Genomic DNA, 117,923 nt, shown 5'->3' on the forward strand with positions numbered 1-117,923 from the left:
TGCTGCACATTGTGGTATATATATTGTTTATGTGTGTGTAGCTGTGATGTGTATGTGTATATGGTGTATGGTGTGTATAAATACAGTACGTTGTGTGTATGTAAGCTGTATATTGCACTGTATGTGTGTATATGTGATGTGTATATGCTCTATATGTGTGTAACAGTGTATGAATGTGTATGTATGAGTGATGAACTGTATGTTTATGTATATAGGAATGTAATATGTATATTTTTAAACCGGCAGGGGGTCCCCTTCAGAAGTCTGCTATAGGACCCTGCCTCTCCTAGTTACGCCACTGCATTAGCATAATATTTAAAGCTGATTTTAGGAGAAAGGAGGCCATGGATAACAAGTATAATAATATTAGAATAGGTGATATTATCATGGTGCCTTGATCTATAAGTGTCCCTAGTTTATAATGCTTGATTTATGATAGATAAAATCACATTTTATTTTTTATGATGTGCCTTACTTTTGCATGGTCACCCTGTAGCATTGAGTAATTATTGCTATCTCCATTTCTCTAGGTTAGCTGCTGATTGCAATAGTTATAGTTAAATTTTACCAAACTTTATGACGGTACTTTCATGAGACTATAATATAAACGTTACTATATGGAGAATAAATTACATCTTTACTGAGAGTAATTACAGTTCAAACAGACGTTTCAAGGTAATCTTTGTTGTGCCGCAATAATAAGGAATATGTATATGTTTAATGCAAATGTCAATAAAACTGTAAATTTAGAGTTAAACTCACACTGGGTTTTCAGTTTACGGGTGTTAGTGAAAGGGAACCTGGCAGCTCTGGGAGAAGGACATTCCAGGACTTATGGGAGGTGAAGTCATCTGTAAACACAAAATAAATAAAACACATGTAAATCATCAAGTATTCAAGAAAGTGGACTATACATGAGCCCCAAAACGCATATAGTAAGTAGCAGTCAAGTCCACAGCATTGTATGGAGCTGTGGGTGGTTTTGTGCGACTTTTGGTGGTGTTTTCAATGTTACCATTTTTACTGGACGACCTTTTGATCACTTTTTATTGATTTTTTTTTTTTATTATTTTCAAAATGGCAAAAAAGTACCATTTTTGACTTTGGGTGCTATTTTCCATTACGGGGTTAAACAGGGTTATTATATTTTGATAGATCGGGCATTTTTGGTCGCGGGGATACCTAATGGGGTCATTTACTAAGGGCCCGAATCTTGTTTTTCCGTTGTGTTACCCGAATATTTCCGATTTGCGTCGATTTTCCCTGAATTACCCCGGGATTTTGGCGCACGCGATCGGATTGTGGCGCATCGGCGCCGGCATGCACGCGACGGAAATGGGGGGTGTGGCCGTAAGAAAACCCGACGGATTCAGAAAAACCGCCGTATATTTTTTAAAAAAGTGTCGCTTGACATGCGCTTACCTGCACCCAGGGTAGGACAGTGAACTGACGGAATTCAGTGCAGCAGCGACACCTAGAGGACATCGGGTGCACTATCTTAGTGAATCGCCGGAAGACCCGGATCCTCCACTGAGAACGTGCTGCTGGATCGCGACAGCAGCGGGTAAGTAAATCTGCCCCAATGTGTTTATGATTTTTACTGTTTATTTATATTTATATCAGTTCTAGGGAAAGTGGGGTGATTTGAATTTTTAGGTTTTTTTATTACAATTTTTTTTAATTTTTACTTTCACAATTTTTCAGACCCTCTAGGGTACTTTAACCCTAGGTTGTCTGATCGATCCTACCATATACTGCCATACTACTACTTTTTGAAGACGCAGGCAACTTTTCCGGCGGCGATTGCTGGACTGATCTCGGATGTTACCGGCTATGGAGAAGGTTCATCCCGTGAGCCCTCTCCATGCACCGGGACCAGACGTGTGCCGTACTAATACGGCGTGCGTCATGAAGGGGTTAAAAAAATCTTCCTCTCCTGACCATGGGTGTTTTATAGTACTGCATTTTAGCTTCATACATCCCTATACATCCCTTGCATAACTGCATAACCCCTGGTCAGGTGTGGTGCTCTTAATGAAAGAAAGCAGCGATGTTTTTCACCTTCCTGATAATCTTTTTATTGTAGCGCTAATTAGTATATTAAACTTATTGGGGCACATTTACTAAGGGTCCGTCTGAGTTTCCCGAATTTTTCTGGCTTGTGTTGACTTGCCCCGGGTTTTGGGCGCACGCGTTCGGATTTTGGCACATCGGCCCGGCTTTCATGCGGCACAAATCGGGGGCGTGGCCGTCAGACAACCCAACTGATTCGGACAAACCACGGAATTTAAAAATCAAATTGTGTCGCAAGATCAGCACTCACATTCACCGGGAAGAAGAAGGTGAACTCCGCCGGACCTCAGCGGGGAAGCGACACATGCAGGAAATTGGATGCACGATCTTAGTGAATCGCGGCAGCTCCGAATCCTCACCGGACAATCCGGATCGGCGGCGGCAATGGGACGGGTAAGTAAATGTGCTCCATTGTATTTCAGAGCCAAATCAGCAAAGATATGCAATCTACATAATCATTGCCCTCATTGTAATTATTGTTTCGTATGACTGTTTATACTCTGTAATGTAATATTATATTTGTATATTTGTATGTGTATGATTAGTAAAGCGCTACGGAATATGATGTCGCTATATAAATAAAGATTATTATTAATAATTATTGATTGAATCAAAAAGATTCAGTCTTACACTTACTGTATCTTTTAATGAAGCTAAGCTTTTAGACACCAAAGTATTTTCCAAGCCAGAAAACAAACTCAGCAGAAGAATCTACTTATAACAGCATCAATAGAAGGATCGCTTTCGTTTCATTACTTTTAAAAGTATCTTATTACTACTTTTTTGAGGTTTGAGCCCTAGGAGGTCTGATCACTCATACAATATACTGCAATACAATCGTAAGGCTGCATTTACATGATGGGATTGTTAACACATTGTAAACATATTTCCATTGTGTTTACAAAGCGGTTAACATTGTGCTGTAAATGTAATGCTTCCACAACATCCTGTAATCTTAAATGTCAAATGACGGGTCTAGCAGCCTCTGAATGTCAACTATGGCTTGATTTCTTTGGCAGTGGGGATGGGATCAGTGGTTTCCTACATCTGGTGAGAATTTCATGTCAATAGCAGTACTAGAAAAATAGGTGATGTGTTCAATACTTATTTTAGCCTCTGTATGTGTTCTATTACATAGTCGTTTTATTGGTGCCTTAGCCAACCTTCAATTCTTTAGATGATGCCATGACAGGCCTTGCAGCTTTCATAGATTTCGGCTATCATGACAGGCATCCTCCTATCATGTTGCAGGGACACTGATTGGTGAGAAAACGGGGCGGAGGACTAATTTGAAATCCATTTGTTGTAGTGGTGAAAAATCAATCACTGGTGGGTTAACTTATTTTAAAACATATGAATATACAGGCGGTCCCCTACTTAAGAACACCCGACTTACATACGACCCCTAGTTACAAACGGATCTCTGGATGTTGGTAATTTACAGTACTTTTGCCTTAGGCTACAATAATCAGCTATAACAGTTATGAAAGGTGTCTGCAATGAAGATTTATTGGTAATCCTGGTTCTTATGACAATCCAACATCTTTAAAATCCAATTGTCACAGAGACCAAAAAGAATTTGGCTTGGGCTACAATTGTAAAATATACAGTTCCGACTTACATACAAATTCAACTAAAGAATAAACCTACAGAACCTATCATGTACATAACCCAGGGACTGCCTGTATAGCATTATATGACACTGACCTACAGTTTTTTTTTTGGGGGGGGGTTAATAACTGTTATATAGACCCTTAGGGGCATATTTATCAGGACCTCTGCGCACTGCCAGTGGCGCAGAGGCCCTGAAATAATCGCAAATGCTAGCTTATTGCTAGCTTTTGCGATTATTTTCCCCAATCCGCCACCTTCACGCCAGTGGGGCGTGAAGGGGCGTGAAGGGGGGGGCGCGGCCGGACGGGAGTGGGCCGGCGCAGCCGGCACTGGCGTAGGATAAACGCTGCGCTGCTGGCAGCCTGATACATCAAGAGGCAGATGCCTCTTGATGTATTGGGTTGTGAATTTACAGCGGTGGGACGCTCGTGCGCCAGCGTATGATAAATATCACCCTTTATATATAAAAGGAACTCCTGGAGAAGGAGGGTGCTTCAACACAACTTGTCTCCAAACCAACCCATCGGGAAAAAAAAAAGAAAGAGACAAAACAGGGTGTGGACCCTTGTATAATATTGTCGGCAGATAAATTGAACAAAGAAAAAGTTGAGTAAAATGGAAAATATGGAAATAGATGTTCTTCAATGTAAACGCCGTCTTCATGCCGGGAACCGGAAGCAGCGAGGAACAATGCAAAAAACCAGTGGAGAAAGGTGCACAGACACTTACATGGAGAATATTGATGGGTCAAAAATGCCTACAGTAATATTGTATTTCATCAAGAACATTTAAATATTATAATACCTCCTAACCTCATCACCTGAGCATATGATCCAAAGTTTTATATTGATCCCGTAGGGGCACATTTACTTACCCGTCCCGTCGCAATCCCTACTGTGCGTTGTCCGACGAGGATTCGGGTCTGCCGCGATTCACTAAGGTCGTGCGTCCAATTTCCTGCATGTGTCGCTTCCCCGCTGAGGTCCGCTTCAGTTCACCTTCTTCTTCCTGGTGCATGTAAGTGCATGGCTTGCGATACAATTTGCTTTTTAAATTCCGCAGTTTGTCCGACAGCAACCAGTGAGGACTGCAAGTATTATGGATTGTTAAAATCAAGTTTTTAGCCAACATGTTTTTGAATACCAATGGAGTTAAAATGTATTTTTATGAGATACTTTATACTAAACAGGTTATTTATAAGGGTCTTAGATTATGAACTTGGGACACCGGATGCACGGATTATACTTCCCCTCCGTAACCTCCAGTGCCAGGGTATGTATAACAAGATGTACTACATGGTAATTTGATTATGCCTCATGAAGGCTCCAGTACGGAGCCAAAACACATTGGGGCTTATTTACTAAGGGTCCTTGGATCGCATTTCCGTCAAACTGTTCATGGTATACAGGATTTGCGCTGCTGGGACAGGTATTTAGAGGGCTTTCATGCAACAGAAATCAGGAGGCGGGCCGTCAGACGATCCAACTGATTAAGACTGAGCGTGGAATTTAAGATTAAAATTGTGTCGCAAGCAATGCACTTACATGTACCAGGAAGAAGATGGTGAACTCCGCCGGACCTGAATATTTTTCATGCAAGTGAAATACTTTTTTCACTCCTCTGGGGTTTTGCATTATATGAACTTTTAGAGATGCAACCAAAGCTGACCAGCTGCAGAATCAGAACAAGCTTCCTTAAAAGGGGTTGGCCACTCTTTGACATAAATTGCCTATGTGCCTTTACTTCCTTAATGTTCACCAATTCATTCATCATCCCTGATGCTTCCTTTAGTGCTGTGTGCGGACTCTCTCTTCCCTCTACATAGACATGTAGACAAAGATCCTACACTGATAAATAGGAGGGACCTGCAGCAGGACATTATGACTCCTCCTGCTGCTCCCCTCCCACCTCCCTGTGTCTGTCAGTGAAACGGACTGAGAGAGAAAAAACACACTGGAGGCTGCCATTAGGGTACACTGAAGGAGTAAGGCTATATTCACACTGCCGTTGCCCGCCCGTACCGTACCGTAGCGGGCAACGGCAGTGTACGGGGAGAGGAGGAGGAGGTGAGCGCAGCTCACCCCCGCCCCTCTCCATAGCAACCTATGGCGCACGGCGCCGTATTACAGGAAAAGATAGGACAGGTGTGCGGCACCGTACCGCTCCCGTAGGGTGCCGTGCGCCCATAGAAGTGTATGGGGGACGTATATCGGCCGTATATACGTCGGCCGTATATACGTCCCCCATACGTTAGTGTGAATGTAGCCTAAGAAACAGGAGGTTGTGTAGAGATTCAGAGGGCAGAGAGATTCCCTGTGCGAACAGGGAAAGGCTGAAGCGCTCACAGGAGGCAGAACATTATGCAGAGACAAGTCTAATGGATGGGATTTATTAAAAAGTGGCCAACCCCTTTAAGCATCAATTGCCAGGACATGAGAGCCATATTGGTAACTAGTAATTATTACTAGAACACCATTGCTTCTGCAAGTAGGCTAGCAGTAATGGTTTGAACTTGGTTGTCATGATGCCAGACACCCTGGGCCACAAATCCCAACTTTCCCAAATTTGGCAGGGCAGTCCCCCAGAGTTTAGGGTCTTTCCTAAGCAGAGGAGTTATGTCCTGATTTCAACTCTATTTGCATCCTTACAAAAAGTTATTAATTATGAACTACCCCAAGATTCCTTTGCTTAAAGAATGTTGTAAGTGGTCATTAGGGATCTCAAAGAAAGTCTTAGAGAAGTTCAAATGTAGGTTGTTGCTTAACTAACTTCACACTAGTTTACTAGGGACATCTAGTGCCTGCTGATTGAAATTACATCAGCACTATAAATAGGGCCCAGAGAGAGATCTAAGCTTCATTTGTGTCAGTGTAGAGGACGGGATGAGCAGCAGCAGCACACATCTCAATGAAACCAAGATGCTGTAAAAACAACTGGCACATTGGGCAAAATATGTATTTTTTATGTAGAATTTGGGAAGAATAACATTTTCCACTTTGATGGTATACCATAGTCACGTCTTTGTCAAAAACCTTGTAGTATATATTGAATGCTGCATAAATAAATATGAAATAGATGTTCAGTACAAAAATTTTCAGCAAAATGTCAACTACGTCATAAAACGCCCCAAAAGGTATACAACATGTGTTTTGGCTTTTATGTGTTTATTGCTTTCGATGCAATAGAATATTTTCTTAAAGGGGGTGAAACTCACAAACATTTGCCTTCTAGGTGAGGTTTTCTTTTTTTCCCCCTTTAATTAAGGTGTAACTCCAATGTCAGAAATCCTCTGAAGTGGGCAGCGACTAACTTTTTCTTTGTCTTTGCCCTAATAAGCTGCCCTCGATTTCCATGATGCTTTGTGTTCAAGCAACTAAAGTAAATCTAACTGAGATCCTACAAATAAATGAGTAGATATATAATGAGTACCCTGGCAGTTTCAATCACATGAAGGAGCATGAAGCATGGAAAAAGTAGTAGAAACCATCAGTGAAATTGTTAAATAAAGTGTATACTCTACGGTGTGTGAGCACTAAGGGTTAAAAGCTTTGCTGCTTTGAAGACAGTATATGGAGAGGAGAAGGTGGGTGAGGGTGCTGCAGAGGAGTGTATGACACAGCTTGAGGTACAGAGGGAGACAGAGAAAGTTCTGCAGAATCACAGATCGGGCTAGAGGTATTGATGGGAAACAGCGGAGATCTTCTACCTCACTATTCTTTGCAAGAGACTTCTGAATCCATAGATATGAACAGACATGGATGTCCTGATAGCTACACACTAAGAGCACTACATAACCTCACCCTGCCCCCCCCCCCCATTCCTCCCGTACCTCCCGTTCAGCAGTGCTATAGAAAAATAGTGTAAACAATGGACAGTTTACAAAGATACGCAGCACAGCCCAAGACAGCTAGTGCAGAAACATGTTAAAGGGAATCTGTCATCAGGGAGGTCATTAATACCTGAAGACAGGTTCCAATGGTTTTTGGCATGTTCATTTCGAAAATACCTTCATCAGCAAAATGAAAAAAAATCCTGTGCTTTCTAATTGATTATATGACATTAAAGGGGTATTCTCGTCTTGGCAGTCACATTCAGTTTCACTAATCTTCCATATATAATCATTTCTTCAATTGGATGTTATTAAAAAAAAATGTTCCTGTGTGAAGATAATTTCCTATAAACATAGCCATGTTGTCCCTTAGAAACGAGATAGCTTCCTCGGATACGACCACGTCACACTCTGGCAGCGGTGGCCAGACTTGCGCTATAGAGTCCTTCCCGGACCCCATGGATTCAGCGATCATTACCACAGAGTGGATGTGGGACCTGCAGTAACTCCCGGACACTTCAGATACAAAAACCTTTTTGTTTATTTGTGCAATCTCTCAGGCAGAGGTGGCCGTAACCGAGGAAGCCATCTCGTTTCTAAGGGACAAAATGACTACATTTACGAGAAATTATCTTCACACAGGAACATTTTTTTTAATAACCTCTTATTGAAGAAATGTTTATATATGGCAGATTTATCAAACTGAATGTGAATGCCCAGACGAGAATACCCCTTTAACTGGTCCCTTCCCAGCAGTGTGTTGCAAGAGGACTCGTTTGAACTGCCACCTCCTCCCAGGACTAACCACACACTGCTTGCAGGGAGCCAGTTAATGTAAAATAATCAATTAGAAAGCACAGGATTTATCCATATTGCTGAAAAAGGAATTTTTGAAATGAACATGCCATAGGTTATAGGAAAAAATAGGTTAAAATGACCTCCCTGATAACAGGTTCCCTTTAAACCGAGGAGGATAGCAAAAAAATCTGAGCTTCTTTTTAACACTTTATATGCCAGAGATACAGGCATGAACTGACAAGGAAACAACACAATAAATAGGACATCGGGACATTTTTTTGCTATTATCTGCAAAATTACTTTATTTAGAATTTTGATGCTCTAGGTATTCCTCAAGTATGTGGCTGTTGGTAACATCCAGTTGTATTTTGGTGTAGCGATGCTTTTTGGGCAGAACCATATCTGTATGGAATGGGCCTTTTAGGCCCCTGGTATTTTTATCATGTACTTGGCAGAGTTTGTGTAGAATCGGTAGAGTCGGGGAAGTAGCAACAGGTCAGGGGAGGCAGCAGAGGAGCATAGTCAGCAACGGAAACGGAGTCACGACGGGAAATCTCAATAACAGCGCAAGGCATCAGACACAGATTTCTCTAAGGCACGAGGCACGAAGATCCGGCAGGGTGTGATGGAAGAGGCAGGTTTAAATAGCCTTTAAATTTCATGAAGCCGGTGCGCGCGCCCTAGGAGATGGGGACGTGATGTCACGCATGCTAAGGTTAAAGGCCAGGAATGCTCTCCCATAAAATACTAGATAGAGATTTGTAAATACGTTTTCCAGGAAGGGAAAAGAAAAACTAAGCCTTTAGTGCTACCTTACAGATTAACAGATTAATGGCCAAAGTTCAAGAATCCTTGCTACAGGATCCTATACTATAATAATACTAAACCAGCAAGTCTCTGGTGATGCCCCCTTTTTAATTTGCATACAAATAAAAGTTTTAAAGGAAATGTACAGGAACAGTGCTCCTAATAAATATATATTTCTATTAATGCTGCTGGCAGTGTTAATGGTTAACCAACCATGGGAAGTGGTAGATTTCTTTGAAGAATCAGGATGATTTCTATATTAACGAGGATCTAATTAATATGCTTAAAGGGGTATTCTCATCTGGGCACTTACATTCAGTTTCATTAATCTGCCATATATAAACATTTCTTCAATTGGATGTTATTAAAAAAAAATGTTCCTGGATGAAGATAATTTCTCATAAATGTAACCATGTTGTCCCTTAGAAACGAGATAGCTTCCTCGGATACGGCCTCGTCTGATAGATTGAGTGCACAAAGAAACAAAAGGTTATTGTATATAAAATGTCCGGGAGTTACTGCATGTCCTACAGCTGCCCTGTGGTAATGATCGCTTAATCCTGGTGGTTTGGCAGGACTCTATAGCGCAAGTCTGGCCACCGCTGCCAGAGTGTGACATGGTCGTATCCGAGGAAGTGGTTTCTAAGGGACAACATGGATACATTTATGAGAAATTATCTTCACACAGGAACTTTTTTTTAATAACATCCAATTGAAGAAATGTTTACATATGGAAAATGAATTAAATTAAATGTAAATGCCCAGATGGGAATACCCCTTTAAAGCAGCATAGATAAAACAGTCTGTGCTAGACCCGTGTAGGAGGTACTACCTCCTTCCTCTGTAGCCTATTAGCATCTGGGTCGTACTTTTCTATTTTTTGTGGAGCATTGGAAGATGCGAAGAAAGGTTGGGTTGGAATAATAATATGATGTTGACTTGGATTCTAATTTTGCCTGGCATGGTGCTCCTGCATTGTTTATTTTTATAGCACTTTAATCCCTTCAGGACGCAGCTATTTTACAGCTTAAGACTTGCGTCACTTTATATGGTTAGAACTTGTTTCTAGACAGATAGGGACTTATTTACTAAGGGTCCGTGACGCATTTGCATCGGATTTTCCGACGTTTTTGGGGATTGCACGGCTGTGACATGTATTTAACAGGGGTTTGCGCTGGGATTGTGTCGCACGCGCCGGCTTTCATGTGACAGAAATCTTGGGGCGGGCCGTTGGACGACTGATTCGGACTGAGCGCAGGTTTTAACATTCAAATTGTGTTGCAAGATCAAGCACTTACATGCACCAGGAAGAAGAAGGTGAACTCCGGTGGACCTGAGCGGGGAAGCGACACATGCAGGATATCGGGCGCACAATCTTGGTGAATTGCGGCACAGTGCATTATCGTCGGACAATGCACTTTCTGTGAACTCCAACGGACGAGGTCAGTAAATGTGCCCCATAGTTTAATTTTACAAAAGAGAGATAGAGTCCTGCAGGGACAACTATACCCATTTGTCACTAAAAATTAACTTTTATTTATACAAAAGAACTAAAAAGTAGATAGGCAAAACTCCATCCACTATTGTGACTTTAAAATTATCAGCAGAGATGAATTGCAGCCACTAAGACTGGGTCGGATTAAGTCAGAGCCACCAATATACTGTAGTGGGTACAGGAGGTTCCCCTATTACAGCGTATCCCTATCCATCTACCCCTCATTCGATTGGGAGACGATACTCCCTGTAACCCTAATGGCTGACCTCAGCGTCCTAAGGGGAGGAGGGGGAGGTAGGGAAAGGGAGGATTCCTATCAAGCTAAGCTGATCCGCTATCCCTGCTATAGATACTGAATAGCGTAATGTGAAGGTGGTGGATGGACTCCTGCCTTATTCCCTATTACATAAGGCTGCTACACAGTGCTGTATTAAAATAGGATCAATAGGGGGGGCTAATATTGATCCTATTTTAATACAGCACTGTGTAGCAGCCTTATGTAATAGGGAATAAGGCAGGAGTCCATCCACCACCTTCACATTACGCTATTCAGTATCTATAGCAGGGATAGCGGATCAGCTTAGCTTGATAGGAATCCTCCCTTTCCCTACCTCCCCCTCCTCCCCTTAGGACGCTGAGGTCAGCCATTAGGGTTACAGGGAGTATCGTCTCCCAATCGAATGAGGGGTAGATGGATAGGGATACGCTGTAATACCCTGTACCCACTACAGTATATTGGTGGCTCTGACTTAATCCGACCCAGTCTTAGTGGCTGCAATTCATCTCTGCTGATAATTTTAAAGTCACAATAGTGGATGGAGTTTTGCCTATCTACTTTTTAGTTCTTTTGTATAAATAAAAGTTAATTTTTAGTGACAAATGGGTATAGTTGTCCCTGCAGGACTCTATCTCTCTTTTGTAAAATCGCACTTATTGTATACCCAGTCACAAATTGGTCGCAATATATAAACTTTCTTTTTGGATGCTAACCCCATAGTTTAACACTCAAATTAGTTACTAAATAACATTTTGATGCCACAAATCTAACATTGGTTTTCCGTTTTTTTCAAGGAGATTTCAGAATTGACTTTTCGTTGATGTCAATATTATTTTTTAAACATATCTACCACCAGGATGAAGGATTGTAAACCAAGCACACTGACATACATGTGTATGGTCCCCTTGGCAGGATCTCCTCTCCTTTTAGCTTTGCATGTCCTGGATTTAAAAAAAAAAGGTTTGGAGCCCCTCAGCCTGGAACCTGAGGGGCTCCAGGCATCATTAACACCTGGGGAGCCTGGAGCCCCTCATGGTCATTTGCTTGATTTTAAAAGCCTTTAAAAAAAACAAAAAACTAAAAAAAAACAGGACATAAGAAGCTAAAAGAAGAGCAGTTCCTGCTAGATGGGACACATCAGTATGTCAGTGTGCTTGGTTCATAGTCCTTCATCCTGGTGGTAGATGTCCTTTAATTAAATTTTAAATATATATAATATTAGAAACCCCCAATATATCACTCCATTATCAAATCTGCACCCAAAACTAACAGAAACATCTTTTAGGAAGATTGTTAACCCGCTGTCATGCGTTTTTTTAGTGGACTGCTTAAAAACGGCCCAAAAACAGGTTCAAAACGCCATGCGTGCCGCCGGTCTTAGGCGGCAGGGGAGCCTCATTGGATCCAAGTGCTCTCCTGCCTCCTTTACTGGATCTAAGAAGATAAAGATGGACAATAAAGTGTTTTTGTGTCCCGAATCACCAACACAGAGGACACTCATGCATCATTCAATCACAAATAGAGTCACTTATAAGGTAATGGTCATGGTTTACTGTAGTGTTTTTGTGATTCCTTTTGAAGGCCTTTTAGCTGTGACCTGGTGCAGGCTATATGTAGTAAATGTGTCAGGCAAAGGTGTCCTTGCCAGCATCCCATCCATTGGCAAAAAAATGGGGCAAAAAAGTTGCAAATTCCATAGCATGCCCCAAAAATTGTGACTTTTTAATTCTTTGCATGCCAGAAAACTTATTGTGCTGTAAGTCTTGCTCCCCACATAGGGTGCAGCCTGAGAAATATGGGTGGTATGTATTTCATAGACCAAATACACCCATGTATACAAGTCCTCAGGCTATGTTCACTTATAACTGCAATTGCTTGAATCTCGATGCTCTAGATAATTACTACTGCTTACTGGAAATCTTTTTAAGCAGAAATAACCTGCAAACTATGCAAACCATTGTAACTTGTGTATAGAATTTATGAAACATCTCCTATACCAGTGATGGCGAACCTATGGCACAGGTGCCAGAGGTGGCACTCAGAGCCCTTTCTGTGGGCACTCAGGCCATCACCACAGGACAGACCAAATCCTCCTGTGGTCCCAGGCAACTTATGAGATGATGCTCTCAGCGCTATTTTGAAGAGACACTTTATTGGCTGTTTGGAACGGCAGGAAAAGGGAGGTGGTGTTGACAGAACTGCGTCATCTTTGGAGGTCATCCTGCTGGACCCACCAATCTTCCTCTACAGAGAGACCCTCTTTCTTTCAACTGTATTGGTGGCCTCAGGGGCTGATACAATTGAAAGATGTGGAAGAACACGTAGTAATAAGTTACTGCTTAAAATACTGGCACTTCACAGTAAATAAGTGGATTTTGGTCGTAGTTTGGGCACTCGGTCTCTAAAAGGTTCGCCATCACTGTCCTATACCAATGGTGGCCATTGTGACAAATGCTAAAGAACTGGAATGTGTTTTTTCTTATAAAATTTCTAGCTTGGGACCAAGGGCCTTAAATTTCTATTGAGACTATTCACACGCTGCATGCGGCCCAAACCAGGAATGGAGTAAAAGTAGGAGGAGGAGCAGCACCTTTCAATTATTTGTCTCAACCCATTATCATCCACACCTGCTTTTGGCTTCAAAAACCGTGCCTGAAAAACTGAACGTGCGTACGCACCCGACCTGTTTTGTTCATGTGTTGAGTGAGCAGGATCCAGTTTACAAAGTTTAGCGTGCAGGTATTAGCTATAGATATCCTGCAAACATATTTACTTCCTTTTCTTATACAGGCGGTCCCCTACTTAAGGACACCCGACTTACAGACAACCCATAGTTACAGACGGACCCCTCTGCCCAGTGTGACCTCTGGTGAAGCTCTCTGGGTGCTTTATTATAGTTCCAGACTGCAATGATCAGCTGTAAGATGCCTGTAATGAGGTTTTATTGATAATCCTTGGTCCAATTACTGAAAAATTTTGAAACTCCAATTGTCACTGGGGCAAAAGAAAAAAATTTGTCTAAAACTTCAATTATAAAATATACAGTTTCGACTTACATACAAATTCAACTTAAGAACAAACCTCCAGACCCTATCTTGTATGTAACCCGGGGACTGCCTGTATAAGAAAGAAGAAAACTAATACAAAGAGAATATTATTTATCTCTGAGGGATTTTCCAGTCTCATCCTTGTCCAAACATTCCTTTGCATTGTCCATTGAAAAATATACAAGAAGTGTTACAAAGAATAAGCTTATAACTGCGCTGTTTTACTTTTTATCTTTATTACTAAATAAATTTACTAGCAAACTGGTTATGTTACTATAGACCCCCTACGTTTACTTTATTGACTTAGTTGGCTTGCTCAGGAAAGCTAAATTGCATAACTTTTTAAATGATGTAAAATTGTGCTCATCTATCATTCACGTGTCTGATATGGATCCTTAAATCCGCTTTTTTACATTACTACCTTCATAAAACTACCTTGTATCTATATAAAACAGAGAGTTTTAGTGAAAAATATATATAAGTAAAGTAAAAAATATATATAAAATAAAACTTTTTGGATGTAAAAAAAATGTGTATGTGCATTTACCCCTTTTGCTATGAAACCCTAAAAAAGGTTTGGTGCAACTAATTACCATCAGATGCCACATGCTTAGTCCATCTGTGTGCGGATTCCCCCGTGGCGTAACACATACGCATGCGTTTCATTGGAAACAGATATGCATTTTGGCCAAATCCCCTTTTACTTGCGTTTTAGATGCTGTGGGAATCTGCCCTAAGTGTGATATGGTCTGTCAGTATATACATATCTTTTTTGAAAAGCCCCGGAGGCTTCAACACCATGGAGCAGGAGGCACCACTAAGAACACAACACCATGGAGCAGGAGGCACCACTAACAACTCAACACCATGGAGCAGGAGGCACCACTAACAAACAATACAACCCCATGGAGCAGGAGGCACCACTAACAAACAATACAACCCCATGGAGCAGGAGGCACCACTAACCACACAACACCATGGAGCAGGAGGCACCACTAACAATACAACCCCATGGAGCAGGAGGCACCACTAACCACACAACACCATGGAGCAGGAGGCACCACTAAGAACACAACACCATGGAGCAGGAGGCACCACTAACCACACAACACCATGGAGCAGGAGGCACCACTAAGAACACAACACCATGGAGCAGGAGGCACCACTAACAACTCAACACCATGGAGCAGGAGGCACCACTAACAATACAACACCATGGAGCAGGAGGCACCACTAACAACACAACACCATGGAGCAGGAGGCACCACTAACAACACAACACCATGGAGCAGGAGGCAACACTAACAACACAACACCATGGAGCAGGAGGCACCACTAAGAACACAACACCATGGAGCAGGAGGCACCACTAACCACACAACACCATGGAGCAGGAGGCACCACAACAACACAACACCATGGAACAGGAGGCACCACTAACAACACAACAGAATGGAGCAGGAGGCACCACTAGCCACACAACAACATGAAGTCCAAGGAGATCCCCAAACAAGTCAGGGACAATGTTGTTGAACCCCTGTAGCACCATCAAATCCATTATCATCAAGTGAGAAAAAACATGGTACCACAACAAACTGCCCAAAAGAAGGCTGCCCACCAAAATTCTCAGACCCGGAAAGGAGAGTGGTAATTGTAGAGTAAGGGGAGGTAATCCTGAAGGAGCTAAAGAGTTCCCAAGCAGAGACTGGAGTATCTGACCCTATGACCACAAAAATCCTTTACTCACAGACAAAAATAGGAGTGTGGGAGAATTCCCAAACACATGGAAGAAGTGGCTCTGGTCAGATGAGACCAAAATTTAACTTTTCAGCCATGAAGTAAAATGGCAAGTATGTACCAATACATATCATCACCCCAAGTTTTTGGCAACATGGACTGGAAAACAGGTCTGAATCAAGGGAAAGATGTATAGTGCCAAATATAGGGATATTCTTATAGAAAACCTGCTCAGTCAGTGATATGAGACTGGGATGGAGGTTTACTTTCCAACTTGACAATGACCCAAAGCATACTGCCAAAGCAACACTCGAGTGGTTTAAGGCAGTGCTCCCCATCCTTTTTTTAACCTGCTCCTTATATTTATCCCTTTCCCATAGCATGCACCCTACTTCTATTGCTCTCTTTAAAGCAGAATGCCCCTCTTAGATTGTAAGGGGGGTATTCATACCTGCATCATACCTCAACCTGCTTCTATTATCACCTTTAATGTTGCATTCCCCTCTGATTCTATTGTCTCCTTTCCTGTTGTATGTCCCAAATGTTCAGCAGACAAAATATGATGGCATTATCATGCCTGCCATGCATTAACGCAGAAGAGAAGTGAAGCAAGAGAAAACTGCTTAGGGGGACCTGGGAACAGAATTCGACCCCGGCCCGGGATCAGGTGCCCCATGGCCCGGTCTTGTGCCGTGGCTGGCAGTTGGACTTCTGGTTTAAGGGGAAACATGTTAATCTATTTGAATGGCCAAGTCAAAGCTCAGACCATAATCCAAATGAGATTCTGTGGTCAGAAATAAAGATTGCTTTTCACCACCAGATACCATCTAACCTAAGAGAGCTGGAGCAATTTGCCTTTAAAGGGGCTTTCCCACGAAAGAAAATTCTCACATTTCAATCCCCTAGTGATGTTAATACAATAAAATCACTTTAACCCCTTACTTTACAATGTTACTCAGTTTTATTGCTGTTTTATCTCCTATCACTCCCTAGGCTGCTCAGTGTAAAATCCCAGGGTGTAGGCTGGGACTCTCTAAGCAGACACATTACTGTATTATCCATCTAGTTCTGCGGGGTGACAATGTGGTTACATTATCAGGGTACAAGGTGTATATATACTTTCATCTGGCTTCTGACAATGTACTAACACACTGACACATAGAGAGAGATGAGTCGGCAAAGTTTCTGATCTCCAAGTCCCGGACCAAAACGTGTATCAATGAAATAAACCAGTATCTTATTTTAATACTGCAGCGTGATACTGATTCTGTTTGAGTGCCACTTCAATTTGAGTGAGAACGTCATAACATCGGTGTAAATGATGGAGGATGGTGTGAAATAAAAACTTTATTCCGGAACATGTGGGTGTTTTTGGTGTTACATATAACTTTATGGACATGTTCTGCATCGTGGTGTTAATATGTGTCACGGGTGGTCCCGCGACCCACATCGCGGGTCGCGGGCTCACCCGTGCCGCCCTGCCCCCGCCAGCGCGCCGCCAGCGCAACTCACCCGTCCCGGCTCCTGGCTCGCTCCCCTCCGCTGTGCGCGCACGTCCCCGACTGCTAGGGCGCGCGCGCGGCACCTTCTCCAAATTTAAAGGGCCAGCGCGCCATTAATTGGCGCTGGCCATATTGCCCAATTCTTCATAAGCTTGCCTCTTCCTGTTACCCTTGCCGGATCTTTGTGCCTCATAGCCTTAGAGAAAGCTTACTAGCGATTATTCCTGCGTTCCTGTGTATTCCTGCGTTCCTGTGTATTCCTGCGTTCCTGTGTATTCCTGCGTTCCTGTGTATTCCTGCGTTCCTGTGTATTCCTGTGTGTTCCCGCTCCTGAGTCCTGTGTTGCCGTGTTACCTGAGTTCCTCCGTGTTGCTGTGTTCCGTGTGCCTGTGTTCCCGTTCCCACCTGCCTGGACCTCCTGTTGCTGACCCCGGACTTGGACCTGACGTTGCATCTCTGCCGCCTGATCTGACCCTGTGCCTGGACCTGTCTACGAGATTGTCATCCGCTAAGGTACCTCGACCTCGGCTGCCACCGTGGGCTAGTCACACCTGGGAACGACCTAGTGGTATCCTGCCGCAGCAAGTCCAACCCGCTTTGCGGCGGGCTCTGGTGAATACCAGGTGCCGCTAGGCTCCGGTTCCGGGTGTTGGCTAGTTACATCTCCCGCGGTGGTCCAGAGGATCCACTGATCCTAACAATATGTAGCCACATTAGGTGAAGAGGATCGAATGTTCATCGTATCAAAAAGACCCTTATCACAAAATAAAAGGCAATAAGAGAGAAAGTGTGTTCTTAGATAGTTCTGGATAGGAGAGGGTTAAAAACATGAACATTAATTGATATTATCCCTTATCAAAATGTAGTAACATATAAAGTGAATATTTCCATTACATGTGAGGTGCAGGAGCTCCTGTGTGCAGCAAATTCTCCCAGTATCTGCCGACTAAGAATCTTCAGAGGGCTATATCTCTGGCTCTGTTACACGTAGAACCGGTGTCCAGCTTCTTAAAATGTGTGGATGTGGAGATGGAACCATTGTTAGAACATAATCTTAAATCTAAGAATGTAATAGATGTTTCTTGGTATTCTGTTGTAAATGAGATCCCCCAATCATAATTGTTAAGATATTTCACAAAAGATTCCTCCTCTGCTTGTGTGCCTGTCCATATTAGGAACAGGTTATCAATGTACCTTCTATAGAAGTGGATTAAGTCTTCTATACGAGGGGTTGGACTGTGTATACTGTACTTCAAATTTGCCCATAAACAAATTGGCATAAGCTGGTGCTAGTCGTGTGCCCATGGCAGTGCCACATTGTTGATGGTATATTGCTGTGCCATATGTAGAATAATTGTTCTCGAGTACTATTGTGAGGAACTCGACTAGTTATTTCCTAAAATCATCTGTTAAGGTAGGGTCTTGAAGTAAAAAATCATTAACGCGTTCTATACCCCTTTCGTGCTGTATATTGGAGTAAAGCGCGTTCACATCTAATGTCAAGAAGGAATATGAGGTGGGGAGATTTAGACTATTCAGATCTTTTATTAACTGATCTGAGGCTTTAAGGAAGCTCGGGAGTTTTATGACATAAAACTGTAAATATAAACTTATATGCCCGATAAGTGTTTTTTTCTCATTCTTGTGTATTTTTGGAAAAAAAATAGAAGACATAGTAGGAAACTGGAAGCCTGGAACATATTAGGAAGCCTCTTCTTTTGTGATGGTTTTTTGTTTCATGGCTTTATCTAGAAGTTCTTTTATATGTTTCTTTAGATTTGGTATGGGATCTGTTTTGATTTTAGTATAATAATAGGGATCTCATAATATGTGTAACGACTCGTATTCATAGTAGGAGTAAGAAAAAATGACTAGCCCCCCCCCCCCCCTCCCTTTATCTGCTGGCTGTAATTGCTTCTTTTTTATTTTTGCCTCATGATGTATCCTGCTACGTGGTTTTATATGTTGGATTTATATTAAAGTTTGTAAATTTTTACGGATATTGTGTAGAAGCGTTTCCAGAGCTGGATTGGAACTCTCTTTTGGATCCATGTGAATTGTGCCTTTAAAGCAGGGATCGGGAACCTTTTTGGCCTAGAGAGCCATAAATGCCACATATTTCAAAGTGTAATTCCGTGGAAGCCATACAATTTACCCCCCAGTAAAAAAGTAGCCACAGCACATGCCCCCTAGTAGATAGGTAGTCACAGCAAAAAAAAATGTAATACTAACCTACCTATGCTCCCTGCAGCTGGCTCTTTGTCGATCCCTTGCTTTTCTCTATGATCCAGGCGCAGCAATCATTGCTTAGGCAAAGGCATCTGGGTCATAGAGAGGAATGAACGCTGGCATCGAGTCTCCACTCCTCTCTATGACCCAGGCACCGCCGCTTCAGAAATGATGCTGGCAGCAACGGCACCTGGATCCCCCGTCTAGTGATCATAGCTGTGTGTGTCCTAGATGCACACGGCCACAATCACTATTTATTAGATTTGTCTGAGAGCCAGATGTAGTCATCAAAAGAGCCACATCTGGCTCCCGAGCCATAGGTTCCCTACCCCTGCTCTAAAGTGTCATATAATGTTCCTCATTTCTTCAGTTACCATATTCCCCCCCTGAAGCAATACTTATAAGTACCTCTGTTTCATTGTATTGGGAAATACCCTTTCCAATCCTCTTATGCATGTACTTTCCTTGTTGGGGACTGTATAGTGATACAGGTTAGTTATTTGTCCTTGTGAACTGATGAAACTATGCCAACTAAAGTAGCCGAAACTCCAGCTCTCTTGGTGAGGGGGCTGTGCTTAGAAATAGTTTGTCACGACAGTAAGCCTCACTACAGGAAGTATTGGAGGAGTGAAAATCAGGAAGTATAGTATGTACAGTATTACAGTAACTTTCTGCACAGCAGGTGACTGCACTTGTCCATTTCAGAACCCGACTCCACTGACTATTCTACTACAAGGGTTTTCGATCTGCACATTTATTAGCTTTCTACTGGGCTAGAATGATACAAGGAAGCAGACACATGAAATTCATGGGCTGTTGAGAAGATACAGAATGACTATGTTCAGACCTGGGGCTATGATGAGGATAATTATTATGTCTCCTTGAAAACTACTCAACTTAAACTGAAGCAAACATATTCTTTTAGCATTTCTAACATGGCATCTAAAGGTATGTACTGTGTCTCATTTAATCTAGATCTTTCACTGAAAAACATATATTTCCTCCTTCCCTCTTATATATAAGTTCCTCTTTCTCCATTTAGCTCAGTGCAACTCTGAAAATGTACAAAAATGTTTGCTTAAAGTCTGAATGGGTGATATTGTATGCAATGCTTTAAATTTACAGTCGTAATATGTATAAATATTTTAGTGTATCAGAAATGATTTGGTTACTTATAATGTATAGGAAGAGGCTGATGTCATATTTACTGTAATTAGTGGGGGTTATACGATGCTTGGTACTGCTTCTTGGATCTGTACTGGTAATGGGAGTAAGCTGTCATACCAGGCTAAGCCTTTTATTACGTGCATCAACGTGAGCTAAATGTCCACTTCTAGCACAGGGGGGCTGGTCCTAAGGATTGTCACTGATGCTTAAAGGGGTTTTCCCACAGGCAGTCTGATGGGGTCCGATGTACATCGGTCTGACCCCTCATTGTTCCCGAGATAATCAGAGCAGGTGGTGCTCAGCAATCTCCATTAGCTCCATGGAGATGAACAGGGCAGAGATCTTTGGGGGTCATATCACTGAGACCCCCAACGATCAGCAAAGTAGGTCCTGTGTATAGGGCCTAACTTGCTTTGTGGGAAACCCCTTTTAAGTGGTTGGCCACTTTACTTCATGTTTTCTTTAATGTGTGGTTACATCTATTAAGAGTTCTGCACCCCGTTCTTGAAAAGTTAAGCCCCTGGTTACAAAAAAATCTTTTACTTCATCAGAAGCCATTTCTATCCATAGAACGGACAGAAATGGAGGGTCATGTAACCCAAACTGTCCATGACCAATCTACCTTCCAGAGCCTCAAGTTTGTATTCACGATCATGAATCCTGGAAGGTCCTGGAAGGTAGATTGTCATGGACAGTTAGAGATCACATGATATCTGGCCATTTTATGGCCAGGAATGTCTGGCTGAGGAAGTAAAAAGACAGTTCTGAATCTAGAGACTTTACTTTACATATCAAGAAACATATGAAGTACAACTTTTAATAGATGTATATTTATAAACTACCTAATATCGTAGCCCCTCCCCCACACTTACATTACAAAAAACATGAAATAAAGTGGCCATCCCCTTTAAGTTCTAGAGGTAACATTCTAAATTCCATAATTTTTCCATGAAAGAGTTACTCTGTCTAAACTGTTACTAAAATAATTATCATTCAGAGGTACATTTATAACATTCTAGGAAATCATGTTGGCCAGGAATGGTCAGAATTTGTGTGTTAATGTTGACAAATTTACCACTATAAAAGTGGGTGTGGGTAATCACATGCGCTGCCTTCAGACGTTGATTTGCATCCACATGTAGAAGATGGCCTTTTGGTTTCTAACAGACTCCTGCCACAGACTTCCAATATTGATAAATTGTTGTAAACTTTTGAGACTATTGCTGATGTATTTTATGCACAGGGTAGAAGTGCATTGTGTAGGAGAATTTGTTGTTGTAGCTTTTTAGGCTATAAAAGAGAAATATTACAATGCACAACTTTTTATATAATAATTCTGGATAATGGGGGAGATTTATTGATCTGTGTACAAAAGAATTCTGTTGTGATTTCCTCTATAAAACTATCGGTGTCACATTTACAAAGGGCTTTAGACAGTTTTCATGCACTGCTACGACTAGTACAACCAGTGGCGTAACAACCACCGTAGCCGGCCACCTACCCCCTGGCAGAGATGGCCGACCGCCCCCTGGCACAAGTGACCTCCCCCCCCCCCCTGGATGCTGGAGCCGACCGCTGACAGAGCGGACGGATGCCCCTCCTCCCCACTCGCCCAGCCTACAGCGCCCCCCTCCTTCCCCCCGGCAAAACAATTAACCGTCCAACTCACCAAACAAGAACCCGCCCGCACAATCCCCCGCGCGGCCGAACAAGCTGCCGCCCGTCTCCAATCCCTACCTCACGCAACCCCCCCCCCCCTCGCGCGCACGGGCGAACAAGCAAATGCCGCCCGCGCGGCAGAATTGGCACCCGCCTGACTCCCATCACGTCCCCCACGCCCGCGAGCGAACGAGCGAACAAGCACCCGTCAAACGCCCCCTCCCCGCCGGCCCGCAGACGAACCTATCCGATCACCGACGACCTACCCGCCAGAACACCCACCTGAACACCCGTCTCAAGCCACGGCTGGGTGGCCACCCATACAGCCCCAAAACATCCGAAAAGGTAAGTATATACATGTATTTATCTGTGTGTATATATGCATATACTATGTATATGTATATATACTGTGTATATATGTATATATTGTGTATTATTGTATATATGCATATACTGTGTATATATGTATATCTGTGTATATATGCATATATTGTGTATATGTGTATATCTGTGTATATATGCATATACTGTGTATATGTGTATATCTGTGTATATATGCATATACTGTGTATATATGTATATCTGTGTATATATGCATATATTGTGTATATGTGTATATCTGTGTATATATGCATATATTGTGTATATGTGTATATCTGTGTATATATGCATATACTGTGTATATGTGTATATCTGTGTATATATGCATATACTGTGTATATATGTATATCTGTGTATATATGCATATATTGTGTATATATGTATATCTGTGTATATATGCATATATTGTGTATTATTGTATATATTGTATATTATTGTATATATGTGTATACTGTGTATAATCACGAAAACAGGCAGCATTCAAAAACGTCCAGCATTAGGTGAAAAAAATGTTCTTTTTTATTCCATATTCAAAAAGTACAACAAAGTACAGCGACGTTTCGGCTCGCTAGGAGCCTTTTTCAAACATGGAATAAAGAAGAACATTTTTTTCACCTAATACTGGACGTCTTGGAGTAGTGCTGCCTGTATTCGTGATTATATATTGTGTGTGCTGTTTGTATTTTCCTTGAGTATATACTGTGTATATATATATGTACATACTGTGTATATGTGTATATATGCATCTACTGTATTTCTACACACACATATTTATATAAACATATATATGTGCACATTTAAATATATGCACATATATGATGTGTGTGTTTTTGTATATGCTGTGTATATGGTATGTATGTATATGCTCTATATACTGAATGTGTGTGTGCATTTCCCGTATGTGTGTATATTCTGTATGTATATGCCACATGTGTGTATATGGCGTATTTATACCGCATGTATGTGTATATATGGTCAGTGTATACGGTGTGTTTCATATATATATATATATATATATATATATATATATATATATATATATATGTGTATGCAGTATGTGTGATGTATATATACAGTATGTGTCTATATACTTTATGAGTTTGTATATACAGTGTAGCAGTGCATAAATGTGTGTGTATAAGTGTATACTTGTATGTATATAGGGGTGAGTATATGAGTGTCGAAATGTATGTGTGTGTGTATATAAGTATATAAATGTATGTGTATATGAGTGTAGAAATGTATGTGTGTGTGTGTATATAAGTATATAAATGTATGTATATATGAGTGTAGAAATGTGTTTAATTGTATAAACATGTCTGCAAAGGGGTACATTCACAAGAACGTGTGAGGGTCGTATATCTGGCTGCAAATTTGCTGCCGGATATACTTCCCCCATATGCGTCTATAGCACCTGGGCTCGGTACAGTGAGCACAACGAGTACTCACTGTTTCGAGCCGTGGCCACAAAGGAAAGAGAGCGTATCTATGGCCGTAAGAATGGCTATGTGGCTCTATTCTCTATGGAGAGGGGAGAGGTGAGACGTAATCACCTCTCCTCCTCTCCAGCGCGCCAGATATGTGCCTGCCACGCTATAGCCGCCCGCGCACACGTTTATGTGAATGCAGCCTAAATATGTATATATTTTGGGGGTGGAAGGGGGGCCCAATGTAGAAATCTGCTATGGGGCCCAGCCTCTTCTAGTTACGCCCCTGAGTACAACAAAGGGAGCGTGAGCCGTGAAAAGGATTGTGATTTTGCACCAAAAAGTCTGTCCGCCAAAAATAATGGTAACCCAATAACATTTGTTCCCAGTTTTCTGACATAAAATAAGCCAACTATTAGGAGGTGCAAAGTATGACTAGACAGTCGTAAAGCGAACCTGTCTCCAGGAATGTCATATTTAGCTGGTGACACGTTCCAATAACCTATGCTATGTTGATTTTAAAAATGCCTTTGTCAGCATTCTGAATTATTTTTGTAGTTTATATTCACATTACATTAATCCCTTCCAGCAGTGTGTGATGAGTCCCCAGGGAGGTGGCAGCTGCAGCCTGTGTGTGCCTGTGTCAGTCTCATCTCCTCCACCCTCAGCTACAGCTCCTTCCCCCCTCCCCTCCTTCAGTCATGTGCATTGAGCAGGCAGGGGAGGGAGGGGGATGGTGAGGTGAAGAGGAACAATGCATGAAAAACACAGGCACACACAGGCTGCACCTGTACTGTCTTCCACTTTTGATAAATCTGCCCCAATCTGTGTAAAATCTGAATCCCTTGAAGCTAATAGTGCCTAAAGTCCGGCCTTGAAAACTTGCTATTTTCAACTATTCAATTTATGCCAGCTTGTAGTGAAACGTAAATGTTGTCTTTCTACTTCAGGCAAAAGGAATGTGAATATTCTAGTAAACGTTTTGTGAAGACTGTACAGTATGAGAATAGAAGACACTTAGGAATTGGGCTTACAGGGCACTTTTAGGGTTCATTTTAACAAGAATATAATATTAGACAGACCAAATAAACACTTATAACCTAAGCACACGACCATACTGCTGTGTGCCCCCTCTGTTAGGATCTGCTCTTCCTGAAGCTTCTAAAGCCCTTGTTTTTATAAAAAAAAGGCTTTTACAATTATGTAAATGAGCCTGAGGGGCTCCATGCTCCATAGATTTGCATAATTTTTAAAGCCTTTTTTTCTTAAAAACAAAGGCATAAGAAGCTTAACCCCTTAACGCCAAAGCCATTTTTCACCTTCCTGACACGGCCCATTTTTTCAAATCTTCCCTGTGTCTCTATAAGTGGTTATTACTTTGGAACGCTTTAACATATCCAAGTGATTTTGAAATTGTTATCTCATGACACTTAGTACTTCATGTTAGGTGAAAAACTTGATATGTGCTGCATTTATTTATGAAAAAAACAGATTTTTGGTGAAAAGTCTCGATTTTTGAAATTGAAAATGTTCTACTTTTTCCATACATAGTCATAACAGCAAAAAAACTTGATAACTAACATTAACTGAATGTCTTCTTTATGTCTCCATGGCTTTTTTGGCATCCTTTCATTTTTGTAAAATGTTATGGGGCTTTGAACTTTATGGGGCAGATTTACTTACCCAGCCCATTCGCGATCCAGCGGCGTATTCTCTGCGGTGGATTCGGGTCCTCCAGCGCTTCACTAAGGCAGTTCCTCCGACGTCCACCAGGTGTCACTGCTGCGCTGAAGTTCCCCGAGGTCCGCCGGAATGCACCATCTTATACCTGGTGAAGGTAAGCGCGTGTCCCGCGACACTTTTTTTTTTTTTTTAAATGCAGCGGTTTCTCTGAATCCGTCGGGTTATCGTTCGGCCACACCCCCCCGCGTGCACCAAAAACCAGGTGCAATACAGGGATAATCGGTGCAAATATATTCGGGTAACACGTCGGGAAAATCGGGCCCTTAGTAAATGACCCCCTATGTGCGATTTCTCACATTTTCATAAAAAACACAAAATCCTGCTTTTGCGGGAGCTTCTCAGATTTCAAGTCACTTTAAGAGACCTAAATAAAAGTAAAACCCCATAAATTACCCCATTATAGAAACTACACCCCTCAACGTAAGAAAAAACAACTTTCATTAAGTTTGTAACCCTTTAATTGTTTTAGAGGGGATAAAACAAAATCAGATGCAATTTTAATTTTTTTGACTAAATGAATGTGTTTTTCATAAAATGTACAAATTCTCAGTGGATAAAATACCATAACGCTCCACAAAATTTGATACCCAATCTCTCCCAAGTATAACAATACCCCATATGTGGTGGTTACCTGCTGTATGTGCTCACGCCAGGGCATCGAAGGGAGCTGCGCCATTCAGAGCAGATTATGCATTTTTATTGGCTGTACAATCTTTATTTTTTTGGAAATTTTGACCAATAAGGGCTTATTTTCTGCAACATTAGATACACTTTACAAATACTTCATTTTAGTGGGTCATTAGCTAATTGATGAGATTTTATTAACTCTTAAAAAAAACCCATAAATTTAGTTTTCCTTTCTTTTTGTATTCTTTTGGGGGCGAACACCGTACCATAAAAATAACATATTGGGATTTATTTACTAAGGGATCGCATTCCGTCGGTCTTCCCGACATTTTCAGGATTTGTGCCACTGGGACAGGTATTTAGAAGGGGATTGTGGCGCACGCGATCGGATTTTGGCGGGTCCAATTTTGCGCAGGGACCCTTGCTCGCCGCGGTCATGCATGACCATGGCGTATAAGAGGTAAATAAACGCGATCGGAGGTAACATACAATTGGCACCCCATGCTTCTGGTACCGGCTCCATTCAGAAGCCCGTGCCAGAAGCATGACCTAATAGTACTGCAAAATGCGGGATCGCACCTCCCACCGTGCAGTGCTATTATGTCAATTTTTGTCTCAAAAATTGGTCAATGATAACTAGTATACTCCTTTTTAAACTAGGACTTTTAGGACAGTTGGGTTGTGTTCATTGCCAACATATATACCTCATACATAAGATGAGATGTCCTCCCATAATTCGTCCTGACAGCCTCGAATCATTGCCTCTCATTCTCACACATACATAACAATACCACACAATCGCCTTACACACTCAGTCGCACCCATTTCTGAAGTAACTTTGGGGAAGCCAGCCCTGGACTGTAGATCCATTACCCCCACTGTTTCTAAAACTTCTTCAAAGAGCCCCATTTGTTATACACTTTCGATTCCATTCTTATAGTTACATTTATCATTTTCTTTACCTCTTTCATACCTGACGCTTCGTCATCAAGCCAGTGTCTTGCAATAGACTTCCTTACTTGGTAAAGAACCTTATCCACCACCATGTGTTCTGACTGAGATATATTGAATCCCCCACACAACCCAAAATACAGAGCTTGAAATCAGCCGAAACCCTTGTTCCAAACACGTAATGTACTAAGCATATTACTTTTGCCCTTAAGGGACCCAGAGCCAGAAATTATCCAAATAAATGTCATCATCTGCCATATCTTACGAACAACATGGACAACAGGCATTGGTCCTAATTCACATTTTCCACAGTAACACAGGCGTCCAATACACTTTATGTATAATAAAGACCTCCACTGTGCTACATTCAGCGATAATGAAGCCGTGAACGCCAACACCTCCCCCCACTCATTGCCCGTTACCTATAGCCTATATCCCATTTGCTGCGCACCCCAGTATCTTATCAGTACACTGTACAATAAAAAAATAAGGCCCCTCATATTCTCAGCCTGCAACACCCCCAGCATCTCTCTCAAAGTAGAAAATGTAGAGGGCTCCATACCAAACTCTGCTTGGATCACAAGCCTAATTTGTAAACATTGGGGAAGATTTACTTACCCGTCCCGTCGCGATCCCCACTGTGTGTTGTCCGACGAGGATTGGGATCTTCCACGATTCACTAAGATCGTGCGCCTGATTTCCTGCATGTGTGGCTTCCCCCACTGAGGTCCGCCGGAGTTCACCTTCTTCCCGGTGCATGTGAGTGCTGATCTTGCGACACAATTTTGTTTTTAAATTCCACGGTTTGTCTGAATCAGTCGGGTTGTCCGATGTCTACGCCCCCCCCCCGAATTGTGTCGCATGCAAGCCGGTGCCGATGCGACACAATCCAATCACGTGTGCCAAAAAACCTGGAGCAATTCAGGGCAAAACAATAAAAAGTCAGGAAACCCGACGAAAATGCGCAGTTCGGACCCTTCGTAAATGAGCCCCATTGTAACCTTAGATTGTGGAAACATTACAAACTCCTTCTGTAATTGCTTGAAAGCTTTTCCCAAATGGGGGTTATCCCATGGGGGAGTAAGCATGGTCCATTCACCAATTTCCAAAAGTTTCTAGTGGATATTTCTAGTGAAAATCAAAATTTTCCCTTCGCTGTATCACGTACCACAGAAATAATGTATTTTAATTCATGCCTGAAACAAACGTCTGGTTAAACCAGTGAGGGCACCTATAAATGGAGATGAAAGGTAAAGGAAGTTAACTCTGATTCAAAGAGAAACTATGGTATGAGGTATGTAAAACCTATTTTACAGGTAAAACGAGATGCACAGTGTGAATGTTACCAGTATTAAGGCCTCCCTAATTCTTATGAACACCTTTGCAAAGCACTATGCACCTATACAATAAGGGCTAATTCCAAAAGTATCACAAACCATAAAAAAGCTGGTTTCTAATGCGCATAAATCTGTAATTTTGTCATGGCTGAGGGGTAAAACTCAACCTCTGCATAGGTATTAACGGAAACCTGTCATCAGAAATTGGCCTAATAAAACAATACCAGTATGTTGTGAAGAATCTAAACTCTGTTAACATGATGTTTCTTTCATGACCCCGTGGGGTGGCATCATCCAGAAAATCAACTTTGAAGTGAGATGTTAATTGGTTGTATAAAGTCAGGGAGGCGGAGAGTATAACACTGAAGTCAAACTCTCCCAACCTCTAAAGCCCCCTCCCATGTGACATCATGCATCAGACTTCAGGAGATTTGATCAGTCCCTGCACGCAAGACCAAAATGATAGTGAATGGGGTGTAATAAGGAAGGGAAAGTTTGACTTCAGTGTTAAACTCTCCGCCTCCTTGAGTTCATAAAACCAATTTACATCTCACTTCAAATTTGATTTTCTGGATTAAGACACCACATCAGGCCATGAAAGAAACATCATTTTGAAGCAGCTCAGCTGTTTGACTACATAGTGGTAGTGGTTAATTAGGCCAATTTCTGATGACAGATTTCCTTTAAAGAGAACCTGTCAGGCTGATTTGGGACACTAAACCAACTACATGTACTTGTTCTGTACACAGAAAAATAAAGTTATGATTTTTTTAAAGGATGGGAGCAAAACAGGTAAACGCAAAAACAAAAAAGGGGATTGGCGGGAAAAGGTTTAAGGTGCCTGTAGACTGTTTATATCAGTCCAAACAAAATACCACATAGGGAGAGCCATTATTGCAGTTTCTTTACAATTAGGTTTACGTTATTACTAGAGATGAGCAAGTATACTCGTCCGAGCTTGATGCTTGTTCGAGTATAAAAGTACTCGAAACGGCTCGTTGCTCGGACGAGTATCTCGCCGGCTCGAGATCGAGCATTTAGTTAACGAAACACAGTGAAGAACAGTGAAGAATACAATTTAAACAGTGAACACAGTGAACACAGGATCATTTAAGTGAAGAACACATTGAAAGAACACAGTGAAGAACACATTGCAGATGTTCCGAACATCTGCTAACTTATCGGAAGACACGAGCGCCGAACGGTGTTCTTCACAATAGTATATGAAGAACAATATATGTGAAGAACACATTGCAGATGTATGGAAACATCTGCAACGTGTTCTTCACTGTGTTCTTTCGGTGAAAACATCTGCAAACATCTGCAATGTGTTCTTCTTTAGTGTTCTTTCAATGTGTTCTTTCGGTGAAAAATGCTCCCAAAGAGTCTCCCATTGACTTCAATGGGGTTCGTTATTCGAGACGAGCACTCGAGCATCGGGAAAAGTTTGACCCGAGTAACGAGCACTTGAGCATTTCAGTGCTCGCTCATCTCTAGTTATTACCCTTCTTATTTCAGAAATATAAGTGGTAAATATCATATTCTTTCTTTCAAGACACGCAGTAAAAGAGCAGACTTTAGACAATGACCTTTTGTTATTAATCTGAAGGCAGGGATAGTCACAATTATTTTTGAAAGCAATGAGGAAACAGAAGAAAAAATCCCTACACTCGTATTGGAGCCGGCTAATCTTTTCAATGCTTACTTTATCACTTAGTTAACATTCGCGTTTATTTATTACACAAATGTACAGAGAAATAATTATGGTGGTCATAAAATAGCTGGTTAATACTTAAAAGCAAAAAAAAAATACTAAAGTAAAAAAAAAAAAATGAAATAAAAAAAATGCAGCAATTTCCTGGATACTAAGTATAGTTTGTATCATTGATGATTATAAAATGCAAATAAAATCCCAGAAGAAGAATGTGTAAATTTACTAAAGCAAATTATATGCAAATTGCACATGTCAAAGACTATTCCGTAGTTATACTAAGTATCTAGTGCAAACAAACTAGCAATGATTTTACTATCATAGTTAAAAGAAGATTTGTTATTTATATTATTGTTGTTCATTTACATATAAGTTTGTTAAGGGTAGCATACAGTCACATTAATTTCAATGGGCAACACTTCTATGCATATGAATAAACGTTTTGCCCACCGTATTATACCATCAATGGGAAAAAGATAAGAGCTTGCAAAATCTTTTCCCGTGCATACGGCCTTACTACACTCCACCTCTCTTCTGCGCCGTGGCTATATGCTTGCTTGCTATGGGCCCACTGATCGAATATTACAACCAGAATGAGAGCACAGACTAAGATACAGCTCTGAAAAAAATGAAGATACCATATTTTTCGGACTATAAGGCGCACCGGATTATAAGGCGCACCATCAATAAATGCCTGCAAAAACGTCTAGGTTCATATATAAGGCGCACCGGATTTTAAGGCGCATCGGATTATAAGGATGAATGTCCAGCAGGTGGCAGACCTGTGCACAGTTCAAGGCAGCTGTTGTCTGTAAGTATGGTTCATATATAAGGCGCACTGGACTACAAGGCGTACCTTTGCTTTCTGAGAAAATCAAAGGATTTTTTGTGCACCTTATAGTCTGAAAAATACGGTATATTAAGAGTAATACAGTGCAACACACAGTACATTCTAACCTACAGTGTATGTCACAGTTTTGTATGTCACACTTTTGCATATGTCAATCGAAACATGTTTAGCAACAAAGTATTTCAGACAAGTAATGTAGGGAGTGGACAGAAGGGGATAGGGAGGGGAAATCATAGGCCCTAAGCTTCAGACACAACAAGGGGGGAGGGGAGTGTGGGAGGGGGGGGGGGGGTTAGTCCTCTTCTTCATTGTCAAATTGTCAATGCCTTGCTGTCGGATGTTATATTTTGTAAGCAGGCTGTGGAATGGTTCCCTCCTTCTTTAACATCAATGTTTTGACTCTTTCTACCTTACCAAATGTGACCAACTGGGCAGTCACATTTAAATGAATTCATCTGATATATACATACATTTCTTCAGTTGGTTGTTATTTAAAGAAATGTTCCTGTGTGAAGATAATTTACCGTATATAAACGGTAAAAACGTAGGGCAACTGTCCTTGGATACGACCCCCACTGCTAGCGTGATCGCAAAAAGAAACAAATTGTTTTTACATATGAAACGTCCAGGATATACTGCATGTCCCAGAGCCGTCCTGTGCTACTGAATGTTAATAGCAGGGGGTCAGGCGCCTCAATGCTGGAAGAGCGTAGTGGTGGTCAGATCCAAGGACAACTATCTTGTTTCTAGGGGAAAACATGGTGACAGTTATTACAGGTGGAAATTATCTTCACTCAGACAGCAATTTAAAAATTTTTTAATTCAATTGAAAACATAAATATATGGCAGATGAATAAATGTAAATGTTAATGCTTCAACTACATTCAACTTTCTTTATTACGGTGCAGCTTCTCAATGACACTTCTATTTAGCAAGAATGACAGTGAGCTTGGGAGAGAGTGTCATGTTAATAAAATTCCCCTTAATTTCCCCTTCTGAAATTTCAGCTTCTATAGTTTCTGCAGTCTCATTTTCCTATAATGGATTACACAAATAAGTTCCCTTTTTTCAGGCATTCTTTTGCGTCACACATTTGAAGGGTGAGATTTATAGGCTGTGTGCATGTCATGTGTTTAGCAAAGAGGCATTTTTTTCAGTTAAAAAGTTTTTTTCCATTGAATACATTCACATATCACATTACTTTTGTCTGTAGACTCCCATGTTGACTATTTGTTTGATGTTTTCATATTTCTTTTAAAAGGTTTGTAACCTATTAATGTAAAGCAATGACTGTAAAGGCGTTTACCTTGTTGGTAGCTAGCAGTCATATGGTTTTCACTTTGCCCTGGATATAAGGGACAAGGGTATGGATTCGGGGTACTAGCAAGTGACATGTAGGATTCTCAGAGGAGTTTTTTTATGAGAAAGATGGATTCTGATGGAACCCAATAGTTCTGTTGGGTTTCTTTTATGGGTTTGTCATTTTGCTAAATGGATCAATATTTCCAGCTCGGAAAATGTATTTACTGCTGTTAATAACAAGTTTAATAACACATTTTAGTTGCATCCTGTTCTACATACGTATCACCTCTGAGTGGGATCTGTTACGTGTTAAACCACAATGCCACCTTCTGCACCTGCAAACCTGCAAGTATAAATGTCATGTTTTCCTAGTTTATTTCAACTTTTTTTGTCCAACAACCTAAAACAGAAGAAACATGAATATGTCCATATAAATTCTTTTGTATCACAGTTGCAGCTATGTTACTCCTAAAAGTCCCATCAGGGGTTTTCCTGATGTTACTGTTAAAATAACAGGTACTAAGGCTACATTCAGACGATGTATGCCCGCTATACCGTAGTACGGCGGGCATACAACGGCGCTGCGGAGAGGAGCAGGGGATGAGCGCATAGGCATATACAGCGCACGGTGCCGTATCACGTAGAAGGATAGGGCATGTCCTATCTTTCTACGGGCTACGGAGCGGTACGGTGCCGCACGGTACCTCTCCCTAACAGGGTCGTGAGCCCATAGAAGTGTATGGGGGATGTACATCGGCCGTATATACGTCCCCCATACATGTGTGTGGATGCAGCCTAAGATGGCTTAGTGCCCCTTTAAGTGATAGCCTCTGTGTACCCATATACATCAATCACACCACCACTAGTGAAAGTGAAAGCGCTCTTTAACAAATTTTGACAAATTGCTTCCTGGTGCTTGTGTGTTCTGGAGACAAAAATATTGCATGACCCTTCTTGGTCTTTTTGATTGTGTAAAACTGTTGACTTCTCACTCCAAGTGAAGTGAACACACACACACATATATATATATATATACATATATATATATATATATATATATATATATATATATATATATATATATATATAATATATATATAGGGAAAACAATGTAATATGGAAATCCTGCCAGGAATTCCACATGAAATAGAAATACACAATACATTGTACAATTTTATTATTACTAGGTGTCTCAATTTAGCTTGTTATTGTAAAGAGATTTATAGTGAAATATCTTGTTTGTTTTCACATATATATGGTATTATATGATATTAGCCACATATATATGATATTGATATGATATTAGCCACATCATTTTGTTTTGTTTTAAAACAGTTTTTATTAAACACATTGCACAAAAGGTTTACATAGCTTATATTAGCATAGCAATGTACAATTTAACATAAAGAACCAGACTTTACACAAACTTTACGTAAGGTACCACCTCTTCTCTTTATAATTCTACACATTATTTGCCCCTGTGCTGCCAGGCTGCTGGCATATAATTTTGATTGAAAGATTAAAATGATTGAAATAACACAACGAGATGATAAACTAAAAAGACATATTCTATGTTTGCCTCACTAATGTGCAGGGTTATTGAATATTTGCACAAGGTCTACAGTACAGGTAGTCCCCAGGTTACATACAAGATAGGGTCCTTAGCTTTGTTCTTAAGTCGAATTTGTATGTAAGTTGAAACTGTATATTTTATAATTGTAGATACAGACACATTTTTTTTTGCCCCAGTGACAATTGGAGTATCAAAATTTTTTTCTGTAATGGGACCAAAGATTATCAATAAAGCTTCATTACAGACACCTTACAGCTGATCATTGCAGTCTGGGACTAAAAGAAAGCATCCAGAGAGGTCACCAGAGGTCACAGTGGGCAGAGAGGTCCATCTTTAACTATGGGTCGTCTGTAAGTCGGGTGTCCTTAAGTAGGGGACCGCCTGTAATCTGTTGCCCCAGAGCTCTCGAAGTGTGCACCAGCTTTTTTGTTGCACCTTTAAAACAGCGTGTATGACAAAATTCTGTCAAGTCGCAATAATAAATGTAGCGCACGGTGCAAATTCGTGCCAGAACGCCCCTTTAGGTGCAGAAATTTGGCGCAGACACTTTATAAATACATGTGCAAGCAGTTTGCACATTCTTTTCAGTGCAAAGTCAGACAGAAAACTGCTGCAAACGCTTAATGTAGCCCATGACAGTGAATGTCCTTAGCTGTACAGGAGCGTACAGTACAAACTTTCTCAACTCTTCTTGTTTCATATGACACCCGTTGTGTAAAGGTGGAACTCGAATGTGATGTTTTGTAACAGGCTATGATGCTGATGATATCACCATTCTGTTTTATGTGCTTCCCTGCACGTTTTGGCAACACAATTGCATGCAGAAGATTTCTGGTTTAGATCAATGTCACATCATATTTTGCAATTAGTGTATATAATATTGTGAAATGCATGAATGCCTATAGGTATGCTTCCTATTGATAGGAATGATATATTCCTATTACTAAGCTGTTATGGATGGTTTGTCGATCTGCGCCGCAATTAACAGGTTTTTGGCACAAGTGATCGAATTTTGGCGCAGACTTTCATGCGACACAAATCGGGGGCGTGGCCGTCGGACAACCCGACTGATTTGGGCAAAGCGCGGGATTTAAAATTCAAATTGTGTCACAAGACAATGCACTTACACAAACCAGGAAGAAGAAGATGAACTTCGGCGGACCTCAGCGGGGAGCGACACATGCAGGATATCGCTCACATGATCTTAGTGAATCGCGCCGGACTTCATCCTTGTCGGACAACGCACCTCGGGGATCGCGACAGGAGTGGCTAAGTAAATGTGCCCCCATGTCTTTTATATTCCTATAATATAAGGCATTGACAAGTAGGTAAGTAGGTGGAGACATGTTAATTGTCCCTTTCTTATTGACACTTGTTGTAGCCTTTAAAGAGAATCTGTACTTTCGCCCCCACAAACTTCTGTAAAGGCTATTAAGAGGAAAGGAAGTCAAGTCTGAATTGGCATTGTCCTCAATCAGTCAAGAAACTGTCTGTGCATTTAGAAGTTGACCTTCTGATACCAGCAGTCAGAAGAGAGAGAATATCTAGGCTTCACCCCTCATATTAGGGATATTTGTCAATCATCTTTGTGATGCTTACCTTTTCCCCTGATGACATGAAGGATTCTGAAGATAACTGAACCGTACCGCTCCATATCCCGGTAAAAAGATAGGACGTATCCTATCTTTCTCCATAGTACGGCGCCGTGCGCCATATGTTCCTGTGCGCTGCAATTGCCCACCGTGCTACGGTACGGCAGGCAATGGCAGTGTGAATGCAGCCTTAGTGTAAAGAAAACCAATGTACAGTAGTCCATATACAGGCTTCACTGGCTTCAATAATGCAGTAATTGGCCATAGCTGCCAATTTTGGTCTTGTTTTAGACAACTCCTACTTTGAACAAAATCTAAATTGGGGGATAAATGTTAATTGGATTCTCTTTTATTGTATAACAATTTCTCTCGATGTTTTGCAGGGAAGTGTGACCTATTAATACTCCATGGACCTGATGCAGTCCCGTGGTGCCAATACCTGATCAATCTCTTTGAAACAAATCATTATGTCCAACATCTTGCTATCGACTCTTATGAACTTTGTGAGGATACCCCTATACCCAAGAAATGCATGAGGATGTTTCAGACAACTAAATGTATTCTCATTCTGCTATCTGGAGATATAGAGCGTAGTTTTGACAATGAAGGCGTTTTGGAAAGCCTAAGGAAAGTTTTAAAGCCGCCAAGAAAAGTCATTGTCCTATATTGTGGAGTAATGGACAGAGAGGATTTTTCTATTTTTTTTGATGACTGGTCAAAATGGAAGCCAATGTCATCTGAAGATGACCCAGAACATTATATCACCACTGTTGTAGACACCATCTCAGAAGGTATGTGCCTTTATAGTTTTTATGAAATGTTTTGTGAAACTATATTTTTTGGCACTCTAATTATAACTGTCTGACCTATGACATAACCACATTGTCAATGTGTCTCAAGGATGACATATTAGTGTCCCTAAAAGAATCATCTATGGCAACAATTATTATATATGTACATTTTCTAAACATTAATCTACAAACTAAAATATGGTCAGCAAAAGTTATGTTTTCTCCAGTGTTTCAAATCTTAAAAAAAGTCTCTAGGCCAATTTCTGCTTTAACCTTATTCTAATATGTAAACCCACAATTTAGAAGTTGCAGTTTTCTAAGAATAGCTGTGAAAAAAGATAGTGGGCAAAAAAAGTTCTTATTACATTGTAAGTATCGCATTTAGGTCTCTGACCTTTTTAGAGTTGATCCTGAAATCATAAAGTTAACGTGTAACCATGAAATTGCGGTGTTATCTGCATACAGTAGAGCAGTAGGAGCTGAGAAGATACATAGGGGGAGATTCATTGGGGCACATTTACTTACCCAGTCCTGCCCGTTCCCTGATTCGGAGTGTCCGACTAGAATGAACTGTGCCGCGATTCACGTAGATCGTGCGCCCCATTTCCTGCATGTGTCGCTTCCCCAATCAGGTCCGCCGGAGTTCACCTTCTACTTCCTGGTGTATGTAAGTGCTTGATCTTGCGACACAAATTTAAAGTTAAATCCCGCGGTTTGTCCGAATCCGTCAGAATGTCTGACGGCCCACCCCCCGATTTGTGTAGCATGAAAGCCGGCACGATTGCAACACAATCCGATCGCGTGCAACACAATGGGGCACATTTACTTACCCGGCCCATTCGCGATCCAGCGGCGCGTTCTCTGCACAGGATTCGGGTCCGGCTGGGATTTAAGATGGTAGTTCCTCCGCCGTCCACCAGGTGGCGCTGCAGCGCCGAAAATAATCTTAACGCCCCGGAATGCACCATCCCATAGAAGGTGAAGGTGAGCGCTCCCCAAGCGACACATTTTCGGATTTTAAATGTGGCGGTTTTTCCGAATACGTCGGGTTTTCGTTCGGCCACGCCCCCCCGATTTCTGTCGCGCGCATGCCGGCCCCGATGTGCCACAATCCGATCGCGTGCGCCAAAAACCCGGGGCAATTCATGTACAAGCGGCGCAAATCGGAAATATTCGGGTAACACGTCGGGAAAACGCGAATCGGGCCCTTAGTAAATGACCCCCAATGTGCTTTTAAATACCTGTCCCTGTGGCGTGATCTCCGAAAAGTCGGATAACCCAACAGAAATGCGGCCGGGGACCCTTAGTAAATAAGCCCCATTATATCTTCACTGCCCGTATTCTGGTGGGGAAGGCACAATAAATATTCCTTTCTCCTCTAGTTTGGAGAGTTTTCTGCCCCACATGCCACTTTGGACATGTCGGGGTGTGTCCTGAACACCCCATCCACCACATTTACTATAGTCACAGGCTTAATGCACTGGTATATAGATACATCTTCTCAGAGACCTCTCTTTATATCATCACATTATTATTAGTTTTTATAAGCGTATAATAAAGTAAAATAACATTAATAAAAAGCCATAAATTATACTATTTAGCAAACTATTTTATACTAACATCACCAGGATAACCTGTACAATTCATATACTACACTGTTATAAAGCACTAAAGCTTTTCCTCACAAATCACTAGTTGACCGTTATTGATCGCATGTGTTTCAATAGTAATGCATGTGTGATTAGGCTGAGCCCCGCCCGCAGATATTTGCATTGCATTTCTAAACGTCTCATGTGATCGCACCCTAAACATTCAGATAATACTTTATTTCTTTTCTTGAAAGTATTGTATTAGTATCGAGTATCTGGGCATCGTATCACACTCAAAATTCTGGTATCAGGGCAACCCTAAGTTTACCCCGAAAAACCAGCCGAGACTATAGCAGAACCTGGCTTTTCGAAAGGTCAGACCTGGTCTTAGGTATGACCTTTTGAAAAGCTCTTAGGGTGATGCCACACATGGAGTTTTGAACCCGTTTTTGGTCCGTTTTTAAGCAGTCTGTTAAAAAAAGCATGCGTTAAAAAACGCATGCGGTTTTTTAAAATGCATCCATTTTTGACAGGTTTTACCAATTATCTTAAATAAAACTGGTCAAAAACGGTTGCGTTTTCCGTTTTGGACGGACTGCTTAAAAACAGACCAAAAACGGTTTCAAAACGCCATGTGTGGCATCACCCTCAGTAGATATGTGTGCGCCATCGGGGGAGGAATTTGAGACTTTTAAGGCCTTAATATCTTAATCTCTCCAAAGTTGGATGTAGCTTTATGACCAATGTTGTGTGAGCTTGTCTTCTATATATCCTATAACACCCTGATGAGTGGACACAATATATGGGAACGTTAAAAGTAGGAAGTGATAAACTTCTCAAAACTGAGCAATAGTTCTGTAAACCTCTGCATTTACATATCTGGTATTATTATGACTCTTAGCTGCACAGTGCTAAATATCCACAATAAATATATTCAGCTGAGTCAATTATGAATAACGTAACATCCATATCTTTATGTATAATTCAAACCAGCTGTTTACTATGTCTACAGCTACTAGACATTTAACCAGACATTTCCAAAATGTCAACCAGTAGTTACTACCATAAATGTTGCGTGACTTGCATATCAATTTTATATAGTTTTTTAATAGATTTAAAAATTCTTTTTTATTAAAAAAAAAAATTCCATGTTTTGCCATTTTTTGAAGCCAACGGGGCACATTCATAAAAGTGGTTGCACCAGTTTTCTGTCTAACATTGCACATAAATACATGAGCAAACTGCTTGTACAGGCAGTCCACGGGTTACGTACAAGATAGGGTTCATAAGTTTGTTCTTAAGTTGAATTTGTATGTAAGTCTAAACTGTATATATTATAATTGTAGATCCAGACAAAAAAATTTGCCCCAGTGACAATTGGAGTTTCAAAATTTTTTGCTGTAATGGGACCAAGGATTATCAATAAAGCTTCATTACAGACACCTTACAGCTGATCATTGCAATCTGGAACTATAGTAAAGCATTCAGAGAGCTTCACCTGAGGTTACAGGGGGCAGAGGGATCCTTCTTTAAGTATGGTTCGTCTGTAAGTCAGGTGTCCTTAAGTAGCGGACCGCTTGTACATGTATTTTTAAACTGTCTGTGCCAGTTTTATGTCCTCCGCATCACATTACCCTTCACCTAAATGGGTGCTCAGGCACCAGTTCACACTGGACACCACACCAACATTTGGTGCCCATCAAACTGAGTGCACCAAAAAGGAAACTGGTTCGCCAGATTATTGAAGCGCTTCGATAATCTAATCATAAATCTGGGCAAATTACTTTTACAGACTTCAGTGTATCGACCTGAGTCATTTTATGAAGGATGAGCTGATGTGTTCGTTGCTATCATTTTGGGGACCTTTTTATCACTTTTTTATAAACATTTTTTATGTGTTGTGGAATGGTGAGTGGCAATTCAGATTCAGTAATGGCATTCAGATTCACAATTAACAGATTTTATATTTTGATAGTTTAGGAATTTTGGGACAAGGTGATACCAAACATGTTTATGATTATTTTTGTGTATTTCTTTTCTCAGTTATCAGTTTAAGAAAAAGGGGGTGATTTAACCCCTTAACGCTCTGCGCCGTAGCTCTACGGCGCAGAGGTATAAGGGATGTATGAAGAGGGCTCACGGGCTGAGTCCTCTTCATACAAAGGTGGGGGGTTTTTGCATTTTGCACAAAACCCCCACCGCTAATAACCGCGGTCGGTGCTCGCACTGATCGTGGCTATTAACCATGTCATTGCCGCCGGCAAAGTCGCCGGCGGCGTTTAAAAGTTTAAGGGGTTAAACTTTTAGGTTTTCATTCCTAACGCTATCCTAACATAAACAGTACATGCAAAACATTGGCACACTGTTATAGTTCATGATCATGCCACATGACAGGGAACCTAAATGTGTTGACGGATCCTAACCCAACCTAAACCTTGACCCACTAACTGACCCGCTAACATATGCAGTGCCCTCCATAATTAAAGGGGTCGCCCAGGCCTAGATATAGTGGAATTGCTCCCTATATGCATTAACAACTCAATGCCTGCATTTGGCAATGAGGACTGGTGTTGCTCAATACTGATCGCATGCATAAGGTGTAAAAGTATATATGATCAGAGGTAACTCCTCCCCAATGTGCTTGAAACACACTTCAAATGCCACATGTTAACATGGCCTGAGGGTAGATACACACGGGTGCAAATCTGGAGTGAGTTTAAATGGAATACATTGTTATTATGCGTAGATGTTATTTGGCCTCATGCGCTCATTATCGCTGTCTGGGAATGTGTGCTGCTAGCTGTTGTTTTAAAGAACATTTACCACGAGCAAAAAGGTTTGTAAACCAAGCACTCAGACATTCTGGTGTTTGCCTCCTCTGTTAGGATCTGTTTTTCTTTATGCTTGTTGTGTCGTTGCTTTTACTAAAAAATGGTTTTAAAGATTATGCAAATGAGCCTGTGGGGCTCCAGGCTTAATAGATGTCAATGGAGTCTGGAGGACCTCAGGCTTATTTGCTAAATTTTTAGAACTTTTTTTCCGTAAAAACAATGGTTTAAAAAGCTAAAAGAAGCACAGATCCTGACAGAGGGGGCACAACATGCATGTGTGCTTGGTTTACAAACCTTAATCCTGGTGGTAGATTTCCTTTAAGGGCTAGCAAACGTCTCCATGTATTTCTATGGGCGCATACTCAGGGCTGCAACTTCAGCTGAAATTTCTGACATCGTCTGACATGGTGGAGATTCATTCTGGTGTAAGGTGGCTACACCACGCCCGCTGTAGCCACTTCAGACCTGCCGCCAGCATCAATTCTGTCATTGAATTTAAGCTTTTTTTTTTCTTGCTGTTCTCTGCATTTCCTAACTAACATGTTACTACGATTGGTCAATACGATTACCAGGTACCAGTACAATACCAAGCACCAGTATGATACTAAGTTTGAAAATTTTTTTGTTGATACTTTTTTTGATCACCCTTTATTGCATTGCATATGGGACCAGATACAAAAAAAATCATAATTTTTTGTGGGTTTTTTTGTAAAAATGTTTTGTGTACACTGCTAATCCAGTGGCTTTAATAGTGATTTTGTTTTATTGTATGGGTCATTATGGACACACAATACCTTGCATGGTGATTTTTTTTTTTAATTTTGTATGTAAGCGTCAAATGTAACTGGCCTTTGTTTTTTTAAATTAATTTATTATTCATTTATTTATTATTATTTTATTTTTTGCTCCTTCTTGCTCCTCCTGTAGTCCTGGCAGCCAATGATGTTGCTTTAAAATAGTGCTGAGCATGGCACGTCCTGGGCTGTATTGGGTCACAGATAGCTTGCAAACTATGTGTTGGGGTGAAGGCCTGGGTGCCCACAGAAAGGGCTCTGAGTGCCATCTCTGGCACCCGTGCCATAGGTTCGCCACCACTGGCACTGCTGTTGCATAGGCTGACTCAATGCCTGTAAGGTCCTGTCACAGAAAGGACTTTGCAGGCATTTGCTATAGAAGATCCTTGGGTCTTAGCTCAGCAATAACAACAATCAAAACCCCACCCTCAAAATGTTTTTTTGGGGGGGGGGGGGTGCCAATTTAAATGCTGCAGTCGATTGGAGCTCGCTTCAACTGCGGGTGTTACAAGGGGATGTCACTAACCAATGAAGAGCTGAACTGGCATCGATCAAAGGATAGGGAATAGGTAATGACTAGAGATGAGCGAACACTAAAATGCTCGGGTACTCGTTATTCGAGACGAACTTTTCCCGATGCTCGAGTGCTCGTCTCGAATAACGAACCCCATTGAAGTCAATGGGAGACTCGAGCATTTTTCAAGGGGACCAAGGCTCTGCACAGGGAAGCTTGGCCAAACACCTGGGAACCTCAGAAAAGGATGGAAACACCACGGAAATGGACAGGAAACAGCAGGGGCAGCATGCATGGATGCCTCTGAGGCTGCTTAAACGCACCATTATGCCAAAATTATGGGCAACAGCATGGCCATGACAGAGTGACAGAATGAAGCTAGATAGCATCTAAAACATGCAATAATTGACCCTGACACTATAGGGGACGGCATGCAGAGGCAGCGGCAGCAGGCTAGAGAGTGTCATGGCGACATACCCTAAATGGACTCAGGCTTCAAACCAATGGGTGGCAGAGAGGAACCAAAGGAGGTGAGCAAGAAGTGCTCAAATAATATCGGTACATGATAAAAGTTTGCCAGTATATTTTGTGGATTACACAGCAGGGTGGCGACAAAGTTAACATGGAAGCCATGAAAACAACCCAAAATTCTGCCTGACACAGCTCGTTTGATAAGGGGACCATGTATGGAGGCAGTGAACTAGTAGTAGATTAAAGGTGCTGCAGTTAAAACTATGTTAGTTGGATCTTGGCATGGAGCTGGCGCTCCGCTGCCAGGCGAGCTTTCGCCAATCCAAGCCCCTGTCTCTAGGCTACTCCCCAAACAGCACTTCTAAGAACCTTTTGTATAAGATCAAGTGTAGTAGCGTTCTTATAAGTTTAGGATATGCCGGGTGAGGGGAATGTAAACAGATGCGCAAGAAGCGCATGATGCGCATGGAGCTGGCGCTCCGCTGCCAGGCGAGCTTTCGCAAATCCAAGCCCCTGTCTCTAGGCTACTCCCCAAACAGCACTTTTGTATAAGATCAAGTGTAGTAGCGTTCTTATAAGTTTAGGATATGGCGGGTGAGGGGAATGTAAACAGATGCGCAAGAAGCGCTGAAATAATATCCCTAAATGGTAAAAGTTTGCAAGTATATTTTGTGGATTACACAGCAGGGTGGCGACAAAGTTAACAACTTTGATGTGGAATCCATGAAAACAACCCAAATTTCTGCCTGACACACCTCGTTTGATAAAGGGACGATGTATGGAGGCAGCTATATGGACGACTTTTGGAGGTAGGAATGGAGACAACGTGTGGAGGCTGCTATGGAGACAATTTAATTTGGATAGTGCCTGTATGTGGCAGTCCCAAACATTTTTCAAACCAGAGGAGCAGGTAGGTGGCCCTCCAGTAAAATGGGATAGATTGAGTGCCTGTATGTGGCAGTCCCAAAAATTGTTCAAACCAGAGGAGCAGGTAGGTGGCCCTCCAGTAAAATGGAATAGATTGAGTGCCTGTATGTGGCAGTCCCAAAAATTGTTCAAACCAGAGGAGCAGGTAGGTGGCCCTGCAGTAAAATGGAATAGATTGAGTGCCTGTATGTGGCAGTCCCAAAAATGTTTCAAACCAGAGGAGCAGGTAGGTGGCCCTCCAGTAAAATGGGATAGATTGAGTGCCTGTATGTGGCAGTCCCAAAAATGTTTCAAACCAGAGGAGCAGGTAGGTGGCCCTCCAGTAAAATGGGATAGATTGAGTGCCTGTATGTGGCAGTCCCAAAAATGTTTCAAACCAGAGGAGCAGGTAGGTGGCCCTCCAGTAAAATGGAATAGATTGAGTGCCTGTATGTGGCAGTCCCAAAAATTCTTCAAACCAGAGGAGCAGGTAGGTGGCCCTCCAGTAAAATGGGATAGATTGAGTGCCTGTATGTGGCAGTCCCAAAAATGTTTCAAACCAGAGGAGCAGGTAGGTGGCCCTCCAGTAAAATGGAATAGATTGAGTGCCTGTATGTGGCAGTCCCAAAAATTCTTCAAACCAGAGGAGCAGGTAGGTGGCCCTCCAGTAAAATGGAATAGATTGAGTGCCTGTATGTGGCAGTCCCAAAAATTGTTCAAACCAGAGGACCGGGTAGGTGGCCCTCCAGAAAAATGGAATAGATTGAGTGCCTGTATGTGGCACTCACAAAAATTGTTTCAAACAGAGGACCGGGTAGGTGGCCCTCCAGAAAAATTAAATGCATGAAGTATAGCAAGAGCCAGTGGGCCCTGTCAAAAAATAGCCATTTTCCTCTGCTTTACTGTACAAAGAGGAGGAGAAGGAGGAAAATGAGGAGGAGGAGGAGGAGTGGATCAATTATTCAGGTTGAGCTTCCTTCACCTGGTGGAGATTGGAAATTCTGAGAAATCCAGCCTTTATTCATTTTAATAAGCGTCAGCCTGTCAGCGCTGTCAGTCGACAGGCGTGTACGCTTATCGGTGATGATGCCACCAGCTGCACTGAAAACCCGCTCGGACAAGACGCTAGCGGCAGGGCAGGCAAGAACCTCCAAGGCGTACAGCGCCAGTTCGTGCCACATGTCCAGCTTTGAAACCCAGTAGTTGTAGGGAGCTGTGTGATCATTTAGGACGATGGTATGGTCAGCTACGTACTCCCTCACCATCTTTCTGTAAAGATCAGCCCTACTCTGCCGAGACTGGGGACAGGTGACAGTGTCTTGCTGGGGTGACATAAAGCTGGCAAAAGCCTTGTAAAGCGTACCCTTGCCAGTGCTGGACAAGCTGCCTGCTCGCCTACTCTCCCTCGCTACTTGTCCCGCAGAACTACGCACTCTGCCGCTAGCGCTGTCAGAAGGGAAATACTGTTTCAGCTTGTGCACCAGGGCCTGCTGGTATTCATGCATTCTCACACTCCTTTCCTCTGCAGGGATGAGAGTGGCAAGATTTTGCTTGTACCGTGGGTCCAGGAGAGTGAACACCCAGTAATCGGTGCTGGAATAAATTCTTTGAACGCGAGGGTCACGGGATAGGCAGCCTAGCATGAAATCTGCCATATGCGCCAGAGTACCAACGCGTAAGAATTCACTCCCCTCACTGGCCTGACTGTCCATTTCCTCCTCCTCCAACTCCTCCAACTCCTCTTCTTCTGCCCATACACGCTGAACAGTGAAGGACTCAACAATGGTCCCCTCTTGTGTCTCGCCAACATTCTCCTCCTCTTCCTCCTCATCCTCCTCCACCTCCACCTCCTCCGATATGCGCTGAGAAACAGACCTCAGGGTGCTTTGGCTATCAACAAGGGAATATTCTTCCCCCGTCTCTTGTGACGAGCGCAAAGCTTCCGACTTCATGCTGACCAGAGAGTTTTTCAACAGGCCAAGCAGCGGGATGGTGAGGCTGATGATGGCGGCATCGCCACTGACCATCTGTGTTGACTCCTCAAAGTTACTCAGCACCTGACAGATATCAGACATCCACGTCCACTCCTCATTGTAGACTTGAGGAAGCTGACTGACCTGACTACCAGTTCTGGTGGAAGTTGACATCTGGCAGTCTACAATCGCTCTGCGCTGCTGGTAAACTCTGGATAACATGGTCAGTGTTGAATTCCACCTCGTGGGCACGTCGCACAACAGTCGGTGAGCGGGCAGTTGGAGGCGGCGCTGCGCTGCCCTGAGAGTGGCAGCATCTGGGCTGGACTTCCTGAAATGCGCACAGATGCGGCGCACCTTCGTGAGCAAATCAGACAGATTGGGGTATGTCTTGAGGAAACGCTGCACTATCAGATTTAACACATGGGCCAGGCATGGCACATGTGTCAGTCTGCCGAGTTGCAGAGCCGCCACCAGGTTACGGCCGTTGTCACACACAACCATTCCCGGCTTGAGGTTCAGCGGTGCCAGCCACAGATCAGTCTGCGCCGTGATGCCCTGTAATAGCTCTTGGGCGGTGTGCCTTTTGTCGCCTAGGCTCAGCAGTTTGAGCACCGCCTGCTGTCGCTTAGCGACGGCACTGCTGCTGTGCCTAGAGCTACCGACTGATGGCGCCGTGCCCACGGATGGTAGTTCGGAGGAGGAGGTGGAGGAGGGGTGGGAGGAGGAGGAGGCATAGTAGGCCTGAAACACCTGGACCGAGGTAGGCCCCGCAATCCTCGGCGTCGGCAGTATATGAGCAGCCCCAGGGTCAGTCTCGGTCCCAGCCTCCACCAAGTTAACCCAATGTGCCGTCAGCGATATATAGTGGCCCTGCCCGGCAGCACTCGTCCACGTGTCCGTGGTCAGGTGGACCTTGTCAGAAACGGCGTTGGTCAGGGCACGGATGATGTTGTCTGACACGTGCTGGTGCAGGGCTGGGACGGCACATCGGGAAAAGTAGTGGCGGCTGGGGACCGAATACCGAGGGGCGGCCGCCGCCATGAGGTTGCGAAAGGCCTCGGTCTCTACTAGCCTATAGGGCAGCATCTCCAGGCTAAGCAATCTGGAGATGTGCACATTAAGGGCTTGGGCGTGCGGGTGGGTTGCACTATATTTGCGTTTCCGCTCCAGCGTCTGGGGTATGGAGAGCTGAACGCTGGTGGATGCTGTGGAGGATCGTGGAGGCGACGATGGGGTTTTTGGGCCAGGGTCCTGGGCAGGGGGCTGACTAGCAGCTGACACAGGGGAAGGAGCAGTGGTGTGCACGGCCGGAGGTGAACGGGCTTGTTGCCACTGAGTGGGGTGCTTAGCATTCATATGCCTGCGCATACTGGTGGTAGTTAAGCTAGTAGTGGTGGAACCCCTGCTGAGCCTGGTTTGGCAAATGTTGCACACCACAGTCCGTCGGTCATCCGGTGTTTCCTTAAAGAACCTCCACACTTCTGAAGATCTAGCCCTCGCCGCAAGAGCCCTCACCACGGGAGCTTCACTAGTTGACAGTGGCGCTGATGCACCAGCTCTGGCCCTGCCTCTCCGTCTGGCCCCACCACTGCCTCTTCCAACCTGTTCAGGTCGAGGACTCTCCTCCGTCTCAGAAGCACTGTGTTCACCCGGCCTCTCAACCCAGCTTGGGTCTGTCACCTCATCATCCTCCGATCCCTCAGTCTGCTCCCCCCTCGGACTTCCTGCCCTGACAACAACTTCCCCACTGTCTGACAACCGTGTCTCCTCATCGTCGGACACCTCTTTACACACTTCCACTACGTCAAGAAGGTCATCATCACCCACAGACTGTGACTGGTGGAAAACCTGGGCATCGGAAAATTGCTCAGCAGCAACCGGACAAGTGGTTTGTGACTGTGGGAAGGGTCCAGAAAACAGTTCCTCAGAGTATGCCGGTTCAAATGGCAAATTTTCCTGGGAGGGGGCAGACTGGGGGGGAGGAGGCTGAGGTGCAGGAGCTGGAGGAGTGGGGATTTCGGTGACATGGGTGGACTGCGTGGAAGACTGACTGGTGGTGGACAAATTGCTCGAAGCATTGTCAGCAATCCACGACATCACCTGTTCGCACTGTTCTGGCCTCAACAGTGCTCTACCACGAGTCCCAGTAACTTCAGACATGAACCTAGGGAGTGTAGCTCTGCGGCGTTCCCCTGCTCCCTCATCAGCAGGTGGTGTCTCACCCCGCCCAGGACCACGGCCTCTGACCCCTGCAGTAGTTGGACGCCCACGTCCCCGCCCTCGTCCTCTACCCCTAGCCCTGGGGTTAAACATTTTTAAAATGAGAGTTATAACTTTTTTTTTTTTTTTACTTTTTTTTTTTTTTTTTGTGTGTTTTTTTTGTGTTTTTTGTTTTTTTTTGTGTTTTTTGTTTTTTTTTGAGTTTTTAGAACCAAACAATCCTATCCTATTGCTATGGCTATTTTCTAGCCAAGTATCAAAGGAAGCACACTACTATGCCAGATGAGATGACACTGAGTTATTGCCTAATAGAAATCCAACCCCTACTGAATTTTGCCACTTCAGCCTTTGCTATGGATATGTGCGCCACTAAGCGCAGAACACAGCGGTCGCAAGTCTCACTACAAATTGCTCAGAATTGGCAAGTACATGCACTGCAGAAACTACAGCCACCAGCAGATCAACCAGAAATCAAATATATAGAACGCTACTGTAGGCTTCAAGAAGCTATTTGTATTCTCCTATGGCTATTTTCTAGCCAAGTATCAAAGGAAGCACACTACTATGCCAGATGAGATGACACTGAGTTATTGCCTAATAGAAATCCAACCCCTACTGAATTTTGCCACTTCAGCCTTTGCTATGGATATGTGCGCCACTAAGCGCAGAACACAGCGGTCGCAAGTCTCACTACAAATTGCTCAGAATTGGCAAGTACATGCACTGCAGAAACTACAGCCACCAGCAGATCAACCAGAAATCAAATATATAGAACGCTACTGTAGGCTTCAAGAAGCTATTTGTATTCTCCTATGGCTATTTTCTAGCCAAGTATCAAAGGAAGCACACTACTATGCCAGATGAGATGACACTGAGTTATTGCCTAATAGAAATCCAACCCCTACTGAATTTTCCCACTTCAGCCTTTGCTATGGATATGTGCGCCACTAAGCGCAGAACACAGCGGTCGCAAGTCTCACTACAAATTGCTCAGAATTGGCAAGTACATGCACTGCAGAAACTACAGCCACCAGCAGATCAACCAGAAATCAAATATATAGAACGCTACTGTAGGCTTCAAGAAGCTATTTGTATTCTCCTATGGCTATTTTCTAGCCAAGTATCAAAGGAAGCACACTACTATGCCAGATGAGATGACACTGAGTTATTGCCTAATAGAAATCCAACCCCTACTGAATTTTCCCACTTCAGCCTTTGCTATGGATATGTGCGCCACTAAGCGCAGAACACAGCGGTCGCAAGTCTCACTACAAATTGCTCAGAATTGGCAAGTACATGCACTGCAGAAACTACAGCCACCAGCAGATCAACCAGAAATCAAATATATAGAACGCTACTGTAGGCTTCAAGAAGCTATTTGTATTCTCCTATGGCTATTTTCTAGCCAAGTATCAAAGGAAGCACACTACTATGCCAGATGAGATGACACTGAGTTATTGCCTAATAGAAATCCAACCCCTACTGAATTTTCCCACTTCAGCCTTTGCTATGGATATGTGCGCCACTAAGCGCAGAACACAGCGGTCGCAAGTCTCACTACAAATTGCTCAGAATTGGCAAGTACATGCACTGCAGAAACTACAGCCACCAGCAGATCAACCAGAAATCAAATATATAGAACGCTACTGTAGGCTTCAAGAAGCTATTTGTATTCTCCTATGGCTATTTTCTAGCCAAGTATCAAAGGAAGCACACTACTATGCCAGATGAGATGACACTGAGTTATTGCCTAATAGAAATCCAACCCCTACTGAATTTTCCCACTTCAGCCTTTGCTATGGATATGTGCGCCACTAAGCGCAGAACACAGCGGTCGCAAGTCTCACTACAAATTGCTCAGAATTGGCAAGTACATGCACTGCAGAAACTACAGCCACCAGCAGATCAACCAGAAATCAAATATATAGAACGCTACTGTAGGCTTCAAGAAGCTATTTGTATTCTCCTATGGCTATTTTCTAGCCAAGTATCAAAGGAAGCACACTACTATGCCAGATGAGATGACACTGAGTTATTGCCTAATAGAAATCCAACCCCTACTGAATTTTCCCACTTCGGTCTTTGCTATGGATATGTGTGCCACTAAGAGCTAAACACAACGGTAGCAAGTCCCCCTGCTAATTCCTCACAAAATGGTAAAAGATGCAAATTAAAATAAAAAAAGTAGAACGTTATTGTAGCCCTAAGAAGGGCTGTTGGGTTCTTTGAGAATCACTCCTGCCTAACAGTAAGCTAATAGAACACCCTAACGCTTTCCCTGACCAGCAGCAGCTCTCTCCCTAGCGGCATCCAGAGACAGAATGATCCGAGCAGCGCGGCCAGCGGCTAGTCTATCCCAGGGTCACCTGATCTGGCCAGCCAACCACTGCTATCGACGTGTAAGGGTACCACGTCATGCTGGGTGGAGTGCAGAGTCTCCTGGCTTGTGATTGGCTCTGTTTCTGGCCGCCAAAAAGCAAAACGGCGGGAGCTGCCATTTTCTCGAGCGGGCAAAGTATTCGTCCGAGCAACGAGCAGTTTCGAGTACCCTAATGCTCGACCGAGCATCAAGCTCGGACGAGCATGTTCGCTCATCTCTAGTAATGACCTACTGACTGGAGAGGTCCCAGTGATAGAACCCCCACAGATCCACAGATCCAAAGAAAATGGGTTTGTTGTATCCCCAAATAAATAGTGCAGCTGGTTGCACATTTGCCCTGCTGCTCTATCTTCTATTCTATCTTTAATAGAGAAGTATTTTGCGACTTTGGTCAGTGCCATGGAGCATGACTGGAGGAGCAGCATGTTTTCTCAACCTGACATTCTATTTATATGGGGTTCAATAGAATATGTGGTCCCACCACCTTTACCTCCCTGAACCCCTTTAACTTGCTAATAGCACCAAATGCCACTCATTAAGGATGGAAATTCTGTCCGTAAAAAGTAGTTGTTCTCCTGCCTCCAGTTTTAGAAACAAACAGCTACTTCCTTTTCTCTATATTAACTCTCATGAGACTTCTAACTGTGAGCTCAAGTACATACATAATGGTGTGATTATGTACTCACTCTTAGTATTAGTTTTCTTCTTCTACTGTTGTATATTCATGAACAGTCAAGTGTCAGAGTGGAACCACAGTGTAAATTCATGTATGAAATGTCTGAAGATGTTCTATAATAATTCCTTTATTTATATAGCGCACACAGATTACGCAGCACTGCACAGAGCTTACCAAATCAGTCCCTGTTCCCAAGGGTCTCACAATCTAATCAAACTACCAGTATGTTTTGGAGTGTGGGAGGAAACCGGAGGACCCGGAGGAAACCCACGGAAACACGGAGAGAAAATACAAATTCTTTTAACCCAGCGAAGCAAGGCTGTAATGTGAACCACTAAGCCACTGTGCCAACCATGTTCTCTTTAAATGGGTTCTTCCACTATTCACAGTACAGGGTCTAACTTGTTGTTGGGTGGGGTTTCAGTGATGAGACCCCCACAGATCACGAGAAAAGGGGGTCCGACTGGGTCCCAGGTACCTACCTTAGACCCCCTCTTCGCTCCCCCAGATGAATGGAGCAGACATCTGCGCATGTCCATTCTGCTCCATTTATTTCTATGGAGCTGACAGAGATTGCTGAGCACGGCATAGATAGGAATGGAGCAGAACAGACATGCACTTCCCTATGCTCCATTCATCTGGAGGAACGACGGGGGGTCTGACTGAGGTACCTGGGACTTGTGATCTGTGGGGGTTCCATCACTGAGACCCTTACAATCTGCAATTTAGTTCCTATCCTTTGGATAGGGCCTATGTTGCTTGGTGGGAAAACCCATTTAAGTATGTTTTTTATTACATTTTTTTCTGTTTCATTACCAATGACTACAGTATGCTGTTTTTTTCATTTTTTCATTTTTCACTCCCCACCTTCAAAAATCTATAAGTTTTTTATTTTTACACGCAAAGTGCTGTGTGATGGATTGTTTTCTGCGTAACAAATTGCACTTCATAGTGATGGTATTTAATATTCCATGCCATGTACTGGGAAGCGGGAAAAAAATTCCAAATGCAGTGAACATGGTGAAAAACGCATTTGCAACGTTTTCTTGTGGGCTTGGATTTTACGGCTTTCACTGTGCACCCCAAATGACATGTCTACTTTATTATTTGGGTCGGTACAATTACGGGGATACCAAATTTGTACAGGTTTTATAATGTTTTCATACATTTACAAAAATGAAAACCTCCTGTACAAAAATTTTTTTTTGATTTTGCCAACTTCTGGCACCAATAACTATTTCATACTTCAGTGTACAGAGCTGTGGGTGGTGTCAGTAACTTTTGATGACATTTTCATTGCTATCATCTTTAGGACTGTACGACCTTTTGATCACTTTTTATATATTTTTTAAATATTTTTCAAAATGGCAAAAAAGTGCCATTTCCGACTTTGGGCGCTATTTTCCGTTACAGGGAGAACGCAGTGAAAAACTGTTATTATATTTTGATAGATCGGACATTTTCGGACGCAGCAATACCTAATGAGTTTATGATTTTTATTGTTTATTAATATTTATATCAGTTCTAGGGAAAGGGGGGTTTTAATTTAATTTTTTCTATTATTATCATTTTTTTAAAACTTTTATTTTTACTATTTTTCAGACCCCTGTATACTGACACTTTCGAATTCTGTGCAGCAGTCACCTCATTTACATCAAACTTTATAGATAACACCATTGATACATTCACTACTGACAATGATGCCGCTGCTTATACACCCCACCTACTATAATATGCTATCTGGTATTACTGAGTCAACCTGTCATTCTGACAGTTGACCCATGGTTGGGATGGATATATATATATATATATATATATATATATATATATATATATATATATATATATATATACTCTGCTTGGTTTAGAAAGAAAGGAAATGGCACTCAAAAATATTACTGTGCAACAGAAGACAGATTCTATTTGGCACAAAATATGATTTTTTTTCATATATTTCAAAACTCCCATCCCCTGTGTTTTGTATTCACTGTATGAATAGTATACAACCAATAATGGATCATCCATAACACAGCATAGTTTATTTTATACTTTAGGCTCTCATGTAACCTGTTGCTTCTGGTCTATTTTTATGAATGTCTTGCAGATTCTGGATGTGGGACTGTCACCGATACAGACACTGAAAGTGACAGAGAACAGTTGTATCTACCCTCAGGTACTGGAAACTTATTAACAATACAGCCAGAGAGGATACGTTGTGGGGTAAGTGCTTTTTTTTCCTTTTATATTAGTAAATTTAGAAATTAAAAAGGTAAAATATTTAACCATGTTTAACTGCATATGATTCTTTTGGAACTTACAGAGTTAAAATCTCCCCACTAGAAATGCAATGTTATTGTCTGATCACTTGGAAACCCAAGAGGAAATTCTCTAAAAAGAACATGTTATTTAGGCTACATTGACACCTCATTTTCTTCATATGTTCATTGAATACCCCAGGAAAGCTACAGGAGAGTATATACGAATATATACCTTCCCATCCTGTTTCCTCCTGCTGAGAGATGTATATACACTCAGCCAGAGGCCATTGGAGCCCATGGGGGATGGATGCAAAGTATAGCATCCACCACCAGCCTCCGCTGAGCATACACTCAGAGAGGTTTCCAGAGATGTCCCTGTACATATAAAGACAGTTAAGTCACTATGGGAAACACCCCAAACATTGCAGCAGCCAATCAATGGCTTTTGCCGATATTTACACCTCCTTCCACTTTCACGGGGGAGATGAGGAACAGGATGTGCATACAGTGGGATAGCTTTAGGCCGTACAATGGAGGGAATAAAATAAGATGTGAACCTAGCCTGAGAATTTGTGATTTAACCAGTTCTCTGATATCTTCTGAATGCACAAAGTAAATCTAATGTAGACAGAACAAATAATGCATCTTATTATTCATCAGATAACAGTTTTCCTTTAACGGTGATCAATGCATTTTTACAGGTAAAAACGCAAATATATCTCATCTTCAAGTGCAAACTGGACTGTGAAATCAAAAATGAGGTTTGTTTTAACCATATAAATGGTCTTTCTACACGCCTACCTGCAACATTACAAAACGAATACATCTTGTTAGTAGATGCTCCAGGTAAGACGTTTCTCACTTGTTGACAGTTGCTTAAATATCCTGGAATTTAAATCAGAAAACATTATATAGTTGGACTTAAAACCTTACAGGGGTCTTTGTTATCATTTTCTGTACATTTTCTTATAACCTTTGAATACATTTTACGCTATGAAAGACCTTTTTTCCCAAAACTGTAAATGTTGACTTAGTGGCTATTTCTACTTGCTCTTGGGAGTAGCCCCACATCCAGGGTCTCACCACAACCTATTGTCTACTGGTCTATTCATAATGTCATTGTTTGGAAAAGTTTAGTAGTGTATTTCATATTTTAACCAGGAACTTACCATTGTCTCACAACTTACCAGTGTCTCACAACACAATGGGGTACATTTACTTACCCGGTCCATTCGCGTTCCAGCGGCGGCTTCTCTGACGAGCGTTTGGGTCTTCCGGCGATTCATGAAGGTCCTGCGCCCGATGTCCACCAGGTGTCGCTGCTGCACTGAAGTCCGCCGAGGTGCCCCGGAGTTCATCGTCTTCATCGTGGTGCATGTGAGTATGGCCCGTGCGACCAATTTTTTTTTTTTTAAATGCGGCGGTTTTTCCGAATCCGCCGGGTTACCTTTCGGCCACGCCCCCCGATTTCCGTCGCGTGCATGCCAGCGCCGATGCGCCACAATCCGATCGCGTGCGCCAAAATCCCAGGGAAATCGATGCAAATTGGAAATATTCGGGTAACACGTCGGAAAAAACGTGAATCGGGCCCTTAGTAAATGACCCCCAATATTTACAGGAAGGAGAAACTATGGTGAGGTAGTTATCTCTCTCCATGTTGATACATCTATTGTGTTTAGAAACTGATTAAACTATTTGCAGTAGTGTAAGTGACAAGAGTGTGCACTTGCTGTAGCCTACTGTTCAAGGGTGGACCTAAACTTTCAGATTTCTGAGGCAAGCACTAACATGGTGCCCTCTCTGACCCTATCCAATAGTAATGTAACAGGTTATTATTTTAGAAAGTGGGCTCTCTAAGCAGTGTCTCATACCCATGTTGACAACAGGTTTGTAGAGATACTTTTATAAGTGGCAGGTCCTGCTATGTAGCAGATAACTGTATCTCTGATGCTCCCCATCTTGCTACATGTGGTGCTGCCTGAGGCAAGAGGCTTGCCTCATGGCTGGTGCACCCCTGCTAATGTTGATAATGATGCTGTTGCCTAAGCAGTGATGACAGAGGCCAGAATTAGGCTACGGTGGGTGCGCGCTGTTGACAAGATGTCACTGTTGCAGTATCTGTATAGTCCCATTAAAGGGAACCCGTCACCACATTTTTCACAAATAAAGGTAGTGACAGGTTACCATAGAGCCCTAGTAACTAACTGAAACCTTTATTTTAGCTAAAAATTGTTCCGCTGAGATTCCCATATATTCAACTTTATAGTTTTAGCTGGTATCTAAGTATGGCTACAGCGAGTCGAGGTGGGCGTGGCCTCCTCAGGCTGAATCCATTAGCTCATCTGCATCCTATCTCTGTATGCATCTGTAATGTTATGTGACCAGGATGACATCAGCGCAGGTCCTTCACGCTTTTTAGCATTTGAAAACTCTACACCAAGCATATATCTCATGAAATTACAGCATATTGCATCACATGACATCACAGCAGCATGCATGTAGAGGAGTAGAAGTCCATGCAGGCTGCTGTGATTGTTTTATGTGGTCAGATATGTACGTGGGGTACAGTTTGCTAATGTTAAGTAGCTTAGGGAACTGTGATGATGTCACCCTGGTCACATGACATTAAGCCACACCCCTTGACTCGCTCCAAAGATGTATAGATACCAGGCAAGATTATAACTCTGATTTTATGGGGATCTGAAAGAAACTATTTTTAGCTAAAATAAGGGTGTCAGATAATTACTAGGGCACCATAGGAACCTACCTACCCGATTCACAACCCTCTACCCGATTCACAACCCTCTACCCGATTCACAACCCATTAACCGCCGTTATTCCGGTTTCCTTGTCTACAAGTGTAGATGGGGATCAGCCATCTAGTGGAAACAAAAAGAGGCATCCATCCATGTGTTGGATAACTAGAGAAAGAGACAAGAGCTTAAAATGGCAATTTCCTTTATTCTCAGAGATGTCTAGGACTGCAAACACCAACTGTATTAAAGGTAACATCTTTTATCCCACTAAACAGCTCCTTCAGGTAAGGTATGAAAGAGTATTGCCTCTTTTATGTCAAAACGAATCCATTTTTTTATTTAAAAAAAATCCACCTCCACAGTACCTCTACTTTGGGTTCTATCGCACCTGGAGATCAGAACTGTACTGATCTGGAAGGTAAAGTCATAGTTGGAAATGTGAGCTACAGGCAAAATTTTAATTGTCCCCATTTTTTTTTTACTGTCAATTTCTCCAGTTCTGTAGATCACAGAACCACAATCCTGATGCAAATGCAAAGATACAATTCCTATATTTATTATGATACCAAAAGCTGGGCTTAGGTATTATAGAGCCAAAGATATGGGCACCAGAATTGGTACCCCCCTTCCCCTGTCACCATCTAAAACTCAGGCAAAAAGTCCTCTACTGAGCTCATTTGCATATGACTTTGGAGGTGATTTTTTTTTAGGTAAACACTTGACATATAAAAGAGGGAAAGTTAGAAAGTTTATTTCATACGGTTCTTGAGGGTCCTGGCAGTTTAGTGGTGTTAAAGAGTCTATCAAAGGTGTAAAAATATGGATGGATATGCCATACATTATGATGGTAAACTTTTGATTATGTTCTATCATTTTTATTTTTACTTGAAATTATTATTTTATCTGTGTTTCTTGATCACGAAAACTATTATTTTTTTCCTAGATCTACCATCCGGACTGGTATTTTTGAAAGTTTTTTCCGGAGATTTAGTAATTTGTGAAGCCAAAGTAGCATATTTCACTGACATGGAAGAAATTAGTAATTTACTCGATGGTGCAGCTAATCCTGTTGAATTTATGTGCCAGGTATGTGTTAAGAATATTGGCCACTTTCAGACTGGTATAAATTTGTGCATCGAAAAGTTTATTTTGTGGTATCTGTCTTTTGTGGCAACTATTTCTATAGGGAAACAGGTTTTTAATATTGGGGTGTATCCATGATAAAGGAATTGATGGAAAAACAGGCCAAAAGTAAGGTGTCATGTAAACATACCGTAACCTCAAATGGGCAAACTTTACTTACCCTCTTACAATTGAAATCCAGTTCTGTAGGATTGAAGTTGGTGCATTGTAGCTAACAGATTGTTTACATTCTCTTTTTCACAGTGCTGAATCTTTTGTTTTATTGATATATGATGAATGATGTATTTTTACAGGCCTTTAAAATCATGCCGTATGACATGGATGTACTTGACAAAACACTGACAGAATCACTAAAGAACAACATTCCAGCCAGTGGGCTTCACCTCTTTGGGATTAACCAGATAGAAGAAGAGAACATTAGTGCAAGTGAGTAAACATTTACCTTAATATGTGTTTATCTTCTTAATGGGGACTGCCTTAAAAAGTGACAAAGAAACAATGGGCGGGGATTCATTAAGACTGATGTTATGAAGCCAAAATCCCCCATTGGTGGTCCGGCACACATATCTTCTAAAAGGCTTCGGCCTCTTAGTCAATACAGGTGCAAACTCTGCCAATTTGGACTGAAGACCAGGGCTGGCGGGGTCTTTTGCTATACTTTACGCCGGTTTTTGTTGTTTATGCCCCTGCCTGCCCCACTCCGACACGTGCAAAGTGGAGTGGGGGTCAGAGAAGCCTGAAAACTTCCAGGGAAGGGGGAGATTTATGTGCCTTTCCCCAAAAAAATTGTTGGAGAAGACATAATAAATGTTTCCAAAGTGGTCCTTCTCCCATCCTGGAAAACTATTCCACAATGGAAAATATTTGCATATTTCCCCTATATTATCAATGTAATGCAAGCAGGGTCTGGATTTTCTGAAACTCTGAAAGTATGGATTTTTACCCCTTCCACATTCTTCACCACTATATGTAGACAAAGTTAAGTGAGTGATACTATATGCCTTTCATATAGGAGTAGTAATGCCGTGTTCTATATTACTTTATCATACTAGACATTTACATTTATATATATATATATGGTACATTTATTTACATTAAATTCATATATAAAACACTTGGGTATGTAAAAAAAAGCAAATATTGTAATAAAATGTTAGCTCATAATGTAGAAAAACAATATGCAATCACATAAGTAACCCTATCCTTGACCAGAACACTGTAAATTACCTATAGTATAAAAAAAACAACACCCAATTGCATATACATCCTTTTATGTCAAACACCCAATTGCATATACATCCAAGATCTTTTTTTTTAATTTTTTTATTAAGCAACTTCATTACACAATTTTTACTGGCAAACCATGGATAATAAAAAATACATTCATAAAATACCTTAATCCAATATAAAACCGCAATTACTCCATATTCTTTAAAAACCCAATGTACCCATTAATGTACCCATGTATCCTTAATTCTCCCTCCCCCTCCCATACCCCTCATGTCTAGCAGACATTGGGACACGCCCCCCAATTCATGACGCATGGAAGCCAGCGTGGCTGCGACAAAAAATGTTTGCGTGCGACACAATCCCAGCGTAGACACCTGTCCAAGACATGCAATCTCTGAAAAAGATGAACAGTCCGACAAAAATGAGCAGTGTGACCTTTAGTAAATGAGCCCCATTGAGTAATCGGCATGATACCCAGCAGAGGAAAAAAAAAAATCCATATGTCCTGGAAGGAAACAGACCCCACTTCTCTTATACATTATCCATTATTTCCCCAAACCATCTCTCCATATTCCCATTTACCTATTGTCTTATAATATGCAATCTCATACCTCCCAACCAGTTTCACCTTTCCAGTTACTAACAACTGGTGAGTCTTTACATCCCCATTTCCTGACCACAACCAGTCTCCTCAAAAACCAGCATTTTATTAAGCCTCTCTCTTTCAACCCTAGAAAGCTTCTCTAAATTGGTCACCCCGAATGGGGCTTCCGTTCTCTGCACCCTCCTATACCCTTTACACCTCCTTTCCACTTCCTCTATGACTTTTTCCCAAAATGGCCTAATTTTCGGACACTGCCATATTTTATTCAAATAACCTTCATCTGGCTTTTGATCTTTCTCACAGTTTTCCCTGAACTTCATCCTACACATTTTTTCAGGTGTGTAGTGTAGTCTTTGGATAATATTAAATTGGACTTTTCTATGATTTCCGCTTTATATTCCTATACAAATCTACCCACGTTTTTTCATCTATATCTCCTAACATACATCCAAGATCTTAGTGCTAAAATCAGCATTGGTTCAACAGATATCAATCCACTAAACCTATTCTCCAGGTTTATTTCTAGGGGCTTCAGAAGCCCTGCCGTGTGTATACTTCTGCGATTTCACCAAAAAAGGCATCTTTGTAGCCTTTTTATTATTCTGTTCCATTCATTTCCATTGCTTCTCAGAGCAATGTGACATTTAATGATGCTGGTGTCTGCATGGAGTACATGACAGATGGAGGCATTGCATTTGCATGCTGATCTTTATGCACTGTTTAAAAGAGAAAAATGATATATTTTATTCATGCTTATGAGATATGTAAATGAAGTACAAGTGTCAGGGATAACTCTGACCTGTACATGTTTCCACACTTACAGTACGCAGAGTGATGCTTAGCATATCCTAAATTATCCTTTCCCCTTTAAACAACAATAGATAAGCTTTACATAACAGGTTTTTTTTAAATGTTTAAAATTACTACAATAACAGGTTATTTACTGGTTGTTGCCCTTAGAAACAGACAATTTATAAATTACGTCATGAGAAGGAAGGATCAGGCATGAATAATTTTATTACACCTTTTCATTTAGTCCTAGGAAGGTAAGCAGGTGCCAGAGATTTTCCTCTTGTCTTCCCCCCTGAAAACATAATGATACTTTTCTTTCGTCTGGCCAAATTCAATACACTCTAGGCTGCTTAATGATAGTTTAGAGCAAATTGGAAAGACTTGTCACCATTTGTATGTGTCCATGTTCCATGTTCTTTGTTGCGATGAGATGACAAGGTCACTACCTCTCAACTTAGATGTAGGTGGCTACTGACTTAGGTAGGGGGGTCAAAGGATGTTAGTGTGAAGCCCCGGGAGCTATGGAGAGAATGGTCAAGAATAAGTTAAGGTCAGGACAGGCAGAATTCAAGAGGTGTCAAAGTACAGGCCAAATGTCAGGTTCTGAGACCAGAACATGGCTGACACACAGCCAAGGTGGATACCGCTTCTATCTTCCAGGCTTAGGATCGCTATACAGTACAATCCACATCTGAGGAAGGTCTTTTTGACCAAAACATCATGTATATGTATTAAAGTAGAATGTTACAAGAATAAAAGTATTTATTTTCAAAATTAGATTCAGTGCCATCTTTCATATCCTTACTTGCATACGGGGTTGGGACCCTATTTTGGCACCATCAAATACTGAAACAGGAGTGCAGTGGAATTTCTACAAGTATTAAAGGTCAGGTTTAAGCCTGGATCATAAACATAAGTTAATATAACAGGAATGCTGATCAGCAATAGAGGAGAAGGAGGACAACCTGTAGTTGGTGCCAATATAACAGGTTTCTCTGGCCTTTTCATGGGCATGATACCAAAGCATGGGGAGAATGTAGGAAATGTGCAAATATGTTTAGCCAGGTAGCTCTCTTAACATCAAGCATGACTTTCTGGAAGCCTAATGACATGACGTGGGATTAAAGCCAAACCAGTATATCTATTCCAGAAACAAAAGATTCCCAACTGTAGACAGCACTGTTTTGATGTGGTTGCATCTCTTCAGTACAGTGTAGAAAATTAGTGTATCTGAGAGAGAGGCTTTCGAATAGGGTTGAGAAATGAGACTTATCCTTAGAAAGACTTTGCCATTTTAGGCCACCTATGTAGTCCTTGGTTGGATTTGGACATAGGGCACCAGTGCTACCAAGCAGCAGACTTAACCACCAAGCTGTCCATTTGTGGACTACCAACCTTCAAATATAAAATACAAGTCTTGTTTGATTTCAGATCAACGTGATGAAGAATTGCCAACACTTCTACATTTCGCTGCAAAATATGGATTGCGGAAATTAACAGCACTTCTTTTCACGTGTCCTGGAGCCTTACAAGCTTACAGTGTGGCTAATAAGCACGGGGACTTCCCAAACAACATTGCAGAAAAATATGGCTATCCAGACCTGCGGCAATTTATGGATGAATATGTGGTGAGTGTGCTTTACACTGGAGCATACGGGTTTAAAATTGTGAATTATGGAATTATATTTAGAATGTCAAGTTTCAGATATTGCTGTCTCGGTAAATCAGATGGCGAAGCCCATATGACATTAACAAATTGGCAATTATGAAACATTATTATGCAGGAGTCAGATTAAATTAATTTATTCTTGTTTAACACTGATTTAATATTTAAAGTAATGAATGATATTTTCTAAATATGTATGCAATGTATTCTGTACAGAGCATTAGTCTCAAAGCAGGATTGCTTGTTTACATATATATGCCTCCTATATTTACAGCTATATCACATTTACAGATGTATGTGTAAGCTGCTTACCACAAACTTCCTGGGACATGCAGATTTAAGACTTATAATAAGATAGTAGGCATAGTGGTGTACTTTCTATAGTGGTGTTCTAGTTGGTAAAGCATACAGGCATTGAGCAGATTGTGGGGAAAATACTCACTTCACACAAGTTGATGTGCAAGGATTCATGGGAATTGTAGTTGCAGCATGTGAAAACTGTAGAACTAATGTTGAGACGAGAATGAGGGGGAAGGATACGGTTGGGTGTACCCCCGTCGGACCCCTTGTCGCTCCCTGAGATGAGCAGAGCATCTGGTTGCACATGGCCAGGCTGCCCCGTTCATCTCTACGAAGCTGATGGAGATTGCCAAGCGCAGTACTCAATAGGGCCCAACTTGTTTTGTGGGAAAACCCCTTAAAAGGTGAACACCTGAAATTGGTGCCAAGATGTTGGTGGTGGGAGTCTGCAGTATAATACAACATCCATCCAACCTGTATGGAATAATGAGCCCACAAATCCTCTCCATACAGGTGTAACAATGCTGTACTGTATGTTACTATTATGTTGTTTATTGTTAAGGTGTTACTATGAGAAGAGGAGATTTGCTATTTAACAAGGTATTGTATTTTATGTTGTATCATTTTTTTTGCTTGTTACAATGAAGGAAACTGTTGACATGTTGAGAAGTCACATAAAAGAGGAACTAATGCACGAAGGTGATGATCAGAATATATATGAGCCAATGGCAAACCTATCCACTGATCTGCTGATGAAATATACAATGCAGCCTGATATGGAGACATATCTACCTATGAAAAGCATAATGCATCCAGAAGAACCTGATGAAATTTGTAAGTACTTATTACAATAGACTTCTAAACAATCGTACATTTAATACACAAAATAAAAAACAGGAAAACACAAGAGATGCGTCACAATGTAGTGGAATTTAAGGACTTTCTACTCAGATCAAAGGTCACTTTGTATGTTTTTCTTTCCACTTAACCTTAAGGTTAGCCTGTGATGAACATTACCGATTTATCATTATCCTTGTTAACATAAAATGTAAAGGAAATAATTTTGGAGAAATTTAGTTTATATTGTTATGCAGAAAAACTTCTGGTTGCACCCGTTTTTTATTTCTGTAGTGCCCAGTGCAGTCTAGTACTGAGTCTTTACAATTGATAGGCACTAGAAGAAGGTGCACTAGCAGGTATGACCCCACCCAATGAGCACTAAGTCACATTTACATAAATATACAACTGAAATGTCTCCAAAATTAGGAATCATTTGAAAACCGGAATATAAACTGCTATTAAGAATAAAGGCTTTACCTGTGTTGTGATCTGGGAGCTGGTAGGTTTTCACCATTTTAATTACAATTTTTACTATTATTTAATAGTTTAGTTAATAATACAGGCGGTCCCCTACTTAAGAACACTCGACTTACATACGACCCCTAGTTACAAACGGACCCCTGGATATTGGTAATTTATTGTACTTTAGTCCTAGGCTACAATCATCAGCTATAACAGTTATCACAGGTGACCATGCAGATTTCTTTAGCGGACATACTTACATATACACACACATACATTCAGCTTTATATATTTGATATGAATTACAAAGTTTCCTATTATCACCTTCTATATTCGTTTATGACCGGAGAGAGGAATCGCTTAAAAAGTTTAGTTAGGCTTTCATTTTACTGGATATGCTTTTGCTTATACCCTGATATGGTTATTATAGGATAGTAAGATACTGAGGATAAAGGTTTTTTCATGACCCAAATAAAAAAAGATTAGATAAAGGCAGGTTATGCTGCACACTACTCGTGTGACTCATGCAGCCAATCATAGGTCTCAGTGGACATAGTTGCAGGAAAACTGAAGTAATAGCAATAACATTCTCACTAACTCAACTTACTAGTGAGCTGGCTGCCGCAGTCAAGTGCATTGGTCAGTGATGTCACTGCTGCAGCATCAGAGACAAAGACTAAGGCCGCATTCAAACGTTGCGTTTTGGTTGCGTTTGCATAGCGTTTTGAAACGCATTACAACAGCTGAGGAGAGGTGATTTTCCTATTTACATTAATGTTAACATTTGCATTTACAAAATGCATCATACACACAATGTTAACACCTACTTTAAGGATTTGTTTTGTTAATGCATTCGTTAATATCACGTAAAAAAATTTTGGCAAATCACCTCTCCTCGGCTGTTGTAATGCATTTGAAAATGCAATGAAAATGTAACATGTGAACAAGCCCTAATGGGGAGCATTGGCGCACCAGTGTTGAAACAATGGGGTAAAGAAAAGATACAATGGGGCACATTTACTTACCCGGTCCAGTCGCAATCCAGCGGCGGGTTCTCCGACGCTGATTCGGGTTCTGCCGGGATTCACTAAGGTCCGTGCGCCGATATTCACCATGTTTCGCTGCTGCGCCGAGGTCCGCCGAAGTTCACCTGCTTTTTTCTGGTGTATGTGAGTGCTTGATCTTGCGACACAAATGGCTTTTTAAATTCCGCGGTTTTTCCAAATCCTTCGGGTTGTCCGGCGGCCACGCCCCCCGATTTCTGTCGCGCGAAAGTCGGCTCGATTGCGCCAAAAATCGATCGCGTGCGCCACAATCCCGTGAAATACAGCACAAAGCGGAAATATTCGGGAAAAACCCGACGGATTCGCGGCTGCGGACCCTTAGTAAATGTGCCCCAATATGTTGTGTTTCTACCTATAACATTCCCTCTTTGGGGGTTCCCAAAACTAACTGCAATTAAAGCAGTTTTGCTATGCTTCAGAAGTCAGATACATTATATATATATATATATATATATATATATATATATATATATATATATATATATACACAGTTGATGTAATGGGACACATTTACTAACAGTCCATCGGATGCATTTTCGTCGGGTTTGCCAATTTTTTCCTTTTTGCCCTGAATTGCCCCAGGATTCATTCGACACAAATAGGTGGCGTGGCCGTTGGACCACCTGACTGATTCGGACAAACCGCGGAATTTAAAAATGAAATAATGTCGCAAGTTCAGCACTCACATACACCAGGAAGAAGATGATGAACTCCGGCGGACCTCAGTGGGGGAAGCGACACATGCAGGAAATTGGACGCACGATCTTGGTGAATCGTGGCAGCTCCGAATCCTCGTCGGACATCCCGGATCGACGGCGTCAACGGGACGGGTAAGCAAATGCCCCAATAACTTTTAATTAAAAAAAACTTAAATACCAAAAACAAAAAAAGCACTAAACCTTTACTCAGAACTCATAATTTCTAATCACAGCGAGATAAATGGTCAAAGTACTAAGTTTAACAAGTCAGAATAAACACAATGTGAAAATTGCAACTATATTGATGTTCTGATAAATAAACATAAGATATGTTGAAAGAACCGTCCAAAGCTCAGGGCAGTCTATACTCCGGTGTGGCCATTATCTTACAATAACTGATCTATTTTCACCAGAAGAAAAGGCGGCTTCAGTTACCGTACATTACTTTCTACAAGGAAGCAACAAATCTTTAATACTAATCAACTGTGGATAAGCTACATTATAGATACCTGGGTACGTGCCCTGAATGTTTGTTCAAATACTTTTGTGCTTGCAATGTTTACTTTGGATCTGTTTAAAATGCATTTTGGGTCATGTCAATACACTGTGAGTGCTATAATAAATTGGATTAATTTCCAGGGCCAGAATCTGTTCTTGAGATACCAGTTATGCCGACTGCTGCTATGACAACCATTTTTGATAACAACAATAACTCAAAGCCAAATTGTCTGAATGATTCAGTCTTCTGCATTTACTAGTTTCATTTGTTTGTCCTTATGCACAACTCGAGCCAGAAAAGGACTGTAAAGAGGAGAAGAATGAGAGAGTAAATGGCTACAGGATACATAAGATTTTGTTACATTAGATATCTAGTTTCATTGTAGTAACAAACAAAATGGAAAAAATAGGTAAAGGATTGGGGCTACTCAACGGATATCATTCCATCCAATAGGGGTCCAAAAACATGGGCTCACGGATAGTTGAAGTATCAGCAACAAACAAAAACAAATTACAAAGTGTCCAGAGCACCAGTTTAAGAGCCAGAAAAGGATTCTAAAGAGGAAAAGAATGAGAGAGTAAATGGCTACAGGATACATAAGATTGTGTTACATTAGATATCTAGTTTAATTGTAGTAACAAATAAAATGGATTAGCACTGGAGGGAGCGATCAATGAAAGAATAAGTTGAATATTGTTATTTGGTTTGTGTATTTTTATGTTTAGTGTTTTTAATTCCATGCAGATGCTGAAATGATGCAAATTAGAGATGATATTTTATCATCAGAATCTACTCTTGATAAAGACAAAGAGCTACGTAAAATCCTTGAAGGTAATTTGTTTTTACCTTTTCATGTCTGTCTATCCATTTACCTACCTTCCAATAATGTGAAATAATATGCATATAACTCCTAATACACATGGGGAGGGGGGTATTTATAATGCGCTTAATGTTAACCCTGCCCTGAAGGTCGTACTGGATATACTAAGATGCCCCAGATATGTAGGAAGACAGTCCTATGCGCTAAGCTGTGCTAAAACTGGTGCCACTCCATGGCGGAGCCAAATCTGTCTTTTGAAACAAAAACAGTCTAAAAAAATGTATGCCACATTTATCAGAGGTTTTACACAGTTTAAAGACATTTTTAAGAGCAGAACAACCTTGCAGTAAAATGGCTATGTGCTGCTGTAAACCATGCAAACAAAGCCATGGCAATCTTAAACCGCCCCTTACTTATCATTTAGCATACTTTGATAAATCTGGAGCAGCTTAACAGCTTACTTTACATTGTCTTATGTTTAGACAATGTTTTACTTAATGACAAATTTCAGTAGCTATATTCAAATATTAAAATCTAATCTAATATTAAAGTCTTTACAAGTCCTAAAATGAGTCCTTATACTTTGTTTTTCATATTCTCCAGGAAATACATTGGACGATGATGTTGATGGTGAAGGGAGGGCTATATATCATACATTTGTTGAGGAATCGTGTTATGAAACCGTCTGTGGAGGAACCCTACATTCAGAAGCAACAGCAACGTTTCGCCCTCCTGTTCCCGTTCCAAGACCAGAGGCGCCACCAGATACAGAACCGTATATTGCACAGTGTATGTTTACGTAGTAATTTTAAGGATACATTTTTTATTAATACATTTAGTAACTGTTACTATAATAGCATTAATCTTCCCAGCAATATAATTGCTAAGATGAACAATAACATTTGTAAGTTTACAAGTTGGTCTTTAAATACCCCATTTGTTGGTATAAAAGTTTGGGTATACACGAGTAATGACACAAATTCGTCATGTAAAATGACTTTACAGGTCGTCTGTTAGGTCTAAAATGCTTCCCAAGCAAATAGCAGTGCCATGTAGTGAGAGCCTTAGATTTAAGCAGAAACAAATCTTTGATAAAACAATGCAAACCTAGTCATTGTATTGTGGATATGCAACTCATATGAGCGTGATACCGCTAAAGATGACTGCAAGTAAATCCCTGGAATCGTGCCGGACGAAGTTGTGAAAATCATATACAGACAGAACGTGTTTCGGCTTATCCAAGCCTTTATCAGTTGATAAAGGCTTGGATAAGCCGAAACGTGTTCTGTCTGTATATGATATGAACTGAGAATAAAGCATTTAATTGAGCAGAAGAAAGCGAGTGCCGGGATATTTTCTTCAACATTGGTAATTGGCGTTTACTCGCCTTTGCACGTTCACCGCACAACCACAGAGTGCCGTCCGTGCTGTTGCATTTCCTAAAGTTGGGAAAATCAGCCATGAAGGATTCACACAAAGAAAGATAGAGAAACGCACAATACATAAATATTGTCACATATAGAAGCTTAAACTAGACAACTCAGTTTTAATAACTCTTAGGCCCCTTTCACACAGACTTTCTGCACACAGACATGTGCTACACCCAGGGCCCAGCCCCGGCTTAGCACAGGAGGACCTGACCCTTTAACGAAACGAATGCACGGATGAGTATTCCACATAACATAATATTATAGATTAAAAATAATTGAACGTTAGTTAATGAAAGAAGTATTTCCCTATACCACAGAAAAAGCAGAGGTCAGGTTAGCAATAGTGAAAGCCTGCATTCACAAACACTTCCTCATTTGAACAACCTCCTGTCAGTTTCGGTTGTCAGCTTTGTAAAGAGGAAAAAGAAAATCTTCATTTGCTCTAAAAGATACCATCTAATTATTTGATAAACCAGGACACATCCACAACTACTGATGTGTTCACTGACAAGAAAAGATCATGGTAACGTGGATACATTTTTATGTGTGTGCAGACCTTATCCCCAAACTAGTTTTCCCAGCTAGACTATTTATGACATTTCCTGAATGCAGAACTTACCTCTTTGTCTGCACATATTTCGCTAAGAGGGGTCGGCTGAGCCACTTCCAGCAGTTGGGCTGAACAGAGAGTGTACCACGCATTCTCTGCCATTCTACATTCAACTCTAAGGCTACATGCACACTGCCGTTGCCCGTTGTACTGTATTACGGCGGGCACACAGCAGCGCGCGGGGAGAGGAGGAGGAGGTGAGAGCTGCTCACCCCCGCCCCTCTCCATAGGAACATACGGTGCACGGCGCTGTAACTCGGGAAAAGATAGGACATGTCCTATCTTTTCCCAGGCTACGGAGCAGTACGGTGCCACACGTGTGCAGCACCATACCGCTCCCGTACGGTGCCGTGAGCCCATAGACGCATATGGGGGACGTATATCGGCTGTATATACGTCCCCCATACATGTGTGTGAATGTAGACTAAAGGAGATTACTCCCATAGGATTGAATAGAGAGAAGCCACACATGCACAGCTCTTGAATGGTGAATAGAGTAAATGCTATTTAGTATAGTTTACAATGAATATGTGTCAGGATTTTAGATAAATATGCACACTTATGAGTATCATGGAACAGGGACAGGTTTGGTGTTCAAGCTAAGGAACAGGGTACAGGCTCTGAAACAGGGTACAGGTTCAGGATTCCGGATAAGACACATGGTTCTTGGTTCTGCATCAGGTTGGAGTTCAGGGTTTTCTGATCAGGAAGGAAACCGGGTTCTGAATCCGGCAGGAAACCCTTCACACTGGGTTTCAGGGCACAGGCACAGTCTGGGGTTACACAGGGTTCCAAATCTGGCAGGATACAGGTTTCCATGTCTGGCAGGATCAGGCTTAGGTACACAGAGTGAGATTTGGGTAACAGGAAAATGGGCCAGTGTACCACAGGTCATAGAAGTACCGAAGAAACAATAACCAGCTCTAAATGAACTAAACCCTAGGAATTTATCCAGCCCCATTGAGGTCACCCCAACAGCTGACTGGCTTGGCCCTGTATTATTCAACCCATAGGTAAGACTAACACTTTACATATGGACTCAATAGAGTCTACTTATGTACAAACACCCCCACCCCCATGTACTTATGGCAATGAAAACAGTACTCATCATACACAGCTACAGGAAACAAAGGCAAAATCCCTACCTATGACTGATAGTGACCAGTCCTAAAACTGTAGTTGTAATAGCCCATACACACTAAGAAATAGCCTCCACACACTGATATCCGCCACATACTTTGAATAAAAGCCCCAGAAGACTTATAGTAATAGCCTCAACACTCTTAGTAATAGTCCCCCACACAATTATAGTAATAGCCCCCACACACTTATAGTAATAGCTATCCCCCACATACCTTATAATAGCCCTCTCCCCACATAGGTATAGCCCACACACACTCATTCATAGCCTGAGGATTGCCCCTATGACCCCATACACACTGTATAATTAAAGTGTAATTAATTTGTTAATTATAAGAAAAAATATTCACCTTTCCTGACTCCAGATTGCCCTATTCTTCTTTCTGCAGGACGAGGCGCAGTGACGTCATTACATTACGTCTCTTGCTCCAAGCAGCTTAAAGCAGGAAACGCAATGTTGGGATGTCATTGCCTCCTGCACAGCTCCGGTCCCACTGTGTATAGCTGCTTGGGCTCTGTGCTGCACTAATCATCCCATTAGGATGATGTGCAGCAGGACAAGTGTCCTGCAGTCATGGGACATTCAGGGACTTCAGGACATTCATGGGACATTCAGGGCTTAGGACAAAAGATCTGAGGCCACTGCTCCAAGAAAAACCCTTTAAACTGTCTATCCAGAACGTTCTGACAGTGTATGAGGTGTTCCTTTAAGTGTGGAGGTATGCAGGAACAAAGGTCATAACTCAAACTATTTCATCTATTCTAGGGTTTAGAAGACCAACAAAGAAGGAAAATATTTATGTGGGATCTTCAAACCCTGCCATGGGTGAGTATGTCTGATAAAAATAACGATTTACAGCCGATATACATAGTTGACATCATTGACCTATGGATCTATATGAGCAGAAATAAAAATTAAAGTGGCTTAGTAGTTAAGGCTCTGTTCACATTATATCAGAAGCTTTGACAAACATATAGCGGGGATTTATAAGAAATGTCTGAGAGTAAATGGCAACAAATCAGTTCAGTTTTCATTTTCCCATGAAATAAAAGCTGAAACAGGTTCACTCTAAGACATTTCTGACAAGTCCCCCCTAATGTAGTGCCCTCTGGTGGAAGGCTATGAAGTTTGTGATACCCACAATTTTGGTGCAACTGTTTGTAGACGCATCTAAATACATGGTTCTCATATTCTCTTTATGTGAGACTTCTAGCACCAAAACATAACTTTTAGATACATTGTAAAGATATTTGGCAATACTCATGATTTATTGAAACTTATTAATTATACTGGGCCGCACAACTGATTATAACATAATTCTTATTGTGCAACTGAAATGTGTAGAGTGCTAAGGTCCTCTAAAGTCCTAATAGTTTAGTAATAGTCTAAAACCTTTATACTTCAAGGTGCAAGTGGCAATCTGAGCAGAGACCGTCCACAGTCAAGTATCTATGATCCGTTTGGTGGCATGAAAACCCCGGGCCAGCGTGAGCTGATCACACTACAAGAGCGAGTTAAATTGGGAATAATCAGTGTAGATGAAGCTGTACTAGAGTTTAAGGAATGGCAGTTGAATCAAAAGAAAAGAACGGATTCTTTCAGATACCAGCAGGCAAGTACAAAGCACAAAACCTTAGAGGAAACCTAAGATCATATATTTGGATAAGCATTATAGAAGGGAAAAATTAAGAAATGAAGCAGCACTGTCAAACTTTAATCCAAAAATGGGTGCAGGCTTACTGAGGTCCGACTCAGAGATCCCAAAACTTCAATGATCCAAAGCAGGGAAGCAGCACTCCGTGACAAATAAGTCAAGTAAGTTACTTGAAAATGGCTACATTGAGATAGCTGAAACATTGGGGCTCATTTACTAAGGGTCCGAATTGCGTCTTTCCTCCGGGTTTACCGAATTTTTCCGGTTTGCACCGAATTGCCCCAGGATTTTGGCGCACGCAATCAGATTGTGGCGCATCCGCGCCGGCTTTCACGCAACAGAAAGCGGGGCGTGGCCTTCAGAAAACCCGACGGATTCCGAAAAACCGAGGAATTTTAAAAAAAAATTGTGTCACAAAAATAGCACTCACATACACCAAGACGGAGGAGGTGAATTCCGGCGGACTTCAGCACAGCAGCGACACCTAGTGAACATCGGGCGCACAACCTTAGTGAATCCCGGCAAACCCGAATCAGCGTCGGAGAACGCGCTGCTGGATCGCGACTGGACAGGGTAAGTAAATCTGCCCCATTGTATTTCCCACTTGTGAAATAAACACTTGTCACGGAGTGCTGCTTCCCTGCTTTGCATTATAAAGGATATATAGGAATTTTTTTTCCCCGACACTCTACTTTTGGAATTTTCGTATAGAAATACAAAGCTGAAAAGGAAAAAAAATAAGTTTCACAATATTTTTTTTTTTTTTTAGGAAAACTTAAAAAAATTACGCGATAGTATAAACCGAAGACGCAATGAAAATAAAAAAGGAAGCAAAACGGCAGGTAATGATAATTCAGATGTCCAAGAATCAAACGTTTATTAAAACCCCTCCCCCCAAAAATAACCCTGTTTTGGTCTGTGTGCTTTCCACTGAAATAACATGTATTTGACTATGTTCACACACACGGCCGTGGATTGCATGGTCCTGTGTGTGAGTCAGTAGCCCAGAGCAGGTCCTTTTCCTGCCTATGGTTGTGACTAGGGCAGTCTTTCTACTGTCATCAGTGAGCGAGTCCTTCAGCACTTGAGGAAGCTGGGGGAGGGGAAATTTGCCTAATAAACTGGTCCAGTACAGTGTCATCATCTAGAAAATTAACTTCGAAGTGAGCTGTAAATTGGTTATATAATGTCAAGTAGGAGGAGAGTCACACTGAAGTCAAGGTGGGGAGCTCTAAAAGGCTCCTCCTCTGTGATTGACATCATGCATCGGACTTCAGGAGATCCGTTTAGTGATGTTTCTGGATGCAGGGCCATCAGTCACAGTGAAGGAGCTTTCTGAGGAAGAGAGGGCTTGACTTCAGTGTTAAAATCTCCACCTTCTTGACTTTATTCAACTCCACCTTCTTGACTTTACATCCCACTTCAATATAGATTTTCTGGTTAAAGCCACCATATTGGGTGATGAAAGAAACAAGATCTGGAAGGTGTTCAGCTGCTTGGCAACATACTGGTAGTAGATTATTAGGCCAATTTCTGCTGACGGGTTCTCTTTAAGGAAATAATCTTTTGACTGTTTAGATAGATTGATAGATGTATTTTCTAATCATTCTGGTTAAGTATGCACAAAATCAAATCAGCTTTACTATAAAATATAAATTGTTTTCTTCAAAGACTTTGAGATTACAAAGCCCATCCCACGTGGTCAGAAATTCGAGGTGAAGCCTCCAGTCGGAATTTATGAGTCAACAGTGTCCTTACTTCCTCCAAAAAGAGAAATCACACGTGGAAACTGGAAGACAGACAGCACCTCTAGTACTGGGAGTAGGTAGTCCTTTGAGTACCTCACTTAGTCGGCTTGAAGAAATAGGCCTTATTCACACATCAGTGTTTTTGTCAGTGATCTGCACCAATCTGTGTACCATACCATGAAAACAAAACTCTTGTTTGAAGGGAAGGGAACAACTCCATGTTACAATGCATTACATGTTAATACTAAGATATCTACATAATTGAGTGAAATGCAATGGTCACCTCTCTGGTGGGAATCAATGGCACCCATACATGAGCCCTCACTGCAATGATTCATGTAATGTGAACCTGTCACCGTGGGAATATGGTTGAAACTGCAGGCAACTTGTTCTAGAGCAGGAAGTAAGCAATTTGATATACAATTGTGTAAGAAAATATTCAATATTCAGTTACCATCTACAGGTTTTACCTACCTGTGCCTTTCATCTTTGCACAATGTCTGGGCTTCCCTCTGCTTTGGGCTGGTGCAGAATGTTTGACCAATATTTGTGTGCCTGACATGAACTGTTCCAGCCCCAACTGGTGCTCAGTGCAGGCGAGTACAAGCATTGTGAGATTGCTATAGGACTAATGCACCCACTCTGGAGCCATCCAAAGGAATTAAATCAAGAGAACAGTAGTCAGAAGGAGGAGATAGAGAATGTGTATACCGTATTTTCCGGACTATAAGGCGCACATAAAAACCTAGGATTTCCTTAGAAATCCAAAGTGCGCCTTATAGTCCGGTGCGCCCAATGTATGGAGGAGGGCAGCGGACCCTACTTACATAGGTCCCCGCTACCGGAGACAGCAGATCTCCAGCGGGAACTGCAGACCACGCGGCACGAACAACAGGCGCCATAGCGCGAACCAACTTCTGCCGCGTCGGTCTGCAGTTCCTGCTGGAAATCTGCTGTCTCCGGTAGCGGGGACCTATGTAAGTAGGGTCCGCTGCCCTCCTCCACCTGAATGGACCCCCTTCCCCAGAGACCGCTCACCTCTTGCCGGGTTGGTCTCCGCTCCGTTTTCCTGCCACGCCCCCGGACCTCCGCCACGCCCCGGACCCTGCGCCTTATAGTCCGGTGCGCCTAATAGCCCGGAAAATACGGTAAATAGGTAAATTTTCCCAAAAATGTGCCACTCTGCACCTTCTGGCTCCCTAAATTAGAAAGGGGCTGACTGCACAGGTGGATTGTGGTAGTGGTGGCTATCCATGTGTCATTGTGCTACAGAGACATATAAATAGAAAAAAAGAGCATAGAAAAAAAAGAGAATTACATGTATAAATAAATACATAATAAAAAAACCAAACATAAATGTATGAAGGAATCTATGCTTTTTCTTTTTCACCATCTTAAATGTTTTTGTACATATTAGGCAGTGCAAGTAATCGATCCAGTACCCGAAGCAATCTGAGCATGAGCAGCGGCATGGAAGGAGATAATGAGGTAAATACAAAAACACAGGAAAAAGTTGCATCAATGATGCATAACCATATACATAATCTGTTATCTCTGTCATAATTTTGTAAGGTTTGTTAACATCTAAACAGAGTACAAGATTATGCTAAAAGTGTATGGTGGTTTAGTTTCCCAAATTGCCTTATTTGAGGTCCCTCTGTGGGTGGTATAAAAAAACCTTTATACTTACGTACAGTAGAGATGGTTCAGATGAGGCAAATCGGACTCATCTATTGTGCTGAATGCACAGGAAGGGGAAGCTCCGGACCAATGGAAGTTGTAACAGATAACAAAACCATAAGGACCAGTTTAGTGTCTCAAATCGCCATGAGAGGTCCTTTTAAGTTTTAACAAAATTTTATTGAAGGAAAACAGAATGGTGCCTTACAATAGGTCACAGCAAAACACATTCATGCAGACAAGCAAACTAAACAAGTCCATACACTTCCACAGACTATGCATAAGATTGTCCTTTTGGAGTATGGCATCCGTTCCCAGTCTCTATTGAACAGAGACCTTAGGTGACATAACTATCCACATACGTAAAATTATACCAGAAGAAAGACACTCGGAACACTTGCTGCATCATATCACTGACTGATAACAATGTATGCAACTCCATCGGCTGACAGATGGGTAGGGTCTGCATAAGAATACTTACCCCACTGTATAAAGCATACTTGCTCCCTTTCGTTGAAAATACAGGTCAGATATCCTGCCGATGAATACATACAATGGAAGGACAAGAGAGATGTGAATTGAGCCTTATATAATGGCTCTTTCACAAAAAAATTGCTACAATTCCTGTACTCTAAATATATTTATTGAATTTTACCCCTGTTAAAATATAGGTTAAAAGTATTTTGATTTCCTTGATATAGGACAATGAGATCCCAGAACATCCTATGCAATACAAGCAAAGACACTCTTTTCCAGAAGAAACACCCCCACCAAGACCACCCAGGATACAAAACAGAAACAGTAGAAGGTAATCTCCTAAAAAACTTAACAATCCTAAGATGAACATATCCTGATCTATTATTGTTTTATATTACCAGGTATATACTACTGCTCTTATTACCAGTAATATACTACTGATCCTTTGGGATTGTTTGGCCAGTATTTGCTTAAAGGGTCGGGTTGCCATATGAAATAAAAAAAAGATTATTGTATCAATGATGCCTCCACCATAACAATTATGATGCCAAATATTTTTACTTGTTTTATAAAAATTACCCCAAAGCATCAATAGATGAATCTTAAAGTGCAATGAAGCAAGTGTTATAATATATTCAGTATTTTGGTTATTATGAAAAGGGACGATACATCGCTGAGCGAAATAGAGCAATCACACTGATGTTTCACAGATCTGGTAGAAATATAAGAAGAAAGAGATTATGAACTCCGCTCCACTTGGGGGAACATCAGGAATTCAAGGCATGACTATAAAGATACATAAACACCTGCCCCTTCCACTCCCCCAAACACCCAATGAACACAAAAATAAGATATGAAGCCCCATATGGGCTCATTTACTAAGAGTCCACGGAGCGCATTTTTCCCGGTTTCCCGGTGATTTCCGTTTTGCGCCGAATTGCCCCGGGATTTTGTAGCACGCAATCGGATTTTGCCGCATCAGCGCCGGCTTGCACACGACAGAAATCGGGGGGCGTGGCCGTCAAACAACCCGAATGATTTGGCCAACGCGCAAGATTTAACATTAAGAATTGTGTCGCAAGCCATGCACTTACATGCACCGGGAACAAGAAGGTGAACTCCGGCGGACCTCGGCGCGGAAGCGACACATGCAGGAAATTGGACGCACGATCTTAGTGAATCGTGGTAGAACCGAATCCTCGTCGGACAACGCACCGCGGGATTGCGACAGGACCAGGTAAGTGAATCTGCCCCAATGTCTTCCCCATTAGAACATCCTGACAATATCACTGAGTATATTGGAAAGGCATCACTAGACTTATAATTTCCCCTCTATTTAGATGACTCTCAATGAAAACTTTCCACTTGCTAAGTAATGGTTTTGCTCCACTTTCCCTGTGTCTTGCAGTATCAGTTCTATCTTTGTTCAACAAAGTTTTTAATTGATCTATTAATTCCATCAGTGTAGGGGTCAATGGTCTTAAAAAGTGAGAAATGAGGCAATGCTTTGCCACTAGTAATATTACATTTGGGAAACATAATTTCTGATGAACTTTTCTTTCCACCTGTCTCCCTCTCCTCTTACCTAAAAAGTGAAATATGTATTCCTGTGGATGAGTAGGTAATGCCAAGCTGATTCAGGTGATCAACCAATGGCATAAACATTTTGACATGACTCCAATATAGACCACCCCGTACCTAATAATACTGCTAAGTCCCAGGGTGCTGCCAAGTCCCTGTCTAAGTCCCAGTTGGAATGAGAAAGCACAATGGAGCCAATCCAGGACATGCAGGAATATACACACCAAATTATGGCCACTAACATTCTCAAAATGAAACCCGCTTCTAAAGTTTGAAGCATCAATTTTTCCAATGCAATGCAAGGCTTTCCTGCTCTCCACAAGAAGGGAGTGAAAATGCTTTAGCTTTATCTGCATGTTTTAATAGGTAAAGTCTGAACTTGATACATAAGTCTGGAAAAACTCATCATCCAAATTTATTAAAGCCCCTGCAGCAGTTTTCTGTCGGACTTAATATGTGAGGGAGATGAGGGTATCTGTAAGAAATAAGATGACATTGTCTGTGAACAATGCTATTTTAACTATTTGCAATCAAATACAAATGCCCTTGTATAAATCAGAGTCTTCAGAGAAGCGGACCAGAAGCTTTAGAGCTATATCAAAAGTAACAAGAGACAAATGAGATCCCTGGTGTGTTCCTTTTAGCAATTGGAAGCGCACTGATAGGAAACGCTAATTTGGGCAGTCGGCCCGTCCTATATCCCATTCATGTAATTAGGGAGATTACCTGTGATTCCCAATACAATTCAGCAGCATCCCCCACCTGACATTGTCAAATACCTCTTCTGCATCTAAGACAACCAAAGTAGGTCTCTGTACTTGCTGAGGATTGTGTTGTCAAACACCTCTAACACTTTTTGTATATAAGAGACTCGCGCTCTCCCTTTCATAAACCCCACTTGAGACTTGAGATTTACTAAGGGTCCACGGACCGCGATTCTGTCGGGTTTCCCAAAAATTTCCTTTTTGCGACGAATTGCCCCGGGTTTTTGGCGCCTCACTCCTACTGTTCCATATCACTCTGTAATGTCTTATTTTATTAGTATATGTCCCCTTTGATTTGTAACACGCTATGGAATATGATGGCTCTATTTAAATAAAGTTTTGTTAGGGTTGGGTAACACAGAAGACAGGGGATAGTGTGCCCTGAGCTTGCCCCAACCTCTGTCCCTTCCTATAGCCCCCCCACGCTAAACCGTGGGGCGACTACTTGAAGACTCGAAATACACTGGATAAGTGCGGGAAGGGAACAACACAAACAGACGTACAAACATAAAACACAAAAGAATGGTAAACTAGCCGGAGTCACAACGAGAGGGTACGTCAAGAACAAAGTCAGAAAGCGAAAAGTCAATGTCAAAAACTAGCCGAGGTCACAACAACACAGATAAAGATACAGAGCGATACAACTTAATGCAGCGAGCGAGTGATGAAGGGATTTCAAACACTGGCACAGGTGACTAGTGAGGCTGCAATTTATGCAGCCAGAACTCCACCTCCAGAACCTGATAGGAGCTGGACAGCTTCTGGGAATTAACCCCTCAGGGTGCAGAACAACCAGGCACCATGCAGAGGTACCACAAGTCCCAGCAGTTCCGAACACAACTCCTAGACAGCGCGAGATCTTAGCAGCCGCTGTCCGGGATGAGAGGTGGAGTTTGCGCGGATACGCGCCGGGCGTCAGAGAACGCTGCTTGCACCAGCAGAAGAACCAGAAGTCCCAGCATTCTCCCTAGCGAACCTGACAAGTTTAGTTTCAAATTATGTCAATTAGTTGTATAAAAAGATGGAGATGGATTGACCAGCAGTCAAGCTCTATCCAGAAATTATACTCCCCTGAAATATATGTCAGTCACAGTGAGGGAATCTCCTCCTCGCGTGACTTACTTATACAACTAATGCCACCATGCATAAAAAAACATATCTTTCTGCGGTAGTGGTTTATGAGTATAGTTTACACTGACATTCCTTTCAAGTGGTTCCACAACATATTTGTAATTTCAGAGCAAATACAAAAGAAAGAATAAAGCATAACTTACCTGGAAGTGGCATCATTCTGCTGTTGACATCATGACTAACATTAATGTCACGCCTTAACCAGTCATTTGCCTCAATTTTCATATAGAACTCTTGTATATGTGACTACTAAAGCCATTGATTGGCTGATTGGATAAGCCACCAATGGCCATGCCACAATTATTGCCAGTCTGATGGAGACTGGGCCTGTTGCCTTGAAGCCGAGTGTTAATAATATACGTCTTTTTCTTTTTTTATGATCTTTTAAACTTCTGTCAAGAACATGATTCTGTTTATAATGTGTTTTTGCCATTCCATTAGCAGGTCAAGGGTTTCAAGGCAACAGTTACTAGTCTTACTCTTGAAGCCAAACTCTGATTTGGATCCATCCAAATATTGACTCAGTATAGCAGAAATAGTTACATTTTAAACAAAATCAATGATTCCAGTGTGAACAGTGCTTTAGTGTATTCCATTGACATTTTTCATCACTGTAACAATTACTTGTTTTCTACATTCCAGACCTCACTCAACTTCTAGCTACCAAAATGCTCCTCCAGTGCCACCTAGAGGCCGAAACTGAGACTAAAACTTGGAAGAAAAACAAATACTTATTTTCTAATATCCTACAATTCCTTCTCAATGTGTATATATAAAAAGATGGCATCGGAGCTATGTCGTTTCCCATGGATAATAAGGCTGAAATCCACACGCCTGAAGGGACATAAATTCCAAAATCCAACAATGGATATTAACATAGTACAGGACATTGTAGGGATATGATGCTGCAATCTGAAGCTACCCCAGATTTTTCAGATTTTTGGTTAGTGACACAGATCCAGCCTTTGCCTGCATCATCTGCTGAAGATAAGAGATCTTAAAAGATAAAAGAATTTAGTTCTACTTTCAGGGAAAAGTCATGTGCTTTAGATTTCAGATTGTCTATATGTAAATGTCTTAATATTGTATGGTTGGATCTTCTGCACTATCCTGAGAACTTTTTGGATAATCAACATGAAATTTTAAATTTCTGCATGTGCCAGAGAATTCAGTATGTTCTTGTGAACTATTTACTCTTTACTCTTCATATAGCGACTATAAATCTGTCACACAGTGTTATGTAATATAAACACATCTCAATAAAGCCCTTACTGTTCACATACATCTATTTTTTCCAGGTGTATATAAATGTGACCAGTAAGGCCATGATCACGCATTGGGGCACATTTGTGCAGTTCTACGCCAGGGATACAAATGAGCCATGGCCCATTGCGGGTTACAATACAGATACAGGGAAAATGAATGAGAGATTACTAGATTACTAGTCCTACAGATGCAGCAAAGAAGATTTGCAGTGGAAATTTAGTTGAGGTGCAGATTTTAAATTTGCTTCGTGTCACTCTATGCTGCAGATTTCCATTATAATGCAAGGAGTGACATCTACACCATATCCCTCCAGTTATGCAGGGAACAGACACGTAAGTAAGAGCCAAAACATTCAACTGTGGACGGTTCAAGAGTCGCAGACCATACGCCGGCCGTATTTCATGAACAGACTCTGAGTACCATTATGTTATATGCGGTTTAGGAATCGATTGTTCACTATAATGCTCGCACCCCTTCCTAGGCACTGTGGTCCGTCCATGAAATCTGGCTCCTGCATGTACGTGATTCACGGACTGACTATGGTTGTTGCAAAGAGCCGAAGCCCAAGTCTTAAGGCTACATGCACACTGCCATTGCCCACCGTACCGTAGCACAGTGGCACACGGCAGCACGCAAGGAGAGGAAGTGAGCCCTGCTCACCCCTGCCCCTCTCCATAGGAACATATGGCGCACGGCGCCGTAACATGGGAAAAGATAGGACATGTCCTATCTTTTCCCGGGCTGCGGAGCAGTGCGGTGCCGCAAGCGTGGTGCACCGTACCGCTCCCGTACGGTGCCGTGAGCCCATAGAAGTGTATGGGGGACGTATATCGGCTGTATATACATCCCCCATACATGTGTGTGAATGTAGCCTACCGTTGATGATGCTGTCAGTCACTGCCTCCCAGCGGGATTACTGTTTTGTACCATAAGCATGCTTGAGTACAAGAGAGCAGTCCAGCAGGATTTCACAGCGTCATAGATGTTATGTCCTTCGCTTCAGCGCTTGCTAAAGAGATGAAAGGAGCAGCTGCCTGAGAAGGCGCAGGATTGATAGTGGTGCAGGTGGCTGCCGAGGAAACATTTGAATGCTTATTGACGCACATCACTGTGTGCAATGAATTCGGAAGACATGCTACACACTGTGCCATGGCTTTGGAATGGATAGAATTGGATTGAGAATCCTACATAGAGCAACACTACTAGAGTGTGCGGTTCCTTCTGCTCTATATGAAGTCACGCGCAGGCACCATTTCCTGGGTGAAACCGCAGCACCTCTAGAATCAGAGCTTGGAAACATTTGTTCAGTAAGTGCCCCATAATATGTAAAACATTGTGGAATATGGTGCTATTTTATAAATTAAGGTTTATCATTATTATTAGGAGTGATTTATGTTATTAAATGTAATGGGAAATTTGTTTTAGTATCTACAATTAAAAGGAGCAATTTTATATACTCTATATATACTTGAGTATAAGCCGAGTTTTTCACCACAAAAAATGTTCTGAAAAACCCTAACTCTAGGTCTATTCAGGTCAATTAAAAAAAAGTGTACTCACCTTCCGACGCCCCTACGCCATCGGCACACACTATGATGTCAGCAAGCGGCTGACGTCATGGTGTGTGAGAGAGACCAGGCGGGGACACAGAGTCGATGCCGGGAATTGATGAAAAGAAGAGGACCTGCCGGGGAGCGTCAAAGTGAGTCCACATTTTGACTTTTCCCTACAGGCTATTTACTGGGGGCAGTGGCTGCAGGCTATGTACTGGGGAGGAGAGCGGGGGTAGGGGCTGCTTGCTATATACTTGGGGGCAGGGGCTGCAGGCTGTATACTGTGGGGACAGGGGCTGCAGGCTATAAACTGGAGGGCAGGGGCTTCAGGCTATATACTGAGGGGGCAGAGGCATCAGGTTATATATTGGAAGGAGCATGGGTTGGCATGCTATATACTAGGCTTACTCTTGAGTCAATAGGTTTTCCCATTTTTTTGTGTTAAAATTAGGGGTCTCTTCATATACTCAGGTCATCTTAGACTCAAGTATATACAGTATTTCATATTAATTCTTTAATAAGTTATAACCACAACTTTAAGTGGTGTCATTGAAAATTAAAACTCATCTGGCATTATTTGGTCAGCGAGGTCTACAACATCAAGTATTAAGCAGTCATTCTGGTATTAAACCAGTTTGCACACAGTCATTTCCTGCAGTGCCAATGGGTCTGCAATGCACTGAAAATTAGAGTTTTTCTGTAGTCATAAAAGCGATTAGTAGTCTATATAGATTATATATATAAAGTTCAATTGCAATTGATCCAACGCTAAATTTCTTGCATGTACGGCACAAAAAATTTTGTGACACAGGGTATGAAATGCAACATTGCACACCGATAGTTAGCCACAATGTAGCATAGAGCTTCAGATTTGATTCCAAAACGTGTTATCGAGACCTTAAACTGAAACCCCAAGATACTGTGCACCCTGTTTAAACCTCATGGTCAAAAACATAAAAATAGGAGGCAGCCTGATAAAACTGAGAAGCTTCATCTAGCATATCCATCTTCATCATCCCATGGAACCTCACAAGTTTTTAAGGAATCAAAAAAGCACTAGGTATCTGAAAGGATATGATGCAGATGAAAACCAGAGGTAATCGACAAATCAACCGCTCTACAGCTGAAGCAGCCACTTGTAAGAGCTTTCTAAGCATGTACTGCACAAGGGCGCCAACAAGGAGGAGGTGGAGTAATGTTTTGGGCTGGAATCATGGGAAGTGAGACTTCCCCTTTAGGATTCCTGATCATAATGTATGTGGAGTTTCTCAAGCAGCACTTCCTGCCATGGTTTAAGAAGAAGAACCGTGCATTCTGCAGCAAGATCATTTTCATGCATGATAATGCGCCGTCTCATGCTGCAAATAACACATCTGCATCTCTGGCTGCTATGGGCATAAAAGGGGACAAATTTATGCTGTGGCCCCCATGCTCCCCTGACCTCAACCCCATTGAGAACCTCTAAAGCACCATCGAAAGGACTATCTATGATGGCGGGAGGCAGGTCACATCTAAGCAGCAGCTCTGGGAGGGTATCCTGTCCTCATGCAAAACAATTGAAGCAGAAATTATCCAAAAACTGACAAATTCAATGGACGAGAGAGTTCAGAAGCTCCTTCCGAACAAATGTGCAAATGTAACATCACCTAGGATGCATTTTTGACTTGAAAACTGTTTGATTTCAGTTAGCAATATGCTAATATGCTAATGCTCATAAATGACCATTTTGTTGTTCTTAATAAAAATGAAAAGGTAAAACTGTGCTGTGCATAATAATTTAGAACATGCATTTTGAGGAGGAACTGCCTTAGGGAATCCCTGCCGGACCCGAATCCACCGTAGAGAACGCGCCGCTGGATCGCGAATGGACCGGGTAAGTAAATCTGCCCCAATATGTTTATGATTTTTACTGTTTATTTATATTTATATCAGCTCTTGGGGAAGGGGGGTGATTTTAATTTTTGTTTTATTTAATTTTTTAAAAAACTTTGTTTTTAATTTTTATTTTTACTATTTGTCTGATTGATCGTATTGTATATTTTGCACATCATCTATTGCATTGTGCAAATCGCATTTTGTAATAAATGTGTTAAACAGCCTTGGGTCTTCGTATGATCCAAGCCGTCATTGCAACAGATCGACGCTACCCGATTGTGCCGTGGAGAGCAGCGGTCTAAGCCAAAATGGCGACGCCACGTGCTGATGGCTTTTTAATGCCGCTGGTTGCTTTGCCGACGGCGATTAAAGGGCTAGCAACAATCGCAGGTGTTCATGCAATATGCAGCAAACACTCAACAGCTGTGGGGAGGGCTCAGTCTGTGAGCTATCTCCAAACAACCGAAGCGTATTACGTCATGCGTCATTAAGGGGTCAAAGGTGTAAGGAGAATGAACCTCCAATTTAGTTGACAATATTCACAGTTGCATATAACACTCTGGTTGACGCCCTCTATAAGGCAAATGATTATATAGCTGCTATAAAACTGTAACTAGCTGACCTTGAGGACTGCTTAAGACAGAATGATGCCAGAGAAAATTACTGATGACCAGATAAATGAATTCTTAGCAGATATGTTTGAAACTATGTTTGAGACAGATATGTCTAAAAACCACAAATTATTTGCCCAGCCACCCTGTGAGATGTCCTAGCTCAGTGGTTTTGACCCTATGGCATGTGGTCTCCCAGGTTATCACCCAGCACAGGTTGCAGTAAAGATGAATGAAGTACTGACCCTTTAAGAGGGAGTTGCTGTGGTAGTAACAGGTCAGTCTGGTGCCCTGTCCTGGTGTTGGTGTAGCAGGGCACCCTAACACCCAGCTGTGCATATAGAAAGAAAGAGGCTGCACTCACCGGGCCTGTGGAACTACTTCTTTTATTCAGCAAACATACAGGGGGAACACTGGAGCCATACGTCGACGGGCCGTTTCGCGCTTACTAGCCGTCGACGGCCTACGTTTCGGCGCATCTTCAAGCCGTTGACGTCATCCACCTGCGACGTGCCGAATATATGCGCCGAGGCCGGTGGGTGTCGTCAAGGAAACAGTGTAAACGAGGTGAGATCAGGAACATGTGCATCAACATCAAATACAACACATCAATATTTAAAAACAAGTACAAAATGTATCGAGTAATACAGCGCAAAAGCTCATTAGAGTACATATTATGGCATGGAATAAGAGGGTTATGGGCGCATGCGTTATAAGAAAACGCTAAAATAATTTCTGTCGTTCATGCCCAAAGACCCCATGGCATCGAACCTAATGACACATCTACTTTCGTGCTGCATTAGGATTTTGTTTCTATTGCCTGCTAAAAGATCCGCTGCCACTACTTCAATGCCTGCGAATTTTAAGATATTAGGATTGCCATCATGGTGAGTCCTCACGTGCTCAATCAAACGTGGGCAACCGTTTCCATTTTTTATGGACCTTTGATGTTCCTGAAATCGTACGTTAAGTCTACATATTGTTTTACCGATATAAAAGAAATTGCAGGGGTAATAAATAATGTATACCACATATACACAGTGGATTTGCATGAGATGAAGGACGTGACTTTCTGTATTTGTCCCCCAAATTTGACCCATTTTAGTTGGCTATTGAAACGACAACTGCTGCATTCACCGCATCTAACACCCAGCTGTGTAAGTAAAGAGTCTGGGCAGGGATGATCAGTGTATAGGAAGGTTAGCTCTTAAAACTGTACCTTGTTAGGCCATCGGCTGTTGAGTGTAAATAAGCAGTAAATAAGCAGGTACTACCAGAAGCTCCCGGACCTCAATCCTGCCAAAAATAGCGGGTCCAGCGGTCGGGAGGCCCCACAAGATGATCCGGGCTATTTCAGGAGGGCTGCTGGAGAAGCTAATGAGGCCAAAGATGGCGATCAAAAATCGAGGTCCCAACTTCAGGTCTTGTGGAAGCCCACAAAGAGAGAATCTGCACAACCCTGCCCGCTCTGGTCTCAGCGGTACCTGCAAAATTATTTTTGGTGCCTTGAATATGCATCTTGCTCGCTCAGTGGCCTGGACACGCCTGGACACGCATTTGTTCAGTGCTATTTTAAAACGAAACTTCCTGGGCTTCCGCGGACTGCAGGAGGAGCAAGGAGATGTGGACAGGACTGGATTATGCTTGGAGCTCCTGCCCCATGATTCTTCCTTCTCAAAGGGACCCTGGAGGGAAGCTACAATGATAATCTTAATTTCCTCTACTTTAAACAATATTGATATCCTCATGGAACCAATACGATTGAAAGCTATGGCAGAGCTTTGTGATAAATAAGTGGTTTTTTGACTGTAGTTTGGGCTACCTGAAATCACAAATCATAGGGGACATATGCAAATATAATATTACATTACAATTACATTGTGGCTATGCTGCTGCAACTTACTCGCACAGAACTACCGTAAATGACCAGCAGAGAGGAGGAGAAGAAAAAAAAGTTGCCTAAAAATAATAATCTTTATTTATATAGAGCCATCATATTCTGAAGTGCTTTACAAATCATAGGGGACATATGCAAATATAATATTACATTACAGAGTACAAAGAAATATATGGAGTCATCATAGGAGTCAGAGCCCTGCTACATTCTATGAGGAGAAGCTTCTCCTCCTCTCCAGCATGCCCGAGAAGTGCCCATTGGTAAGAAGAGAAGTCCAGTTTTACTTGAAGTTGACCGCACAGAACATGCCAGAACCACACGGTCCGAGACAATGTGCAGAGGAAGACCATGAATCTGGAAGACGTGAAGGAAAAATAGTCTGGCAAGGTGAGGAGCTGACGGCAGACCAAGCAGAGGCACAAAGTGGGTCATCTTGGAGAACTGGTCTGTTACCACACAGATTACGGTATTAACAGAGTAAGAAGATCCGTGATAAAGTCCATGGCCACGTGAGTCCACGGGCGGCTGGGTAACGGTAACGGCAGAAGAAGACCAGCTGGTTTAAGACAAGAAGGCTTGTGGTATAAATTGCTAGTAATAATAAACAAAGCCCAGAAATCTTTGTATAGCACAAAGTCTCACTGGGCAAAGCCACTGGAGTAACGCAGACAACTTGGTAGAATCTATCAGTAGACCCCTGTTGAGGAACGGACGGCTCTCCTGGTGGAACTGGCACTTCTCGAGTTTGGCATATAGGTGATTGGCCTTTAGGCATCTGAGAACTTGTCGTACGTGGACCAAATGAGACTCCTGATCAGAAGAGAACACCAGGATATCGTCTAATTAGACAACGACACAAGTGTAAAGCAAGTCTCTGAAAATATTTTTGACAAATTTCTGAAACACTGCAGGCACATTGCACAGTCCAAAGGGCATGACTGCCAAGTGCCCCAGGGCTGCCCGACGTTCTTGACAGTCAGACCGGTCCGGGTCTGACTGTAAACTGTCTGTGCATGCGTTTGCATGCGAGACAGTTTACAATGCTCTACAATGAATTGGTATTGTAGAGCAGTGTATTAGACTTGAACCAGCGATCAGAGCATGGTTCAAGTTCAAGTTTGTAGAAGTAAAAAAAAGTTAAAAATACTAAAGTTTAAGCATTAGAATAAATAAAAAAATAAATAATGAAAAAAATATAAGCTCCTAAATTGTCACTTTAAAACACTAAGACAAAAAAACCCCAACAAAATTTGGTATTGCTTTGTCTGTAATAATCTGTATAATAAAATAGAATTATTACTAGACCTGCATGGTAAATGCTGGGGGAAAAAAATGCAGGAAACCTTCTGAAAAAAGATCATTTTTAATTAATACCTACATAGTATTTAGTATTTGTAAACAACTCTAAAAAGTGATAAAAAAAGTTATGCACTCTAAAATAAGCCCACTAAAAAGAACAACTCTTCTTGCAAAAAATAAACCCTTAACCAGATTTGTCAGCCGAAAAAATGAAAAAGTTATGCATATGAAAAGATGGTGATACAAAAATGAACAAGATTTTCTCCAAATTACCATATATACTCGAGTATAAGCTCGAGTATATATACTCAAAATTTGTGCTAAAAACCTAACTCGGCTTATACTCGAGTCAACTAAAAAAATAAAGCCAAAACTCACCTTTCTGACGTCACCCTTAGGTCCTCTTCTGTCTCCGATGCTCCGGTGCCACCTCGGGTCCTTCGGATCCTCTTCGGGTTCTTCCGCTCCTCTTCGGCTTCTCTTCGGGCAGGCTGTATTTTACAGGGGCTGGACAAGCTGTATACTACAGGGGCTGGGCAGGATATATGCTGCAGGGGGCTGGCAGACTATATACTGGGAGGCTGTGACCAATGCATTTCCCACCCTCGGTTTTATACTCAAGTCAATAGGTTTTCCCAGGTTTTTGTGTTGAAATTAGGGGTCTTGGCTTATACTCGGGTCAGCTTAAACTCGAGTATATACGGTAGTTTTTATTCAATAAAATTGAATAAAATACACAAAACCCCAAGATATTTTGTATCGCTGCATCCAAGACATTCTGCATAATAAAACAGAATAGTTATTGGACCCGCACAGTGAACCCATAAAAAACAACTCCAAAAAATGCTCAGAAAAAAAGATAATTAATAATTAATTAATGCCCTTTAAAAAATGCTCTAAAAAGTGATAAAAAATGTTATGCACTCTAAAATAACACAGCTAAAAAGAACAACACTTCTCGCAAAAAATAAGCCCTTAGCCAGATTTGTCAGGCGAAAAATAAAAACGTTATGCATATGAAAGACGGCGATGCTAAAATTAACCCCTTAAGGACGGTGGGTTTTTCGCCTCATTTCTCGCTCTCCAACTTCAAAAATCCCTAACTTTTTCATTTTTCCGTGTACAGACCTGTGTGAGGGCTTATTTTGTGCGTAACAAATTTTACTTTCCCGTAATGTTATTTATTTTATTCACAAATTTTTTTATTAAGTATTAAGTACAAGTAAAATACACATGAGCGGGATCAGCAAGCCCTAACATGGGATGCTGTCCCTGCGATACAATAATACACTTACAAGTACGATTGTGTAAACAGTGCAGGGGAAGAAACCTGGAAATAACTAAAAATTGTCAAAGTAGTCGACAACAACATTGATCAGACATCTCTAGATTTCCTAACATGTTCGAACTTTATGGCTTGGACTCAAGAATTGCTCAAAATACTCATTTTGTGAATACTTGTTTGCTACACCCTAAGTATTGATGTAATTATTATTTAGTACTTTATTCTAGCCATTTGGCCCAAGTTCTGGTGTGACGGGGAGTAGTACCTTGTCTAGCGCTGATTAAACCTTCTAATTCCTTGCACATATTAACTTCTTGAGTAATAACTTTTAAGATTGGTATCTCGACGGATTTCCACTTTCTAGCTATGTTAAGCCTGGTTGCTGTGAGAATGTGGAAGACCATGTATCTGTCTTCTATCTTAAGAGTATCTAATTCGAGGTTAAGTAAGGCAACTTGAGGTCCCCAGGGAGGAGGATATCTCAGGGTTTTTTTGATCAAGGCGTGTACCAATGCCCATAGAGGTGCTAATGCCTTACATGACCACCAAACATGAAGGAGCGAACCAATTTCTGAGTTGCACCTCCAGCACTTCGGAGAAGAATTGGGGTACATTTTAGAGAGTCTGTATGGTGTTAGGTACCATCTGTATAGTAATTTACGGGAGGATTCTAAATGATTTATGCATCTAGATGCTTTAGAGCATAATTCAAAGGCCCTGCGCCACTGGTCATCTGTGAAATATTGGTGCAATTCCTTTTCCCACTTTTCTCTGGGTAAGAAGGGGCTGCTTGAGGTAGAATTTATGATGGCAGAATAAGCCAGTGAAATCCCCCGTTTTCTTTTATCTTTGGATGAGAAGAAAATTGCAAGCTTAGAAGGAGTTTGGTTACCAATCGGCTTGGCGCTGTTAATGAAATGGCGGAGTTGCAAGTATTTAAAGAAGTCTGTATTGGGCAATAAATATTTGCGTGCTATCTCCTCAAAGGGGAGGAGGGTAGAATCTTTAAATAGGTCTTTCACCCAAACTATTCCCTTACGTTCCCATTGTTCGAAATGAATGTCAGGTATCACAGCCTGTAAGTGGGAATGTTATTTATTTTAACATGCCGTGTACTGCGAAGCTGAAAAAAAATTCCAAATGTGGAAAAATTGAAAAAAAACCGCACGTGCGTCACGTTCTTGTGGGCTCAGTTTTTACGACTTTCACTCTTCGCTCCAAATAACACGCCTACTTTATTCTTTGGTTCGGTGCGATCGCGGTGATACCAAATTTATACAGGTTTTATTGTGTTTTAATACATTTTCAAAAATTAAACGAATGTGTACAAAAAAGATAAAAAATTTTTTGCCCTCTTCTGACGCTAATAACTTTTTCATACTTTGGTGCACGGAGATGTGTGAGGGGTCATTTTTTGCGAAATGAGGCGACGCTTTCATGGCTACCATTTTGAGGTCTGTGCGACATTTTGATCATTTTTTATTTCATTTTTTGTTATGTAAAAAGGTGTAAAAGTCGCATTTCGGACATTTGGGCGCCATTTACCGCCTCGGAGGTCACCGCCGGCCGTAACCGTTTTTATATTTTGATAGATCCGGCATTTTGGGACGCGGCGATACCTAATATGTCTGTGATTTTTACTGTTTGTTATGTTTTATATCCGTTCTAGGGAAAGGGGGGTGATTTGAACTTTTAATATTTTATTAATTTTTTTTATTTTTTAAACTTTTTTTTTTCTTTTTTTTTTCACTATCTTTTAGACCATCTAGGGTACATTAACCCTAGATGGTCAGATCGCTGCTACCATATACTGCAATACTTCTGTATTGCAATATATGGCATTTTTGCAGCACATTCATTACAATGAGCCACTGGCTCATTGTAACGAATATGCAGCTGCCAGATAGCCTCGTGTCAAAAGAAGACACGAGGCTACCATGGCAACCGATCGCTGCCCCCCAATGACGTTCGGGGGCGTGGCGATCGAAAAAAAGATGGCGGCGCCCGCGCGCCGCCGTCTTTTAAACGCCGCCGGCGACTTTGCCGGCGGCGTTTAGGGGGTTAATAGCCGCGATCGGTGCAAGCACCGACCGCGGTTATTAGCGGTGGGGGTTTTGTGCAAAATGCAAAAACCCCCACCTCTGTATGAAGAGGACTCAGCCCGTGAGCCCTCTTCATACCTCCCTTATACCTCTGCGCCGTAGAGCTACGGCGCAGAGCGTTAAGGGGTTAACAACATTTTTGCTAAATTACTTTTTTTCAGTAAAAATGGGGTAAAAATTAACAAATCTATATAAATTAGGTATTTTCGTAATCGTGGCGACCCATAGAATAAAAATATTATACTATTTTTATGGTATGGTAAATGGCCCAAAAAAAACCCCGAAAAAATCTTCCTAAAAATTGATGATTTTCATTTCCTCCACCAACAAAGAGTTAATAAAATCTCTCAATTACCTATAGATGCCCCAAAATTAAGTACCAGAAAAGTGCACTAGAAAAAGAACAATTTTTCAAATACACATAATTCAATAAGTACAGTGTTTAAATATATTAATATATTACATAAAAAGTAGAGAAGAAGAAACACTGTTTGGTGTACATCTTAATCCAGTACATTTTTTCTTCTCCTCTAAGAAAACCCTCCCCAACCCCCCAATTGGTTGCGTTCTTATTCCTAATCTATACCAACATACATTAACAATAGTCTTTTTGAAAACCACCCTGAAAGATAAAGAAGAAAAAAAAAATTAAAAAAAAAGAAAATACCAGAAAAATGCATCTCATGTGACAAAAAAAATAAGCCCCTACAGGTCCGCATTAAAAAAATAAAGAAAATTATAGCCTGTAAAATGGGACAATGCAAATCTGCTCTGGATGGTGCTCCTTGCATTCTATGCCCTTCCATATGGAGTATCAATGGGAGAAGATGAATATCAAAAAAATATATTACAGTTTTGTTTTAACCCATGTAAAACACCTAGAGCAGTGATGGCTAACCTATGGCACTGGTGCCAGAGGTGGCACTCAGAGCCCTTTCTGTGGGCACTCAGGCCATCACCAGAGATGACTCCAGGTATCTTCCTGCACTCCCAGACAGCCGAGGACTTGCTGTGCACAGAGATATTTTAAAGTGACAGTCCTACCTGGGACTATTTTCTGCTTTATTGGTGTCCTCAGGTGCTGGTATCAATGAAAGCTGTGACAGAGAAGGGAGTATAAATCACAAATTAAATTTCTGTGTTGGCAGTTTTGCGATAAATAAGCGGCCCTTTGTTGTAGTTTGGGCACTCGGTATCTAAAAGGTTTGCCATCACTGACCTAGAGGGTTAACAAACTTCTTAAAAGTGCTTTTTCATACATTGAGGGGCGTAGTTTCCATAATGGGGTAATTTACGAGTCTAGCTATTATTTAGGCCTCTCACAGTCAATTAAAAGTTGAGCAGGTCCATTTAAATATGGATTTTGGTGATTTTCCCAAAAATTTGAAAAATGGCACCCAAATTCTGAGCCTTATAACATTCTAGTAAAAAATTTGGAATCTTAAAAACCTTCCAACATAAAGCAGACATTTAGTAAATGTAAGTTATGGATTTATTTGAGTGCTATGACTATCTGCATCAAAAGAAGAGAATTTAGAACTTTGAAAAGAATTTTTCAAATTTTTTGACAATTTTTTTTTCATAATTAAACACAAAATATATCATCCAAATTTTTTAAATAATTTGAAGTACAATGTGTCACAAGAAAACAATCTCAAAATCCCCTGGATAACTCATAGCGTTCCAAAGCTATAAGCACTTATAGGGCAGATTTGAAAAATTGGGCCGCGTCCAAGAGGCCCAAATAGGCTGAGTCCCGAAGGGGTTAAATCTATGACGAGCGACAGTATGTTCATAGGTACATTCATACAAGGTTAGTTTTGAACTGTTATTATAAAAATCATTCTGGGAGACACAAAGGTAGTGCGCTAGCCCTTTGAATTATAGACAGCACGTGCTCCCCCGGAAGCGGGGGCGCTCTCGACGGAGTGAGATCGTCGCTGGAGCGTGGTTAGGATAGTGAGGATAGTGAATCTACAGAGCTCCGTGGGCACAGCAGCGGACCAGTGCCAGTCTCAGAGCCTGCATCGGGAGGTGAATTGGAAAGCAGGGACAACAAAATCCAGAGCCAGATACCACGAGTTCTCCTTGTGGCCCCCAGCCTTCTCTCCCCTTTCAGAAACAGGTACCGAAGCTACACTACATGAGGTACTGTCTGGTGTACACAATTGCAACAATGCTAGTGGGTTGTGTGAAAGAAGACAATAATATTATACAACATGATGTTCAGAGGGTCTCGGAGAGAATGGGGGCCCTGGGAGGCCGAGGTTGAGAGGTAGAAGATCAATTCCTGCCAGTTAAAAGAACAGGATGATATGGAGAACAGGCTAAGGCGAAACAATGGGACACAGTTACTTACCCGGTCCTGTCGCGATCCCCGATTCGGACGGTCCGACGAGGATGAAGTTCGTCGCGATTCATGAAGATCGTGCGCCCGAGTTCCTGCATCTGTCGCTTCTGCGCCGAGGTCCGCTGGAGTTCACCTTCTTCTTCCTGGTGCTTCTACATTATAAAGATAAAGATATTATCCTGCGCTAGGCAAGAGATAAACAAAATCTGCACATTGATGGAAGCTGGATATCAATTCTCCCCGACTTCTCAGCTGAGGTTCAGAAAAGGCGGGCGACATTCTTAGGAGCAAAGCTTACACTAGCTTAATCTACCATACTTTATGTTCTACCCTGCGAAACTGAGAGTTGTGGTGCTACAAGCTACCCCCTTCTTTAACTTGCTGGAGGAAGCTACATCGTGGCTAGATGCCCGTGAGAATGACCTTAGGAGACGCAGTCGCCAACGTGATTGAACCTTCAGTAGAAGAGGGAAACACCTCCAGTGCTGCAAATGTACGCGCTGCAATGATTTATAGTGTAATGGTAGGATACGAAATGTGAACTGTGACATACTTGATCAGCGAGTTATGCTTTTCCAGTGACTTTTTTTCTGTTTTTTCCTTACACTGTGTTGTGGACATGCAAACTGTAGGCTGCAGTTACTTTTTTCCTCCAAGGTTGTGGCTGTGGCGCAAGGTTTTCTGTTTGTTTGTACTATATTGTTTTTTTAACCGGGTATTTGCATAGTACTAAGGGGTGTACAGTGATGATTCTACTAGCTTTCCGATATGATGGCGGTTAAAGTTAAAATAGTCGCCTGGAATACTATAGAATTCCGTTAAGAGATGTGCAGTATTAACGGCCATCAAATAATACCAGCCCGCGGTAATCTGCTTATCTGCAACCCACTTCGCAGATTCCATGGTAGCAAGCATGGGTCATTTATGGATAGGGGCAGCATACTACTCCACTTACTCCTCCCATTCCAGAGGGGAAACCGTACTGGTACATAGAGTGATACCATTTCAACGCATAAGCAGTACCATAGACCCGGATGGGCGCTATGTCGCCCTCTGCTGTATATTGCATACCAGAGAAATCCTTCTCATTGCGGTGTACATCCCCCCGCCTTACTTTTCTACTGTATTAAACAAGGTACTGAAACTGGCTGTGGAGTTTCCAGACATTCCCATTTAGATTTTAGGGGACTTTAACAATTACTTTAATCCCTGCTTGAGGTAATATTCCTGCTAACAGTCCTGACACCTCTATGGCTAGGGTCCTTAATGAGTTATGGATGGCAGATATCTGGAGGCACAAATTCCCCACAACAAGAAGGTTTTCATGCTACTCAAGCTCCTATAATTCACTGTCATGGATCGACCTAGCCGTTTGGAATGACAGAATATTAGGGATGATTGCTGAGGTGGAAAATGCTCCCCGAAGTGTGCCTTTGGAAGCTCAACCCCTTCTGGATACCACTTCTGTGCTCGACATACAGGATTCCCCAAGAAGTAGCGGAATATCTACAGTTTAACATAGGCACCACCTCCAGGTTGGTGGTCTGGGACACTTTGAACTTCTTTTTTAGAGACTGCTTCAATAAAGGTATCATTGCACACACCTCTAAACAACAGGAATACATGCAGGTCCTACAAGCAAGAGTGCAGGACACCGAATGGTGCTTTGTGGATTTGGAGATGGAAGAAGTGTCACAGTGTTCGTAGGGACGAACTGTCTCTATGGGAAGAATGTGTGGACCCTCTGGACCACCGCGGGAGATGATGATGGTACTAGCCGACACCCGAGACCAGAGTCTAAGTGGCACCTGGTCTTCACCAGAGCCTGCCGTAAAGCGGGATGGTCTTGCTGCGGCGGGGTGCCACCAGGTCGTTCCATAGGTGCGACTAGGCCCGCGGTGGCAGCCAAGGTAGTACGAAGATGCAGAACACAGTCCGAGCTTTAGGTGACAGCAGGCCAGTAGCTTGGAGGTTGAGCTGGAACTCACGGCAGGAACTCGGAAGCTGGCACATGGTACTGTCAGGCAGGAATGGACCGGCACACGGCACTGGCAGGCAGGAACGATGACAGGAACACAGAACACTGGAAAGACTGGAAAACTGAGAAACTCTGGAGGCTTTCACTTAGCAGAAACAATGCTGAAGATCCGGCGAGGCAGGAAAGGAGGTGCTGGATTAAAAGGGTGAGACGGATTAGCCAGCGCCAATCAGGGGGACACTGGCCCTTTAAGTCCAGGAGAGACTGCACGCGCACCCTAGGAGCGGGGACGCGCGTGGCCTAGTCGGACGGGAAGCAGGCTCAAGGAGGGTTGAGTCCAGGCTGGGGGCGCCACGCCACAGGGAGAAGCACGGGTGTGCCTACGATCCACGACAAGGATCGCGGGTGCATCCATGACAGTACTCCCCCTTCCTTTAGGACCCCTCTTTTTCTTTGACCTCCTCTTCTTCTATTTAGTCCCAGGACATCTCTGGAGGGGACTAAGAAGCTGTAAATTCAACAGGACAGGAGGTAGTGAAGCCATGCAGCGAGAGTGACAATCTGGTCCCAAACTCAGGATCTCACCATTCTTCCAGTCGAGGACCAGAGCATGGAGTTGCAGCCATGGAAGCCATGTGGATTGTGGCAGAAAGTAGAAAACCAGAGTCTCTTTGTGATGAGCTCCAACCTGAAGAGAAATTGGCACAGTGCAGTACTGGACCGGTTCGGACAGGGTCTGACCATCCACAGAAGAGAGAGATAGCGGATTCTTGAGAGGAACCACCGGATTGTGATGCCGGGAGACCAGAGTGGCATCCACAAAATTACCTGCAGAACCAGAGTCCAGGCATGCTGAGTTCACATGCACATGAGAGCGAGCAACAACACCGAGGAGCACAGGAACCGACAGATGTGGAGACACAGCATTAACACCAAGGGAAGTACCTCCCAGAAGCCCAGGGTTTTGGGGTCTGCTGGACGTGGGAGAACGGACAGGACAAGCACCAATGAAGTGCTCGGGCCTAGCACAGTACAGGCAAAATCCCTCCTGACGACGTCTGGAATGTTCCTCAATGGAGAGATGGACTCTGTTATCCTGCATGAGCTCCTATTCAGTCTGTGCGGCTGGAGGCTGAGGCGGCTTTAAGAAAATCGGAGGCAAGTGTGGTCGACGTGGAAGCCGGACGTGAGGTTACTCATGACGTAATTCTCCATCACGTTCCGTGAATCGCACGTCTATCCAGGTGGCCAGGGTGATGAGTCCACTCAGAGTAGCCGGCAGATCACGGGCAGCCAGTGCGTCTTTCACCTGGGGAGACAGTCCTTGCTTGAAGGTAGCTGACAAGGCTGCATCATTCCAGGAAAGCTCGGAGGCTAGGGTGCAGAACTTAACAGCATACTCGCCTCCTGAGGAGGCACGAGCAAATACAGAGCGAAATTCAGGTGACAAAGTTCAATGAGCACTGGGTGATGAATCCCCTGCAAAGTTTGGGATCACCATCAAATTTATTGGGCGTAGAAAGTCTGAGTCTTGGCTCTACTGCCGGAGGAAATGACGGGGCGGGTGAATGGGAAGGAGGAGTAGATGCAGAAGCCTGTTGCTGGGAATCAAGCAGCTGTTGAAGCGCGGCGGCAACTTTGCCCAGCAGTTCACCCTGAGCAAGAATTTGCTGAGACTGCCGGGATACAACGCTGCGAAGATCAATCCGTCCCAGAGATGACTCCTTGGCGGGAGTCTGTGGACATACAGGAATTTCGTTATGGTGCACTGGAAGAACGCATTGCACTATACGCGGACGACATGCTATTATTTCTGGGGGATATAGTGGGATCCCTTGGCCCAATTATGAACTTACTATCTGATTATGGACGATATTCCGGCCTGACCATTAATTGGCAAAAGTCTGTGTTGTTGCCACTAGACTTAATACCGAGTGAGACTTAATTCCTAGGCATCTGGATTTCGCCTAGTGTACTAGACTGTACAATACTTAATCTGGATCTGCTGCTTGTAAGAGCGATGATCAAGGTAGACGCTTGGTGCCGCCTCCCCCTATCAGCAATAGTTAGGAATAACCTTTGTAAAATGAAAGTTATGCCTCAATTTCTATATATCCTCCACAACACCCCGGTGTGGATACCAGCTGGGGTCTTTGGCGAAATACAACAACTATTTAGAGCTAGAGCTGAGGTAGAAAGTCAGCCAGAATTAGACTGGAAACTTTGCAGAGGGCTAAAGACCAAGGAGGGTTGTCGGTACCGTACCCGGGGCTATATTTACTGGCAGCACAGCTCCAACATCTGAAGGGCTGAGGTCAAACTTGAACAATTGCTAAAATATCATGGAGGGGGCAAACCGCCATTTTACTTGCTGGAATTGGGGGCACAGGGCAGACCACCTGACCGCATCCATACTGTCACACTGCTAAGCAAACTATGACACAAAAATTATGCTTAACATAGAGGGTTTCACATGGTTCACACCGCTATGGCACAATCCCAGACTGCAAGAGATAGCACGGCTAGAGAAGTTTCAGAGATGGGAGGCAGGAGGTATATATGGGATACACCAAGTGTATGAGGAGGGAACCCTCAAAAGCTTTGAGCAACTGAGAGAAGAATTCCACCTCACACATAATTACTTTTACCAATATTTGCACCTGAGGCACGCCCTGGAGGCTCAGAATAGGGCTGGGGCCACAAATGTCGTTACCCCTAAGCTGATAGACGACCTCGTAGTTGCGGATGGTTCAAAGGGATACATATCCAAAGTGTACTTTATGCTCTTAGACTCTCAGCACATGAAATATCCACGAACTGCCCGGGAGAAGTGGGCCCCTGAAACACGAACAATGGTGTGAGGCATTGTCTCCTCACCTAGCTCAACTATACTTATTGCACAGAGTATATCACGTTGCCCACTGGCTACATAGAGTTGTCTACATGAGGAAGACTCATGCCCAAGATGTGGTATGGAAGATGCCCATATATTCCATTTGCTCTGGGAAAGCTGGGAAGGTTCTGGAAAAGTGTTTTAAATCTTTTAAATTACTATAGTATTTGGAATGATGTTGACGTCAACCCCAGTGGTCTGTCTCTTAGGTCTGCTAGGCCAGGATAATTAGGAAGATGGGGTAACTATTGGAATTAGTAGAATGCTAAACCAGGCTAGGAAGCTCATTGCTATGTACTGGCGTCAATAACATGGTAAACAAAGAGCAAATGCTAAATTTTAACGGATGTGGGGTCCACAGCTGGATTCGCCGGGACTCCCGTCTATACATTTGAGACGCCATACTTTTCGACTTTTATGTAATGCATTTATGTCAGGAACAATTGTTAAATACTGTATTCTTTGCCGCAATCTGTGCAAAATGATCGAGCTATACACCCATGTCAAGAATTAGATGGTACTATGGACCTGGTCCGGATTGTTGTGGGACGGGGGGAGGGTGTTTGTCTCTGAAGAAAGGGAGGGTGGGATCAGTGTTTCTGTAAAACATGTTAAAACACCAATAAAAAAAGATTTAATTTAAAAAATAAATAAATTGTAAAAATTGCTCTGGCTAATAACACTACACAATTTCCAGAAAGGCCTGGCAGGGAAAGGGTTAAGATAAGCAAGGCTAATAAACCTAATAATAGAATATCTAACTGCTAAAAAATATTGGTTTCTTCTACATCTTACTGAACTCAAGGATCAATGGATGTAAATTTTGTCATTCAAGGAAGGCATTGGAGAACAGAATTCACAGCTACCTCTAAAGCAGAGACAAATGGCATGTGTCTCCAGTCATGAAATAGACCCCCCATGTGCATTATATTGCCATATATTTCAGTTATAATCAGCATGTTATGGAAAAGGAAAATGTATGCTTCCACTGACAGGAACATAAAAAGATTCTTCCATAAACACTGGGACATTTGCTTTAGATGCAACAAGGGCCATAAGGGGGGAATTCTGTCATTCATCCACGCCCTCTTTTCAGTCACAATATTTTGCACTTGATTAGTATATGGGCACATTTAACTGTGACTATGTAGGGGGGACTACTGTGGAAGCACCATAACTACTGGCCACTATGGGATGCAGTAACTCTTGACACTGTGACTATTGGCTACTCTAGGGACACTGTGAATATTGACAATGGGGCGGTGGGGGTTGGGGGCACTATGACTATTGGCTACTGTGGGGGCGTTGTGACTATTGGCTACTGTGGGGACACTGTGACTATTAGCTACTGTGGGGGTACTAAGACCAGCGGCTACTGCAGGGGCACTGCGAATAGTTGCTACTGAAAGGGGAACTGTGACTTTAGGTTACTGTGGGAACATTGTGACTGTTGGCTACTATGGGGACACTGTGACTATAAACTATTCATGCTTCAATGACCTTAAATTTTTCCAGGTGAAGGCTTGGTGTTTTTACCCCTTGGCAATGTAGCACTCACACATGAAAATTTTCATGGATTCCATTAGAGTATTGTTATTTAGAGCCCTAAATCTTAAAGATTAAACAAATTGCTCAAAAAGCTGCAAATTATACCCTCATTTCAAATCAACCACCTCTAATAGATGTCTAAGAAAACAGGTTGTGCAACATTTTTATAAAAATATTTGCTTTAACCCCTTCCCGCCGATGCCCTTTTTCATCTTTGTGTTTTAATTTTTCACTCCCCACCTTAAAAAATCTATAACTTTTTTTATTTTTCCATGTACAGAGCTGTGTTATGGCTTATTTTCTGCGTAACAGTGATGGTATTTAATATTCCATGGCATGTACTGGGAAGCGGGAAAAAAATCCAAATGCAGAGAAATTGGTGAAAAAACGCATTTTTCACCAAAAAGCGCCATATTCTTGTGGGCTTGGATTTTACGGATTTCACTGTACGCCTCAAATTTCAAGTCTACTTTATTCTTTGGGTCGGTACGATTACGGGGATACCTAATTTGTATAGGTTTTATAATGTTTTCATACATTTACAAAAATTAAAACCTCCTGTACAAAATTTTGCCATATTCTGGCGTTAATAACTTTTTTATACTTTAACCCTAGGTTGCCTGATCAATCCTTCCTATATACTGGCATACTACAGTATGGCAGTATATGAGGATTTTCCTCCTCATTCATTACAATGTGCTCATAGCACATTGTGATGAAAGGGTTAACACGAAGCAGCCCCGGGTCTTCGAAAGACCCAAGGCTGTCATAGCGACGGATCGCTGCTCCCCGGGTAGCGACGAACCTCTGCAAAATGGTGGGGAGAGGATGGTAGGAAGAGGAGCCACACGGAGCATCGGGGAGCACCAGAAGGTGAGTATGTAAGGGGCTGAAGGGTATTTCATCAACATGGGGGCTGGCTACAGGACATTTCATTAAAGGGATATTCCCACGAAGACAATTTTCTTATATGTACTCAGGATAACAAAATAACACTTTCTCTCATTTACTGTTATTAACAGTAATGCAGCATTTCACACATATATATATATATATATATATATATAGCCCAACCAGTCTCTATCAGTCCTGGTGTACACAATTTCAGTTGCGCCTAGACACGATACTGTAACTTCTGACTTAGGGTCGGGCCGCCATCTTGGATTTCTGTGTGAGATTGTGCAGATGAGATTTCTGTCTGTCTCTGCTCTGAGCCTGTAGCCACGCCTCCTGCACGGAGCTTAGAGACACTCACTGATTACTTTCTGCTAGAAGATCGTGAGCAGAGAGAGAGGCTGCTAACTACAGGGAGATCTGATCCAGGGGAAGGGGGAGGCAGGCACATATCTGTGAGATGTAGCAGAGCTCACAGTGTAACAGTGTAAAAGTCTATCAGTCTCTGTGTAATCTCATGCATCTCTGATCAGAAGCCAGATGAAAGTGTATATACACCTTGTACCCTGATAATCTAACCACATTGTCACCCTACAAAACTAGATGGGTCATAATGGGGGTCATTTACTAAGGGCCCGATTCGCATTTTCCCAACGTGTTACCCGAATATTTTACGATTTGCGCCGTTTTCCCCTGAATTGCCCCGGGATTTTGGCGCACGCGATCGGATTGTGGCGCATCGGCGCTGGCATGAACGCGACGGAAATCGGGGGTGCGGCCGAACGAAAACCCGACGGATTCGGAAAAAACGCCGCATTTAAAAAAAAAAAATGTGTCGCTGAGCTTGCACTTACCTTCACTCAGCCCGGTTCGGTGTATTCCAGTGCGTTTCGGGGAACTTCAGCGCAGCAGTGCCACCTGGTGGACGTCGGAGGAAATGCCTTAATAAATCCCGGCCGGACCCGAATCCAGCGCAGAGAACGCGCCGCTGGATCGCGAATGGACCGGGTAAGTAAATCTGCCCCAATGTGTCTGCCTAGAGAGTCCCCGTCCACATCCTGGGATTTTGAACTGTGAAGCCGAGGGAGAGATAGGAGCTAAAAAAGAAATAAAACTGAGTAAAATTGTAAATTAAGGGGGTAAAATGATCTTTATTGTGTTAACATCACTAGGGGATAGAAATGTGAGAATTTTCTTTTGTGGGAAAACCCCTTTAAAGGACATCTACCACCAGGATGAAGGATTGTAAACCAATTACTAGGGGCTCTGCTGCAGGGCGTTTTATTACTATGGGCTCTGCTGCAGGGCATTCTCTTACTGGGGGAGGCTGCTTGGCATTTCATTACTGGGGAGGCTGCTTGAAATTTCATTACTAGGGAGGCTGCTTTGCATCTCATTACTGGGGGAGGCTGCTGGGCATTACATTACCGGGAGGCTGCTAGGCATTTCATTACTAGGGGAGGCTGTGACCAATGCTTTTCCCACCCTCTGCTTATACTTGAGTCAATACGTTTTCCCAGTTATTTGTTGAAAAATAAGGGGCCTCAGCTTCTACTCGGTCGACTTATACTGAGTATACACAGTAAGCTATTTCACGGCTTATTTACAAAGGTGTGTCTGTTGAAAATTGATCGTTTTCTTTCAGTTTTTTCCCATCTTCTTATCACATCCACAAAAACACTAATGGTTTACTGTTTAGAAGGCAAATCACCTAGTTCCCAAGTATAAACAGTGTGAAAAAAAAAAACCTTCAACTCATATGTATGTGTGTATATACACAATGGGGCAGATTTACTTACCCGGTCCATTCGCGATCCAGCGGCGCATTCTCTGCGCTGGATTCGGGTCCGGCTGGGATTTATTAAGGTAGTTCCTCCCCCGTCCACCAGGTGGCGCTGCTGCGCTGAAAAGCATCGGAACGCGCTGGAGTTCACCGGGCCGGGCTGAGTGAAGGTAAGTGCAAGCTCCGCAACAGATTTTTTGCTTTAAATGCGGCGGTTTTTCCGAATCCGTCGGGTTTTCGTTCGGCCACGCCCCCCGATCTCCGTCGCGTGCATGCCAGCGCCGATGCGCCACAATCCGATCGCGTGCGCCAAAATCCCGTGGCAATTCAGGGGAAAACGGCGCAAATCGGAAATATTCGGGTAACACGTCGGGAAAACGTGAATCGGGCCCTTAGTAAATGACCCCCAATGCCTTCTGAAAGTATTTGGCCCCCTTGAACTTTTCTACCTTTTTCCACATTTCAGGCTTCAAACATAAATATTTATAATTGCAATTTTTTTGGTGAAGAATCAACAACAAATGGGACACGACTGTAAAGTGGAACGAAATTTCGTATAAAAAAAAAATAAACTGAAAAGTGGGGTGTGCAATATTATTCGGCCCCCTTAAATTAATAGTGCCACCTTTTTCTGTGATTATAGCTGCAAATTGCTTGGAGTATCAGGTCTTTTGCACATCGAGAGACTGAAATTCTTGCCCATTCTACCTTTGGAAACAGGTCGAGCTCAGTGAGGTTGGATGGAGAGCTTGTGAACAGCAGTTTTCAGCTCTTTCTACAGATTTTCAATTGGATTCAGGTCTAGACTTTGAATTGGCCATTCTAACACCTGGATACGTTTATTTGTGTTGCTTTATATTTGGGATCATTGTCTTGTTGGAAGATAAATCTCCATCCCAGTCTCCAACAGGTTTTCTTCCAGAATAGTCCTGTATCCATCTTCCCATTAATTTTAACCATCTTCCCTGTCCCTGCTGAATGAAAAGCCCAAACCATAATGCTGCCACCACCATGTATGACAGTGGGGATGGTGTGTTCAAGGTGATGAGCTGTGTTGCTCTTATGCCAAACATATCTATATAGCAAAAAAAGTTCGATTTTGGTTTCATCTGACCAGAGCATCTTCTTCCACATGTTTGGTGTCTCTCTGGTGGCTTGTGGCAAACTTTGAACAATGCGACTTTTCTTTGAGAAATGGCTTCTTCTTGCTACTCTTCCATAGGGCAGATTTGCGCCGTGCACAACTGATTGTTGTCCTATGGACAGACTCTCCCACCTCAGCTATAGATCTCTGCAGTTCATCCAATGGGATCATGGGCCTTTTTGGCGGCAACTTTTGTCACTCTTCTCCTTGTATGAGATGAAAGTTTAGGGGGATGACAGGGTCTTGGTAGATTTGCAGTGTTCTGATACTCTTTCCATTTCAATATGATTGTTTTCGCAATGCACTTTAAAGTTTGTGAAATCTTTTTGTATCCAAATCTGGCTTTAACCTTCTCCACAACAGTATCATGGACCACAGTGTGTTCTTGGGTCTTCATAATGCTCTTTGTGCTATAAACAGAACACTGAGACTATCACAGAGCAGGTGTATTTATACGGAGACTTGATTACACACAGGTGGATGTCAGGACCGGGAGTCTGTGGACCCTCTCGACCACCGCGGGAGGTGGTACTAGCCGGTGTTCACTAGAGCCCGCCGCAAAGCGGGATGGACTTGCTGCGGCGGGATTCCCCAGGTCGTTCCACAGGTGCGACTAGCCCGCGGTGGCTGCCAAGGTAGTAATACAGGAGACACCACTCACGTCAGAAATCGCAGGAGCTGGCACACAGGAACGCAGGACCACAGGGACAGACTGGCACACAGGAACGCAGGACCACAGGAACGAACTGGCACACAGGAACGCAGGACCACAGGAACGGACTGGCACACAGGAACGCAGGAATCACAGGAGAGCTTTCTCTTCATGGGAAGACTTGAAGATCCAACAAGGGCAATAGGAAGAGGCTGGAATTTAAATCAGGCGCACTGGCCCTTTAAATCTTAGCGAGCCGGCCTAGGAGACGAGCCGCGGGAGCTGCGGAGGACGCCGATGGAGCCGGGGGAGGTGAGTGCAGCCGGGCACCGGAACATGGAGAGGCACGGGTGCACCCGTGATCCGAGACAGGGATTGCAGGAGCGCCTGTGACAGTACCCCCCCCCCCTTCGGCCTCCCCCTCTTCTTCTTGGTCCCAAGAAACCTCTGGAGGAGAGTCTGATCCAAAATGTTCTCTTCGGGCTCCCAAGATCTCTCCTCGGGCCCGAACCCCTTCCAGTCTACAAGAAAGAACCGCTTACCCCTAATGATCTTCATGTCCAGAACCTCCTTGACTTCATAGACATCTGGGGAATCCGCCTCAGGGCCGGAGGAGGGGATTGCTGGGAGAAGCGGTTCAAGATGACTGGCTTCAGGAGGGAGACATGGAAGGAGTTCGGGATGCGCATAGATGGAGGAAGGCGGAGCTTGTAGGCTACTTGATTGATGCGCTTGATTACCTCAAAGGGACCAAGGAACCGGGGACCAAGTTTGTAACTGGAGGATAACCATACTTTGTCGCCAGGAGAGAAGACAGGAGGAGCTCGACGTTTCTTATCAGCCTGGGTCTTGGTACGGTCCATAGCACATAGAAGAGACTGGCGGGTCTGATCCTAAATAGACTGGAGGGCCTGTACCAATTCCTCTACCACAGGGACATCAGAGGAAGTAGACAACGGGAGAGGGGGGCGAGGAATACGTCCATGGACTACAAAGAACGGAGCCGAGCCAGTAGACTCCGAGTCCAGGGAATTGTAGGAGAACTCAGCCCAAGGTAGCAGGTCAGCCCAGTTGTCCTGACGAGCTGAGACTAAAGTGACGGAGGTAACAGCCCAAAATCTGGTTCACCCTCTCCACTGGACCATTAGACTGTAGGTGGTAGGCAGAGGAAAAGTCAAGGTTGACCTGCAGTTGGTGACATAAAGAACGCCAGAATTTTGATACAAACTGGACTCCTCTATCAGACACGATGTGTAGCGGAAGGCCATGCAACCGGAAAATGTGTCTGAAGAATAAACTGGCAAGCTGTGGAAGACCTGGAAGGGGAACAAAATGGGACATCTTAGAAAACCGGTCCGTCACCACCCAGATAACAGTACTGCCCGAGGAAACGGGCAGATCGGTGACAAAGTCCATAGCCACGTGGGACCACTGGGTATCGGTAACGACAGTAACAGTCCAGCCGGTTTGAGACGGGAGGCTTTGTTGTGGGAACAGGAGGAGCAGGATCCCACAAACTCCTGAACATCTTTGACCAAGTCTGGCCACCAGTAGTAGCGGGCTACAGTGCGTTGCACCCCAGGGTGCCCAGCCACACGAGAAGAATGTCCCCAAGATAAAATCCTCCTCCGGAGAGCAGGTCTGACATACGTCTTGCCGGGAGGTAGCTGCCGAAGATCCACTGGAGCTGCAAGAACAAGCTGATCTGGAGAGATTATGTGTCGAGGAGCTGGTTCTTCTCCGACAACACCTGAAGCCCGGGACAGGGCGTCAGCTTTGACATTCTTGCCTGGGATTCAGGGGCTGAGCTATCTGGAGGTATAACAAGTTTTTGTGTTCAGTGTACACACTCACAGGATGGAGAGCACCTTCCAGAAGATAGCGCCATTCTTCTAGTGCAAGCTTGATGGCTAACAGCTCCCTGTCTCCAATCGAATAATTTCTTTCAGATGAGGAAAAGGTCTTGGAAAAGAAGCCGCATGTAGAAGTTCGGCCCTTAAGCCCTTTCTGGGAGAGCACCGCTCCAGCTCCTACGGAGGATGCATCCACCTCAAGATAAAAAGGCCTAGAGAGGACTCGTGTCGAGGCAAATGCGGACTTCAACTTGGAGAAGGCCTCTTCAGCAGTAGGAGACCAGGCACGTGGATTGGCACCCTTCTTAGTGAGTGCCACGATGGGAGCCACGACAGTGGAGAAGTGGGGAATGAACTGTCTATAATTTGCAAACCCGAGGAATCTCTGTATGGCTCGGAGACCTTCTGGGCGTGGCCATTGAAGAACAGCAGACAGTCTTGCGGGATCCATCTGAAGGCCAATATCGGAAATTATGTAACCCAAGAATGGAAGTCTGTGCTGGTGAAACTGGCATTTCTCCAGTTTGGCGTACAGATGGTTGGCACAAAGTCGACCAAGAACTTGACGTACGTGTCTCTGATGGGATTCAAGGTCTGGAGAGTATACCAAAATGTCATCCAGGTAGACCACGACACACATATAGAGAAGATCCCGGAAAATGTCGTTCACAAATTCTTGAAAAACGGCAGGGGCGTTACACAGTCCGAAGGGCATTACCAAGTATTCAAAATGCCCATCGCGGGTATTCAATGCCGTCTTCCACTCATCACCTTTGCGGATCCGGACGAGATTGTATGCACCCCGAAGATCTAGCTTGGAGAACACCCTGGAACCGCACAGGCGATCAAAAAGTTCCGTAATCAACGGCAGAGGGTAGCGATTTTTAACTGTGATCTTGTTCAGCCCTCAATAGTCTACACAGGGACGTAAGGAGCCGTCTTTCTTGGTGACAAAGAAAAAACCTGCACCAGCCCGAGAGGAGGACTTGCGTGTGAATCCCCTCTGCAGGTTCTCCTTGATGTATTCAGACATGTCAGCCGTCACTGGAACCAAAAGTGGATAGACTCGACCTCTGGGAGGGGTAGTGCCAGGCAGGAGATCCACTGGGCAATCATAGGGACGATGTGGTTGCAAGGTCTCCGCTTGCTTCTTAGAAAAAACGTCAGAAAAGTCCCGGTAACAAGCTGGCAGACCCTCCAGAGAGTTGGAAGACACAGAAGAGGATAAGACCGGAAGTGGAGCAACCATACATCGGGATTGGCATTCAGGACTCCAACGTAGAATCTCACCAGTCTTCCAATTGAGACTCGGGGCATGTAGCTGGAGCCAAGGAAGACCCAGAAGAACAGCTGATGGGGAGCGAGGCAAGACATAGAAGACCAAATCTTCTTGACGTAGGGCTCCAACATTAAGTCGGATAGGTTCCGTGCGGTACCGCACCGGATCGGAAAGAAGCTGTCCGCTTACAGAAGAAATTACGAGAGGAGACTTGAGAGGAACCACCGGAATGTGATGCCGGGAAACGAGAGCGGCATCCACAAAGTTCCCCGCCAAACCGGAATCCAGGAACGCTGAAACCTGCACAGGAGCACCGGCGCCAATACTGAGAAGCACCGGAATAGACGTGGAGAAGCTGAATTCACACTTAGGGACGCCTCTAGCAAAAGCCCTAAGTGCTGCCGTTTCCCGGACGTTGGGGACGCACTGGACAAGTCCCGATGAGATGCTTGGGACTGGCACAGTATAGACAAAGGCGTTCTTGGAAACATCTGGATCATTCCCCAGGTGTAAGTCTAGCTCTATCAACCTGCATAGGTTCACCAGCAGACTGAGTAATGGGAGGCTGGAATGGCTTCTGGAAAACCTGAGCCAACCGTGGCGGACGTGGGAGCCGGACTAGAGATCGCTTGTGCCGCAATTCAACTCTTTCCAAAAACCTCACATCAATCCGGGTGGCCAAGGTGATAAGACCACTCAGAGTAGTCGAAAAATCACGCGCAGCCAAAGCATCCTTAATCCGTGAGGACAGGCCTTTCTTAAAGGTTGCACATAAGGCCGCCTCGTTCCAACTGAGTTCAGATGCCAGAGTGCAGAACTGGACAGCGTATTCACCCACGGTGGAGTCTCCTTGGCATAGGTTCAGTAATGCTGTTTCCGCAGATGAGGCTCGTGCTGGCTCCTCAAACACGGACCAGAACTCTGCCAGGAAGTTGGTAAGGGTGGCCGTAACTGGATCGTTCCTGTCCCACAAAGGAGTAGCCCAGGCCAGGGCCTTCCCGGTGAGGAGGCTGATGATGAAGGCCACCTTGGAACGTTCGCTGACCAACTGAGATGACATTAGTTCAATATGCAGCGAGCACAAGGTGATGAATCCTCTGCACTGTTTGGGATCGCCATCATATTTGTTAGGCATAGAGAGACTCATCCTAGGCTGCGACTGCTGGGCGACAACACTGGAAAGTTCAGCCAGTAACTGATGTGGCTCCTTGACGGGGTCCATGGCTGGATCTTACTGTCAGGACCGGGAGTCTGTGGACCCTCTGGACCACTGCGGGAGATGGTACTAGCCGACCTGGGACTGGAGTCTAAGTGGAAAGCCGGTGTTCACCAGAGCCCGCCGCAAAGTGGGATGGACTTGCTGCAGCGGGATTCCACCAGGTCGTTCCACAGGTGCGACTAGCCCGCGGTAGCTGCCAAGGTAGTAATACAGGAGACACCACTCACGTCAGAAATCGCAGGAGCTGGCACACAGGAACGATGGACCACAGGGCCAGACTGGCACTCAGGAACGCAGGACCACAGGAACGGAATCTTAGTGAGCCGGCGCGCGCGCGCCGAGCCGCGGGAGCTGCGGAGGACGCCGCTGGAGCCGGGGGAGGTGAGTGCAGCCATGCACCGGAACATGGAGAGGCACGGGTGCACCCGCAATCCGAGACAGGGATCGCGGGGGCACCCGTGACAGTGGATTATATTTATCATCATCAGTCATTTAGGACTGAACTTCTGGAGTAAATTTGCTGCATTGAAAGTAAAGTGGCCAAATAATATTGCACGCCCAACTTTTCAGTTTATTTTTTTTTTTTACAAAAGTTTAATTGTTCCAATTCACTTCACAATTGTGTCCCACTTGTTAATTCTTCACCCAAAAATTACAATTTTATATCTTTATGTTTTAAGCCTGAAATGTGGCAAAAGGAAGAAAAGTTCCAAAGGGGGACGAATATTTTTGCAAGGCACTGTATATGTAACATACAGTGGAAACAAAAAGTATTCAGACCCCATTAAAATTTTTACTCGTTTCCTTGCAGCCAATTGGTAAGATCAAAAAAGTTCTTTTTGTTGCTCATTAATGTATACTCTGCATCTTAAATGTAGATATTTTTGCTAATTTATTAAACAAGAAAAACTGAAATATCACATAGTCATAAGTATTCAGACCCTTTCCTCAGTATTGAGTAGAAGCAGCTTTTGCGCTAGTACAGCCATGAGTCTTCTTGGGAATGATGTAACAAGTTTTTCACATCTGGATTTGGGAACCCTCAGCCATTCTTCCTTTCCAGTTCCCTCAGATTGGATGGGTAATGTTGGTGGAAGCCATTTTCAAGTCTCTCAGAGATGCTGAACTGGGTTTAGGGCTGGGCCAGTCAAGAATACTGTTGGCTGACTCTGTCGTAAGGCCCTGACTGGTGGAGGGCTGCAGTGATAGTTGACTTTGTGGAATTTTCTCCAATCTCCTTGTTGCACCTCTGGAGCTCAGCCTCAGTGTTCTTGCGGTTCTTCTTTACCTCTCTCACCAAGGCTCTTCTCCCACAATTGTTTAGTTTAGCTGGACGGCCAGGTCTAGGAAAAGTTACAGTCATCCCAAACTTCTTCCATTTAAAGATTATGGAGGCCACATTTCTAACCTTGGCCAGATCTGTGCCTTGCCACAATTCTGTCTCTGAGTTCCTTGGGCAGTTCCTTAAACCTCATGATTCTCATGTGCTCTGACATGCACTGGGAGGTCTCATATAGACAGCTGGACTGAATTCTTACTGTATGACCGTGTGATATTTACATTTTTTTTATTTAATAAATAAGTAAAATTTAAGAACTACATTTCTGTTTTTTCTGTCACGATGGGGTGCAGAGTGTACATTAATGAGCAAAAATACTTTTTTGATCTTACATTAATGAGCAAAAGACCTTACAAATTGGCTGCAATGAAACAAAGAGTGAAATATGTTAATGGGTCTGAATACTTTCCATACCCACTGTATGTATACAAAATGCGGAAGTACAGTATTGCTTTAAATCTTGTTTTAGATGTAAATTAGGATTTCTGTGGAAAATGCCATCAGAGACAAAATGTCTTGGAGACATAAAGAGATAAAGCCTGAGTCATGTGGATTACCAAATATCCTTCTGTTGTCTGACGCTGTCTAATACACGTATCCTTAGATATTCTAGATGATAATGACTGCTGAAATGTAACCTAATTCCACAAGGAATGCATTTTAGTACCTCAACCATGCAGATAAGGATCAGGAACTGTACCACTTGCTTTGAAACTGATTTCTATGTTAGATCCACCCAATAAAAGTATCAACCAATAAAAGGATTGCAAGTTTTTGTTTTGATTAATTAAAACCAGGTAACTAAATTGATGACTTTTTTTCTTACAATTGTAGATGATTTTCTTTTCCATGATTATGTTGCAAGTCCAAGCAGCAGGATTTAGTTGATGAAATTTACATTAGGCTTGTGGCTACAGACGCCAATGCTGTGAAGAGTTTCCTATGTGTGCTCTGTGCAGATAGGAGGTGTAAAGAAGCTGTGATATCATCTATTGTTCATGGTGGAGGCAATGGTTGCGTTATCTTCTTTTGTAATGCTATCAGTCTTGTCTCTGATGTAAATGAGGTGAGTGTTGCACAGAATTCAGCCAACCATTCAGACCACAAACTAAAGAAGATCCAATAATATAACACCCAGCAGGTGGGGACTGACTGCAAACTGGTTTGACTTTGGTCTTCACCTATGGGTATTGTTTCAGTGGCCTTCTGGTTTTCCCCGGGGGAATCTGGTTGGAATAGTTAAGTGTACAGGCTAAGGAACAGCTTGTGAACAGATCCATTTCCACCGAACAGCCAATCCAGCAAATTGACAGTACTAGCCATGACTGTGAATGGTCCGGGGGGGGTACCCCTGGTCAATCATTGCCATGGCTAGTTGCTAGAGGTATCAATCTGGGATGCAGGATACACCCAAACCTCGAACTGAAACTTCATCTCTATTTGTGACACGCAGCACAGATTAATAGTATGGAAACAGGTCTTAAGAGAGTGCAAATGCAGAAAAGCATTTTAACATGACATGGAAATCTTTTCGATAAGGCAAGGCTTGAGTCTACTAAAACACCAGCATGCCATGAAGCAATGGACTCATCTCCAGCAGCATCAGCAACATGCACAGTGTACAGATCAAGAATGGTATACCTAGCTTCACAGCTCAACAGACAGTTTGCCAGGATGAATTCAATGAAATCTACCATCAAAATCCATCATGATAAACCAGGGACAATTACACATAGATCCAGGCACCGTGACTGTGGTATCTTCTTAAATTTATTATCCATGGCCTCCTTCCTTTTAAAATCTACTTTACAATTATGGTAATGAGCCAGAAGGTCTCCAGGGGTGTTACCAGAGCCCCTATATGATGCTGCCTCACAGGCTATTACACTGTGCAGTAACACTTCTCCCCTCCCACTGTGAGACATTACATCAAGCAGAGGGAGGGGAAAGTGCTGAGGGAGCAGAAGGAGGGAAAGACACTGTAACAGCCTGTGAAGCCGGAGCATGAAGGGGCTCTGGTATGGGACTGACAGAAATAAGTACTTGTCTTAACTTATCTTTGTAATTTAACTAAACCATAACCATTCAATTAATGGTAATGCACATGGATTTCAGGACCCCGTCCCATGATCACTGGGTTGAATAAGTACCAATGGATAGTGGACAGGTACCGTCTATATTTAATGGAAGACCAAAATAGCCATTCTTACAGGCAATAATTACTTTATTCAGTTCGACTGGATATTGTTCATCTTTTAGCAGGGTGAGACCAAACAGTCAAAAAAACAAACCTGTTTACAGCTGGTTGTGTATTTGCAGTCAGCTTGTGATCATCCATGTCCTCTAACATTCTCATTGTGCAAATTACAAGTTTTATAACTTTCCCATATCTACAGGGTAGGGGAAGACAATGGGGCTTATTTACTAAGGGTCCCGCGGACCGCACTTTAGTCGGATATTCCGATATTTTCGGATTTGCGCGGCTGGGACAGGCATTTAGAAGGGGTTTTTGGTGCACGCAATCGGATTTTGGCGCAACAGCGCCAGGTTTCATGCGACCCAAATCAAGGGGCGGGCCGTTGGACGATCCAACTGATTCGGACTGAGCATGGGATTTAACTTCAAAATTGTGTCGCATACAATGCACTTACATGCACCGGGAGGAAGATGGTGAACTCTGGTGGACCTGATCGGGGAAGCGACGCATTTTGGAAATCGGGTGCACAATCTTATTGAATCGCGGCACAGTGCATTGTCGTCGGACAATGCACTTTCAGGAAATCCCCCGGACCGGGTAAGTAAATGTGCCCATATGTGATTGATGATCCAATTGCTGGAATTCCCAACAATCAATGATGGACTAGCAGGTTGTGAGCATGCGTGCTGCCTCTCCATTCAATACTATAGGAGTGTTGATAATTCCAAGCACTGCTCTCATTGACCATTATAGTGTCATAAAAAAGCAATGTGCTGCATTTTCTCCCATAGAAGTAAATGGAGCAGCAAAAGACAAGCTTGACCTGACACTCCTATGTTCAGTAAAAACTGAACCCTGGTTTCATGATGAGTGGGGGTCCCAGCGATCAGACCCCAATCAAGAAACAAGATAAATTGGTACCTCCCCTCTAATTACTTACTGTGACATTTTTGGCAAACTTGCAACATTTATGTGAACAGTATAAAGTTTAAACACATAACAATAGGTGATCTGGGAGTCCTGGGAAGAATAAACAGAAATGTGACATGAATAATTAAACAATACTGTGCTGTATGTGCAGTCACTTACCAATGCTTCAGTGGAGTATATTCTGCATATTCTACAAGGTGTACAAATTATTTCATTAGTATTATTTACATGTATCAATACATTGCACTTTAACATCCAGACACTAACATCTTACAAAGAAATGTATTATGTAAAAATATAAATTATAGTGTGCTGGTCTAACTATTGACTTTAGGGGGAAAAAAGCACATACCAAATATACTGCATTGTTGCTTCAGCTTTTCTCTCTGTGAAATGGAAGGAATATTTGGATTTGCACAGTATTGCAAAAGTAGTAGTATGGTTACTATAAGGTGGTATAAATGATTTGCACAGTATTGCAGGTTACTTTATAGAAGGCATTGGTTGTGTCTATTAAAGGAAATTTACCGTCAAAATGATAAACCAGGGGCACTTACTCATAGATCCAGGCACCATGACTGTGGTAATCTTCTTATAATTTTAGCCATTGTGTCCTTCCTTCTAAAAGCAACTTTTATAATTATGCTAATGAACCTGAGGGACTACCCTAGCCCTTCTGTGATCTGCCTCCCTGATCTCCCCCAGCACTTGTGCATTGAGCAGGGAATATGACCCTCATACGTTCCATATTTTAAGAACTCAACATGCCTGTGTGAAGGGGGCCTAATGGATGTTGTCCATGGGCCTCTTTACAAAAACAAACATTTTCCTGAAAGGTTTCTTAAAAAAATGTATTCACTATTTCTGATACAGTGTAGACTGCTCTGACCTCATCATGACGAGACAGTTTAGTGCTGCTGTTCTGGCTTTAATTTTGCAGTTTTTGTTTATAACTGGATGAATAACTGACCAATTTTTTTCCCATTGATTTCAATGGACTTGCAATGGTGTCCATTAGTATTGGCTTTTTTTTAACTACATTTTTTTCCTTTTTATCTATTTATTTTCCCGTTTTAAAATCTTCCATTAGACCTTCAGTTATTTGAAGGTATAGTAGGAATAATAAAAACAGATGGCTATAAAATAATGAAAAATAGATACAAACTGAAACCCAGGCATTTGTTTTTTTAAACGGATCCGTTAAGGTCATAAGTATAAAAAAAAAAACTGATACTTTGCTTTAAATATATCTGTCCAGACATCTGGTTAAATTACAAATTTAAATTCTTTAAAAAACGTTTTTGCAAACGACATGTGAGGGGGAGATTAATTATGTCTTCTCCGCCAAAAGTTCCGAGGCGTGAACACCCGGCCTGCCGGATTTACCACAGTCTCTGACGGTAAACCTGGATGTGGGTGACGTTTACCATATCAACTACAGGTGATCCCCGACGGCCGAGCGAAAACCCGACGGATTCGGAAAAACCGCCGCATTTAAAAAAAGAAATGTGTCGCTTGGGACGCGCTTACCTTCACTCAGTCCGAGCCGGTGAACTCCAGCGCGTTCAGATGCTTTTCAGCGCAGCAGCGCCACCTGGTGGACGGTGGAGGAACTACCTTGATGAATCCCGTCCGGACCCGAATCCAGCGCAGAGAATGCGCCGCTGGATCGCGAACGGACCGGGTAAGTAAATCTGCCCCTTATTGTTAACTCTGGTTCTTATGGCAACCCAATTGTCACAGAGACAAAAAAAATTACAATTATAAAATATATATAGTTCCGGCTTACATACAATCCATCCAACTCTATGGAGCACATATACTTACCCGGTCCTGTCGCAATCCACGAGGTGCGTTCTCCGACGAGGATGAAGTCCGGCGAGATTCTTCAAGATCGTGCGTCCATTTTCCTGCATCTGTCGCTTCCCCACTGAGGTCCGCCGGTGTTCACCTTCTTCTTCCCAATGCATGTGAGTGCATTGTCTTGCGACACAATTTGAATCATAGTCCGAATCAGTCGGGTGGTCAGTTGGCCACACCCCCGATTTGTGTCGCATGCAAGTCAGCGCGATTGTGCCAAAATCTGATCGCGTGTGCCAAAAACCCCACTTAAATGCGGCGCAAATCGGAAATAGTCAGGAAACCCGACAAAGAGGACCCTTAGTAAATGTGCCCCTATGTCCTGGGACTTACCTCCAGCAGAACAGAGCCTGAAAACTATGACTGTCCCACTGGATCCAGGATGGTTGGGAGGTATGTAACAGTCACTGGATCAGGGATGTTTGGGAGGTAGGTAACAGTCACTGGATCCGGGACGTTTGGAAGGTATGTAACAGTCACTGGATCCGGGGCGGTTCGGAGGTATGTAACAGTCACGGAATGGATCTGGGATGGTTGGGAGGTATGTAACAGTCACTGGATCCGGGACGGTGCGGAGGTATGTAACAGTCACTGGATCCGGGACGGTTCGTAGGTATGTAACAGTCACGGGATGGATCTGGGATGGTTGGGAGGTATGTAACAGTCACTGGATCCCGGACGGTTGGAAAGTATGTAACAGTTACTGGATCCGGGATGTTTGGGAGGTAGGTAACAGTCACTGGATCCGGGACGTTTGGAAGGTATGTAACAGTCACTGGATCCGGGACGGTTCGGAGGTATGTAACAGTCACGGAATGGATCTGGGATGGTTGGGAGGTATGTAACAGTCACTGGATCCGGGACGGTGCGGAGGTATGTAACAGTCACTGGATCCGGGACGGTTCGGAGGTATGTAACAGTCACGGGATGGATCTGGGATGGTTGGGAGGTATGTAACAGTCACTGGATCCCGGACGGTTGGAAAGTATGTAACAGTTACTGGATCCGGGATGTTTGGGAGGTATGTAACAGTCACTGGATCCTGGACGGTTGGGAGGTATGTAACAGTCACTGGATCCGGGACGGTTGGGAGGCATGTAACAGTCACTGGATCCCGGACGGTTGGGAGGTATTGTAACAGTCACTGGATCCGGGATGGTTGAGAGGTATGTAACAGTCACTGGATCCGGGATGGTTGAGAGGTATGTAACAGTCACTGGATCCGGGATGGTTGAGAGGTATGTAACAGTCACTGGATCCGGGACGGTTCGGAGGTATGTAATAGTCACGGGATGGATCTGGGATGGTTGGGAGGTATGTAACAGTCACTGGATCCGGGGTGGTTGAGAGGTATGTAACAGTCACGGGATGGATCTGGGATGGTTGGGAGGTATGTAACAGTCACTGGATCCTGGACGGTTGGGAGGTATGTAACAGTCACTGGATCCGGGACGGTTGGGAGGCATGTAACAGTCATTGGATCCGGGACGGTTGGGAGGTATTGTAACAGTCACTGGATCCGGGATGGTTGAGAGGTATGTAACAGTCACTGGATCCGGGATGGTTGAGAGGTATGTAACAGTCACTGGATCCGGGATGGTTGAGAGGTATGTAACAGTCACGGGATGGATCTGGGATGGTTGGGAGGTATGTAACAGTCACGGGATTCGGGATGTTTGGGAGGTATGTAACAGTCACTGGATCCGGGGTGGTTGAGAGGTATGTAACAGTCACGGGATGGATCTGGGATGGTTGGGAGGTATGTAACAGTCACGGGATTGGGGATGTTTGGGAGGTATGTAACAGTCACTGGATCCGGGACGGTTGGGAGGTATGTAACAGTCACTGGATCCGGGATGGTTGAGAGGTATGTAACAGTCACGGGATGGATCTGGGATGGTTGGGAGGTATGTAACAGTCACGGGATTGGGGATGTTTGGGAGGTATGTAACAGTCACTGGATCCGGGACGGTTGGGAGGTATGTAACAGTCACTGGATCCGGGATGGTTGGGAGGTATGTAATAGTCACTGGATCCGGGATGGTTGGGAGGTATGTAGGCCAGAGCATCTTAGTCGAATTTGTGCACCATAGTGCTAGCTAAGGAGTAACTCCTCCAAGTTGCATTACAATTTTTTTTTTTTTTTACTCAAATGCCCCATGTGAACACTGCCCAAGATTCTTCATACATTGGGGGTCATTTACTAAGGGCCCGATTCGCGTTTTCCCGACGTGTTACCCGAATATTTCCGATTTGCGCCGATTGTACCTGAATTGCCCCGGGATTTTGGCGCACGTGATCGGATTGTGGCGCATCGGCGCCGGCATGCGCACGACGGAAATCGGGGGGCGTGGCCGAACGAAAACCCGATGTATTCGGAAAAACCGCCGCATTTAAAAACCGCAAAAAGTGTCGCTTGGGGAGCGCTTACCTTCACCTGGTCCAGCTCGGTGCATTTCGGCGCGTTGAGATGATTTTCAGCGCAGCAGCGCCACCTGGTGGACGCCGGAGGAACTACCTTCATAAATCCCGACCGGACCCGAATCCAGAGCAGAGAACGCGCCGCTGGATCGCGAATGGACCGGGTAAGTAAATCTGCCCCATTGCATTTGGACTTTTGCTTCATTTTGCACACAATAAAGAAATGTACTAACACATTCCATTGTTAGGCCTCTAGTCACATTCATAGGCCTCTAAGTGCCATAGGTTTTAAAATCAGCTGATTGCACTGGGATGCACGGGATATGTCACTGCACGGGTTATGTCCCTGTATAAGATATGTCCCTGTATAAGATATGTCCCTGTATGGGTTATGTCCCTGTATAAGATATGTCCCTGTATGGGTTATGTCCCTGTATAAGATATGTCCCTGTATGGGTTATGTCCCTGTATAAGATATGTCCCTGCATAAGATATGTCACTGCATAAGATATGTCCCTGTATAAGATATGTCCCTGTATAAGATATGTCACTGCACGGGTTATGTCCCTGTATAAGATATGTCACTGCACGGGTTATGTCCCTGTATAAGATATGTCACTGCACGGGTTATGTCCCTGTATAAGATATGTCACTGCACGGGTTATGTCCCGGTATAAGATATGTCCCTGTATAAGATATGTCACTGCACGGGTTATGTCCCTGTATAAGATATGTCACTGCACGGGTTATGTCCCTGTATAAGATATGTCCCTGCATAAGATATGTCACTGCATAAGATATGTCCCTGTATAAGATATGTCCCTGTATAAGATATGTCACTGCACGGGTTATGTCCCTGTATAAGATATGTCCCTGTATAAGATATGTCACTGCACGGGTTAAGTCCCTGTATAAGATATGTCACTGCACGGGTTATGTCCCTGTATAAGATATGTCACTGCACGGGTTATGTCCCTGTATAAGATATGTCACTGCACGGGTTATGTCCCTGTATGGGTTATGACACTGCACGGGTTATATGACACTGCATAAGATATATCACTGCACGGGTTATGTCACTGCATAAGATATATCACTGTATAAGATATGTCACTGTATAAGATATGTCACTGCACGGGTTATGTCCCTGTATAAGATATGTCCCTGTATAAGATATGTCACTGCATAAGATATGTCCCTGTATAAGATATGTCACTGCATAAGATATGTCCCTGTATGGGTTATGACACTGCACGGGTTATGTCCCGGTATAAGATATGTCCCTGTATAAGATATGTCACTGCACGGGTTATGTCCCGGTATAAGATATGTCACTGCACGGGTTATGTCCCTGTATAAGATATGTCCCTGCATAAGATATGTCACTGCATAAGATATGTCCCTGTATAAGATATGTCCCTGTATAAGATATGTCACTGCACGGGTTATGTCCCTGTATAAGATATGTCCC

The 117,923-nt window shown here is 42.8% G+C and overlaps 1 protein-coding gene and 1 long non-coding RNA gene across 2 annotated transcripts; one reads left to right on the forward strand and one right to left on the reverse strand.

The window, feature by feature from the left end:
- Positions 1 to 484: 484 nt before the first annotated feature.
- On the reverse strand, positions 485 to 112,362 carry LOC140106556 (uncharacterized). The gene is made up of 3 exons (XR_011850806.1): positions 112,331 to 112,362; positions 763 to 851; positions 485 to 535 (listed from the first exon to the last, which is right to left on the reverse strand). It is a non-coding gene; the product is annotated as an uncharacterized lncRNA (long non-coding RNA).
- On the forward strand, positions 20,024 to 79,502 carry PIK3AP1 (phosphoinositide-3-kinase adaptor protein 1). Its single transcript, XM_072131044.1, has 17 exons — positions 20,024 to 20,356; positions 36,112 to 36,519; positions 52,981 to 53,096; positions 53,836 to 53,980; positions 56,834 to 56,976; positions 57,327 to 57,459; positions 61,091 to 61,287; positions 62,273 to 62,459; positions 65,933 to 66,019; positions 66,612 to 66,797; positions 69,955 to 70,014; positions 70,596 to 70,801; positions 71,613 to 71,685; positions 72,515 to 72,664; positions 74,009 to 74,079; positions 74,973 to 75,079; positions 78,867 to 79,502. The coding sequence occupies exons 1-17, from the start codon at positions 20,344 to 20,346 to the stop codon at positions 78,925 to 78,927; spliced, it is 2,343 nt and encodes a 780-aa protein (XP_071987145.1). The 5' UTR covers positions 20,024 to 20,343; the 3' UTR covers positions 78,928 to 79,502.
- Positions 112,363 to 117,923: the final 5,561 nt, after the last annotated feature.

Source organism: Engystomops pustulosus, chromosome 11, assembly GCF_040894005.1.
Source record: "Engystomops pustulosus chromosome 11, aEngPut4.maternal, whole genome shotgun sequence".
NCBI classification, from domain to species: Eukaryota; Metazoa; Chordata; class Amphibia; order Anura; family Leptodactylidae; genus Engystomops; species Engystomops pustulosus.

Coding starts and splice junctions, on each gene's coding strand:
- PIK3AP1 (XM_072131044.1), top strand. Junction 53,981..56,833: donor CTTGTTAGTAGATGCTCCAG/GTAAGACGTTTC, acceptor TTTTTTTCCTAG/ATCTACCATCCGGACTGGTA. Junction 66,020..66,611: donor GCTACGTAAAATCCTTGAAG/GTAATTTGTTTT, acceptor CATATTCTCCAG/GAAATACATTGGACGATGAT.